Source organism: Malus sylvestris, chromosome 6 (assembly GCF_916048215.2).
Source record: "Malus sylvestris chromosome 6, drMalSylv7.2, whole genome shotgun sequence".
NCBI lineage: Eukaryota > Viridiplantae > Streptophyta > Magnoliopsida > Rosales > Rosaceae > Malus > Malus sylvestris.
Genome location: NC_062265.1, coordinates 3,968,093 through 4,112,271, shown reverse-complemented (window position 1 = coordinate 4,112,271; position 144,179 = coordinate 3,968,093). Strand labels below are relative to the sequence as shown.

The 144,179-nt window shown below is 38.3% G+C and overlaps 9 protein-coding genes, 2 long non-coding RNA genes and 2 pseudogenes across 15 annotated transcripts; 6 read left to right on the top strand and 7 right to left on the bottom strand.

Annotated features, from left to right (window-relative positions):
* Nucleotides 1-8,065: 8,065 nt before the first annotated feature.
* Nucleotides 8,066-8,582, bottom strand: LOC126627439 (uncharacterized). Its single transcript, XR_007625015.1, has 3 exons — nt 8,530-8,582; nt 8,335-8,440; nt 8,066-8,233 (listed from the first exon to the last, which is right to left on the bottom strand). It is a non-coding gene; the product is annotated as an uncharacterized LOC126627439 (long non-coding RNA).
* A 1-nt stretch (nt 8,583) lies between these two features.
* LOC126626824 (uncharacterized) lies at nt 8,584-11,016 on the bottom strand. Its single transcript, XM_050296226.1, has 3 exons — nt 8,936-11,016; nt 8,668-8,838; nt 8,584-8,617 (listed from the first exon to the last, which is right to left on the bottom strand). Exons 1-3 carry the CDS (start codon nt 11,014-11,016, stop codon nt 8,584-8,586), a joined length of 2,286 nt encoding a protein of 761 aa, XP_050152183.1.
* A 17,777-nt stretch (nt 11,017-28,793) lies between these two features.
* LOC126626988 (transcriptional regulator SUPERMAN-like) lies at nt 28,794-29,996 on the top strand. The gene has a single exon (XM_050296401.1). The coding sequence runs from the start codon at nt 28,923-28,925 to the stop codon at nt 29,673-29,675; it is 753 nt and encodes a 250-aa protein (XP_050152358.1). The 5' UTR covers nt 28,794-28,922; the 3' UTR covers nt 29,676-29,996.
* A 24,798-nt stretch (nt 29,997-54,794) lies between these two features.
* LOC126626995 (acetylornithine deacetylase-like) lies at nt 54,795-59,518 on the top strand (annotated as a pseudogene).
* A 359-nt stretch (nt 59,519-59,877) lies between these two features.
* On the top strand, nt 59,878-63,290 carry LOC126626993 (acetylornithine deacetylase-like). Of its 2 annotated transcripts, XM_050296405.1 has the most exons (10): nt 59,883-60,409; nt 61,116-61,360; nt 61,444-61,552; nt 61,656-61,794; nt 61,872-61,929; nt 62,068-62,085; nt 62,199-62,321; nt 62,544-62,697; nt 62,781-62,814; nt 62,902-63,290. In XM_050296405.1, the coding sequence occupies exons 1-10, from the start codon at nt 60,074-60,076 to the stop codon at nt 63,003-63,005; spliced, it is 1,320 nt and encodes a 439-aa protein (XP_050152362.1). In that variant the 5' UTR covers nt 59,883-60,073; the 3' UTR covers nt 63,006-63,290. The 2 variants fall into 2 exon arrangements, with proteins under 2 accessions (XP_050152363.1, XP_050152362.1); XM_050296406.1 differs by lacking the exon at nt 62,781-62,814 and having other exon boundaries at nt 59,878-60,409.
* An 844-nt stretch (nt 63,291-64,134) lies between these two features.
* LOC126626996 (uncharacterized) lies at nt 64,135-67,359 on the bottom strand. The gene is made up of 9 exons (XM_050296409.1): nt 66,908-67,359; nt 66,481-66,632; nt 65,963-66,058; nt 65,803-65,865; nt 65,551-65,619; nt 65,360-65,462; nt 65,200-65,271; nt 64,562-64,650; nt 64,135-64,444 (listed from the first exon to the last, which is right to left on the bottom strand). The coding sequence occupies exons 1-9, from the start codon at nt 67,233-67,235 to the stop codon at nt 64,304-64,306; spliced, it is 1,113 nt and encodes a 370-aa protein (XP_050152366.1). The 5' UTR covers nt 67,236-67,359; the 3' UTR covers nt 64,135-64,303.
* A 2,665-nt stretch (nt 67,360-70,024) lies between these two features.
* Nucleotides 70,025-84,876, top strand: LOC126626994 (AP-2 complex subunit mu). Its single transcript, XM_050296407.1, has 13 exons — nt 70,025-70,397; nt 71,530-71,707; nt 79,856-79,946; nt 80,815-80,909; nt 81,105-81,194; nt 81,272-81,320; nt 81,398-81,536; nt 82,410-82,526; nt 83,136-83,226; nt 83,310-83,452; nt 83,759-83,873; nt 84,320-84,364; nt 84,439-84,876. The coding sequence occupies exons 1-13, from the start codon at nt 70,315-70,317 to the stop codon at nt 84,517-84,519; spliced, it is 1,317 nt and encodes a 438-aa protein (XP_050152364.1). The 5' UTR covers nt 70,025-70,314; the 3' UTR covers nt 84,520-84,876.
* LOC126626998 (uncharacterized) lies at nt 78,439-79,417 on the bottom strand. The gene is made up of 2 exons (XM_050296412.1): nt 79,201-79,417; nt 78,439-79,164 (listed from the first exon to the last, which is right to left on the bottom strand). The coding sequence occupies exons 1-2, from the start codon at nt 79,383-79,385 to the stop codon at nt 78,711-78,713; spliced, it is 639 nt and encodes a 212-aa protein (XP_050152369.1). The 5' UTR covers nt 79,386-79,417; the 3' UTR covers nt 78,439-78,710.
* Nucleotides 84,877-101,353: 16,477 nt separating the features above from the next.
* On the top strand, nt 101,354-103,903 carry LOC126627000 (uncharacterized). The gene is made up of 2 exons (XM_050296413.1): nt 101,354-101,715; nt 103,373-103,903. Exons 1-2 carry the CDS (start codon nt 101,482-101,484, stop codon nt 103,601-103,603), a joined length of 465 nt encoding a protein of 154 aa, XP_050152370.1. The 5' UTR covers nt 101,354-101,481; the 3' UTR covers nt 103,604-103,903.
* A 5,362-nt stretch (nt 103,904-109,265) lies between these two features.
* LOC126627003 (uncharacterized) lies at nt 109,266-111,416 on the bottom strand. Of its 2 annotated transcripts, none has more exons than XR_007624835.1 (3): nt 110,824-111,416; nt 110,564-110,605; nt 109,266-109,880 (listed from the first exon to the last, which is right to left on the bottom strand). It is a non-coding gene; the product is annotated as an uncharacterized LOC126627003 (long non-coding RNA). The 2 variants fall into 2 exon arrangements; XR_007624834.1 differs by having other exon boundaries at nt 110,564-110,781; nt 110,999-111,410.
* Nucleotides 111,417-113,587: 2,171 nt separating this feature from the next.
* Nucleotides 113,588-114,585, bottom strand: LOC126627002 (late embryogenesis abundant protein 6). Its single transcript, XM_050296418.1, has 2 exons — nt 114,454-114,585; nt 113,588-114,147 (listed from the first exon to the last, which is right to left on the bottom strand). Exons 1-2 carry the CDS (start codon nt 114,538-114,540, stop codon nt 113,842-113,844), a joined length of 393 nt encoding a protein of 130 aa, XP_050152375.1. The 5' UTR covers nt 114,541-114,585; the 3' UTR covers nt 113,588-113,841.
* Nucleotides 114,586-114,918: 333 nt separating this feature from the next.
* Nucleotides 114,919-117,541, top strand: LOC126626999 (ferredoxin C 2, chloroplastic-like; annotated as a pseudogene).
* Nucleotides 117,542-137,571: 20,030 nt separating this feature from the next.
* Nucleotides 137,572-140,057, bottom strand: LOC126627001 (protein LOL1). Of its 3 annotated transcripts, none has more exons than XM_050296416.1 (6): nt 139,896-140,057; nt 139,087-139,285; nt 138,553-138,666; nt 138,339-138,452; nt 138,144-138,253; nt 137,572-137,893 (listed from the first exon to the last, which is right to left on the bottom strand). In XM_050296416.1, the coding sequence occupies exons 2-6, from the start codon at nt 139,166-139,168 to the stop codon at nt 137,855-137,857; spliced, it is 459 nt and encodes a 152-aa protein (XP_050152373.1). In that variant the 5' UTR covers nt 139,169-139,285; nt 139,896-140,057; the 3' UTR covers nt 137,572-137,854. The 3 variants fall into 3 exon arrangements, with proteins under 3 accessions (XP_050152373.1, XP_050152374.1, XP_050152372.1); XM_050296417.1 differs by having other exon boundaries at nt 139,892-140,034; XM_050296415.1 differs by lacking the exon at nt 139,896-140,057 and adding an exon at nt 139,503-139,715.
* Between the last annotated feature and the right edge of the window lie 4,122 nt (nt 140,058-144,179).

Here is a 144,179-nt window from a genome sequence, read left to right as displayed (position 1 = left end):
CATAACCTCCACCAACTAACGGTCACTACCACCCCTATCATGGCATCATCTCCAAACCCAACACAAAACCACCAACTCCATCATACAACTCAAGGCACCAACATCGAGAAAAAGGTCATGGAGGTTGCTAAAATGATATGGACTGTCATAATGCGGCCGTCACCATTTTTACCACCCATAAAGAAGAACCAGAAGCTTTACGAAGCACTCGAGAATCGGCGAATGAGTAAATCAAATAAACAGAAACAAGTTCTTTGAAACCCTATCTAAATTCTTAACTTTCTTTGTTAGGTGATATGCCCTCCTATTGTAATTTCAATTTGAGTCCATTTTCGATTCAATTCAATAGTTGTTTGATCATTGGGTTCCATATTATATATCTATTTTTCAAATTCAGATTTTGAGGCGACTAATATTAATGTTGACCCTAATTAGTGGGTTTTGAATATAATATATGTTTGAAAAATTAACTGGAGATTAATGGATGTGACATTTTCAATAGGTTGGCCACTTATTTGGAATGTTTAAAAAGGTTAAGACCAATTTAGAACGACACTAAAATGTTAGGGAGTTTTAGGTACTAATCCTAAGATGTAATTAGTAAATTAATTATAATAACAATTTATGTAATTTAAAATTAATTAAAATTATAGAAAAGTAGTTTAATCAAATCTCTCAAAGCTTTAGATGTTTAGTCTAAACATTTCAAAAACCAAGCATTTAGATCAAAATGCCTCTGAAAATAATAATAAAACTGATACGGTTCGGTCTCGAAGATGCTGGTTCAATTTGACTAGCTAGCTAGTTTCCGGTTCTAGTCGATTTTTTTTTTCTTTGGGGAATCCTTCTAGACACATAGCCCACTGCCCAGGCATTTTAACCATAATTCAACCAAATCTACAACATCTAGATCTACAAGTCTTCCCCCCAATTTTTAATAAAAAAAATTATAAACAGTTTTCGGTTTACAAATGATTATGAACGAATTAATACTACGGTTTAAAGGTATTTCTCCTTACATATAAGAAAGATGTTTCAAATTCAACTCACATAGGCGATGACATATTATATTTATTTGAGTTCAATTCTTAGTTAGTGGTTAACCATTGTGTGGCATAACCAAATTCCTCTTTCAATTCATCACTTTTTCTTTCCATGGATGAATGGAAAATCATAATTTCAGGAATATTGAAAAAAAAAAAATTCCCAAACCAGTGAAACTAATCAATTAGTTGGAGCGAGATGTTGACTCGATTAAGTTAGAATTTTAATTGTTAAATTTGCATGAATACATTGTTAAAAAAGTATTATTTTTGGAAGATTATAGAAAAGTCGCTCAAAGACTCCAAAAATGTTCCCAAACCAGTCAAAAACTGTTTATACTTAATATTTAAGGAAAACTGATGAAAAGGGTTTGAAAATTTTGAGTTTTAACAATAAGGACAAAATAAAGGGTAAAATTAATGGTATCAGGATTGACTTTTTAGTGTAAAAATGTGGTTTTTCGTTAAATTAAACAGTACCGGAAATTTTTCGTTAAAGTTCCCTAATCTTTATTGCCTTCAAAGTGGTCCTAACCCTACGCTCTCCAAAACATTTTATTAAACACAACCATTACCGAATTGATTCCCTGCTTAAAATATGTTAATTATTAAAAAAAAAGGTTAATTAAGGAAAAAAAATTGCTAATAATTAAACCACGATCATAAGAGGCTCAAGTGGCCGATAATGACCTCGTTGTGGCTGTCGTTTCATCACCCATATGGTTTGGACTTTATTCTTCTCTCAAGTTGCATATCAGTGTTTAAACATCACTTAGTTATCTATTTATACGTCAAAAACTTTCGATGCAATTTGGATTGCAAATTTAACTTGCTAATATCAAGGATGCAAATGGCACAAGGCTATGGGTAACTGGAGAGAAACATGTATTGTTTGTTGCTTCTTTTTCAGAACACGGTAACATATGCATGGGGACAAAGGTTGGTGGCTTTAACCATATTGCAATGCCACAAATGAATTAATTAATGGGGTTGATTCAGCACTTTTCATTGCATAATATCTTCACCTTCATAAGCTAATCCATCATACATGAATCCTAAGGTCTTCTACACTAGTTTAATGGCGCATTTACGTAACCGTAATGAAAATTGGAGGAATTGAATTGAGGAGGAGTTGGAATGAGGAGAAGTTAGAATCGGATTCCTGTTAAAACTGTTTACTTAAATGTTCTGGAATCGGAATAGAATTCCATAAAGTTGTTTATTAATTCAGCAGAATCGGAATATAAACCAATATGATTACTAAAATGCCCTTATCCCAAATCAAATATGTATTAATGCTAGCCAAGATAGTGTAAGCCACCATGATTTGCGTATATTGTTTATAACCTGCTCTTTGTGCTCGATGTTACTTGAGCTATGCTTAGGCATGCTCATTTTGTTCTTAGGATTGTGTATGTCATGAACAGTTTGAAATTCCATATGGTGGAATGATACAGTTTTATAAATGTGTTAGACAACATAACAACTATTTAGCTTGTGTTTTAGAGAGTGAACTGATGAAAATTTTCCATATCTTTGGTGGTATCAGGGCAGTCTCAGCCACCATGCTACATTTCAGTGCTTCTTGAAGTTACTGATTCACGGAATACTTCCAATGACTGGAGCACTACTACAATATATGCTATCACCGTCGGAGTCAAAACCGACAAGAAATCAGATTTATGTCGCAATTTTGGCAAAAATGCGACATAAAACAATGTAATGTCGCATTTTCAAAGCGACACTATTGCTAGCGTCACGAAAGGGCTTTAGCGTCGGTTTGGTGGCTTAAACCGACACTACATAGCGTCGCTTTAAAGCGACACTAAACTAACGTCGGTTTAAAGCGACGCATACTTACACGTTACGTCGCTTTAAGGCAACGTTCAATAGCAATTTAATTGTAAAACATAATTCCTACTGTCGCTTTTAAATGACACTGAAATAATATTAAATCAATTTAATATCCCATAAACCGACGTCAATTAACAATTAAATAAATAAAATATGCAACCGAATAACGGTCTTAACCGACACCACCTTTGTTAATAATAATAAAAAAAACACACAAATCGCATTCTTCTTCGATTCATTGTAACAGAAAAATTTTATATAATTATATTAATTAATTTCAAGGTAAAAAAAAAACGTTAATAAAAATAATTAAAAAAAATAGTGCCAACATACACAATATTGTCCATACATTAATGAAAATAATTAACAATAAAAATAATGTCAAAATATACAAAAACCCATCCGTCATAACAACTACTAAATCCGACATTACAAACATAACATAAAAAACAAAAAAGATAGAACGATTAAAGTGTCATATTTAACCGACAAGAAAGCGAACCAAATAAACTACGGAACCGAATCTGCGCCTGAACGTGGCACAGATCCTTCTCGCCCTTGAGGTCCTATATTTGATGCCAACATCCTCGACAAGTCCACATCAGATCCAACACCCGCAAGCATTTCAGCAAACCCCCCAGCTGGAAATTCAGGACAAGGCGCAGCCATCTCGGGTCGATATACTGGCACTTGATAAGGCGGCTCCTGCATGTAAGGCATGGGAGGCTGCTGCATGTATGGCATAGGCGGCTGCTGCATGTATGGCGTGGGCTGCATAGGCAGCGGATACATAGGATACGGAGGTTGCTGATTATAGCCAGCATAAGGATATGCAGGGGGCAGCTGACTTTGACCCGACTGTTGAGGAGGAGGAGGCTGACTCTGGCCTGACTGTTGGGTTCCCGGGCTAAACGGTGGTTGTGCTTGTGCTTGTGGCTGAAATCTTTGGAAAAGCCACGCAAACATTTGACTTTGCTTGTTCTCTAGGTCCGAATTCCGTTTATTGTTATTTTCGTCCCTCAATTTCAACTCATTATTTTGAGTCATCAGCAATGCCATTGCACTGTTAGATGACCTCTTGGAGGAAATTGATGTAGAAGACGAAGAAGATGCATAGGACACCATATCAGGAGTCACCCCATGACCGTATCCTCTGACTCTATTATACCTCTCAGGACCCATTGTGTCAACATACACTTGGGTCCTAAGATCTTCATTATCCTCTTGCCCCGACTGAATCAAAGTTTGCAGATTGCTCTCCATTGTTGCCTAGCATTACAATTTTTAAAAAGAAAAATTCAATCGTAAAACATAACAATAAGCTATAGATAATAAATTTGAATAATAATGAAATACCAACACAGTAAAATAAATTACCCCTGTACGCTCCGATTCTTCATCAATCCAAGCTTCATTTTTTCGTGTATGACATTCACGAAAAAAGGTTACAGGATCAGCTTCTTTCCCATGCTTCTTCCGCTTTACCAAAAATAAAATTTCACACAAACAATTTTAGGCTAACCTCATTAAAATTAAAATTTATAACTATAGAATATTTAAAATAACATTTCTTCAAATTGTACAATCCATACATATTCTTGCCGCTTTCTTGCAAAAGATTTTGTACCAGTAGTATGGTTCATTGTTTTCTTTTGCCGATTAATCTTGTTTTTTTCAGCAACCTCCTGAAAATAAAAATAAAAAAATTATTACACAAATTTATAGTTATAACGAAATAAACTACATCGTTTACCTTTGTTTTATCTCCACTCCAGTATGCCAACAAATTACCCCACTGGGTAGGATTCACATCAGGAGGAGGCTGGGGACGCTCCTCTGCAGCTCTGTTGGTATAATATTTTTTTTTTAACTTATTTCTGTACTCCTTATGTGCATGCTCAGCAACCTTAAGCGTCATAAAGCGGATCAAAGGCAATCTTGGTATATCAGCATCTTCAAAAACAATATTTCCCTACATCCATAAAATAAAAAATAAAAAAAATAAATCAACCAAGTCAAATATTATAACAATCATTGAATTATTCTTTTATTTTCTAATAAAAATATAAATACCTATACCTTAATTCTATTCCAAAAAGCTTCCTTATCTACATCCTTAATCTTACGCCAATGCTTCGCCAATGGGAGAATTCTGTGGTCTCTAACCTCCGATGCCACATATTTTGAAAATGCACTAGAGTTATCACTAACGCATTTTCCAGACATATCAAACGAACAAAGCTGTTTCGTCCATTTGGGAACTGAGGGTCCTCGCCTCCGTTGAGAAGTTCCTTGTTCATAACAAAACCACAGTTAAAACAAACCAAAAAAGTTGGAAACAGATGTAAACTTTCAGTTTATAAGGATAATATAAGATTAAACACAAAAAAAAAAAAAAAAAAAAACGAATCCAATAATAATGTAGAAAAATAACCAGCTTCGACCTCCTCCTCTTCCACATGAAGTTCCTCATCACGTTGAGAATCACAACTACTATCCATAGCAAAACCAAAGGAAGAAGTGCGGAAATAGGAGTGAAGGGAGTGAAGGGAGTGAAATGGGGAGTGAAGGGAGTGAAATGGGGAGTGAAATGAGAGAGACGGAAATAGGTCGTAGAACCTTAAATATGCCAAAAAAATTAGCGTCGAAATATGCAACTATTACGTCGCTTCAAAGTGACACCACCTCTGCAACATTTTTGACTAGCGTCGAAATAGGGTAACATTGCGTCGCTTCAAAACGACGTTAGGTCTGACAGATTTAAATAGCGTCGAAATAGAGGCTAATTGCGTCGATTTGAACCGACGTTATTCTGACAGACAGTAATTGCAGTGGCCTCGGAATTGGACGTGCGAATGTGACTGAGGCGTCGAAATATGGGCATATTGCGTCGCTTAAAACCGACGTTATAGTCTGACATTTCTAACTAGCGTCGAAATAGAGGACAATGACGTCGGTTTTAACCGACGTTATTCTGACAGACATTAATTGCAGTGTCCTCGGAATTGGACGTGCGAAAGAACCGAGGCATAGAAATAAATGCCTGCGTCGAAACAATAACTGGTTGCGTCGGTTTAAACCGACGTATAATACGAGGCGTCGAAATAATAAGTGGTTGTGTCGAAATAATAAGTATTTACGTCGATTAAAACCGACACCACTACTTATTATTTCGACGCAACTATTTATTATTTCGATGCTTCGGTTCTTTCGCACGTCCAATTCCACCCTAATTCTTCCGATCCATTTCCCCGTGCAAAAAAACCGGGAAAATTCCCGCCCAACAAAAAAATAAAAAAAGAGTTTAACTAAAAAAGAAAAAATGGAAACGCAGGAGAAAAAAAAATAGTTAAAATAAAAAAAGGTTATTTCTTATAATATTTTAATATATAAAATTTAACTTATACATAATGCTTAATAAAAACACAAATATAATTTTAGGAACATTTTGATATTGATGGCTTATATTTGAATTGTTTTAATCAAACATCTATAATTTTGAAACTTTTGATCAAACATTGTTCGGTTTATAATATCCTTAAAATTTTGATTTTTATTGTAAATAATTGACCAACTAGTTCATAAAATATTATGATAAATATTCTAAATTCACCACAAATATTCTATCTTAACTTATCATTATTCGTTTAAAATGAATTTTTCTTATGCAAATAATTTGTTGTATTAAAACGATACATTCACTAACACTTAAACAGTTTATTCATACTTTCATTAAGTATAACACAAGATTTTGGGATATCCACTAGTGTAAATATTTCAAATTGAAGATCGCATTCATTCACCGTATTCATATAGGGTGAAGGAGTGTACATATAAAAAATCATCAAAATCGGAGTTAAAATAACCGTTACATCGTGATTTTTCGTTAATAACCGTCGAATAAGTTTTTCCCGTTATTGTGTCTCAGAAAGTTTTTTTTTTTTTAATTTTTGGCGTATGCGATCTCGAAGTATACACAAACATGTTTGACGGTTCGATCGTTGAAATTAGTTTCGTAGAGTTCGTATTCCATCAAAACGATACATTCACTAACACTTAAACAGTTTATTCATACTTTCATTAAGTATAACACAAGATTTTGGGATATCCACTAGTGTATAAAATTGTTAAAGTTTTTAAAAGTATAAAATTGTTAAATAAAAAGAAAAATAGTGTAATTAACAGCTCAAAAAATTTCGTGAACTTTAAATAAGAAAAAATAATCATCCTTTCTTCGCATTAATACATATAATTCACAACAGGTTTTTAACTTGCATCGAAATAGACTGACATTGCGTCGAAATAGGCTTATATTGCGTCGGATCAAACCGACGTAATATGACAGTCTGCGTCGGTTTGCGTCGAAATAAGCTTTCATTGCGTCGGTTAAAACCGACGCCAACTGAATTAAAAAACCGCGAAAAATGCCGCCCAAAATATTTTAATTAAACCGACGTCGGTTAAAAGCGACAGGAAACAAGCTAAAAAAAAAAAAAAATTATAACCCAATATTAAAAATAAAAGGTTTAACTTATATTTAATACTTAATAAAAAAAAAAAACAGAAATATAATTTTGATAATAAGATAACATAACATACGAAATGAAAGATAGGATAATTAATACATAAAATAATTAACATATTTATTCTCCTTCATCATCTGTTAGCTCATCGTCGACATTGGCATGATTAACGAACTCGGTAGGCAGCGCTAATGATTCAAGAAAAGGAGTCTCTTCCACGCCAACCCTTGTATGAAAATTTTCATTATCAAGAATTCGATCATCCAAATTCGGTATGGCATAATCATCAATAGCATCACTATCCTCTAGTACGTCAAACAAATCCCTCGGCTGAGTTCGAACAACTACGTGCCAATCTTTTTCAATTGTGTCCTCCACATAAAATGCTTGTAATGCTTGTGATGCTAGTATGAAAGGATCCTCTTTAAATCCCAATTGATTGAAATTCACCATAGTAAATCCATATTGATCGGTCTTCATTCCTCGTGGACTTTCACTATTAACCCATTTGCACTTAAATAACATCACAGCTCGACCCCTATCTTCCGCCTCAGTAGGACCACAATATTTAACCTCGAACATATCAACAACTCTGCCATAACAATTCACTTGCCCAATTGCTCCAGGAACATTTGTAGGTACAAAGACACCACAATTTTGATTCTTATGCTTATCATCCACAGATTTTATACGAAATCTAAACCCATGAACAATGTGACTTTTATATCTACTCACAACCCTACTAGGATAATTAGCTAGCCAATGCAAGTCTTCAGATATCAACGTGTCATTAGCATGATAGCTTGAATTCATCTGTAATAAGTATGAAGATAAAAATTGACAGAATAACTATAACATGTTATAATTAAAATGCAAAACAATAAATAAATAATGTGATTGTTATATCAACTCACATGTTGCTTGAACCATTCTGGAAATTCTTTCTTGCTTAGCTCCTTAATTTGGCGCATAGTTAACCTTTCTCGACGATGTTTAGTTTTCAAGAATTCCTCATGTTGGCTACACAATTATGTCGAAATTTAGATAATTAATTTTTCAAAGTTAAGAAAATCAATAAAACATTAAAACGTGTGATTAAACGTTATTACCTTCTAAATGGGTTCACTTCATCACAATTATTTAGAATATATCTATGGCACTGATCAAGAGTATTTAAATCGAGCTCCACATGTTCTCCTAAACCCATATAACATCCTTTGGAGTCAAAAATTGATAACCCACCAGACATTCCACGTCCAATACCATCTTCATTTCGGCCTCTACGGTTACGACGAGACTCGACACCTCTAAGATACATGGAACAGAAGGACAAGCACTCATCCACCAAATTTGCTTCAGCCATAGAACCTTCAGGACGACCTTTATTACGAACATTGCTCTTCAACGTTTGCAAATACCTATAATTATAAATTAAAGTTATGACTACAATTGTAATAATTATAAATTAAAGTTATGACTACAATTGTAAAAAATTTATAAAAAATTATTAATTACCGTTCAATTGGATACATCCATCTATAGGGAACAGGCCCTGCAAGAGCTGCTTCATCTGCCAAGTGAACTGGAAGGTGCACCATTATATCAAAAAATGCAGGAGGAAATATTTTTTCAAGTTGACATAATGTCAAGGCAATTCTTGAACTCAGTTCCTTGAATCCTTCCTCAGACTCCTTCTTACTACACAACTGTCTGAAAATTGCACTCAACTCTAATAATACCATAGTAACAGCTTTAGGCAAAACTGGGCGTATTGCAAGCGGGAGTAACTGCTGCATTAAAACATGGCAATCATGACTTTTCAACCCATGTATTTTTCGTTCATTCACGTGCACACATCGCGATAAATTTGATGAATATCCATCGGGGACCCGAATAGTAGACAACACATTGCAAAACGCAGTTTTTTCTTCTCTTTTCAACATGAACAAAGCTGGAGGTAGAAATGTTCTATTTCCTTCTCTACGTGGGTGTTGACTGCGTCTTATGTTCAAGACTTCAAGATCTGCACGTGCAGCCAATCCATCTTTAGACTTTTCTATACCTAGCAATGTTCCCACCAGACTGTCACATATATTCTTCTCGATATGCATAACATCAAGATTGTGTCTAATCAACAGATGCCTCCAATAAGGTAGTTCATAAAAAATAGATTTCTTCTTCCACTGACTGTTACCACTTGTACTGCTCGAAGTTCTTTTTCTGCGTTGCCCGACTGAAGCATTTTTCTTTGGTTTTCCAAAAGTAAATCTCAATGTACAAAGTTCTTCAAGACATTGTAAACCAGTCCACTGCCTTGGTGCACTACGATGCTCACGACGACCATTAAAAGCTGTGGTTTGACTTCGAAACCTATGATTATCTTCAAGAAACCGTCGATGCCCCATATAACAAATTTTACGACTCGCCGGCAAGTAAATGGATTCTTTATCATGCATGCAATGTGGACATGCTTTATAGCCATGTGTACTCCATCCTGACAACATTCCATAAGCCGGAAAATCACTTATAGTCCATAAGACAGCAGCCTTCATCATAAAACTTTGGTTGGAATACGCATCATAAGTTGGAGTGCCCACCTCCCACAACTCATTCAACTCATTAATCAGTGGACGCATGTATACATCAATCTCTTTACCAGGACTGCGCGGTCCTGGTATTAAAAGAGACAACAACAAATTTGGTTGCTTCATGCACATCCAAGGCGGCAAATTGTAAACAGAAAGCACCACCGGCCATGTGCTATGATCATTCCTCATTTTTCCAAAAGGATTAAATCCATCACTGGCCAACCCTAATAGAACATTTCGAATTTCTGACGCAAAATCCGGATATAAATTATCCAAATGCTTCCATGCTGGAGAATCTGAAGGATGTCTCATAAACTCATCTTTAGGACATTCAATTGCATGCCACCTCATATGTTCAGCCGTATGCTTCGACATAAAAAATCGTTGCAATCTTGGTTTTAAAGGAAAATACCACATAACCTTAGCTGCGATCTTTTTTCTCGACCTATCCGCTGCGTTGGTAACTTTATATCTTGATTCACCACAAACCAAGCACACGGTCAAATCCGAAGTATCTTTCCAATAGATCATGCAATCATTGGGACATGCATCAATTTTCACATACGTCAGACCCAAGTCATTTATAAGTTTTTTTGCCTTATAACATGATTCAGGCAAACAATCCCCTTCAGGCAACATTCTTTTAATTAACTCCAGTAAAGTTGTGAAGATGTCGTCTGGCATTCCCGCTAAACACTTGATCTGATACAGCCTTACAACTGCTTCTAATTTCTTAAACTCCTTACACCCTGGCCACAAATCTTGATCTGCCTCTTCAAGCAACCTAAAAAAAGTCTCCACCTCTTCTGGACGCCCTTCCCCAATAGACGGTTCAGTAGACGGCCCAACACCTTCTTCTGTTAATGGTTGGACAAATACATCATTAAGAAAGTCATGCATACCAATCACCTCATCTCCTGTTTCTTCTTCTCCAATTGCCACATTTTGCTCTCCAATGTTTTGCTCGCCATGATGTCGCCAGCAAGCATTTTTATAATCTTTATCCATATCATACAATATGAGATGTTCAATAATAGTGTTCCTAACAAAAGTATATCGATTACAACATCTTTTGCAAGGACATCTAAACTTATCAGGACCAACACCATTTGCAACTGCTTGATCCAAAAACAAATTAATTCCAGCTGTATACGCTTCAAAATTTCGAGGTATCGTCAACCAACTCTTGTCCATGTTTTACCAGTTTACGAGGGTAAAATATTACGCTGACACTAAGATGCCTACAATCTTGCAATCCCTATCATGTAGGCATAACTATTAGAATTTTCAATTTCTATCTTTCAACCCTCGAACTCTATCACGATCACGATTGCAATCTTTTAATTTTCAACACCTATTGTAGTAAAAACAAATTAAAATAACAACAAAAAGTTATCAAAATTATGCTCATCTAATCCATTCTAGTAAATAACAACCAAAAGTTAACAAAATAACAATAAATTAAAATAACAATTATAGTGCAAAAGTTATATTTAATATTGTTAATTTAACATAAATGCTTATTTAAATTATTCATTCCATTTTCTCATAACAATTCAAATTGTAAAAAAAATTAATTTAACATAATATATTCTTATATTACTAAAAATGATAAGTTTATGTTATATTAATATTGTTAATTTAACATACATGCTTATAAATATTATTCATTTCATTTTCTCATAACCATTCAAATTGCAAAAAAAAAAAAAATTAATTTAACATAATATATTTTTACATTACTAAATATTATAAGTTTATGTTATATTTAATATTGTTAATTTAACATAAATGCTTATAAATATTATTCATTCCATTTTCTCATAACAATTCAAATTGCAAAAAAAAATTAATTTAATATAATATATTCTTATATAACTAAATATTATAATTTTATGTTATATTTAAGATTGTTAATTTAACATAAATGCTTATAATTATTATTCATTCCATTTTCTCATAACAATTCAAATTATTCTCATCTAATCCATTCTAGTAAATAACAACAAAAAATTATCAAAATAACAACAAATTAAAGTAACAATTAAAGTGCGAACAAAATTAATTTAACATAATATATTCTTACATTACTCAATATTATAAGTTTATGTTATATTTAATATTGTTAATTTAACATAAATGCATATAAATAATATTCATTCCATTTTCTCATAACAATTCAAATTATTCTCATCTAATCCATTCTAGTAAATAACAACAAAAAATTATCAAAATAACAACAAATTAAAATAACAATTAGAGTGAAAAAAAATAATTTAACATAATATATTCTTAAATTACTCAATATTATAAGTTTAAGTTATATTTAATGTTGTTAATTTAACATAAATGCTTATAGATAATATTCATTCTATTTTCTCATAACAATTCAAGTGACAAAATTAATTATTTCGCCTAAATATGAAGTAATTTAACAAAAATAATAGAAATTTATCTAACTACTTAAATTACAATTTTTAAATAAATAAACTTGTGTATTATACAATTTAAAAATTAAAGAATTTAGTGATAGAAACCTGAATTATAGAAGAATTCCGTCGTCGATCAATTCTTTATATACTCAACCAGCTCAAATAAATTCCCTACAACAATAAATTGTATCAAAATATTAAACATAAGAGGAGAAAATAAAAATACTACAAGCAAGAAAAATTTACCTTTGTGAAGAATGAACTTGGAAGAACTCGGAAGGTGAGAGAGAGAAGGTTTGTGAACCGTGAGAATGAGATAAATGCAAGAGGAAAAGATGAACTCGGGTGAGTGAATATAAAGACGATCAATCTGTCGCTTACAACCGACACTGGTTTTCAAAATATTTTAAAAAATAAAATATATGTCGCTCAGAACCGACGTAGGATTTAAAATATATAAAAAAATCAATTAGTGTCGCTTCTATATGCGACACGCATACTTAATGTCGCTTAAAAGCGACACTGTTTTATTCAAAGCGACGCCAGTATTTAAAATTATTAAAACGTGTGTCGGTTATAAGCGACATTAAGTATGCGTGTCGCATATAGAAGCGACGCAGACTTTCTAAATTCGACGTCATATTCAGTGGGTGTCGCAACTCTCTTGTGCGCCACTATATGATATTAAACCGACGCAACAACTGACACTATAGGGTCCTTTTGTAGTAGTGGAGTAGTACATGCAACAAATATAGTTCGAAGATAGACAATCAACACATTCAACGCAATTTGTAATTTCTTCTTTGTGGACAAACTTAGATGAGCCATTAGTCTCCACAAAATAATGAAGAAAAAAAAATGTCATGACGGACTTCAATTAACAAGTTAACAAATATATCGGCAAAATGAAATAAATTAACATTACAGAATACAATCAGTCACAAAAATTTATATTTTTTTTCCTCCATACCTAGTCTCACAATTAACGGATAAATAACAACATAAATCATAGTATACATGCAACTAGGGAAGAGAGCTCAACCCACAACCTTGTCCTCACTCTTCCTAATTTCATAAAGATGATGAATATTTGATTAATAAACATTTGTGAGCATAAAGAATTAGGGATAAAGTACTCTTCCTAAACAATATTGTTGACCCTAAAAACTACCAAGCCTACGTGGTGCGCAGGCCGAGTAACTAATAAGCTAACTACGTCTTTCGATTGATACGACGCGTGCCAACTAGTCGGCCAAGTTCGGCCGAGGAGTAAAATTTGTTGATGTTGCGTTGGACGTGCTGCTGACTTCTTAATCTTGCAACTGCGGCCGAGGAAGGAACATTCTCGGCATTTGGGTTCTAGAGTCTGATAACAAGGCTACTAGTTCTGCGAAGTTCACAAATCATCAGCGCCGGATTCCATCACCGTGATTATATTCGTAAGAGTATAAGCACGCCGAATCGACACCAGAGTATAGGGCACAGATACTCAAAATAGATATATGTCTTGATGGTAAACGTGGTTCAGCCGTCAGAATGCTGAACTTTAAAGCCTACTTATGAGTATCCAATCATAAGACAACTCGGCGTTCAATGTGCTGAGCCTTAGTAACACCTCACTTCGCCGAGAAGGCTGATGAGATGACCTATGCCAATAAGGATCCGAAAATCCTTCTCGACCGAGACTTGGATAGATAACCAATCAACCTTATCACAGTGTTGTTTATCCAAATTGAAGGTGCTTCACAGTCGGTTGATTCTACGGCAACAGTGCTGTTTATCTAAACTGAAGATGCGTCGGCAGAAAAAGAAAGTAAAAAATCTCAAGGTTGTTGAGAGGGTTCGCGTAGAGCGAAAGTTTATGCAAGGCAGTTTATGTGTTGAATTGAAGAGGCTTGAATGATGTACTCGTCCCCCTATTTATAGTAGCTAACTTGTGGAATCCCAACCATTCTTGGATTAAGACTCATTTCCTCGATTCCCCATTTATCTCGGTCAGCCCTACTCTTACTAGGACTTGAACTCAACCTGTTATCAAGCCGGATTCAATCCCAAACACCAACATCCTTATCTTATCGACACTCATTCTCGTATCAGGATTCGACTACCCATGGATTCCTAATAGGACACGGCCGACCTTGGCTTTGTGGGCCATAAACCGGATGACCCCCAATGAATTCGATGTTGGAAGTATGCCCACAAAGCCACTCATTTGATGTAATAGCTTTTGGAATACTTATTGTATTAAACGTTTATATGTTTAATGAAGGGCAAAGCTTATTGTTAATCACTATTTATTGTATCATGTGTTTAAGCAATAAGGGAATCCAAGGAATGTATTTGATCTAAGAGATAAGTGATCTAAGTGAGTTAGATTATCGAGACCTTTCTCTTATGTTCATTCCTAAAACGTTCCTGGCCATAGGATTGCCAATTGGGCATTGACAATCCGCTAAGGTTAGTATGTGTTATGTTGACTCAAGCGTGAGTATGACTAGTCTCAAGTCATTTAGTGTTGGACACTAAGACAAACACATAGGTGCTCGAAAGAGTAATCGAGTACACTGAACAACGATTAAAAGAGAGTTCGAACATACATGTCATGTAAGAACTCGAAAGTTGCAATATGCAAAGTAGTCCTTTGACCTGAGGCATCATAGATGTCTAATGGTTAGGTCCTTGATCTTTGATCATGTCAACGGCATTCCATCAGAGTGTCCACGACATTGTTGGGGTCAAGCTATCTAGTCGTGTAGGCATATGAATGCACAACAAGAGATCTCTAACCTTCCATGGTGGAAGGAGAATACTCTAAGATATGATTCTAAAGTCTTTGGCCAAAGCATATGAATATGACTTAGGAAGTTTGTTCCAAATCATATTCAAGGGAATCATATAGATAAGTATCACATTGGATAGTAGACATGAAACAAACTATCACTTAAACAATGTGATTAAGAGTATTGTATTAGAGAAGGACCGTATTGCATTGTAGTTGTAACTGGATAGGTTCTCCAACCAATTCTACTTAGCTTGGGTAACCATGACATACTGCTAGGTGTCACTCATGGTTTGTGGAAGCCCTAATGATTAGCAAACACTAATTATTAAAGGGAGAATTGAAATGTGGTTTCAATTCACAATCGATCGTTAAGAGTAACAATCGCCCACTACCTCGCTAATTGGAACCTAATGGATTGTACACCGAGTAAGGGCGATAGTGAAGAAATTAAATGAAATGGATATGCAATTAAATGGTTTAATTGAAGAATGGTCAAGATTAATTAATTAGTTAATTAATTTTACGAAAGCTTCGTATTGGGCTTTTAAGTTGGTTTTGGGCTTCGGGGCTCAAAAGCGTTTTGGTCCACAAGGCCCATTATGTTTAAGTTGTATGACAACTAAAACAAAATAGGCAATTAGCCCAATAACAAAGGTAAGGCCGGCCATAAGGGTGAGGGTAGCAAACTTGGATTAATTACAAGTTTGCCACTCACTTGAAATGAAGTATAAAATCAACTTTATAGCTTTATTTCTCATTAAGGGTTTTTCTTGGTGAAATGAGGTGAAACACTTTCTCTCATTTTCTCTAAAGAGGCCGGCCACTTAGAGAGATTAATCTAGCAATCTTTTCTTCTCTAAGTCATCCATTTCATCTTCACACTTAACCCTTGGTGTGGAGACTTAGAGACACCAAATCTTTGGTGTTTTTGGAGATCATTTCCTTACATCTTCAAGGACCAAAGGAGCACAAAAGGAGAAGGAAATCACAAGCAATATCCAAGGAGCTTGGAGGTGACTTGAAGACCCTCCACTTGGGTGAATCCCTTGTGTAAACAAGGATGAGCTTCAAGGGTAAAGAAACTCTAAATCTTTACTTCTCTTTAATGTTGTTAAAGAGTTTATTGGTTCACCATATACTAGGCTTTGAAAGTCATGGGTTTTATGAATTGTTTTTGAATGCATGCCTACTTTAAAGTGTTAATAGTATGCATATGTATTCAAATGTTCTTACTTGTTCTTAGCTAGGACAAAATTTTTCCTTCATTCAAAGCACGACGTCTGGGCCGAGAACAATTTATTGCTCGGCCCAAACCAATATTTTGGGCCCAAACATTGCCCCATCACTTCTGAGGTCATTGACCTACACCCGTTGGTTTGAGCTTCAACCTTGAAGAAGTGAAACCGACTTAAAGACAATCATTGAATCCTATCAAGAAATACCACCACGCACATTTATGAAACATGATCCCACGATCTCGATTCTCCCAACCGTCCCGCCACATGTCTATCCCCGGGTTAACCTAGCAGCCCTTAATCATGATCTTCGAAAACATGCGACCGTCGAAACGTCTCTTTTACACTAAACCAGCCGCAGCACGCAATCGTGCGTCTTCAAACCGTGAAAACCTTGATCTTTTGGCTTGGATTATCTGAATATCTTCCATGATTAGCAATTTTCCGTTCGATTCTATCCTCAATTTTGAAAATCAAACGTTTAGCTTTCATTCCCAAATGATTATAAATACCTGAATCCTTTTCATTCATTCCTTACGCCTTCCAAAACCCTTCAAACTTTCTTGCCACCTTGCTTTCAAAGCTTTCAAAATCCAGAAAATCCCAAGCCTTCATCTCAGAAATCATTAAGCTCTCATCGATGGCCTCTTTCATCTTAGAGCTCTCTAACGAGTGCAACAAGTGCAAGGATTTCATCGATCGGAATGCCATCAAGACTTTGCGCTTTGAGAGTGACCTAAACACTGCTCACCAAATCCTGGGTCCACTCTTTAAGGACACAGTGCCATCATCCATCACCAACCTATTAAAAAAACACTGCATGGCACATTTGCTGCAAGGATTTGATTAGTCAAAGTGGTGTCAGACAAAGCCTCAAGGAGCCTGGGCTTTGACCAATGTGAACTGGGCAGCCTGGGTCGTACGAATGGAAAAATTCTTTGGCAAGAAGTGGGAGGCTCTCGGCATCCACGACGCCCTCAAACTCTCGACCATGGAGATTACCATGGATAAAGAACTTCTTATGGCAGCTCTAAGCTTCTGGTGCTTGGCACACCATGGTCCTTCGGTTCAGCACTATGACCCTCACCATCCTCGACATCTTGGCTATCCTCGGGACTCCTCCTTCTGGCATTCCAATAGACGCCACCCTTATTAGATACCCATCAAACCTCGACCTCAAGGCGTTGTTCGACGAACGGGCCATCAAGACGTTGACCCAAGAAGGTCAAGAGCCTTCAAAAGATGAAGTTTAGAAGTTACATAAGAATTTTCTGAACTACAACACCCTCATCCTCCATTTTGCCGGTCGATAGGAGATGAGTCTGCAGAAGGGCAAACATGAGGTCTTCCTCTTTTATTGGTACAACAAGTTTATTTGTTGTACCAAGTCGAATAAGTGTCTGGTCAAAAATATGCCAGTGGTGGAAGCCCTGGCCAGTGGTCACTCTCTGGCACTCAGTTTGACTATCATTGCCAATCTTCTGCGCTGCCTCGCTGAGACGACCGTTAATAAGATCGACCCACACCTGAATGGACCTCTCTGGATGTTCTAACTCTAGTTGTAGATTTATTTCTCCACCATTCAGCCAGAAATCTCCAACCTTCAGTCTACTGCAGCACTCGGTCTTCAGTTGGCCTATCGACCAGTACCTCTTCACTGAGCTGAAGAAGCCTTCAAACATTTCTTTGGCTTAGAAGTCTTTACCGACGATGAATTTTTTGGTATGTCATCGTCAGGAGTACCCACAGTTTATCAACCTTCCCACATCATCCTGGAATGAAAACAAACATGCTGGTTTACGTCAAAACTGGGGGTCGTTCGTGTTAACTTGTGACCTTCCTCTCAGTTGCGATGCTCGCCGAGCAAGTTGGGAAGTCTACCATCCCCACTTTGCTGCCCGACAACTTGGCTACCTCCAAGGTTGCCTGATGCCTCTACTTACTTTCTGCTCCCTTCTAAGCTGATGACGCCTATCTGGCTCCTCAGAAAGGGAGTGCAAAGACACCGAGAAAGAGCTTCAGGAACGGTGTAAGAAATTTCGCATTCGACCAACTGTTCCTAAATCTTTCAGCACCGATACCTTCAACAACTAGTGAGAAGCATATACCCACGACTTTTTAGCACTTCGGTCGAGGATGTAGTTAACAAATTTTTGGTGACCGACCCAAAAAAACTTCTGCCCCTTAATCTAAAGAGACCCCCCCAAGGTATATGACTATCTCTACCTTTGCTTTTCAAACACTTAACTATTTTACTAATTAGATTTCGCTTTCTTAGGCGGTTGGGTATTGAAACAAGCAGACATGGTCGCCCCGACTGCAGCCAAGAAAAAATTGGCTCATTCTTCCAAGAAATCCAAAACTGCCACGCAGTCTGACCCCACCACCTCAAATCCCTACAACCAGAGCAAATCACTCGCCGTTTTTCGTCGCTACTCAAGTAGAAGTCATAGGGGTATGCAAGCTAGTCTTTTTTTTCCTTTTAATTTAGTTATTGAACTTGTATCAGTGTATGTAGGCGTATGGTTTTGTGTTTGATCTGAGACTCTGAGTTTTGTTTGTGGAGCGATTCAATTCGTTTCCAGCTACAGCTTAGTGGTGGAGTTGAAATTGAAAAACTAGTTGTTAGGAATCAACTCAGCCTTTCTTTCTTTCTCTCTCTCTCTCTCTCTCTCTCTCTCTCTAATAAGTGAAATGAAGTGAATGAAGCAATGAAAGATTCAACAAGATACGAGGAAACACAATTAATGGAAAATCTTTCATTTATTTTCTATCAAAGGTCAGAGTCTTCGTCCAAAAACTCATTTACCCGTGTCGTTCAAGGCAAAAAATTCAATATAGAGATAAAAACAAAGAAGAAGTAGGGATTTACCTGTCTGTAATTGTGACGAGAGCTACGGCTCAGAGGAGAGAAAGGCATGCATCTGAGATAAGAGAGAAAGGTGCTGCATGAAAAGGAAACAGTCTAGGGTTATAGGGATAATCATGGAAATAATGAAAGTAAGTGAGGGCATAAAGGGAAAAAAATTAGCATGTTGATTGCACCAAGCCATCCGAAATCCAAATACCTCCTTTATGTTGGGAATCCAAATTTGCCAAATATTGGAATTGGATTCCAATATTTGTGTGGGACCCACTAAATTTTGATTCCTCCAGATTTGGTAAACACCGGAGTATGCCGTAATCGGAATTCAATTTCGTTTCTTGATTCCGATTACCCTTACGTAAACGCGCTATAAGTGAGTTTGTTTCCTATATATAGAAATTAGACACTTTGAGGTTGATTTCTATAACACATGACTGCTACAAAGGTGTGAGTTTGATAGAGATGAATTGTATCGATTAATTACAGGACTCGTCTATTGGGTTTTTTTTCTCTCTTAAAATGTTAGTCATTTATAGTGTAAGAATCAAACTCATGGGTTCAATATATATATTGAACTCACTAATCGAAATCACTCAAAATTCAAAATTTTCCGCCTGTTGTAAGAGTTTGATTCCAATGAAACTAAAATCAAACTCAATTTTGTTACCTGCAGTGGAAGGCCTAAGATATAATAAGTAACAAGTAAATATTAGCAAGTGTTACTCGAAATACTTATATAGGGCCATGTATGACGTTCAAGCTCAGAATCAAGCACATGTATATATGTATATACATCAATGTTTTAAAAAAGTAGCCTAGGGGTGTGCCTAGGGCGCCTTTGAGGCTGGGCGCGAAGGCTAACGCCTATGTTTGCTGGAGTGGGCAGAAGATGTCATCGGACCCGCCTAGGCGCACCTCAGGAGATTTTTTTTTTTTTTTATACTCCCAAACCCATTTTGGGTAGGGTTTTAACTGCCTCATGCCTCTTCCTTGCACTATCGTCTCTCTTCCTTTTTTTTTATTTTTATTTGTTTATATAATGGATGTGTGTGCTGTCTGCGTGCATTATTATATGTGTGCTCATTGTGCTTTTTATCCTCTATTATATATATATATGTATGTATATATTATAATATATGTATATATATTTATAATATATGTGTGTGCTCAGGGTGATTATTGATTAATAATCTTTTTTTTAATATAATATATGTGTACGTTCAGTGTATATATTAAAAAATTTGGGTCCCGTGATGCCTAGGTTGGGCTATCCCTCGGACACCTGGCCCACGTCTCACGCTTTTAATACATTGATATACATACATACATACATACATACACATACATATATGTATATGTATATGTATGTGTATGTATGTATATCTAGTAGCTACAAACTGAATGAGAAAAGGTGGACAAGATGCTTAAGTCTATATACAGTAGAGGTAGAACCGTAGAGGAGTTGAGGTCCATCTGCATGCAATCATGAAATGATGACAAAAATAGCTAACGGAGAAGATCCTAGCCATGAAGTTTAAGAAACTGAGACCTAGCTCTAGCTGCGAATGTGAGCTGATCATGTTATTTACCATGGATGGAATTTAGATTTTGGGTGAAGTGCCGATTTAATCTTTGAACCATCATCTTAGTAAAAATTAGGTACTTGAATTATTTTTTGGATAAAATAAGTCCCTAAATTCATTAAAAATTGCTACTTTCATCCCTCCTATTATATTCAAAGTTATTTTATCCAATTTTTCATCTACTTAAGTCACTTGACACACTTTAGAGTATAATACCATCATTTTCTCTCTTATAAGCCCTTAACATTTCATATAGATTGCGAATCTAACGTCTAATTTACCCTCCAAAGTTAACTTACACTATTTCTTATGAAAACTACCAATTACCCTTCAAAGTTAACTTCATACATTATTTATTTATGAAAAACTATCAATTTGCCCTTCATGTATCACATGCTAGTAATATGACTTAAATTGACGGAAAATTGAATATAGTAGCTTCGAATATAATATTCGGGGATCTAATTGGTAGTTTTTTATAATTCAAGGACTGATTTTTTTGAAAAAAATTAGTTTAGATACCTAATTTTTATTGAGGTGATAATTCAAGGACTAAATTAGCCTCTTAGATATTTTAAGAACCAAGGTAGATTTTGAAGAATGGGTTAAAAGAATTTGGGCCTGGTACTAGCACAGATAATCGGCTAAGGTAACGAATGAAGCTATCTAGGTATTGGATTGGACTAAAGAAGTCAATTGGGTCTACTCATCCAGTACATTTCAAAGGGTGAGACCCTATAGCCTACTAAGATTTCTACGGGCCCAATTGGTAAAGTTTACAACATTTTCATAAGGATTCGACGTGACGTAGGAGTGCCGGCTGTCGACTACCTGACACCCTCCCCCTCCTCCTTTATCCGGGTTTGGGACCAGCAATGTAAAATAAACTTACACAGGCGGAGTTCCAATTGGTAAAGTTTAACATAACTAATTTTTAAGAACTGTTTTGTAAAATGAAAAGGACAATAAGATTTCTATGTTTATGATTTTAGAACGTGTCTGATAGTTTAATCCGAAAATGATGTTTTGGCAAAAAGAAATTGAAAATGTGTCTAGTACTAATATAAAAAAAATCGTGTTTGCTAGTAATATTTTTTTGTAAGAAATTTTAAGATGGTGGTGGTGATGGTAAAGACGGATATTATAACAAAAGTGGTGCTATTAGCAACGGTCGTTGAGTGTGGTGTGGTAGTAGTGGTGACAGGTGTTGTGGGTATTGGGATGTGAGTGGTTGCAATAGCGGGGGTAGGGGCAATGGTGTTGGGAGTTGTGGTGGCGTAGATGACAGTGATGGTGGCGTAGATGATAGTGATGGTGGCTAGGGTGGTTGTACAAGTTGTTGAGATAGAGATTGTGGGAATGGTGGAGACGATTGTGGCAGAGATGGTGAAGGTGGTAGTGGCTATATGGCGGCATGGGTGATGGCATTAGAGAATATGGTGATGGTGGTGGGTGGTGGTGATGATGGTAGCAGTTGTGCTCATGATGAGTGATGGTGGCAATTGTGCCAGTCATGATGGCCATGGTGTGAGTGGTGGTGGTGGCAAAGATGGTGATGTTGGTTTTGGCATAGTCATTGAGGTGTTTTTTATGATTGTGTTAAGGCGGTGGTGACATACACGTTTTTCTTTTTTCTTCTTAAAACTGTAATTTTCTTCATAATGTATCTTATATTATCTATTATTTTGGATTCTATTTGAAAAACACAGAAACATAAATTTTACATTTTTTTGTAACAGACTAACTATTGTATTTTTGAATTTTTCATTTTTTCTAAATTTGTTTTTCAAATACAACATGCCAAACGCATTTTACACTCGTTTTTCATCTATTACAAAAAATGAAAAACATTAATTACCAAACAAACACTAATTTTCTTATGAAAATCTGGATTTCTAACATAAGTATTTCTAAGAAGTAAGAATGGAGGAAATTCACAAGGGTATTCTTAGTACTGGCAAATGCAATTGAGTCTCTTCAAAACAATCCACTAAACTTTATGCTGGTTTCATGTTGTATTGTTATGCCGATCGAGCCACAAATTATTAAACTTCGTTTAAATTTAACCTAAGGTGGTGAAGGGCGTGAGCTTGAAGACTTGTGAAGTCCCTTTTCCATCTAGACCCCATTTTTACCTCAACTTCTTTACATGTGTTTTGAGAAGAGAAACTTGTTCGAGAAACACTCAATTTTGCAGACCTTCAATCTGATACAATTACATTCCCGTTTTGGGGGCCCATAATTGTTTATATGGCTTATAGTTTTTTTTTTTTAAATGTTCCCGTTTTTGGGCCCTACACTTTCTCTTTTCAATCGGATACTATTCACAACAATGTTCTTCAAATATGACTTATAGTTTTTTTTTTAATAAATACAATATTATCTATATTTGAGAGGTGAGTGAGTAGGTTAAATCTCATAATGGGCTAATCACAATAATTTTGTTCTAATTCGCCTTTGCTGAGAATAGAATCTATATAAGACCTCTCACTTACAAGTGAAGAATAATACCACTAGATCGTATTACCAAGTGCTAAATATGGCACATAATTAATATGTTATATATCAATATGCATGATTTATAGGCAATATATAATATCGTTAGTTTAACAAAATTGTTATTCGCACTACAAAAAGGTTATTTGTGCTCCAAATTTATATATAAACAAAATAAAATTTGTATAAAAAAATGGATAATGATATTTTTGCAATGTCAATAAACAGTACGTACCCTAATAAAAATGTAATTATATGAAATGTATGTATAATTTACATTTCTGTTTTATCTGTATTTTTCTTGTTGGCCATTATCTTTGTCTTCATTGATCATATTATTAGCCTCTGACTTAACAAGCATCATGAATATTCTATTGGATGATAACATCAATATTAATCCGGTGAGTGAAATTGACAGATATATTCATTAATGAACTTAATTTACAAGTAAGACCTCGTTAATCACTACATAAGTATAAAGAAAAATAAATGATTTAGAACTATCACACAAATTAAGTACTTCAAGTCCAATCACTTCCTTTTAAAGTACTTTGTTCCACTTAATAGTAGGATATGATGATTATCAAATAAAATAAGCAACTAGCTAAACATGATGACCAACTAGGAATGTGTTCCAAGTAAAAAGAGCTAGCGCAGCCCTGTCAGTGTACTTTGGTAGATTGGAGACGATGCAAACAATGTTTTGAGAAACTAAGATATTAAGTTTATTGGTTTAGTCGTTGCCCGTGGGTGGAAAAAGCTATGTAAAACATCTTCATCAACTTCAACTTGTTAAAGAGAGATATGATCATTAATCACTTGATTGTATGAGTGTTTTCTATTTTAATATCAAGATATTTTATGTGATTTAGAGTCGTATATACTACAGCTTTCTGTATTAATCATATTCAAAGGTAAAAGAAATCTGTTTCAAAGAGACTTACTTATATGGGACAACAAGAAAATGACAAAAAGGAGAATTTAAGAAGAAGAATACAAGTGAAGACACTTAGTTACATGCTGTTTATGACAGTCCACATCCAGGTGGAGTATACGTTGGCTATACGTTTGATTGATTGAACATACTTTTGTAACTACTAAGTAGGCATTTCGGAAAAAGAGAGAAAAAATAGCAGCAAAAGAAAATTTCTTACAGGAATTGTAACTCCAACCTATTGAACCATAATGGAATAGAGGTTATGGTATGAGCTTCTTTCTAAAGTTGATTGAATGAAATGGTTTCTGAACTTTAGTCATTGGAGCTTTAGGTCATGAACTAAAATTTTAAGTATTAGTCCTTATATATACTTCTTATAATATGTAGAAATGGTCTTTTAAGTAACCCATTAGAAGTTTTGTCCATTTTTAAACATTTTTGTTTCAAATGGAATTTAACGTTGTTAAACAATAGAACCATTAATTGATCCACTATCTGTCAAAGTTTAGGGTTCAATGCTCCAATTTTGTATTCATTTATTTTCTATGCACACAATATCAGACAAAGGGATAATCGAATATTAGACTTTAGATGTAGTGTGCTTAGTGATGACATTTGTAAGTGTTTTAATGTGACACAACATAAAAGTTATAGATTTAGGGGATCACAAATGGTCACCTTAGAATAAAAAGTTGGAACACTAGATAATTGAGAGAAGTTTCCAATTTCATTGATAATAGAATGAAAAGATAAACCCGAAAGGTTGTTTAAATAGTTTTACAAGACCAAAACGGTAAAAAGAAATGAACCGGGAGATTCATCTCGTCATTTCCCTTATAAAAATGTATTTTGGGCTGGAAACAAACTCCACAAAAAATAATCATCAGGAAAAGAAAAAAAAAAGAAAGGAAAACTAATGAAAAGGGTTTGGAAACTTTGAGTTTTAATGATAAGGACAAAATAAAGGGTAAAGTGAATAGTACCAGGATTGACTTTTTAGTGTAAAAATGTGGTTTTTCGTTAAAGTGAACAGTACCGGGAGCTTTTCGTTAAAGTTCCCAAAAAAGAACTATTCTTCACTATTAACACTAGAATTGCTAATCAGAACTCTTCTTGTTCTAAATCATAATGTATCAAATTTATTCTTATGAGGTTTACTGTATCTTTTCGGCCTCCTATCAAGAATAATAAATAAATTGGTGTTGGCAATCTGGTAATCTACTCAAATAACTTTCTAGTGATATTATTCGTTAAACATAAACTTTAATATAAGGTTAAATTTAAAAATTTCTCTATATCGAGTAATACTACACTTGATATATTTTTATATTATATTTTATACCACAATACGTGGCATTCGATGAGAAAAATCCAATATTAAATGAAATAAAATCTCAAATTGATTGTTATGATCCATTTGTTACAAAACGTGGTATAAAAATGTGGTATTAATATCATGGGTAAAGTACAAAAAACTACCTCAACTATTGGTGTCACGACACTTTCATACCTCATCTTACGAATTTGTGTCAATGTCATACCTCCGTTAGTTTTTCTGTTAATTTTTCTGTTAAGTGCTGACATGGCTAGAAACAGGGACCACTCACTAATCCAACTGGATTAAAATATAATTAAATATATATTTTAATAATTAAAAATTAAAATTAAAAATAAAAATATTTTTTTATATTAAATTGTGGGATTCACTTCTCTCTCTCTCTCGCCACTCTCTCTTCTCTGCATCCCCAAAATCCCAAAGCCCAGAAACCCTTATCACCCATCCCCCCCCCAACCTTCCTCCACCACTTTCTCTCTCACCTATCTCCCTCTCAAAGTTTGAAACTTTGAATTTTTCTGCAAAATTTGAAATAGTTTGATACTGGTAGGTAGGAAATTAGGGATTTTGGAAATGGTGAGCCCCAAATCTGGAGGTGTAGAAGAGGTGCAGCGACCAGCCAGCGATTCTCTACTGCGGGGCAGACTTCGCCAAGCTTTGCTTGTTCTGCGATCAGCACGTGCACTCCGTTAACTTGCTCTCTTGGAAGCATGTGCGCTCTCAAATCTGTGATAATTGCACTTCCGAAGCCGTCTCCGTCCGCTTATCCACCGACAAACTCGTTCTCTGCCAGAAGTACGATTAGGACGCCCATGGTAGCTGTTCTGTCACCGCCGCTCACGATTGCACCCCTCTTGAAGGATTTTTCGGTCGTCCCTCAGCGCTCGAGCTCACGTCTCTTTTGGGTCTGGATCTCCAGGATAAGAGTCTACCAGCTCGACCTGACCCGCAGCACCAGAACTGGGATATGGGTTTGTCGTCCATGAATTCGTCTTGGAATGGGTTTGGGATGCAGGACTTGATAGTGCCCATCCAGAACAGCATCGTTGACCTGACTGATGATATGAAGAGGCAGAATAGTGGGGGCATAAATGGGAAATAGAAGCAAGGGATACAAAAGCAGCTGTTGGAGTTGCTTAAGAGGGACTTGGATGACGGCGGAGGTGGTAATGGCAGTGAGAATTTGGTACCAGAGACGCAGACAAGGAATGGTTGGCATGAGGAGAATGGGAATGGAAATGGGGACGCAAACAAGCACCTGCCCCGAATCGACTACCTAGAAAAAATCAGCTTCTCCCGCCACAACGCGATGTCGATGTTCCGGCGGTTCCCACAGCTGTTCTGCTACAGAAAAAAAGGAAGAAAGGGAGGTTTGATGGGATTTTGGGTTTTGAGATTTGTAATGGGATTCTGGGTTTTAGTATTTTGAGGACGCAGGTTGCCCAGAGAGAGAGAAGAGATAGGTGAGAGAAAGGAGAGAAAGAGGGTGGTGGAGGAAGGTTGAGGGACGGGTGGGAAGGGTTTCTGGGCTTTGGTATTTTGGGGATGCAAAGAAGAGAGAGAGGCGAGAGAGAGAGAGAGAGAGAAAGAAATGAATCCCACAATTTAATATAAAAAAATATTTTTAATTTTTAATTATTAAAATATATATTTAATTATATTTTAATCTAGTTGGATTAGTGAGTGGTCCCTGTATCTAGCCACGTTAGCACTTAACAGAAAAATTAATAGAAAAACTAACGGAGGTATGACATTGACACAAATTTGTAAGGTAAGGTATGACATTGTCATTTTAAAAAGATGAGATATGAAAGTGTCGTAACACCAATAGTTGAGGTAGTTTTTTGTGCTTTACCCTAATATCATTGTATGTGATAGTCCTCTAAGTCTCATATTCTCTTTATTTTTGTAAAAAGAAAAATATTAGGAAAATCATCTTTTTAGATCATATTTTATAGACCATATGAGTACCGGTTGATGGTTGATTTCTTGTTTTAATGATTTAAAAAGGAATCCAACTATCAACCACTACAAAATATAATTCAAGTAAATGATCTCTCCAGTATCACCCTTCTAAAAACGAAAGCCAATCTTCATCTTCATTTTTATGACATCTGAGTACACAGAAAAAACTTAATTTTGAACTATGAAACCTATATATATATCCTAATCCAGACCCCTCACCCCACCACCACTACTGGCCTTGCCACAACTATCATCGCCGCCACCTCCACTACCATGTCCATTTTTTCATTAGATACAATTATTTCACTTTTACATTAAGATTTATCAAACGCCCAACTGCTTTATTTTACAGCTGATTATTCTGTTTTTCTTTTTTTTTTAAACAAACGATATTATCTACACTAAAGGGGAGGGGTGAGCTTAGCCTCACAATAAGCTAACAATAATGTGGTTCAAATTCGCCTTTGGCTAGAATCGAACCTAAGACCTCTCACTTATAAGTGAAGAGGAATACCATTAGACGGTAGTACTAAATGGCTATAGTTGATTATTCTAAAATGTGCAACAATCCCAAATTGGCCCTAAGTTCCAACAAGTACTTAATTTCCTCTTTATTTCTCATGTCTGTTTTGTTTTTTAGGTCTTTATTTTATATGAAGGATATGGTAAATTACATTGCTAGTTAGAAATAATTTTTTAGTAATGCTACACTTAATATCAACCAATATCTATTTGTACCATCATTTGTTCCATATTTTTAATAAAGATGAGACACACATGTGTTGATGAGCCATACATACCTCTCTTAGAGAGATAGACAAATGAAGCTACAAATAGATGGTCTTTTGATCATTTTTAGCTTAATGACTAATAAGACCATATAATTATATCTGTGTTCTGTGTTTTTCCTTCAGTTCGCATCTATAAATTAACTCAAAATAATTAAGGATTTATCTCATTAATTTATATTGTGTTTGGGATATTTGAATTTTGAACCAGTAAACACATATGGATTGACGTTGAAGCCAAAGTAACTGTCTGGTATACAGAACACAGCTAGTGGAGGTGGCCTAAGTTATTTAAATGTGTATTGTACTAAAATCCAACTGCTTGTTGCCCAACTTTGGTGATACACTCGGTGTTAGGGTTTCATTTTGTCTCTACCCTTTCCTCTCCTTAGCCCATTCCCCCTATTTAACCCGTTTCACCATTTGCTTCCCCATCAACTCATCCATCGATATCTCTTACATATCTTAAATGTTAGTACAAGTACCATACTACCATGGCTGAACTTGGCCTTCTCACCCGGACCGATCTCCAGAACTTAGCTCTATCACAACAAAATCAAAATCAAACCCAGTTATCAAACCCTAACTTGGTCCCCGAAGCCTGGATGTGGAACCCTAAGCCAGCTCAAGAACCCGAAGATGACTCATGGGAGGTGAGAGCCTTTGCGGAGGACACCGGTAATGTAATGGGCACCACATGGCCTCCAAGGTCTTACACTTGCACATTTTGTAGAAGGGAATTCCGATCCGCTCAAGCCCTAGGAGGCCACATGAATGTGCACCGCCGTGACCGGGCCCGCCTCCACCAATCCCCTCCTCAGATGAGCCCGGCAGCAGTCTCATCAGCTTCCACTTCCTCATTCATAATCCCAACTCAAGAATTTGTGAATGCAAATGGTGGATTATGCCTTGTTTACCAATTGCCAAGCCCTGATAGTATAAATGGTGCATCCTTCAATACTGCGACAAGTTTGATGAGCTCGAGTAGAACACATGGCCATGGTGTTGAGTCATCATCACCATCCACTCTTCTTTCAATTTCACCCAATATTCCACCTCATGACTACTTAGTGTCAGTTGTGCCACCAGCTGGAAGAAGCAATTCTAATTCCCAATATTGTCACTCAAACAAATCATCGGCTCGTGATGATCCGGAACCCTCAAAGTCTGGAACCGAAAAGGGCAATTTTGAAGAGCTTGATTTAGAGCTTCGGCTTGGGCATGGCCGACCGGCAGTACCATCTTGATTCTTCACCAAACAAGAAATTAAGGGACGGCTGATGTATAAGCTTATTATGGCGTGTGCGTGTGTTTGCAGCTAGCAGATGGAGACGATTCATATATTCATGTCTAAGTCGGCAAGAGTAAGATGCAGTATACTCTACCTAACTCGCTTTTACAGGAACCTGTTTGAGATTATTCTCTTGGTTGATATAATTAATTAGATCTTATGTGTGAGAATTTTAACTTGCGACAAATGTAAGAGAAGAAGACGTAAAAAGCATATGATATCTTAATCGTAACGAATAAACTTAAAGAAAATAAAGGTGTTATAATTAATTATGGAATTATAGAATTATTTTTATTTTTAATGAAAGAAAATGTTTTTAGTAGTAGTGATGGGGTAAGATAAAAGCTAGCAGTGCAGTGTCATTTTCTGTTACAGATTTCTTGTGCTGCTGTCTCTGAGCATACATTTCCGTGGGGATTGTTTCTATTACGCAATTAGGGCTTAACTTCCACAAACCACAGCAATGCCACTTCTCCCGAAAACCCAAGTCCTGATTTGAGCCTTTGATTGGTTAGCCAGCCATTTATAATCACATGCATTAAAGGGTTCTTACTTCCTGGTCATTTCTGATAAATTCATAGAGGAGTTCATATCATGGTAAAATGCATTTACATATGTGCTGATCAACGTGGATGTTTCTGGCAGTGAAACCTTGATTCCAACATCATTTATTATGAACGGTTTAGGGTTCCAATATATAGTTAACTTGCACCACTAAATATAAAATATTTTAAGACTTCAGCTTAGCTTTATTTAATTCGCAAATCGTAATCATTCTCATCTGTATACATTTCAACATTTAAGATTTTCCATTATCAATAATACAAAATTAAAAAAATGAAACTAGAACAGTACGTATTCGTTTGATATAAAAGGAAGTATATGTGTTCCATATTCAAAAAATTAGACCAGTATTCGTCAAGACCAGTCTTTCCACACAACATTTTTGGCGATTATGTGGTTGAGTTCGGCCTTATTTTGTAACCTTTCTCAATTTTCCTCCACCAAGAAACACGTACAACAGCTCCAAGTCTATCCACCAGGCACCACCCCAATAGTGAAGAAAGTTGAGGTTCCACCATAAAATCAATTGACAATATAGGGAGCAGCCCAATTACTTATAAACACATGCAAGACCATTCCTCTCATCAATGTGAGATTCATTATCAACACGTCTCTCATGTGTGGTGAATTTTTAAGTCTAACATGGATAACACAATGGGTGACGTGGAGTGCGTGTGGCCGTTTGGCTTCACACGTAAGACATCCTGCTATAATATCATGAAGAAAGTTGAGTTTCACCATAAAACCATTGGCAATATGGGGAGTAGCCCAACTATTTATAAGTACATGTAAGGTCCATTTTCAAGATTAAGTTTTGTCATGATCTATTAGATAACATGCATATATATATATATATATATATATATATGTGTGTGTGTGTGTGTGTGTGTATTATACCTTTTAGAAAAAGGAAAACTAATGAAAAATGACTTGAAAACTTTGAGTTTTAATGATAAAAACAAAATAAAGGGTAAAATGAATAGTATCAAGATTGACTTTTTAATATAAAAACATGGTTTTTCGTTAAAGTGAATAGTATCGGAAGTTTTTCGTTAAAGTTTCCTTTAGAAAATCCTTACAGTGCGAATATAGCTCTCTCTCTTACAATAGAGAATGAATAGCTCCCCTCCTTTTAATTACGTTATGGTTTCAAGTCTGGATGTCCTTAATCAGAAAATAATATCTACTACAAATGCAGTTATTCACAACCATATATGGTTTAGCGCCTCTAACAAATCAGCTTAGACTGAAAATTGGTCATTTAAACTATAGAAACATAATTTTTCTAATAAGAACGACACGATATTGGAAATCAAATGACTAAATGTTCTGGGAGGAGCCTAAACCCTGCTCTTATACTAGTTTTGGAGCCTAAACCCTACTATAAGACCACAGATGTACTATCGACGTGCAAAGCGATAAACACCTGTTAGGCTTACTAATTAAACAGCACAAGTGACGAGCATCTCGAATTGGAGAACTGAAAATTTTCATTAATGCTTCAAAGTTCTTTGATTTCTTATACTAGTTTTGGAGCCTAAACCCTACTATAAGACCAGATGTACTATCGACGTGCAAAGCGATAAACACCTGTTAGGCTTACTAATTAAACAGCACAAGTGAGGAGCATCTCGAATTGGAGAATTGAAAATTTTCATTAATGCTTCAAAGTTCTTTGATTTCTCAACTCATTCTCAATTAGTTTTCATTTGAATTGGACAATTGGCTTACTATTTATGTAGGATACTGTTTTGTTCCTTCTTCTGTAAAAGATGGCACAAAATGTTTTTAGATTACCTAGATAGATATTTTTAGCCGGAATATAGCAAGGTATATATAGATATGGTAAATAAATTTTCTTGAAAAGTAAAAAAGTAACCTACATATATACACGATAAACACAGCTTTGAGCAGAAGCATTTGTGTATAAAGTCTGTTCCCCTAGCTAACAATCCGGAATCTTGAATAAGATCATACGACAGTTATATTTGAATAGAGATCTAATTTTTACAAATTCTTAAATTTTTTCTGTCCTGCAAGACTGGCTACGATGATTGTCGGGCTAGGTCCCAATGTAGGCCTGGTCTGAAGTACGTACTTGTAGCTTTGCTTCCTGCAATAACTAGATGCAACTTTTCAGAAACTCAGATTCTTCTTTTACCAAAAGAAAGCAAACATTCCCCCAGGTGCGGTAAATTGCTAAATGTAAGCCCATGATTTCCAGGTCTTTCTCTTCAGCGCTGTATATACATATTCTTTACCAGTGCCAACTCTTTACCGTATCCATATCCAGCTTTAACCATCTTAGACTTCTCTCTCTTCATAAGTGTTACTCTTTATTCGCTGCCTACCTAGAGTAATTATATTGATGCTGTGGTCCATCTAATACTCGACCTATCACTACAAGATGATAGACTAGTAATATAAGTTGAAAGATTCGTATATATATTTAGTGATTTTGATAAATGAAACTTCACATTGACCATGTAAAAATGTTTAAAGGATAAAGATTATTTGTCATCAGTCACCAACCAGTACAAAAAGAAATACTTCAAAATTACTATTAGTCATTGGTACTTTTCTTATCAACTTTGGAAGATTTTCCAAATTCGAACCCCCTTGCTCCCCGGGCCTCATCGATAAATCAACGTTCTGTGGACATTACATTTTAGGTCCCTATTTAAGAATAATTCATACAATTAGGGTTTTTGATTTAGGTCCCCATATTTAAGAATTATTCTTGTAGGCTTTTTGAAGTAGTGATTTTTTATTAATTACTTTTTCGAAGAATCCTCGAATGATAATCTAAGAAATATAAACACTTCATGTTGATGTGGTTGAGCTCACAGTGAGATCCCTTTTGGTGACTAATATAAACGAAACCCTCTTAACAAGGGTTATATCGTATACATATATAAACACATGTAAACTCATTCCATTACGAACCCAATTCCTTCATCCTCATCACGCGCGGTCCAAACAGAAGAAACTAACCAATTGAAAATAGATTAATTATTGGTGAGGAGGCTACGGCTAGACTTAATCCACAAATGTTGACTAATCGTATTTTCAAGAATTACAGAAGTGCTACTGCAGTTACAGCTTGCAGCTATATAATGTTACAACTGCAACAAATCATGCCCCTTGTTGACCCTAAGAAAACGTCGACGCCCAATGACAGAAAATTATACATATAATGTTCAAGAAGATCAATCCCCTATGATTATATTGAAAAAGTCATATAAAAATAGTTTTATTTCTCTTTTCCGGAGAGAGCTTAGCTTACTTGTACTTGTAGCAAAAACTGTCAAGAGGTGTGCCTTCACCTTTACGCCTAACGTCTAGCTTTTAAGGTGGAGCATTGACAACCCACTTGTAGTACTAGAAAATAGTTGTAACAAAGCTTATGCAGAAAACAAATCAGAAACCAGTATATTAGTATTATTCCCAAGTTCTCAAAATGACAACGCTAAATGATGGACCACTCTTGATACCCCTTCCACAGCGATGCGTTGCATTGGTATTCGAGGATATATATATATGTTGAGAATAAATCCCATAGGAGGAGTGATTTTGCTTGGGCTTATAAGTAAGTTGGATTATTTCTCATATAGTTTTACAATGAAACCTCAAAATTCTTCATTGTATCAGAGTAAGTTGTCTCCCGTGTGAAGCCTAACTATCTGACGCGCTCCACCTCACTCTATTTGTGTTGTTCACGTGTTAGGCTTGAAAATTCCTCAAACGTGAGGAGACGTGTTAAGAATGAATCTCAAATTGATGGGAGAATGAACCTGTTACACCATTTTTAAAACATTTTAGACACAATTTTACCCTCATGGAAAATTATCGAGAAGGATTACATATTCAATAAAAAATGAAATTGGCAAATGGCCATTTACCATAGTGGTGGAGATGAGTGTTGCACTTGCATCACGGTGTGTGTTGGAACCCGATCGGCAAAACATTTACGACACAATTTTACCCTCATGGAAAATTATCGAGAATGACCATCTATTTAATAAATAAATGAAATTGGCAAGTGACCCTCTAACACAATGGTAAAGAGGAGTACTGCTATTGCACCACGGCATGGGTTCGAACTTTATCGGCCTCTTAATATAACAAATCTATTGTTTGACAAAAAAAAATATTAAAATGCATTTTTTTTATGAAACATTATATTAAATTTTCAAAACATAAACCTAAATTTAGCGCAAAAAAAAAAAAAAAAAAGGAAAAGGGTTTCAAGAACCCCCCCTTCTGCCTCCTCCCTCAACTAGAACGTTTTCTTCTCCATGCCGCCGTCGCACAACCTCCATCTCCATGCCTCCGTCGCACAACCGCCTGCTCCCCCCTATTCCTCCGTTCTTTCCCAGGGACCTCGCTGGGATTTAGAGTTAAAGTCGACGGCCTTCAATTTGTGGTTTTCCAAAGTCTTCGACGTCCCCTTATAGCCGACGCATACTTGATTCTTGATGGCTAAAGAAAGGAAATTGAAGATCAAATGGTGGTATTTGCAGTGGAGGATAGGGTCGGCTGTATGGTAGCCTCCTCCATTATCTTTTCGTTTTTCTTCATGTTTTTAGGTTTGAATTTAGAAAATATGAATTTTTAAGGTTAGTTAATTATGGAAATAAGGAAAATAATTTTGGGTGTCCAAAGAGTATTAAAATTTTAATCATGGGAAATCTAGGTAAATTTTGAAAACAACGAAGGTGAAGTTACAACCATATACAAAATCCCACCTTAACCCTCTTCCGCCCCCTGCCAACATCCCCAGCTAGACAAAGAGCCAGCTAAGAGAGCACATACTTCATCATTTCTAATTTCTTGGCTTCATCTATCCACACTGCTTGGTCCCCTCTTTCAACTGCTCCCTCTCCTCTGGATGCATGCTATACAAATACAAGCATAGATGCTGAGATATCTCTAATAATCATGAATTCAGTGTCCACTGTTTACTGGTTCATCAGTGGCTCACCCCGCCGCAGAGAAAGAAACACTTCCAAAATAAAAGAAAATTCCAATTAATTGTTTTGTTTATTTACTTTTAACTTTTCAACCTGAGGCAGATTGAGGCAGATATATCGACCAAGATTCGGACAGTTAAAAGTTAGATTAAAAGGGAGAGAGGGCAGGTCTATGGGGTTGTTAAAAGCAATGCGTGTGGGAAGTAGGTTTGAGGTTTAGTCGTGGTCAGTGCATGGGCACGGATTCCCAGTCACCAATCAGTATAATCATTGCATCTCTCTTATCCTAATCTGCATGGAAAAAGCTGTCTCTTTTGCCCTTTCCTCTAGACAATTGACTGTTACTAATAGTGACACTTCTTCTTACCATTGCAATGACAAAAATCCTCACAGAGATTTTGTGCAAATCCCATGTGCATGCAACAACATGCTACTCTTCACCCATTGATTCAGCTTTTCATGTTCAACCTAGCTACGTTTAGGTTAGTACTTGAAATTATTATTTATTACACGGTTAGTAATTTTGGTCAATTTGATCTAGAAGTGGGGTTGGGACTAGAAGCCAGATCACTTTAAGAGCATTTTCATCGGCTTTGGTCAATTTGATCTGTGGTTGGGACAATTACTGTTCACTTGTATAGTGAAAATGCTTTAGCTTCTCTTTTATCACTCTCCATTCACTGTAAATAGTAACTGCAATGACAGTTACTATGCACAATGATCATTATTTTTCATGTATGCTAAATAGTGTTTTGATGTTTCAGTGGTCGTTTCAAGATCAGGAGAACCCCCACTTTTTTCTGTTGATCAAAATTTTCTTGCCGTAAATTTTATTAAATAACATAACAATGTATTAAAATAATATTAAGATTGAATTCTCAAAGCACATAGAAAGAAGTAACAGTCTTTGAACACACAAGAATGAATAAACGAAAAAAAAAAAGAGGAGAGCAAAAGAAGTTATGGACCAGAGGTGAGTAAAATTGTTGTGGAATAGATGACATAGCTGATTGAAGAGCAACTAAGAAGACGCAAAACTGGCAGCAACACTAGCGGAGTGCGGTTGTGTAGGTTTAGTTGTCGGTGTTAGAATAGGGCTTATAACATGTTATTTCGAAGAGCACGCTGCAAAGAATACGAATCACCTGCTTTGCTCATGATCTAAGAGTAATTTTGGCTAAAAACCTTCAATTACTATCCAAAAACTGTGCTTTAAGTTTTAGTGATATCTGTTTTCTTTCTTATTTGAACGTTAAGTCCTTTTAGAGTTTGGGTTTGGATTTTAAACACATAACTACACCTTCTCGGTGTAGAGTTTGTTATCTTATTCATATGATCAATCGAACTTGAGTTTTACTCTCTCTTTCTTCTTAGAGAATTCCGGGGTTTACTAGTAGTTTTCTAGCCAAGAAATAACGTTTGAGCTTCCTTGATTATATCCGCTGCGTAAAAAATTGGGATCAACAGACGCCTTGTTACTCAAAACCAACAACATCTAGTTGGAGGACTACAACCTGGTTTCAATCTTATCTTTGAATGAAAGACGGAAGAGAGATCTGAAGAAAATTTATTTATTTCTTAATGAATCCATCATTTCTTTTTTGCTAGAACATACTGGACAATTAAGATGAAGGAGGTGATATATATGAAAAATACAAATTAACTGGCAATATTTTCATCACTGTCCATTCTTGCCGTCGCGAAATAAAATAAGGTAAGGATGATAAAAAGAAAGATGTTGGAATATATTAGTATTTTAGGTATTATATTGTTTGGGTTTTCTTATAAGTTTAGTTTGGGCCTAACTTGTTAGCATTAGGGTTAGAGTTAGTTTATTATAAATAGAGTGCTTTGTTATTCATTAGAGAACAAGCTATTCACAATGTAGACTCTTAGGGTTTTGTAGCCGTTTCAGCATTCTCAGTTAGTTTAATAATATTCCTATTATTTTGTTAATCTTTTTCGTTGCGCACTCTGATATTCAACTTGGTATCAGAGCAGGTTTCATCCTTCGGGATTTAATCTATTTTTGGTTGGTATCCATTTGCTTGTGTCCGTTGTTGTTCATGTTCAGATTGTCTAGTTGGTTTTGACAGTTTGCAAGGAAAAAAGTGTGTTAATTTTTTCAGTTGTGTTGACGGCCTGCTGCTTCCCCACCAGAATCTGCCCCACTGCCCGCTGCTCTAGCCCACATCAGACCTGCTACGCAACACCACCATCCTCCACTAATAGTTGTTGCACCTTGCCATATGTTGAATCCGTTGGAACCTCTACCCATAAAGAAAGAAGGAAAAAGAGAAGTGATAGGCAGGAGAAAAGAAAATAAAAGAAAGGAAAAAGGAAAAGCAAAAGAAAATAAGAAAGAGAAAAAAAAAAGGAAAAAAAATTTGGCTGTTTGTTTTAGGCCCACACGGCCAAAGGGAAAACATGGTTAAATTTGTGTTTGTTCGTTCGTCGTTACAATTGAGATATGAAAATCTTGTCCGTTTAGTGACGTGTTCTTTTTATACTCTTAACACTAGCCAGTTTAAACTAGAATTAGTTTGTCAACAATAATCAAGAATCAAGAATCAAGTCAAGTTCGCAAGTCAAGTCCGCAAGTCAAGTCCAGTCAAATCAAGTTTGCATGCATGCCAGTCTGCATCTGCTTGTTTGCAAACTCATGTTGTACACCGACATGAGTTTGATGGGGGGGTGTTGGAATATATTAGTATTTTAGGTATTATATTGTTTAGGTTTTCTTATAAGTTTAGTTTGGGCCTAGCCTGTTAGCATTAGGGTTAGGGTTAGTTTATTATAAATAGAGTGCTTTGTTATTCATTAGAGAATAAGGTATTTATAATGTAGTCTCTTAGGGTTTTGTAGCCGTTCCGGCATTCTCAGTTAGTTTAATAATATTCTTATTATTTTGTTAATCTTGTTCGTTGTACACTTTGATATTCAACTAAAGATGAAGTGGTGGTGGTTGGATATTGAGGGGGGAAAAGAAGACCAATATGCTTGACATTAGCAAAATTCGGATTGGGCTTAGGGCTAGACTTAATGACAGTTACTACGCAAAACGATCATTATTTTTCATGTATGCCAAATAGTATTTTTGATGGTTTCAGTGGTCGTTTCAAGATCAAGAGAACCCCACTCTTTTTTGTTGATCAAAATTTCATTGCCATAAATTTTATTAAATAACATAACAATGTATTAAAATAATATTAAGATTGAATTATTAAAGCACACAAAAAGAAGCAAAAGTCTTTGAACACACAAGAATGAATAAACAAAAAAAAAAGGAGAGCAAAAGAAGTTATGGGCCAGAGGTGAGTACAATTGATGTAGAATAGATGATACAGCTGATTGAAGAGCAGCTCAGAAGACGCAAAACTGGCAGCAACACTAGCGGAGTGCAGTTGTGCAGGTTTAGTTGTCGGTGTCAGAATAGGGCTTATAATATGTTGCTTCGAAGAGCACTTCGTAAAGAATAAGAATCACCAGCAAAGTAATTCTGGTTATTAAAAAACCTTCAATTACTATCCAAAAAACTGTGTTTTAAGTTTTAGGGATACTTGTTTTCTTTCTTATTTGAACGTTAAGTCCTTTTAGAGTTTGAATTTGTATTTTAAACACATAAAATACACCTTCTTGGTGTAGAGTTTGTTATCTTATTCATATTATCAACTGAACTTGAGTTTTACCCTCTCTTTCTTCCTAGAGAATTCTGGGGTTTGCTATTAGTTTTCTATCAGAAATAACGTTTGAGCTTCTTTGATTCTATCCGCTGCATAAAAAAATTGGGATCCACAGAAGTCTTGTTACTCAAAACCAACACCATCCAGTTGGAGGACTACAACCTGGCTTCAATCTTATCCTGGTTTCAATCTTATCTTTGAATGAAAAACACAAGAGAGGTATGAAGAAAATTTCTTTATTTCTTAAGGAATCCATCATTTTTTTTGTTTGCTAGAACATACAGGACAATGCAATCAAGATGAAGGAGGTGATACATACGAAAAAAACAATTTAACTGGCAATATTTTCATCACTGTGGTACACAAGATCACAGATAGCGACCTTGCCAGCCTCCATTCCTTCCATAGTGAAATAAAAAAAAGTAAAGATGATAGAAAGAAATATGAACTCACGGTGGTTGGATATTGAGTGGGAGAAAGGATACCAATATGCCTGACATCAGCAAAACTCAGACTGACTTAAGGCTGGAACTGTTGTTTTTCTTGTCTCTGTGCTGGATTTTATGAAGAAGAAAGAAGAACAATGTAAGAAAATGAGAGAAGTCGAAAAGGTGAAGCTCTCTGTTGAAAAAACTAACATAGCATATTGTGTTTCTTCATATCACACTCTTAATGTTTTACACACTCAGTACTTACATTGAGTTGGAATCCAAGGTGAATTCACATTCATTACAAAGCAATCTCAACCCTTCATTTAGATATATGCTAGGATCATGACACCTGACATTATTTGCCTTACAACTATATATCTTCTCACTTAAAATTTTATCATAAGTGCATACACATTTTAATATCACAACTTATTTTAATAACAGCTATAGACTTATAATTCAACACTCCCCTTTAAGTCTAAAGCTGATTTCACCCCAAGCTTGCTCCTGAGAAAATTAAACCGATCCTTGGCGAGAGACTTTGTAAAGATATCTGCCAATTGCTTTTCTGTGGGACAATAGATCAGATCAATGATGCCTTCCTGCAGTGCATCTTTGATAAAATGATACCTCTTGTCAATGTGTTTAGTCTTCTGAATTCTTAGTGATTGCAATAGCATAAGTATTATCACAGTGAAGGGGAGTAGCTTCAGTTTGTAATTCTCCAAAATCTTCCAAAACAAACCTCAACCATATTGCTTGAGTCGTGGCTTCTGATGCACTTACATATTCAGCCTCTGCAGTTGAGAGTGCAACACAGTTTTGTTTGATAGAAGCCCAAGAAAATACACCACTGCCAAATGAGAATGCATATCCTAATGTGCTTTTGCTGTCCTCCAATGAACCACCCCAATCACTGTCACAAAAACCAATTAAACAAGCTTTTCTTCCTTTTACATACTCCAGGCCATAATCCAAAGTCCCCTTGATGTACCTGAGCACCCTTTTTGCAGTTCCATAGTGCCTATTAGTAGGACAATGCATAAATCTCGCCAATAAACTTGCTACATACATTATATCCGGCCTTGTAGCCGTAAGATATAAGAGACTTCCCACAATACTCCTATACATCTCCTCATTTGCAGATCCACTTCCATCATCTTTAGACAATTTCTCAGTAACTACAAGAGGGGTTGAAACAGTCTTTGCTTCATTTAATCCAAACTTGCTCAGTAAAGAACTTGCATATTTCTTTTGATGAATGAAAATGCTAGAATCTGTTTGAATCACTCCCATCCCAAGAAAATGATGAAGAAGTCCCAGATCTGTCATTTCATACTTCATCTTCATATCTTCTTTGAACTCTTCTAGCATTGACTTGCTACTACCAGTGTAGACTATATCATCTACATAGATAGAAACAATCAAGACATCTTCTCCCCTTGTTTTTATATATAGAGTTGGTTTACTCAAGCTTTTCTTGAAGTCACACTGTGAGAAATGATTGTCAATTTCTCCATACCAAGCTCTTGGAGCTTGCTTTAGACCATAGAGAGCCTTATGTAGCTTGTACATTTTGTCCTCCTTGCCTTTTACCACAAAGCCTTCAGGTTGCTCAACATAAACCTCTTCTTGCAATACTCCATTCAAGAAAGCTGATTTCACATCTAACTGATACAACTTCCAACTCTTTTGTGCAGCCAAGGCTATCAAAGTTCTGATAATGTCTAATCTAGCAACCGGTGCATAGGTCTCATTGTAGTCTAGACCAGGCTTTTGTGCATACCCCTTTGCAACCAGCTTTGCTTTGTTCTTCAACACTGAGCCATCAAGATTTAACTTTGTTTTGTAGACCCATTTAACCCCTATAACAAGTTTTTCAGTTGGTCTGTCAACAAGCTTCCAGGTGCCATTCTTCTCAATCATGAATAATTCATCCTCCATAGCCTTTAACCAAGACTCATCTTGTTTGGCATCCTCATATTTCTCTGGATCCATGACACACAAGTTGCATTGAGCCAACACATCACTCAGATTCCTCCACTTCAATGGTGTGTAATCATATGCTTGATTGACATCCTTATTCAAATTTAACATGCTTGCAGATTCCTCTGAAATAAGTGACTTGGATTGAACTGCAGAGTCTTCAATACTTAGTACTCTCCTAGATGGAGATAATGCAGATGATGTAGGAGATAGTACCAATCTGTCATCACTTCCTATGTTTGCATCATTATAAACAAAACTTCCTGTATTATGAGTAACAGACTTTGAGGATTTTTCTTCCCAATTCCAGACAGCTTCTTCATCAAACAAAATGTCTCTAGACAAAATTAGTTTCTTATAGAGTGGATCAAATACCCTATACCCTTTTTCACAGGTTGCATATCCCACAAATACTCCTTTGAAGCTTTTAGGTTCAAGTTTATGTCTCTGTTCACTTGGAACATGAACATAACATAGAGATCCAAATACTCTCAGGTGAGCTATTCCTGGTTTTCTACCGGAATAAGCTTCAAAAGGTGTGATGTTGTTCAAAGCTTTTGTAGGACATCGATTTAGGATATATACAGATGTATGAACTGCTTCTGCCCAGAGAAAATATGGCATCTTCTTCTCATGCAACATAGATTTCGCCATTTCAATCACGGTTCTGTTCTTCCTCTCTACTACTCCATTTTGTTGTGGAGTATATGCAAGAGTAAGTTGTCTTTGTATTCCTTCCTTTTCACAGAACTGATCAAATTCTGATGACTTGAACTCCCCTCCTCTATCACTTCTCAAAGTCTTAATCTTGAAACCACTTTGTAATTCTGCCATAGCTTTGAATTTCTTAAAACAGTTGAATGCATCAGACTTATATCTCAAGAAATAGACCCAAATCATTCTGGTAAAATCATCTATCAGCAGCATGAAATACTTATTGCCAACAATTGACTCAGTCTTCATAGGTCCACACAAATCAACATGAATCAGTTCAAGTGGAGCAGTTGCTTTGTACACTTGATTTCTTGGGAATTCTTCTCTGTGTTGTTTACCAAATTGGCAACCTTCACAGACTCCATTGTAGTCTGCAAGCTGCGGCAAACCATGTACCATTTCCTTGTCTCTCAATTGTTTGAGACCACCAAAGTGCAAATGTCCAAGTCTCCTATGCCAAGTCTCAGTAGAGTGAGTGACACTAGCTTTCAACACCATTTGATTCTCAGAGAGCAAAGTCAGTGGATAACACCTATTCACTTTCTTTTTCACTCTCATAACCAAGCATTCCAGTGATGGACCATCATACACACTGCACATTCCACCTCCAAACACCAAGAAATATCCATGCTCATCCATTTGACCAACACTGAGTAAGTTCTCCTTTAAACCGGGAAGATACATTACTTCTCTAACATACTTTCTCCCTTTATTTGTATCAATAACCAAAGATCCCATTCCTGCAACATTCACAAGATCTCCAGTCGACATTTGAACTTTGCCAGCTACATTGGTTTTGACCTCAACAAGCAAATCTACATTTCCTGTCATGTGATTGCTACAACCACTATCTATATACCACTCTCCATTCACCTTTGGTTCTGTGACTGTGTTGTTTGCATAAAATAGATTCCCTCTCATCTCCAATTGATTTGCACTGTTTGCCTTTTGTATTGTTTTAGCTGCAGTACATTCTCTAGCCCAATGCCCAAATTTGTCACAATTGAAGCATTTTGGTTTCCCTTTGTCTCTACACTCACCAAAATGATATTTAGAACACACTTTTCATTGAGGTTTTGTGACTTCTTGACTCATTGATTGAGATACATTCAAATTCTGATAAGTATTCAGAGGAGATTTTTGCTGAAATTTGGGTTTCTTGCCTTTAGAATTCCAGTTTCTCTGAGATCTAGATGAACCAGAGTAAACACCACTCTTATTTTGTTCCTTTTGATTCATAGAGAGATAAGAGAATGTTCTCTCAGTTGCATCAACAGTATGCAAGTCAAACCGTTGTTCTTGGCTTTTTAAAATTGCAACTACCTCCTGCAACTCTACAGTCTCCAAACACTTTGTATTCTCAATAACTAGGCATATGGTTTACTAAGGCTAATCAGGACCTTCTGTACTAATCTCTCATTTGAAAGAATTTCACCAAACGTTTTCATCTGATTTATCACATCATTTAGCCTAGTAAGATACCCAGACAGAGTTTCATCATCACGCATTTTGGCATACTCAAATTCACGTCTCAGATTTTTCAATTTTACAGATCGTACCTAATCACCACCGTGATATTCTCCGTACAGCAAATCCCAAGCTATCTTCGCTGATTCAGCATTAGCAATTCAAGGAAAGATCTGATCCGAGACTGCATTCTGAATGATTCCCAGAGCCTTTGCGTCTTGCATATATGCAGCCACAGTTTTCTTATCTTCTTCCTCTTCTGAACTTCCTTCAACTTTCTTCTTCTCCTTTGAATCTGAGTTCGTAACTCATTTTTCCACTAATCTCCATAACCCATGAGATTTGAAAATCGTCACCATTTTGATTCTCCAGAACTCGTAGTTCTCACCGGAGAAGATCGGAGTTCTCACCTCAGAACTTCCAGATCCAGCCATCACTTAGCTTAGATGATGCGAGCACAAATAAAAAAACAGGTTCTATAGAATTCTGGCGACTGTTCACCGAGCTTCGAGTGAGCTTCGATTCAGCTCAGTGAAATCACAGATTTTCGCCCAGACTCAGATGATCGAGCCTGGCTCTGAGGCCATGTTGTTTTTCTTGTCTCTGTGCTATATTTTATGAAGAAGAAAGAAGAACAATGTAAGAAAATGAGAGAAGTCGAAAAGGTGAAGCTCTCTGTTGAAAAAAACTAACAGAGCATATTGTGTTTCTTCATATCACACTCTTAATGTTTTACACACTCAGTGCTTACATTGAGTTGGAATCCAAGGTGAATTCACATTCATTACAAAGCAATCTCAACCCTTCATCTAGTTATATGCTAGGATCATGACACCTGGCATTATTTTCCTTACAACTATATATCTTCTCACTTAGAATTTTATCATAAGTGCATACACATTTTAATATCACAACTTATTTCAATAACAGCTATAGACTTATAATTCAACAAGAACTGCCTGGGCGGCTCCAATATGCCAGGGCTCTATAAAAATGGGTGGAGAATGGTTTGAGTACCTTTTCATTGAAAGAAATGATGGGTAGAAATGCTATAAGAGGTTCATTTCATCATTTAGTTTTTAGTTTTGACCATGTGCATGAGGTTGTTCAATGGACTCTCTTTATTGAACACCTATATACTTGTCTTGATGTCATTCACACCAATGACTCGAGACCAGTCATTCTCTAGGAAGAGAAGATATGGTATGTGTTGGTTTATTCGGATTGTCCATGACCAATTAGCAATCCTATATTCAGGAATATTTATGATATGTGTATGAAACCTTAGACCATCTCCAAAGGAGATGTCAAAAATGCCACAAAGACATATAACGGTAATAAATGATCTACCATTTACTCCAACCGAGATGTCAAAGATGACATGGAAAAGAAGGTTCAGCTGACATGGACAAAGAGATGTCAAATTTCAAGCTGCCTTCAAATTTGATTTTTGCTATTTCCAAAAGTATTTCACTTGTCTTACCTTAAATGCTAGCATATTTAAGTATTATTTTATTATTTTTAAACCAATAACAACCCAACTTTTATTATTTTTGTTTCAAATAAAACATAAATGAAACACTAAATTTTGGCATACTGGGTGGAAGGAAAATATGGACAATATGTCAAATTGCCAAATCAGTCATCAAATTTAAATGGGTTTTTATCACAAATGGTCCCTGAAATTGACCCATCCTATCAAGATGGTCCATGAAATTGAAAATCAATCAATGTGATCCCTGAAAGTTGGTGGTACACATCAATGTCGTCCTTCCATTTGAATTCTGTTAAAAAATCTGTTAGTGTGTTGACGTGGCACATTATAGGCCCCTTACTTTATGCCATGTGGATTAGGGAAAGTTTATTTTAATTAAAAAAAGAAATGTACTTCAAAATTTAAAAAGAACAAAAAAAGAAGGAAAACTAAAAAACCAAAGTAATGGTCGTCTTCCTCTTCGCACCCAGCCATCTACTTCCAACCCAAACAGTAGCAATCCTTAAGCATTAGCATCAAACCCAGGCCTTCATTTGTGAACTACAAGGTACTGACCCGAAATAAGCCTAGGTCCTCTAGTAAGAATAAATTCCAAATCCTCTTTTCTTTTCAAAATTGCAACAAAATAACTATTAATCAAATCTACAAGCTTAAGACCAACAATCGGACTCCAATCTAACTCATCAATATCGCACTTGAAATTTTCCAGATCCAGAGCTTGTAATCCATTCTGAACATTCAGAAGTTTGTCTCTCCAACTCGGTTTGACGCCGTCGGCACCGACCTCACACCCTTGGATTTCAATTTTCAAGCTTCCGTACCTTTCCACAAATGGAGGTTTGATGTTTATTCTTCCAAAATTACACGGACTGCTTTTTGGTTAGAAGAATATAGCTGGGTGCAGACGGAGACGACGATTACTTTAGTTTTATTGTTTTATTTATTTATTTATTGTTTTTTTAGTTTTTGAAACACTTATTTATTTTAATTAAAAATAAACTTTCTCTAATCTACATGGCATTATGCTATTGGAGTGAAGGTCTACAATGTGCGACATCAACATACTAACAGATTTTCTAACGAAATTCAAACGGAAGGATAACATTGATTTGTACCACCCATTTTTAAGGACCACATTGATTGATTTTCAATTTCAGGGACCATCTTGATAGGGTGAGTCAATTTCAGGAACCATTTGTGATAAAAACCCAATTTAAATTTGATGTCTCCTTTGGAGATGCTCTTATTGGTTTTCAATTTTTGAATGAAGGCTTTGACATTAATGTGTTAATGTATTCCAATGTCGGTAATTATATTTTTAACTTAAAAATTGAAATTTGTAGTTGCTTAAATTAATGAGATTTTAAATAAAACCCATGATTAGTAGGATTGAAAATATTAAAAGATGAATTCTATTTTACACCCCAAAATTCAAAATCAATAGAAAATTATATTTTGCCATATATATATATATATATATATATATATATATATTGGACAAAATATTTTGCCATGTATGTGTGTGTGTGTACTAGTACATTCATCAAAATTAATTAACAATTATTGTACCATAAGAAGTTTGATAGATTCTTCATACCCAAAATAAGGTACATTCTTCAAAACCACAAAAAGAAAAACAATTATTAGGCTTAATGACATGCTCGACCCTGATATTCTCCAAAACGTGCTGGCCGACACTTAAAGGTGACGAAGTCATATTAGGATACATGAGAAATAATAAATATGTAAACAATGCTTATAAATTTAAATACAATGATTATGCAATGGTGGAACGTGTTCAGAGAGTACAACTAATTCGAGATACTAGAAATGAAATAATATAAATTTGAATGAACAAATGAGTGGGTCCTACAATGAGAGGACTCGAAGATGCTGATGCGGAAATGTCTTGACGCCGGGATTGTACGCCTCGATTCTAAGTCCTGAGGGGGCGCAAAACAAAACATGAGTGGACCAAGTTGATATATAGGTAATAATAAAACAGTTAATCTTTAACATACTAACCCCCAGGTTTAGAAAACTCGTATAGCATAATAAGTAATATGTTTTCCGAAAACCCTAGCATGCCATAAAACCTTGCATAAAACATATATCGTATATAATGTGCTTAGTAGTGGTATATATATAAGGCATATACATATATATATATATATATCTATATAATATTTCATTCGCCCAAAGGCATATAGAACACTTCCTCATTCATCTAAAGGTTCTACATCATGTGCCCGTAGGCAGGGTCATTCGCCCGTGGCAGATCATATGCCCGTAGGCAGAACATACGCCCGTAGGCACCAACCAAACGCTCGGCTGTAGCCAATAATATATCTCATGCCCGTAGGCACCAACCAAACGCCTGGCCGTAGCCAATAATATACCTCCCACCAGTAGGCACCAACCAAACGCCCCGCCGAAGCCAATATAAGTATCATCGCCCGTAGGCAGAACCGTTCGAATAACTACTAAGTAAGTACGTAAGGACATTAACATAATAATTCTAATATAAATATAAATATATATATATATATATCTTAATTGGGGTTCAATAGCTAAAACGTCATATTGTAAAACCTATTTGTAGTATATAGTCATCAATCATATATACTACGAAGAATGTAAAATCAATAAAGCATGAATATCATAAAGCGTAAATTCAATTTACTCATAAACGTTTCATAAAACGTAACCATTAAATCATGTTTTTCATGTATGCATTTCTAATAGAAAAATATGCATTTTAGAAAGGGTCCACTCACCTTACTCCGTAGGCAAAGAGCCGTGCAAACAAGGGTGGATGGAAACGCCACAAACAATTGCACCTAAGCACATAAAGGTACCAATTAATAAAACTATACTATAACGATTGAATTGGGAAAACAAACATTGGAAATGCATTCAAGACATCGAATTACCCTAAGAGGGGTCCCAGGTAAATTTTGTAAATGTCAACACAAAGAATATTCCCCCGATTTGGGTTGGGCCGACTCAGCCGATTTTAGGCCTAGACTTTGGGCCTGGTTCGGTGGCCCAATGGCCTGGTTCCATTTGGGTTGGTATTTGGGCCTAGGTCTTTGAGTTAGGCCAAAGGATTTTAGGTTTGGGCTTGGTAGCCTAGCCCAATGACAATGGGTTTGAACTTTGGGTTGATGGGTTTTGGGTCTTGGGTTAGCACGGCCCAAAAGCCTAGTTTCAACGGAAAAAGGACGCCAGAGCTTCCCCACCTCCTGCCAACTCAATTCTCAACCAAACATTGCAACACTATACATCAAAATGAAGCCCAGGAGACAAGGAATCGAGATGTACCTTTGGTTTCCTCGGTTGTGGCCCTAGATGGCCTGAAAATGGCTCGAAAGTCATCGGGTCTCGTCGGATAAAATGGAGAAAATGGTTTCGAGGTGTTCCTGCGTTAAAACACTACCAAAAAGCCTTAAACATTACCTAATCAACCAACTAAACTCGATCTAGGAATATTTAGGGGTGAGTTCGACTTACCTCGTCGTAAAACCACGTGCACAATGACAGTGCATAGTGCGGAGAATGAGAGAGAGTGAGGTCGGAGAGGTGGTGAGGAGAAGTGAGGATCCATGGGTAGTGGCTGTCTGTGTGTATGTAAGTATGGGTGTGTGTGTGTGTGTGAGTTCGTCAAAGAGAGGAGAAGATAGTAGAGACGAAAAAGAGAGGTTTGAGAGTTTAGAGAGAGAGAGAGAGATACGGTGTATGGGAAAGAAGAGGGAAAGAAGAAAGCAAGTAGGCTAGGGGACAAACAAACTAGAGGGGGCCGCACATGGCACACCATTTAAGGCCAAAATGGTAACCTTTTCAAAATATATCTTACAACCCAATGTTAAATTACAAAGATACCATTTCCATCCCATAAATTCTGGAACGGGTTGTTACAATCTACCCCCGTTCAAAAAATTTCATTCCAAATTTTGAAACGACGTACTATACAAAAATACTCGAAGATAGGAAGTAGAATATATGTATAAGGAAGAAATCAAGTCAAAGTGGTTGAATAAAAGAGAATATGCCACACCATCACCAGTAGGGTACCAAATCCTCTATCATGCCTCCTAGCTCTTACCCTCTTCCCCTATCAGTATAAAAGTAAAAACATACTTTATAAAGCTATAAAGTCAAAATTGTACAATAACGTATGGTAAAAAATATGTACGTAGTAAGATAGCGTCAAAATAGATAAGTACTAACATAGAGGTCGAAAACTAGTACTGAACTTAAAATTGAAAGTGGAAAAAGACTCAATTGAACATTTGTAACGTCAAAAAGACAATATATATAACTAATATAAGGTAAAACAAAATATTTGTACTGAAAATCAAAGTCAAAAATGAAAGTGGGTCTCACCCAAGCATTCGAAATGTCACGTACTCCGAGGACAAATGTGTCTTTAGGTCAAGCCCCAACAATAACTAAACAGTAACAAATATCGTAGATGGTCTACCTGTCCACTTACATAACAAACCCAACGAATGTGTCATCGATATTACAGTCGGCCGCCTGCTATATCGACAACACATTGTTGTCTCGATAAGCAAGTAGTAATTTTCTAAGGGTGCAAACGTACCAATTTGTCCAAACATAAGTCGACAACAACATAAGCACACAGTTTCCCATAACAAAAATAACTCAAACATCCAAAAACCAATTCGCAGAACTCCACAGTCCAGCTAGTGCTGCTAATAGAATCTACCATACCAAGTATCAAATAGTGCCATACATAAACCGGAAATAAAAACTATCGTCGTAACTACTCCAAACAAGATCGGTGTAAAATCTACTCATTCAGAAACCATGAACCAAAAGAATGCAACACGTCTTTCAAGATCTAGATAGTTTGATCAAACTGTCCAACAATCTAAGCATAAAAACGCGATAGAAGACAAACAACTTAGTACTCAAGGCCTTCACGAAAACTTCACAAAACTTAGAAGTGAAATGCGCATCACGATAAGGTACAAAAGTGACAATACATTGAAAACTAGAACAATGTGATTCACAACGCCTGCGCAAGCTAATTCATTGAAAATTTCTCTCGGATTTAGTGAAACTGCTATGCCGAGAAGGCTAAATGAACACTTATAAGGGTCAAACAAATCCATCACAGCTAGGAAACAAGATAACTAGGGTGAATGTGTAACTTTGATGCAGGAATACGTGTAAATACCTAACTTGATTTAGTGGTGGTAAGTCAAGATGGTTGAGTGGGAACTCGACTCGGTGGTAGTTTAAAGTAATATGATAGACAGGAACTTGAACTCTTTTTTTCCCATTTCAACTTTAGCAACAACTTGTTACAACGATAAACTCAAGGATATTCAAACACCAGTGGTAATGATTTGCTCAATAGAATGTTAATGGGTGGTTGAATGACTGGTGGTTCAAGTTAAAATTTTCGGGTTTGAGTGGTTTTCCTAAATAGTATGTCTACTTTAGAAGTAGTACGAAGGAAATGATATGAAGTGTCATAGGGTGAGTACAAATTCAAATTTGACTAAAAAGTTTTCTAGTACCAGGAGGTGAAACTGGGATTACAGTCGTAACCGATGTAAATTGAGATGTCAGTCTAAAGAAATATAGAATGAAGAATTTTGCCAAATGGTTGAAGTATGGTCCTCTCGGACTCGTAGATAATACGACAAGTGAGTTGATCAACAACTGCCGAAACGTCATCATGTTCTCCACGTGTACAAGATGGTTTGTACCGAAATTCTATGGTGATATTCACCCATTTCCATTCGCATCCTAAGTGGGTCCCCAACAACCCAAAAAGGACAATCACAGGAATTTCTTCCCACCTTCAAACAGAACTAGAAAGAAATTGAGATAAACCCGATGGCTTCCATTTCACCGCTTCCATTTCAAACTCAGCTATTTCTGTGTGAAACACACTACAACCTCTTTAGTAAAAAAGGATGCAACATTTCTCGCTGTAGAGAAAACGTCACCAGATTTTACAGCAAGGGAGATCATTACCAGCTCTGGGTTAAGGATAAGATGATTCACATCAGGCAGTTCCATTCGTCAAGAAGCACATGCGTGACTCAATCCTGTTGCATCAGTGTGCAGCCAAACATTTAATAATACACCACCATAGAAATTCGGAAAGTGTAAAGGCTACGATCAGATGAGACAATACCCTATTGTTAGAAACTTTGTTCATCGTCAGCATCGCAACAAAATTGACTGGTTTCTTAGCCAAAAAGGAAAGAGGGCTAAGCTCAAAGAATAGTTAAGAACTGCTTATAGGATTTGATAAGATCAAAGACATTTCGTATTTATCAACACCATGTGAAGATTTTCAATTTCCAACTGTAGTAGCCCTTTTTGGAAATTGATGAGAATAATGTATGCTACCAAAGAATCTCTCGAGAAGAGTATCCACTCTAAATAAAAACAATGTTTGAAGGATTTGACGTACAACTGACTGTCGATGTTTAGTGAACTTGACTTCGTGGTTGGAATAAGCAATGAGGTTATCGATAGAACAATCGCTGAGAATTGTTCTAAGAATTCACACAACTTTCCCCAGCAGGAGCGAGTCTGAGGACATTGATTCGATCCCACTAACTAACACTTGCTAAGCTTCGCAACATCAATTGCTTACTCGCCTTCACCAATGCGCACTTCGAATGTTTCAAATAATTTCCATAAAGATATGACTCTGCCCGCCATTCTTAGGGAACACATGTCGCAGAGTATCGATCCGATGTTGAATGTCGTCCAACAATCCATTTCGTCATCGATAGGGCACAATCCCGACACGAAATTTCTTATTCTTCAATAGTACAAGACTATTCATGCAAAATGAGGGTTGCAAAACCATGCGAAATGACAACAAATTCATAAGTCGTGACATCCAAATGATGTCAAGATCGACACACTACTAGAGTACGATATGATTCTAAGTATGCTCTGAACAACCACACTCTGATACCAAATTGATACGCTCGACCTTGATATTCTCCAAACACCAGAGTAGGCACATGCTGGCTGACACCCGAAGGTGACGAAGCCATATTAGGATACATGAGAAATAATAAATGTAAACAATGCTTATAAATTTAAATACAATGATTATGCAATTGCAGAACGTGTTCAGAGCATACAACTAATTCGAGACATTAGAAAGGAAATGATATAAAATTGAATGAACAAATGACTGGGTCTTACACCGAGAGGACTTGAAAATGCTAATACGGGAGTGTCTTGACGCCAGGATTATACGCCTCAATTCTAAGTCCTAATGGGGCGCAAAACAAAACATGAGTAGATCAAGTTGATATATAGGTAATGATAAAACAGTTAATCTTTAATGTACTAACCCCCAGGTTTAGAAAACTCGTATAGCATAATAAGTAATAGGTTTTTCGAAAACTCTAGCATGCCATAAAACCTTTCATAAAACATATATTGTATATAATGTACTTATTGTTGGTATATATATAAGGCATATACATATATATATATATATAATATTTCATTCGCCCGAAGGCATATAGAACACTTCTTCAATCATCCGAAGGTTCTACATCACGCGCCCGTAGGCAGGTCATTCGCTCATAGGCAGATCATAAGCACGTAAGCAGAACATAAGTTCGTAGGCAGAACATACGCTCGTAGGCACCAACCAAACGCCCGCCCATAGCCAGTAATATACCTCTTGCCAGTACGCACCAACCAAATGCTCGACCGAAGCCAATATAAATATCTCCTGGCTGAAGGCACCAACCTACGCCCGACCGAAGCCAATATAGTATCATTGCCCATAGGCAGGATCGTTCGAATAACTACTAAGTAAGTACGTAAAGACAATAACATAATATTTCTAATATATATATATATATATATCTTAATCGTTGTTCAGTAGCTAAAACGTCATATTGTAAAACCTATTCGTAGTCTATAGTCATCAATCATATATACTACGAAGAACGTAAAATCGATAAATCATGAATATCATAAAGCGTAAATTCAATTTACTCATAAACGTTTCATAACCATTAAATCATGTTTTTCATGTATGCATTTCTAATAGAAAAATATGCATTTTAGAAGTGGTCCACTCACCTTACTCCGCAGGTGAAGAGCCGTGCAAACAAGGGTGGATGGAAATGCCACAAACAATTGCAAATAAGCACATAAAGGTACCAATTAATAAAACTATACTATAACGACTAAATTTGGGAAAACGGACGTTGGAAATGCATTCAAGACGTCGAATTACCCTAAGAGGAGTCCAAGGTAAATTTCGTAAAAGTCAACAAAAAGTCAATACAGAGAATATTCCCTTAACGGAATATTCCACATAATATTCCTCCGATCTGGGTTGGGTTGGCTCAACCGGTTCTTGGCCTAGACTTTCGGCCGGGTTCGGTAGCCCAAGGGCCTAGTTCCATTTGGGTTGGTATTTGGGCCTGGGTCTTTGAGTTGGGCCTATAGTTAGGCCAAAGTATTTTAGGTTTGGGCTTGGTAGCCCGGCCCAAGGACAATGTGTTTGAACTTTGGGTTAATGGGTTTTGGGTCTTGGGTTAGCACGGCCCAAAGGCCTAGTTTTGACAAAAAAATGACACCGGAGCTTCCCTAGCTTCAGTCAACTCGATTCTTAACCAAACGTTGCAACATTATACATCAAAATGAAGCCCGGGAGACAAGGAATCGAGATGTACCTTTGGTTTCCTCGGTCGTGGCCCGAGGTGGCCGAAAAATGGCTCGAAAGCTGTCGGGTCTCACCGAATAATATGGAGAAAATGGTTCCGAGGCATTCTTGCGTTAAAACACTACCCAAAAGCCTCAAACATTACCTAATCACGCTACTAAACTCGATCTAGGAATATTTAGGGGTGAGTTTGACTTACCTCGTCGTAAACCATGTGCATAGTGACAGTGCACAATGTCGAGAATGAGGGAAAGTGAGGTCGGAGAGGTGAGGGGGAGAAGTGAGGTTCCAGGGGTGGTGGATGTCTGTGTGTATGTAAGTATGGGTGTGTGTGAGTTCGTTGAAGAGATGAGAAGAGAGTAGAGACGAAATAGAGAGAGGTCCAAGAGTTTAGAGAGGGAGAGATATACGATGCATGGGAAAGAAGAAGCAAAGAAGCAAGCAAGTGGGTCGGGAGACAAACAAACCAGAGGGGGCCGCACATGGCACACCATTTAAGGCCCAAATAGTAACCCTTTCAAAATATATCTTACAACCCAACGTGAAATTACGAAGATACCCATTTTGTCTCATAAATTTCGGGACGGGTTGCTACACTTAATAATATTAGTAAATTTTTTCGAATAAACTTGACATAAAAACATTCTCAAATCAACAAAAATAATGAAACTATGTAAGTTTAAAAAATGGATTAAAAAAAAGAGTTCATTGATTTTAAAACAAATTGGTACATTTTACATATAAAAAAATTAAGACATTTTACATACAAAAAATTGGAATATTTAAAAAAAATAGATGAACAGGTAGTACATTTAAGATTAAAATCTTTTAATATAAAATAAATGAGTATAAACTTATTTAATTTTTTTTTTTTGGGAAATGTCTTAAATTGAACGTTAATAAGGGGATTATGATGGTATGAGTATTGAAATCCTAAATTAATTAATATTTTTATTTTAAAATTTTGTAATTAATATGTAAATTCATTAATATATATGGCCACCACGATCAGTGCGAAAGCCAAAACCAACAGGGAAAGAAATATTCTGATTTCGCAGGCAACCATGGCTTCCTCCTCCACCGACGTGAAGAAAATAGTAGGCGACCTGGACAAGGAGTCCTTCATGTCCCTTCTGTCCAAGCTTATTGGGGAGTCCAAGTACCTCCTGAACAACCCACCTGCCCTCATCCCTCAAGAGGACCGAGCCATCAAGCACGTGCTCGATTCCCTGCTGCCCCTCAGCACCACCACAGGCGGTGGTCCCTTGGTGATCAACCACGTGCCTACTTCCCCGGCAGAGGCAACGTCATTGTGGAGTACCCAGGAACTGTTCCTGGGAAGATCTTGTCCTTTGTTGGCTGTCACATGGACGTCGTCACTGCTAATCCCAAAGACTGGGTTTGTTCCTTTCTTTAATTCTATTTTTGGCTTTAGTTTGGTCTGTATTTGCGGAAATTTAGATGAAAATATTGGAATATTATCGATATCGATAAAAATTGAATAAAAATTACGGAAATTGTAAGAAAAACTTGAAAAATTTTATTGAAACTTTGCAGAATGTTTATTTAATCAATTATCTATTAGTTTATCACAAAAAAATTGAAAGGAAATGCATTGCATGATAGATATACTGATTTAAGTTGATTATATAGCGAGCTGGTAAATATTGTGAGTGTAGAAAATATGTAGTATTTAATGAAAGAAGTTTAAACACATCATAATGATTTATATATAATGAATTAGTACAATATTTTACACTTTATACATTGCATGGTAAGATACTTAGCAAGGTCTAAAATATCGATGATATCGGTAGTCCAAAAAAATATCGGTAGTCCAAAAATACGGAAATTTCGATAGAAATATCGGGATATTATAGATATTTTAGACCATGATCCTATCTATAGTGTAGAATGTTAGAGTGTGGCAGTTTTATGTTCAATACATTACAACTTACAAGTTATTTAACTCAATGTTGTGTTTTCAGTCGATTATCTTTGTATGTCGATTCGTTTAGCATTTTCAGTTCTGGGGCTTGTTGGAATTGATTGGAGCTTCAGTTTAACTGTTACTTGTATCGGTTTTCGAGTGATTAGCTGTTGTGTTAGTTTAATTCCAATCAATATTTGCTGAGTTTCGATTTTTTTTTTCTTTTTTTGTTGAATAGGAACTGCTCTGCGTTTATTCATTTCAATTTACGTATGTTTCCCCATTGGGTTCTCCCAAATACATATGTTTTGCTTTATCCTTTGTGACTGAAGAAGTGCAGTTTTCCTGGGTCTATGGTTACTCATGTTAAAAGCTTAATCCAATATGCCTTTTAGATATTTATATAGGTTATGTCTTGGATTTACCCCAAAGCTTATATCTTTCAATTTCCCCATTTTTGTGATTGAAGAAATGCAGTTTTCTTGGTTTTCGGATTACTCATGTTTAGCCTAATCCAAATGTTTTAACTACTGAAATCTTCTTTCCTATTAATAAGGCAGTCAAAATCCCAATCATGATTCTGGTGAATTAAATTAAATCCAATAAATTTGAAACCCGAACAAGTTTGTTCAGTTGACAAATTTACCCTGCATAAATCTTTTGTTCTGGGGTTTTCATCCTTATGTGATGAGAAGTTGGATACTATAATTTTGTAATTTGTTGCCTTTAGATTTATGTTGTTCAAAATTGATTCATCAATAATCCAATTCCAGTTGAACCCTACCGATTTGAAATTTCTACAAACCCATTGATAGTTTTTTGGGTTTATTTTTGACAAAACCTGTTGCTTTTGAACTAAGAAATACTTTCATTTCTTATGAATCTCATTGTTCTTTTCTGGCCTACATTAAATTCAGAAGTTTTTATTTTTTACCTGTGTATGGTTTCCTTTGTCTATGTATTAGTAAGTATGGTATGTTTTCTGCTAGCTTGTCCTTGCTTCTTATCTTGCCAACTCTTTGTCCGGTTATGAGCTTAACTGGATTCAGCTGTTAATATATTACCATTTCAGCGTGATGCATCTGAAATTGATTTTAACCACTAACGGAAGACTTGGCGCAAAACTGAGCGCAGTGGTGTTCTAGGATTCATACAGCTGACCCCACTTGGTGGGATAAGGCTTTGTTGTTGTTGTGTTTATTTAAGATCCTACAGTTTACATCATTTTGGCAATAAGCTTTGGTTCACGACAAGCATAAAATCTCAACTGCGGCCAATAAATTTTATTACGCTTCACATCTTACATTTTGAAAATAGAGTTTCATTACAGGAGTTTAAGTTTTTCATTGGTGTTTAGTCCTTCATTACAGGAGTTTGAGTTTTTCATTGGTGCTGTGTACAGAATAATGGATCACATTGGGCAGTAGTTAAAATGCAATAACAATTGTTCTTTCCTTTTCTCAATTTTGGTAGGTTAGTGATGATTCATTGTAAGAGGTCGCACTTGGTGCGATGGCAAGTGCCTTCGCCCATGAGCGGTAGGTCTCGGGTTCGAGACTTGGGAGCAGCCTCTCCATAAATGGGGGTAAGGCTAGCCGACATTCACCTCTCCCAGACCCTGCGTAAAGCGGGAGCCTTGTGCACTGGGTACGACCTTTTACGACGAGTGATGATTCATTGTGCATCAAATTTGATTCTTGTATATGCAGGAATTTGATCCATTCTCACTGAGCATCGAAGGAGATAAACTTCGTGGCCGTGGAACCACTGATTGCTTGGGTCTTGTTGCACTTCTAACTGAGCTCATGAGAAGGCTGGCTGAGACAAAGCCAAAATTAAAGTCAACTGTGGTCGCAGTCTTTATAGCAAATGAAGAGAATTCTTCCATTTCAGGAGTTGGTGTGGATGCGCTCGTGAAGGATGGGCCAGTCAGTAAGCTAAGGGATGGTCCTCTGTAAGTAATTTTCATTTCTTGTAAAACAGGACAGCCAAGAAGTGTCACACTGATTAATTTTTGCGACTTTTGTGGTTCAACTCAGGTTTTGGATTGACATGGCAGATAAACAACCTTGCATCGGTACTGGTGGAATGATACCTTGGAAGCTTCATGTGACTAGGAAGCTTTTTCATAGTGGTTTAGCACACAAGGTATGTCACTGTGTCTTATAGGCCATTTTAATCTTCTCAATCACGGTTATTTGAGACTTTTGTGGGGGGTAGTGATAGCACTTTTCTTTTCTTGGTTTAACCAAGGAGAAGGGTATGTCAACAAGGCTTTTTCTTTAATCTTTTTCTCTTCTAGGATTTTTCTTATTCGTTTTTGTTGTTTGCAGGTTAACTCCCTTCTACAAGTAAGCAACTGGCTTTCTTTCATGAATTTCCATGTCCTATAAGTTTGATGCAATGATTTTATCTCTGCTCCATTCTCCATTTTTAACTTGCAAACACTATTGACCTGTTACAGCGTTAAGGATGTTTGGAAAAGCTTCAAGAATATGTGGATGATATTAATGAAAACATAGGAAAGGTAGAGTCACGAGGACCAGTTTCAAAGTATGTCCTACCGGATGAAAACTTAAGGGGAAGGTGCTCTCTCTCTCTCTCTCTCTCTCACACACACACACACGTCATAAACAATTGTCATAAGATATTCAGACCAAAAAAATGTATTGTGATAAGATATTCATTTAATAATATGTAATTACTTCATGCCAGCATTCTTAGTTTTGTTAGTTAAACGCATGCCATAAACCGATCCCTATGTTTTCCAGCCTTTCTTCAAACAAATGTTGCCCTTGGATGATCGTTTGTTTGCTTCGCATTACAAGTTGCTACCACAGATATTTCTATTTCTTGGATAAAATAAATAAACAACAAAAAGCAAAGCAAATCAAAACAAAAGGAAAAACAAATATTTTTCGGCATTATTAATTATTAAAAGAAGAAAGAAAGTTTACATCTTTTTTTGTCTGCAGCCTTACATTAAGTTTTGATGAGGCAAAGTCTGGAGTTGTTTGTGATCTCAACTCCCGTGGATTTCATGTATTGTGTAAAGCTACTGAAGAGGTTGTTGGTCATTTAAAACCGTACTCAATTACTGGAAGTTTACCTCTCATTCGAGAACTACAGGTACAATAATTGTTCTTTGCTTATTGTTTTCTTTGTTCCTAGCCCATTTTTACTTTTTCTCTTCTACTTTCCCTCGAGTACTCTCTCTTAATTATATCAATTTGTTGTGTTCTAGGATGAAGGATTCGATGTTCAAACTGCTGGCTACAGTACGATACTATTTGGTTCTTCCTGGGGAGTTGATAGGTTATTATATCCGAGTCGATGATCTGATTCACTGCTGTTATTTATGCATGTACAGGCTTGATGGCAACATACCATGCCAAGAAGGAGTACTGCCTTTTTACGGATATGAGGCAAGGCTACCAGGTGTTTATCAGCGTGGTCTCTCAACTAGAAGACTCAGAATCTGCAAAGACACAAAAGCAAATTTGAAGAATGAGAATAACAAGAAGTTGCAATCTCTGGTGTCTCAACTAGACGAGAGAATCGGGGGGCAAAAGTGGGTAAGAAAGAAACTTAGAAGGTTAAAAATAATGAGAAATTGCAAATGGTACGTTGCTAATCATGAAGACAAGTATTGATTCCAATAGAGAAAGCAAAATGTTGGTATAATCTTTGATCTGTTAAGGGTATATGTTCTGCACTGAGTTGAGTGCGTTTTTGTTCTTTCCTGCATTAAGATTGGAACTTAGGATCTCCATTTCACTTTATTCATCCCATGTCACAGTTACAGTGGCAGTTTTTTTTTTTTTTTTTTTTTTTTTTTTGCCTTTGTGGGTAAACTGTATTCCCATTTGGGAGATTCTATTAGAATCCAATCAAATAAACTGTATTCCCATTTGGGAGATTCTATTAGAATCCAATCAAATAATTTAGAGGAAGATGTGGGTTAGATTAGTCATAAACAGCAGTGTGTCCGTCTGGTCGCACCCAAATTTGAATTTTCTTCCTTTTATTTTTTTTATTTTTTATTTTTTGTGAAGGAGGCTTTGTTTTTAAGTTATTTTTAGGGCCAATGTTTAAAAACAGGCCTACCAAACAGGAATTGAAGTTTGGAACTCAAAACTTGTTTTTTATTTATAAAAATTGTATCGGAGTTGAATACTACTATTTTAAAGTTAGATAAAATTTGAAGAGTGGGTTTGAGTGACAAATTTTAAAAGTGCCGGAGTTGGCAAAGCACTTTAGGAGATGCTCTAGAGCCGGCAGCCACACTCTCTCTCTCTCTCTCTCATACGTTAGCAAAGCACTCCTTGGATGCTCTAAAGCCGTGAGCCACACTCTACTCTCTCTCTCTTTTATACTTGGCCACCACGATCACGAAAGCCAAAACCCACAGCCATGGCTTCCTCCTCCACCGACGTGAAGAAAATAGTAGGCGACCTGGACAAGGAGTCCTTCATATCCCTTCTGTCCAAGCTCATTGGGGAGTCCAAGCACCTCCAGAACAACCCACCTGACCTCATCCCTCAAGAGGACCGAGTCGTCAAGCACGTGCTCGATTCCCTGCTGCCCCTTAGCACCACCACAGGCGGTGGTCCCTTGGTGATCAACCACGTGACCTACTTCCCCGGCAGAGGCAACGTTATTGTGGAGTACCCAGGAACTGTTCCTGGGAAGATCTTGTCCTTTGTTGGCTGTCACATGGACGTCGTCACTGCTAATCCCAAAGACTGGGTATGTTCCTTTCTTGTCTATGCTATACAGAGCAGCCATGGCTGCCATTCACCAGCACCCCTACTTATATCTATATCAACTTCACAATTTTTTTTCTTTTAGCATTTCCTGTTATGGCGTTTGTTTGAATTGAATGGAGCTTCAGTTTAACTGTTACTTGTACAGGCTTTCGAGTGATTAGCAATTGTGTTAGTTGTGTGGAGGATTATCTGTTTAGTGTTAGCTTAATTCCAATCAATAATTGCCGAGTTTCGATTCTTTTTTTGTTGGACAGGAACTGCTCTGCATTTATTCATTTTAATTTACGTATGTTTTCTCATTTGGATTTTCCCAAATACATATGCTGTGCTTTATCCTTCAGTTTACATCATTTGGCAATAAGCTTTCGTTCAGGACAAGCATAAAATTGCAACTGTAAAAAAAGGTCGTACCCAGTGCAAAAGGCTCCCGCTTTACCCATTGCAACTGTAGCCAATTAAATTTTATTACGCTTCACATCTTACGTCTGGAAAATAGAGTTTCAGATGCAAGTTTAGTCTTTCATTACAGTAGTTTGAGTTTGAGTTTTTCATTGGTGTTGTGTAAAGAATAGTGGATCACCATTGGGCTGTAGTTAAAATGCGATAATTGTTGTTCTTTCCTTTTCTCAATTTTGGTAGGTTAGTGATGATTCATTGTGCATCAAATTTGATTCTTGTATTTGCAGGAATTTGATCCATTCTCATTGAGCATCGAAGGAGATAAACTCCGTGGCCGTGGAACCACTGATTGCTTGGGTCATGTTGCACTTCTAACTGAGCTCATGAGAAGGCTGGCTGAGACAAAGCCAAAATTAAAGTCAACAATGGTTGCAGTCTTTATAGCAAATGAAGAGAATTCTTCCATTTCAGGAGTTGGTGTGGATGCGCTTGTGAAGGATGGGCTACTCAGTAAGCTAAAGGATGGTCCTCTGTAAGTAACTTTCGTTTCTTGTAAAACATGACAACAAAGAAGTCTCGCTGATTCATGTTTGCGACTTTTGTGGTTCAACTCAGGTTTTGGATTGACACGGCAGATAAACAACCTTGCATTGGTACTGGTGGTATGATACCTTGGAAGCTTCATGTGACTGGGAAGCTTTTTCATAGTGGTTTACCACACAAGGTATGCCACTGGCCTTATAAGCAATTTTAAGCTTCAGGTGACTAGGAAGCATTTTCGTGTTCCTACTTATATATCTTCTGTGGCTGATGCTGAATGTCCGCAGGCTATAAATCCTTTGGAGCTAGCTATGGAAGCACTGAAAGAGATCCAGTTGCGGTTCTATAGAGATTTTCCTCCACATCCCAAGGAAGAGGCCTATGGATTTGCAACACCGTCAACCATGAAGCCAACTCAATGGACTTGTAAGTTTCTTCAAGCTTGTGTTGAAGAATTCTACATACATTGATCTCATTTTTTTTGTCTTTTCTTTTTGTTGCAGATCCAGGTGGTGGAATAAATCAAATTCCGGCTGAATGCACAATTTCAGGAGATGTCAGGTTTATAATCTTCTCAATGACGTAGTGACAGAACTTTTCTTTTCTTGGTTTAACCAAGGAGAAGGGTATCTCGACAAGGCTTTTTCTTTAATCTTTTTCTTTTCTAGGATTTTTCTTATTCGTTTTTGTTGTTTGCAGGTTAACTCCCTTCTACAAGTAAGCAACTGAATTTCTTTCGTGAATTTCCCGGTCCTACAGGTTTGATGTAAAGATTTTATCTCTGCTCCATTCTCCATTTTTAACTCACAAACAGTATTAACCTGTTACAGCGTTAAGGATGTTATGGAAAAGCTTCAAGAATACGTGGATGATATTAACGAAAACATAGAAAAGTTAGAGTCACGAGGTCCAGTTTCAAAGTATGTCCTACCAGATGAAAACCTAAGGGGAAGGTGCTCTCTCTCTCTCTCTTTCAGACACACACCGGCAACATCTCTTAGATGATCGTTTGTTTGCTTTGCATTACAAGTAGTAAGCATCAGATACGTCTATTTCTTGGATAAACAAATGAACAACAAAGGCGAAGCAAAAGAAAACAAAAGGAAAAACAAATATTATTGGGCATGTTAATTATTAAAAGAAGAAAGAAAGTTTACATTTTTCTTTCTCTGCAGTCTTACATTAAGTTTCAACGAGGCCACGTCTGGAGTTGCTTGTGATCTGAACTCCCGTGGATTTCATGTATTGTGTAAAGCTACTGAAGAGGTTGTTGGTCATGTAAAGCCGTACTCAATTACTGGAAGTTTACCTCTCATTCGAGAATTACAGGTACAATAATCTTTTTTGCTTTTTCTCTTCTATTTTTGCTTGAGTACTCATTCTCTTAATTATATCAATTTGTTGTGTGCTAGGATGAAGGATTCGATGTTCAAACTGCTGGCTACGGTAGGATACTATTTGGTTCTTCCTGGGAGTTGGTAGGTTGGTATATCCGTGTCGATGATCTGATTCATTGCTGTTATGTATGCGCAGGCTTGATGGCAACATACCATGCCAAGAACGAGTACTGCCTTTTTACAGATATGAGCCAAGGCTACCAGGTGTTTATCAGCGTGATCGCTCAACTAGAAGACTGAGAATCTGAGAAGAAACAAAAGCAAATTTGAAGAATAAGAATAAAAAGAAGTTGCGGTCTCTGGTGTCTCAACTAGACGAGAGAATCGGGGGCAAAAGTGGGTAAGAAAGAAACTTAGAAAGTTGATAAATAATGAGAAGTTGCAAATGGTACCTAGCTAATCATGGAGACAAGTATATATTCCAATAAAGAAAGCAAAATGTTGGTATAATCTTTGCTTCTGGTAAGGGCATATCTTCTGCACTGAGTTGAGTGCAGTTCGTTAATTACCATTTGTCGATGCTAATTTGTGCGCTATACACTTTGGATCTCATGACTGCGTAAAACAATCTTTCACCCGTATGATTACGTAGATTTAGAAGGGATAAGTTTTCTTTCCGACTAATCCATCTTCTGTCTTCAACATTCAGTTCTTTCTTAATAGCTAAGGTTAAGAGTTGGGTCATCACCGGAAGGTGTACACCGTAAAATGTATCATCATCAGATCTAGAAGAGCCTTCCGGCCAAACCCTAGAGATTGCGGGCAGCACTGAAAAACAAAGATTAACAACTTAAGGTTCACACACCATAGGTCGTTGAAAGGAAATCAATGAAGAGAAAACTAGTGACTTCATGGTAGGTCATCCATTGTACGAGTGTGAATCTCCTTGGGTCTAGTGGTTCAATAACAGAATATGTGAGTTGTTCTCGGCACTCCTAAAATGTCATTGTTTGGTCCTTTTTGCTCTAAGATTTCTTCTAGGATGGAGTGCAGATTGACTATTTTGAAGTGCCGATATCTTCATGAAACAATTTTATTGTTATAAATTTGTAGTGATTATTACTCTTCTAATCATTTCACCCCTTTCATCATCTCCGTCGATCACGCTCTAACAGTTGGAGCTGAAGTAGACATAAGGGCTGAAACGAGTTAATCAAATCCCTTTAAAAGAGTTTGAAAACAAATAAAAATAATGTTATATTAACAGGTGACACGGTTGACCCATTAACATAGCAGTTAGTTTTCGTGTTAGCACTTCCTACATATCTCAATTATTATCGAAAACCACACATTTCTTCTCCAGGGGTCCTATGTTCATGTCTTAATTGATTAGAATCAATCCATCCACCAAAAGTTCAAAGCCAAGACCTTCAACAGTGAAACATAGCCTTCAAGAAACTAAAATTGCACGGATTCAATATGTACATAGTTTCGTTTTCGACTTTATATACGTATACATTATTTGGGAATATCTGCAAAGAATCTGCTCTGTAATTTACAAATTTTATCCCCAGACTAGTAAAGCTCCACAACTTATTCTACTTCTTTCCTTCTACTTTAAGCTGCTGGATCCTCTGGCGTAGTCTTTTCCGATGATCGTGTATCTTCCAAAGGCCATGACCCAATATCACAGCAGAGTATATGCCGTGCGTGATCATAGGCGTAAGCATATTGTTCGTCTGCCAAATTTTCACAAAAACGTAAAGAAATTCGATTATTGAGTTTCATCCACTTGAGTGTATGGTATTGGTAGGTAGATGGTGAACAACAAATTCGTAACCAAGAAACCCAATTACCTGGATCCACTCAAAACCAAGATATAGGGCAAGAAGTCCTTCAAGCAGGGGAGAGTAAATCTTCTTCATTTGTCTCCTCTGATACCAAGCTGCAGAACGTTCACCAGAAACAAACGGTGATTCAGATGTTCATTTATGGTTCCAAGATTTAGAAACGTATCATTTTCTTTTCTTCATGGCAACCAAAGCAAATATAACTATCTTGAAACAGAGTTTTCAAGAAATTGTAACCATTTCGGTATATATTACGTTGAAATTCAAGCATGAATTTGCTGTATAAAATTTTATGGTTAGTTGCAACTACTAGTCATCTGTTGAAAGTGCTAGCCATCTAATTTGGTACTACAAACATAAACTTATCGTGTGAAACTTGACTATCAGAGGACTTGGATTAAGGTTAACGACTATGATAACTTACAACCCGTCAGTGGAAACAAATACTAGGTTGCTAGGATGTTATACTTGTCATGACAAAACCGAATAATTTACCAAGCCTAGCAAAATACTGGTTAGCTGGAAGCTCTCAAGTCTTAACCCTTGTCGCCTAAAAGTAATGACTGGTTACCATTTGTTTAGCCCATACTTATAACTACAGCACGGATGCACTGAAAAACCCATGCTGAGGTTAGAGGTTAAACCTGCAAAAAGCTTTTTCATGTCTTCACGACCAGAGCGAGATTGTAAAACTGGTGCAACTACATAAGCAGGATCTGCAAGAACGATTAACAACTGATGATTATATTTGCACCAAGTCAAAATTCACACGAGTTACATAAAATGGACTTTGAGAGAATCAACCTTTTGGAGAAGCTGCCACATAGTACAGAGAACCTGTGAGCGCAGCCGTAATCACCGCTGCAAATGCCTGAGCAAAAGGGACAAATGGGGGCAGAACTCCAGTCTACATATAAAGCGAGTAAAAGTCATCAGAACAAGTTCTTTTCTATACTGGTAACAGGAAAGAAATGTCAGAAAAAAAACTGCAATACCAGAGACGCCACTCCTCGAGCATCTGTCATCAGATCTGTGCCCCTTAGAAATATATCGGCCAATGATCCCTAAAAGTCACAAATGATAAGGAAAAATATCATAATGATTTATTGCTCCTACAGAACATCAATTCTTCAGCTAATGTTGACAAAAAGTGAAGCTTACAATTTGTGCAACAACAGTAAACATTAAACAAATTGATTTATATCTTTTAGCATACATTAAAGGCTAAATTATTCATAATAGCACACCTGAACAGCAGCCCTGTAGAAAAGCTCCTCACCCACAGAGCTTGCAGCAACAATTAGTATAAACTGTGCATTGAAATAACAAACAGAGAACTTGTTTATTGCTTTGTCCAAGCTGGAAACCATAAAGTTCTTTACAATAATATCAATTAAGAGGTTATACCTGCAAAGGTGACATTCCATAAAAGAAGCTTCGAAGCTCTTCATCCTCTACATCTCGAATAGCACGAGCATGAGGAGATACCTTCACAACTTCATCCTATAACCATTTTCACATAGGTTAGTCACAAAATAGTTAGAAGAAGGCAGACCAAAATGGAGCTCAAGTGAATTACTAAACTCATGCATTACACTCGGTTGTCAATGAAAAATACTGTTCCTCATATCCTTTTCCCATCTGTCTGAGTTTTCTCATTAACAACTCTATATTTGGGGATTTAAATCAAATTCTTGGACTTTCTACCTACTGTTAACCCGTCAACATGATGCTTGGGACAAGGTCCTCTTTTGTCACTCGCAGAGTCACGCGTCTTTAATCTCTAGTTGCGGGGTCACAGTGGTGCTCTTGGTGGTGCTTGTGATGCCAAAGCCAGCATCATATGTTTGGTGGGCACAGTGCTAATCTTACTTACTCGTCCCAGTGTTAAAATTTCAAAACAAATAAACAAAAAAACAACTTACATCTAGTATGAAAAGAAGGGCCATAATTGGAGGAGCTGCATATCCAAGCCCTTGTACAATTGCATCTAAAGACACTTGGAAACCTCCCATGCTATCAATCCCCGTCACGGAACATATAAATCTTCCTAATACAGCCATTGCTCCATATATACCTAATCACAAAACAATCGTCACAAAAAACTACATATAACTAATCCATTTTCTCTATTGATCATGCCGTAGTACCCCAAAACAGAGTAAAAAAATTAAATCTTTCAAGTGTTAATTGACAAGTTAAGGATTCGTAGTATTAACGCTAATTAGGAAAGGGGTCGTTTGATAATCAATTCGTTTTGAAAAACTAGAAACCGAAAACGAAACGGTTATCAAGCCTCAAGTCAACGGTAATTAGTGGTTTATTATGCCAATTATAGCAGAGCTTACTCACCTATTCCATAGCTAAGTCTAACAACAGCCCCAATCTTTTCCCACACGGGAAACTCAGCTTCGCCGAAGTTCGAATTGAACGTGGTGACCTCCATGGCAGGGCTCGTGAACCCGCCTCCCCCACGACTCTCTCCATCTCTGCCGTCAATGCCTTCACTGCCTCGTTGCTCCGTCGACCCCCTCACCGCCCGAACCGAAACCCTAGAAGCTCCGTCCAACGAAGCCGTCCTCCGCTTTCTCGCCACCGGGAAATCGCAGAGGCCGAGTTTGCCGCAAAACGACACCGTCGGAGGATTAGGAACGGTGAACGATATGCACGGAAGCTCCATGGTATGTAAGCTAGTAATGAAATGCCAAAAACGACGCCGTTCGGACCGAGATATTGGGCTGAAACGAGTCTTCGTCGTCTTCGTTGAGCATTACTTCAGCTTCAGCATTTGCTTGGTCTTCGTTTCAGCTGGCTCTATAGCCGTTGGTAGTTGTCTGAAGGGATTTCGACCGTTGGATTCGAGTCTCAGACATCTGACGGTGAAAACAGAGAGAAGGTTGGGCCCACTGTTGATTTTGTTGACATCGGGCTGCAGTGGATGCGGGGATATCCCACCTGCCTATCGGCATTTGACGCGTGGAGATAACACTGGCTACACGTCAGATCGGGTAAGTTGCGGACATCAAGCTAAATGGGCCGGCTGCTGGCCCAAGCTTTTTTTTCAGACAAATTGTCAAAGAAAATCTTCGTTTTACGCTAGCTATAAAATTCCTTCTTTTTTGGGTCAACCCATAGTTTTGTTTGATTCCAAAGGAAATGTTTCTAAATAATATTATCTACATTAAGTGGGGAGGAATAAGCTTAGTATTAAAATTGGCTAACAATAATATGATTTAAATTCGTCTTTGTTGAGAATCGAATTTAAAACATCTCACTTACAAGTGAAAATAAATACACTAAAGCGTAATACTAAGTGACGATTCAAAAGGAAATGTTTACATCTAAAGTAATAAGATTAAATAGCAATTTGGGAGAATTTGACCCCTATGGGTTTCTCTGTTTCTTATTACAAAAGAAGCTATCAAGTGAGTCGCTCCGTTTTATCTGCAAGGAGTACAAGTAAACTCGACAAGCACCAACTGTTTTGCTAGGTGTAGTACATCAAAACATGATATCTTCAACTGTTGCATCCAACTCCAGTTTTCCACATAAGATCCCCACAAGATTGAACCAGTACGATTCCAATATCAATGTCAAAAAATTTCTCAATGCACACTCCCATTACTTCGCGCATAGCTTCAGCCTTCATTACTAAATTGGAAGCTACACATTGCCTCTGCATCAATATGATTGCCCTAGCTGGGGGAATTAGGTTGTTATTGATAACTGCGTCACGTCGACACTTCCACAGCCACCAACATCTAAACACCTGAAGTTGTTGGAAGTCATTGCAGTGATTAGTTCCATCATATATCTGTATTAACCGTCCCCAAACATCAAGAAAATTTATCACATCAAACAATTGATATCTAATTGCGCATGTTTGTACCATATTTCACCGATCTGGAAATTACCAAACAACGGATAACTTTATACCTTCAAAGATCCACTTAAGGATTCGTGATGAGGTATCCCTGCTGAAGCACAAAAGTTTCTCTCCAACCAATAGGCCAATTACAACGCAACACGTGTCAATATCAGAATAAAGCTCTTAGAGTCCAGCATCGATTGCGTATGAAGCGAGCAACTTTCCTCAACTATAAAAGGAGACCATTCTCTTACAATTAGTCCCTAATACTATTATTCTACTTAACTCATTATTAGAACTCACCAATGATGATTATGCTTAAACTTTTGTGTCATGTAAACTCTACATTATTAATGAGAACCCCTATACCCTCTTGGACGTAACTCAACTTAGGATGAATCGCGTATATCTTGTGTTTGTTTTCCTATCTCTATCTTTTTACATATTACCTACACTTGGTGACCGAAACAACCTTATGAAGGTCATACCTTGACACTTACATTGTTCCAAAGTCGCATCAACATTTGAAGCCGTTTGTGGGAGCAACATTTTTTCCTACTCTCACTAGCTTTGTCAAGCTGATTTCCAAATTTTGTACACTCATTCGATTAGGTATCCCTCTTCAACATGGGGAGTGAATGAAGCCACAACACACAGAACGACACCGCCCTCATGCCTAGCGTGAGGCAACGAAGAGGGGAAATAAAGAAAGCTGATCTTTAAGCTAAAGTCGAATAACAAAATAGTGATTAGGAATGAGATCCTCCATGAGCAATATGAGAAACTCTTCAAGATGCTCCACAAGGCTAAGACAGACTCAGTTCCACGAGCCCATTGCTAAAATTAGGCTTGTAATATGCTAAAGTTTAGCATTTGACACTATAACATTGGAGATGGTTTATATGGATTAAGAAGTCACATTTGCACAATATTGACAAAAACTAATCAATTAAATGGACGATTAGACGTTCAAAGAGACTAACCTCCCCACGAGCACTCACGACACAATATGAAAAAATTGAAATTTTTATGACCCATTTGAAAATTACTGGGTAATAATATGTGGTTAGCCAATAAAATAAACATATGTATAGGTGGGTTACTTAAGAGCATGTGCAAATGAGATGTCAAATTTTAAACATCAAAATAATATTTGATAGCTTATGTGGCAATTTGATATTTTGTGGAGTCCAATGATTAAGGCAACCAATCAAATATTAAAAAAAAAAACATAACAACATTTATTATATATTATATTAATCTATTAAAAAGTCATTTAATAAATAGAAAACCTAATGAAAAATGTTTGAAAATTTTGAATTTTAACGATAAGGACAAAATAAAGCGTTTTTAGTGTAAAAATGTGGTTTTTCGTTAAAATGAACAATACTGAAAACTTTTTGTTAAAATTCCCATAATAAATTTGACATCTGCTATCAAATTTAATAGCAAAAGACCTTACCTTTAAATGGCTCAGCGCCACGTAAGAAATTAAAGGTTCAGTTAAAGAAAGTTTGCTGCTATTTTTTGCTTTTGTATATTTACGTGATAATTTTGACATCTTATTTGAAGCTTCTAAATGAACTATTTTTCATTAACCAAGAAAAGCTATTTTTCCAAATTTCCCCTACTGGCAGCCACGCGTGGAATACAATTATGCAGAACTAGAAAGGAAAGAAAGACCAACTTCTCTCTCTTTGTTTTCAGTCCGATCTTTTGCATTGCCTGCCGACGAGAGACTCAGTCTCATGAGATAACAGTTACCACCCACCAGCAGACCATTGCAGATGCTCTAGTCTGGCAATCTCAGCCGTTCATTTCCAAATCTCGCAGATCTGATAGCTGGACCCAATCCCATCAGCTGATTTGTTCTTGATTCACCGGATCAGAGATGCCAGTGGCTGCTTCCGCCATCTACTTCTTGAACCTCCGCGGTGATGTTCTCATCAACCGTCTCTATCGTGACGATGTTGGGTAATCTTTCTCTCTCTCTCTCTCTCTCTCTCTCTGCTTTTGGGAACTGTTAATTTGTTGGTGTAATTGTTGAGATTTAGGTTGTATGCTTAATTTTTTGTATAAGGATTTGGCCTGAAATTTACTTTTATGTATCTACAAAGGTTTTTGGTCAATGGGTTTTCTGTATTGTGATTTATGATTTATGGGTTTTGGTCAAAGTTTTGAAATTTATATGGGACATGGTGCTTTTGTGATTCATGAGAGTGTAGCGAATTGAAATGTAGATCAAAGGTGGTAATTGGTACATAGTTCTGTTTTGTTATTCATCATACAATTGATGTCCAGTTACTTGGTAGGCTGTGGGTTTTGCTCGGTTTAAGTAGCGTAGGATTTAGATGAAACTAGCTGAAAATTCCCCGCTGGTGCCTGTATCTCAGTTCACTGATCGTTGTCTTGTTAAGCTATTGTCTAACTAACTAGCTAATCAGATGTGAGTCCCTCATCAGTTGTTAGCCGTGTGGCTTGATAGAAACTCATGAAGATTGATGGTGTTATGGCTTTAGGTAAATTTATAATAATGAAATTAAGCCATCAGCAATGGGCGAAGACATAATATAACCTTTTCTCAGGGCTTAGTTAACATTTTAATTATCTAGTTCTTCATGTATATGTAATAGTCTGCTGGATAGAAGTTAGGGCTTATTAGTCAATGTATACAGTGGATTTAAGATCATTTTTTTTTGTTGTCTTACAAAATGAACCTAATACCTCCTTTGTACCATAATACACTCATTACGTCCTGTACTAAGTTATAGACAGGCAGGCTCCTTAGTTTTTCCTTGTATATGTATTCATTCTGGGCTATGTATGCAGAAAGGTATTATTTTGAAATTATTGGCCTTTGGGAAGGCAAAAGAGAGGGTTCGGGAAAGGTTCCAAGCTCACTTAAAAAGTTCTATAGGACAGTGCTAGAATATATTGTTAGTCTGGGAATGCTACCTTGCTAGGCCTTCTCGTCATGAGTGGAAAATTTTCTTTGTCAGCTCTTTGCTTGTGTTTGGAGCATCTATGCTGGTGCTCTATTTGAGTAAAATTTCATTAAAGAATCAACCTTGTGGGGTTGTCTAAATACTCTAATTATTTCTTTCAGCGGAAATATGGTGGATGCTTTCCGCACGCATATTATGCAAACAAAAGAACTTGGAACATGTCCTGTGCGGCAGATTGGTGGATGCTCTTTCTTTTACATGAGAATCAGCAACGTTTACATTGTGATTGTAGTCAGCAGCAATGCCAATGTAGCCTGTGCATTCAAGTTTGTTGTCGAGGTAATGAGATCTTAACGTCTAAAGTCTATGTAGATATCATTTTCCTTTAGAATTCAAGACTTTTATATATAATGCTCTGATGTAAGGATCTTATTTGCCCTTGTTGATCTGTTTTCTAAAAAGTTGAAGGAGCTTGCATCGTATCTTGACTTCTAAGTTTTACTCCCAAAAAATTTGACAGGACAAAAGCAATTAAAAGGGATTTTTTTTTCCTAAAGTTTTTATTTTTTCCCGATGTTTATCTGGAGTGCATATATGTAGTCTTGCCTTTTCTCTCGTTCATGCTTCTTCTGTATTGTAGTTTACCATTCTTTGCATCATAGGTAATTCAAGGTTTATTTATTTATTGAAGGAATCTTTACTCTTACCAAGACACTGTTGCAAAGCGCTAAGAATTCCAATGACTTATTATATAGATGAATAGATTTTCTTTTATGACAAGGAACAGTAACTCATTTCTCTCTTATGGGGGAATGAGAAAATCTACATGCCTCACAACGTATATTCAATCTAATCCTGTGAAAGTACTGATTGGTTTTTGGTTGAATTTGGAATTACTTTACAACAACAACAACAACAACAACAACAAAGCCTTTTCCCACTAAGTGGGGTCGGCTATATGAATCCTAGAACGCCATTGCGCTCGGTTTTGTGTCATGTCCTTCGTTAGATCCAAGTACTCTAAGTCTTTTCTTAGAGTCTCTTCCAAAGTTGTCCTAGGTCTTCCTCTACCCCTTCGGCCCTGAACCTCTGTCCCATAGTCACATCTTCGAACCGGAGCGTCAGTCGGCCTTCTTTGCACATGTTCAAAATCACCGGAGCCGATTTTCTCTCATATTTCCTACAATTTCGGCTACTCCTACTTTACCTCGGATATCCTCATTCCCAATCTTATCCTTTCTCGTGTGCCCACACATCCCACGAAGCATCCTCATCTCCGCTACACCCATTTTGTGTACGTGTTGATGCTTCACCACCCAACATTCTGTGCCATACAACATCGCTAGCCTTATTGCCGTCCTATAAAATTTTCCCTTGAGCTTCAGTGGCCTACGACGGTCACACAACACGCCGGATGCACTCTTTCCATCCAGCTCGTATTCTATGGTTGAGATCTCCATCTAATTCTCCGTTCTCTTGCAAGATAGATCCTAGGTAGCGAAAACGATCGCTTTTTGTGATCTTCGCTAGATTGCTCCGGTCATTAGTGTGGATAAGTATATAAATGGATAGAGATAGGAAAGCAAACACAAGATGTACGTGGTTCACCCAGATTGGCTACGTCCACGGAATAGAAGAGTTCTCATTAATTGTGAAGGGTTTACACAAGTACATAGGTTCAAGCTCTCATTTAGTGAGTACAAGTGAATGATTTAGTACAAATGACATTAGGAAATATTGTGGGAGAATGATCTCGTAATCACGAAACTTCTAAGTATTGGAGTGTGGTGTCGTCTTGACTTGCCTTATCTGTCTCATAGGTAGATGTAGCATCTTCTCTGGAAGTACTCTTCCTCCATCCAGGGGTGGTATCTTTAACTGGTGGAGATGCACAAGGTAATGTATCAATTTCACTTGAAGCTTACTTGTAGTTTCAGGCTTGGTCAAGCGCGATACAAACCATGTAGTAGGAGTCCCCCAAGTCGCCGAGCTAGGGGGTTTGCTGAAAGAGGTGACAGACAAGGTAAGCAATCAGAGCTTCGACTGATTGTTCACCTTCTCCCCATCTTGCAGCAGCATGAAGGATAAAGAGAAGAAAAATGAGAAGAGATGATATGAGATACTTTTGCTTTTGAAGAAGTAACTTTCCACAGGCTTATTCTTGAACTGAGCTGGAGGGTTTTCTGGTTTCCTCCAGAGTATAAGGCCGACTAAAGAATTTGAGGGTCAAAACAAGTCCATCAAATCTAGAGTACGTTCCACCCTGCTGATATGGGATACTTTTGCTTTTGACAGAGTAATGAATGTATCGGCACGTGTGCTGTTACGCTTGTCTCCACATGCTTCCTTGTATCCTTCGCACTTGCCCTATCTGTTCCTCAAGCAGATGCGGAATCTTCCCTGGAAACATAAGATGTTGAAGATGAGTACTCGAGAGCAATGCCAGGTAAGTAATCAGGTAAGGGGTTCCAGGCAGTCAGTTCCTGGCTGGAAGCTTGATTCCAAGTGCTGACTGATTGCTCTCTTTCTCCTTGTCTTGCAGGTAAAAACAAGGCCAAAAGAAAAGACAGGGAAAAAGCATGATATGGGATACTCTTGCTTTTAACCCTGATGATATGAGATATTCTTGCTCTAGTATAGCTTGTTTGCAGAGGTATTATCGGGGGGAAAGAAAGCTGAATATTTCGAAAGGCTTCGTTGGGAGTGCCCTCTCAGATATGATGAAGGGTTGAGCATTTTTGCAGGTCTGCCTGTCCGTTGGGGATGGAGGTCGACATATATAGGAGTCTCCCTAACAACAAGTAGTAATGCTATTCCTTTACCCTGCTTGGTCATAGCACGGTAGTGGGAGCTGCCAGTTTCACATGTTTTAACTCTGTCAGAGCACTTTGAAAAAGTGGTCTGTGGTATCTGGCTCTCGAGATTCGGAGAACGATGCCTCTTCGATTTTTGAGAAAGCAATCATGCTGGGGGTATGACTCTCGAGATTCGGAGAGCAGTGTCTCTTCGATTTTTGAGGAAGTAATCATGTTGGGAGTCTGGCTCTCGAGATTCGGAGGGCGGTGCCTCTTCGATTTTGGAGCAAGCAATCTTGTTGGGAGTGTTGTCTCGAATGTGAGTAAAGGTTGGGCATGTTTGCTAGTCTACCTTGCCACGAAGCACAAAGGTTGACACACAGGGACTTTCCAATTATCCAGCAATGGTACTGTTCCTTTACCCTCTCTTCGATTTTGATAAAGTAGTCATGTTGGGAGTCTGGCTCTCGAGATTCGGAGGACGGTGCCTCTTCGATTTTGGAGCAAGCAATCTTATTGGGAGTGTTTTCTCGAATGTGAGTAAAGGTTGGGCATGTTTGCTAGTCTACCTTGCCACGAAGCACAGAGGTTGACACACAGGGACTTTCCAATTATCCAGCAGTGGTACTGTTCCTTTACAGTTGTGGGTAATAATATGGTAGCTAGACCTTCAAAATTTATGTGTCTAAACTTTTGTTAGTGCTGTTTCTTTGCTATTCTTTTACCTTTCTTGGTCAGAGCGATGTAGTGGGAGCTGCAAGCTTCACGTGCTCAACTTTGGCAGAGAACTTTGGCAAAGTTATTTGTGGTACCCATGAGCTATTGTTGCGTGTGGGAAGTGGGTGATTGAACAGTAAGATTCATGTGCTTTCTACTTCACCAGAAGTCTTCGACAGAATGCCCATAATTTCTGCAAAGCTGAGTGTGCGTGTGACAGGTGCTGACAAGGCTAGAAAAGTAGGTGCCTCTTCGATTTCTGAGATCGGCCCTCGTGGTCTCTGAGCAGCCCAGCTTTTGAGAAAGCGAGCGCCTCTTCGATTGATTCGGAGAACGATGCCTCATCGATTTTTGAGAAAGCAATCATGCTGGGGGTCTGGCTCTCGAGATTCGGGGAGCAGTGTCTCTTCGATTTTTGAGAAAGTAATCATGTTGGGAGTCTGGCTCTCGAGATTCGGAGGGCGGTGCCTCTTCGATTTTGGAGCAAGCAATCTTGTTGGGAGTGTTTTCTCGAATGTGAGTAAAGGTTGGGCATGTTTGCTAGTCTACCTTGCCACGAAGCACAGAGGTTGACACACAGGGACTTTCCAATTATCCAGCAATGGTACTGTTCCTTTACCCTCTCTTCGATTTTTAAGAAAGTAGTCATGTTGGGAGTCTGGCTCTCGAGATTCGGAGGACGGTGCCTCTTCGATTTTGGAGCAAGCAATCTTATTGGGAGTGTTTTCTCGAATGTGAGTAAAGGTTGGGCATGTTTGCTAGTCTACCTTGCCACGAAGCACAGAGGTTGACACACAGGGACTTTCCAATTATCCAGCAGTGGTACTGTTCCTTTACCCTTGTGGGTAATAATATGGTAGCTAGACCTTCAAAATTTATGGGTCTAAACTTTGTTAGTGCTGTTTCTTTGCTATTCTTTTACCCTTCTTGGTCAGAGCGATGTAGTGGGAGCTGCAAGCTTCACGTGCTCAACTTTGGCAGAGAACTTTGGCAAAGTTATCTGTGGTACCCATGAGCTATTGTTGCGTGTGAGAAGTGGGTGATTGAACAGTAAGATTCATGTGTTTTCTACTTCCCCAGAAGTCTTTGACAGAATGCCCATAATTTCCGCAAAACTGAGTGTGCGTGTGACAGGTGCTGACAAGGCTGGAAAAGGCTGGAAAAGTAGGTGCCTCTTCGATTTCTGAGATCGGCCCTCGTGGTCTCTGGGGAGCCCAGCTTTTGAGAAAGCGAGCGCCTCTTCGATTTTTGAGATCGGCCTTCGTGGTCTTTGAGCAGCTCAACTTTTGAGAAAGCAAACGCCTCTTCGATTTCTGAGATCAACCCTCGTGATCTCTAAGCAGCCCAGCTTTTGAGAAAGCAAACGCCTCTTCGATTTCTGAGCAGGCGCCTCTTCGATTTCTGAAGCTTCGTCGAGTGCAGATTTTTATAGGGGCTGGCATTAAGTTCCAAAGCACACTTGAATCTCCACCAGTAGAAGCTTCATTCTTGCACTTCTAAGATCTTGATTTGTCCGACCTCTTCTCTCTTCAACACCTTTGAAAATGTCTGGCCCCTCCGACCGTCGTTTTGACTTGAACCTTGTTGAAGAGGCAGCCCCGCCTTCTCCAGACAACATATGGTGCCCATCCTTCGTCTCCCCTACTGGTCCTCTTACCGTTGGGGATTCCGTGATGAAGAATGATATGACCGCTGCGGTGGTGGCCAGGAACCTTCTCACTCCCAAAGATAACAGACTACTTTCCAAACGGTCTGATGAGTTAGCTGTTAAGGATTCGCTGGCTCTCAGTGTTCAGTGTGCAGGTTCTGTGTCTAATATGGCCCAACGCCTATTTGCTCGAACCCGCCAAGTTGAATCATTGGCGGCTGAAGTGTTGAGTCTCAAACAGGAGATTAGAGGGCTCAAGCATGAGAATAAACAGTTGCACCGGCTCGCACATGACTATGCCACAAACATGAAGAGGAAGCTTGACCAGATGAAGGAAACTGATGGTCAGGTTTTACTTGATCATCAGAGATTTGTGGGTTTGTTCCAAAGGCATTTATTGCCTTCGTCTTCTGGGGCTGTACCGCGTAATGAAGCTCCAAATGATCAACCTCTGATGCCTCCTCCTTCTAGGGTTCTGTCCAGTACTGAGGCTCCAAATGATCCCCCTCCGGTGCCTTCTCTTTCTGGGGCTCTACCGACTGCTGAGACTTCTCCTAAGCAACCTTTGTGAAGGCTCCCTCTTGTGTGCTTATTTTGACTCATGTATATGTACATATTTGTAGCTTATCGGGGATATCAATAAATAAGCTTTCCTTCATTTCAACGTATTGTGTTAAATACACCAAAGCCTTCTTCGCTAAGTTCTTTGAATTTTCTTTTGTTAAAGCTTGTATGTTGAAGCTTTCTGAGTGGAGCATGTAGGTTGGGGTAGTGTTTCCTTAATTTCCCGAGTGAGGAAAACTTCTCGGTTGGAGACTTGGAAAATCCAAGTCACTGAGTGGGATCGGCTATATGAATCTTAGAACGCCATTGTGCTCGATCCTGTGTCATGTCCTTCGTTAGATCTAAGTACTCTAAGTCTTTTCTTAAAGTCTCTTTCAAAGTTTTCCTAGGTCTTCCTCTACCCCTTCGGCCCTGAACCTCTGTTCCATAGTCGCATCTTCTAATCGGAACGTCAGTAGGCCTTCTTTGCACATGTCCAAACCACCGTAACCGATTTTCTCTCATCTTTCCTTCAATTTCGGCTACTCCTACTTTACCCCGGATATCCTCATTCCTAATCTTATCCTTTCTCGTGTGCCCACACATCCAACGAAGCATCCTCATCTCCGCTACACCCATTTTGTGTACGTGTTGATGTTTCACCGCCCAACATTCTGTGCCATACAGCATCGCCGGCCTTATTGCCGTCCTATAAAATTTTCCCTTGAGCTTCAGTGGCATACGGCGGTCACACAACACGCCGGATGGACTCTTCCACTTCATCCATCCAGCTTGTATTCTATGGTTGAGATCTCCATCTAATTCTCCGTTCTTTTGCAAGATAGATCCTAAGTAACGAAAACGGTGGCTCTTTGGTATTTCTTGATCTCCGATCCTCACCCCTAACTCGTTTTGGCCTCCATTTGCACTGAACTTGCACTCCATATATTCTGTCTTTGATCGGCTTAGGCGAAGACCTTTAGATTCCAACACTTCTCTCCAAAGGTTAAGCTTTGCATTTACCCCTTCCTGAGTTTCATCTATCAACACTATATCGTCTGCGAAAAGCATACACCAAGGAATATCATCTTGAATATGTCGTGTTAACTCATCCATTACCAACGCAAAAAGGTAAGGACTTAAGGATGAGCCTTGATGTAATCTTACAGTTATGGGAAAGTTTTCGGTTTGTCCTTCATGAGTTCTTACGGCAGTCTTTGCTCCTTCATACATATCCTTTATAGCTTGGATATATGCTACTCGTACTCCTTTCTTCTCTAAAATCCTCCAAAGAATGTCTCTTGGGACCCTATCATACGCTTTTTCCAAATCTATAAAGACCATGTGTAAATCCTTTTTCCCATCTCTATATCTTTCCATCAATCTTCGTAAGAGATAGATTGCCTCCATGGTTGAGCGCCCTGGCATGAACCCGAATTGGTTGTCCGAAACCCGTGTCTCTTGCCTCAATCTATGCTCAATGACTCTCTCCCAGAGCTTCATTGTATGACTCATTAGCTTAATACCCCTATAGTTCGTGCAATTTTGTACGTCGCCCTTATTCTTGTAGATAGGCACCAAAGTGCTCATTCGCCACTCATTTGGCATCTTCTTCGTTTTCAAAATCCTATTGAAAAGGTCAGTGAGCCATGTTATACCTGTCTCTCCCAAAAGTTTCCACACTTCGATTGGTATATCGTCTGGGCCTATTGCTTTTTTTATGCTTCATCTTCTTCAAAGCTACAACCACTTCTTCCTTCCGGATTCGACGATAAAAAGAGTAGTTTCTACACTCTTCTGAGTTACTCAACTCCCCTAAAGAAGCACTCATTTCATGTCCTTCATTGAAAAGATTATGAAAATAACCTCTCCATCTGTCTTTAACCGCGTTCTCTGTAGCAAGAACATTTCCATCCTCATCCTTGATGCACCTCACTTGGTTTAGGTCCCTTGTCTTCTTTTCCCTTGCTCTAGATAGTTTATAGATATCCAACTCTCCTTCTTTGGTATCTAGTCGTTTATACATATCGTCGTAAGCCGCTAACTTAGCTTCTCTGACAGCTTTCTTCGCCTCTTGCTTCGCTTTTCTATACCTTTCACCATTTTCATCAGTCCTCGCTTTTCTATACCTTTCACCATTTTCATCAGTCCTCTCCTTGTATAAGGCTTTACAACATTCCTTCTTAGCCTTCACCTTTGTTTGTACCTCCTCATTCCACCACCAAGATTCCTTTTGGTGTGGGGCAAAGCCCTTGGACTCTCCTAATACCTCTTTTGCTACTTTTCGGATACAACTAGCCATGGAATCCCACATTTGGCTAGCTTCCCCCTCTCTATCCCACACACATTGGAATTACTTTGATAAAAAAATTTCTTGAAAAAGGATGAACCAACTGTTTTGTTTTTTTCCTTCATTATGGCGGCTGGATTAGTGCTGTAGTTAGCTACATGAGTTTAGATGTGGGATAGTGCATTCTCAGGAGAACTATTAATAATTGACATGGAGTTCTCTTATGTCAATGGTCTATTAATTTCTTTTTATGCTAAAAATATTTCATTAATGTGGTAAGTGGTAACTGGTAAGTATACAGGTCTTGCAAGGAATGTGATAATCTCCCCATAAAGTTTTTTTAACTCACCATAGACAGGTTTAAAGTAATACCTGTCTTTTGAGCTGAGGCTGGGGAACATGGTTGTGTAATTTGTTTTTGACTCTCTGTGATACGAACCAGCAAATAATGGTCTTAGATTTTGGCGAATGATTCTGGTCTATTCTGCTTGCAGGCTGTTGCGCTGTTCAAATCTTATTTTGGTGGGGCTTTTGACGAAGATGCAATTCGTAATAATTTTGTTCTGATTTATGAGCTATTGGATGGTACGTAATTGAACGATTCACCTCAACTGTTTGCATGCATTTACAGAAGCTATTGTATAGTATACAAAAACCATTATCCTGCACATGTTTCACTCTTTAGAATTCACCTCATAAAATAGGGCAAAGAGTTTAAAAGCAGAAGATATTGGGGGAATGCCACAATTTTTCAAATAAGGAAGGATTTTTATGTAGATGGATGAACTTTAGTCGCCGAAGATGCATATTCTAGAAGTCTATTGTGTAAATACAAAACAATTCAACTATACACAGCAACCTCTTATAACATGACTAGGTTTGTTAGTTGTAGCATTGTTGGGCACAAGATCATGTGAGGGACTTTCTAATATGGCATGTCATAACCATTGTTGTGCATGTGCATACAAGGCATTGTCAAAGGATTGTTTTTATTAGATGATGTCTATTTCATTTGATACCATCAATTCTGGGCTTGGCATCGTTATCTGAGAATATCATGAATTTTAAACTTAAGAATGTGAAGGGAAATTCTCAACCCTAATGATTAGTGTGGTTCTGTGTATCCGTTTTCCTACCACTTGATAAAAGTACTCTTTAGTTATTTGTGATCTGGATTATTGAATTCATCTTTAAGGAATATGATGATGTTGAAATAAGTTGCACCAAGTAACGTTGAATTTTTTTGTGATTGTGATCTGGTACCAATTTCATTGACCATGTCAGAATCCATACATGCATTCATCACGTTACTTGTTGACCATGATGTTCAAATGCTTGCATGTTTTCATTATGCCAGTTGTTTATATGATTTAAGCTTAGTGTTTGCTTGTAATTGTATGTATCTTTAGAATTCATCATGTCTGAATAGTCAATATCCACCCTTCAATTGCAGAAATTATGGATTTTGGTTACCCACAGAATCTTTCTCCAGAAATTTTGAAGCTTTACATCACTCAGGAAGGAGTGCGCTCTCCATTCTCTTCCAAGGTAAGATATGGTAGGGCTATTACGTGTGATGAATTCGGTGACTTTTTCTCACTAATAATATAGAGAACCTTTTAATTCTTCATGTGTGTATCATGATCTTTCTCAAAAAAAAGAAAAAAAAGAAAAAAAATGTGGACATCATGATATTAGTTTCTGATGATTTTTTTCTTTTCAATTGTGTGCCTAAAACAACAGCCTACAGATAAACCTGTCCCTAATGCAACACTACAAGTTACAGGTGCTGTTGGTTGGCGTAGAGAGGGCCTTGTTTATAAAAAGAATGAGGTATTTAGAATTTTCTTACTTTTCTTTTACATCTTTATTAAACAGTCTACTAGATTACAAATATTTCATTCGTGCAGGTCTTCTTGGATATTGTGGAAAGTGTAAATCTTCTTATGTCTTCCAAAGGTAGGCAGGTGTTTTTGAATGTGTTTGACACAAACAAAGTCTGTTTTGTCACTTATAACTGATTTTGGAGGCTATAGGTAGTGTTCTGCGCTGTGATGTAACCGGGAAGGTTCTAATGAAGTGCTTCCTCTCTGGAATGCCCGATTTGAAGTTGGGCTTGAATGATAAAATTGGCCTCGAGAAAGAGTCGCAACTTAAAGCCCGTCCCACCAAAAGGTATGTTTCAATGGCTCACTATGCTGTTCTGGTACTTAGATTGTATTTAACTTCAACCACCAACTTCTTAGTGTAATAATTGTTTTCAAATTTCTGTTTCCTTAGATACGGGTGAACTTTTTAACTAGTTACTCTTCCTTTTGAAGACAAATATAGCTAGTTTATTACTCTTCCTTGATAAGTGTCAATAATGTTGTTACATGCTTTTGCTGATGGGAAATTTCTTCACTCAACTCCCTAGCCTAACATTGGAAAACAAAATATTAAGTATATAAATAGAAGAGAACAAAGTAAAGTGCACCTCAGTTTTCAGTAGAGAACCCTCAATACAGTGAACCTTGCATGCTCTCTTCTCTAAATTGTGGCCACCCTACAAAGATTAAATAAACTATTCTATGTGCAAGAGAGAATTTAGGGCCTTACTAAGGAATTGCTCTCCAAGCAAATTGCTTACCTTAATTGAGCTGCAGCAAACATTTAGTGGTATCGAAGACATATTTGTTTCTTTCTTTCTGATTGATATGGAATGAGTTTTCTGCAATGTGCGTACACACTGTGGTTAAGATGTAATACATTTTTCTTTTTCTTTCCTTAGTTTCTTCATGCCTTATTACTGTCAAATCTTTAGTAGATTGAGATTTACAACTCTTACTTTTATTTGACCAATCATTTGTATTTTTTATTTCAGTGTTTCTTAAACTTTGAATTTATCTTTTCTTTGTCATTTTATTTGCCTTTATGGTTGGATGAAGAAAAGTTGATATCTGTATTTAAAACCTTGCATGTTGGCCTTTATTGAGATGATTATAGTTTCTGACCGCACAAAAATGTAATCCCGTTTTAGTTTCTATTTTGACTCGAGTATTTTTGCAGTGGGAAAACTATCGAGCTTGATGATGTTACTTTCCATCAATGTGTCAACTTGACGAGATTTAACTCAGAGAAGACAGTTAGTTTTGTGCCACCTGATGGTGAATTTGAATTGATGAAGTAAGCTCATACTTCCTTTATTGTCTTACTTTATGCTTTGAATTTAATTTAGTTTTTCTTAATCTCAGTTCTGCTCACTTCATGGTAGTGTTTTGTCATTGCTCGTTATTGTGTTTCATTAGGATTTATTAGGATGCCGCAACATGGTAAAACTTGTTTTTATAATGAGGTTTGCTATTTAACCTTGTCTGTGATTTTGAAGAGCTTCAATTATGCAATTCTCATATCATCTGATGTTCTGATTATATCTTCTATGCTTTTGATGGCCCAGTTGGTTTTATGACTCATAACTCCACTCAATAATTTTTTCGTTTTTGACACGAGCTTTGTTGGTTGATGAAGTTATCAAGCAACAATAAGTCCTCAATAGCTGTTATATTGTTTTACTTAAACCTTTTGAACTCTTTACCACTACCTTTTCTGCAGTAACATGCGTAATGCATGCAAATTTGCTAGTATTAAACTACGACATCCAAATATCACTCTTATAGTTATTTATCATAGGTTGAATTTCCTTTGATACAGTTAAATTGTCATAGTTACTTATCAGTGTTCTACAAATTTCATTGTATTATGATGCCTTATTATGGGGTTGGTTATGTGCCTTAGGTATCGTATTACTGAGGGTGTGAATCTTCCATTCCGAGTATTGCCTACAATTAAAGAACTTGGCAGAACTCGCATTGAAGTAAATGTTAAGGTTTGCCACTTTGCATGTTAAAATTGCTATCATTTAGAAGTTCTTTGCTTGGAAGATAGCTTACATACGCGCTTGCTTTGCAGGTCAAGAGCGTTTTTGGTGCAAAAATGTTTGCTCTTGGGGTTGTCATCAAAATTCCTGTGCCAAAACAAACAGCAAAGACAAGTTTTCAAGTGACATCTGGTCGAGCAAAATATAATGCTGCTATTGATTGCTTGGTCTGGAAGTGAGTTCTTTATATGTTTATTTGTTGAATTATAATCCTTTAAGATTTGCATTAAATTTTTCATTAAAAATAATTCTGCAATATGATTCAATGTAGTAGCCCTTGGACATGGTCGTAGGTGGTAAAAAGATGAGTTAGATTTGGAGTTGGGAAATATTCTACCTTTCTAGGTTCAAAGTGTTCAAATTTTGTCGGGCACATATGGAGCTTATAGCCTATAGGAGACTAACTGAAATGTGTCTCTGCGTGTTGCACATTGTTGTTGTTTCTTCCACTTTATTGTATTAACTTTCTTGCACTTTGTAGGATAAGGAAATTTCCAGGACAAACGGAGCCAACCTTGAGTGCAGAAGTTGAGCTGATTTCCACGATGACAGAAAAGAAATCTTGGACAAGACCACCAATTCAGATGGAGTTCCAGGTGCGTAACTAATCGTCATTACTAATTCCAGGAGTATTGTGACAATTGGGCACACATTTCATTTGTTTTTAATCCCAGCAGCTCATCTCCACCTCCGTAGGTGGTGCTTTATTAGAGAAAAATAAAAAAATGAATTAAATGTTGCCAAGCCCTAAATAGGTTGATGTGTTACAGAACTAATACCTTTCATGTAACTTTGATGTTCTGTTCCACGTCTATGTCCATCTGAAGCACATATCAAATGATTAATCATCAATTACTTTTGAAGTTATTTAAGTCAATTATTAAGCACCTCAGTAGGTGGTTACAGATAGAATAGCGAGCCATTTCCTGGCTTATATAGTTTAAAATGTCCGTTTCCTGTATGTTTAGGTTTTCTCGCATTCAATATTATTTTTCGTCCACCTATTTAGAGGCGACTCATTTGGGTTATTACACATATACAGGTTCCGATGTTTACAGCGTCTGGTTTACGTGTGCGTTTTCTCAAGGTAATGTCTTTGCCCCGTCTACACTGGTATGCCTTAGCTAGAAAATTTATAGTTTATTCATTGATTTTCTGCAGGTATGGGAAAAGAGTGGATACAACACTGTTGAGTGGGTTCGCTATATCACGAAAGCTGGTTCATACGAGATTAGGTGCTAGAGACACGGGATTGCAGCTGTGAGAGAGGATTTTCTGGTGGATGCTGGAATATTTTATACGATTGAGTTGAGTGGGAAGAAATTATTCAGGAGTTTATATTGACGAGGATAAATCATAGGTATTTCTATTGCTTGTGTCGTCGTGTCGATATGCTTGTTTGTGATGAATGTCTTGTATCCTGTTGTAAATGCTAGCTTACTCTAGAACTGGTTTTGAGCCTTCAAATTTGTTTTTTTTTTGTTTCTATTGAGAAAACGTTTAATGCCGTTCGGCACTTTCATTTGTTGAAATAATGAGATTGTAAGTGAATTTGTGATGGCTTAGATGGATTAGTAAATTCGGCATCACATTCCGTAATTTGTACTTGCTGTACTTTGGAATGCTGTTTTCATTGTAATCCCTTGATGTGGTTAGCTAATTGGCTAGGAAGCGTATCTGCCCTGTTGCGCTCGAGTTCAAATCCATTCGTGGTTCTTGAGTATAAGCGTTATTCTATACTAATTTACATTGTGGACTGGAGAGTTTTTGAACTCATGACGTAGTGAGGAAGACCCTAACGATCAGAACGATCCATTACTCAAATTCACTTGTAGTAGTTTAACAATTTAGAATATCGTCTTGTGAGCAAATGTACTTGTATAAATCCTTCAGCACACGAGCCTTTAACAATGCTTATCTCCGTAGAAGAAAAGCAACCAGTTCAAGCCCTTTCTAGAATCGGTACTCTTGGACAAGTAGAAGTAGATGACTCTCAGGTTGGAACTGGATAGTGCTCGGACAACGGCCAAGAACTTTCTTGTTTCCGTTTTTGCTTTTTGAGAGAGAATTACAAGAATGCTTAGCTACTAGTAGCATCCGGGCCAGATCTTAACCAATGGAACCTGCAGCTTTCCCGTATTCCCTATTCCGGCATTAGAATGTTCCGACCCTTGAATGGATTTCTCAATATTTTGGAGGGAGAAATTACATACTAAATATTGATGCAAGTTCAATTCCCTTATCAGCAGAATCTCAACACAAAAAGAGGCGTATTCCATGCCCGCATAACGAGGCATACTCTGCGCATGCAGAACGAGGCCAACATAGGGACGGAAAGTGAGGAGGGCACCGCTCACAGAAAAGGCGTCGTGGTTTTGGCATGCAAAACAAGGGTGCTCTATGCATGCAAAACGAGACGGGTTCTGTCATGCAAATTGAGGTTGGCTTAGCGAATGGAAAATGCAGCACGCAAAACGAAGGTAGCCGGCGTGTGAAAAACAAGGTACAAAATGAGGCGGGCCAACACATGGAAAACGAGGATATAATCTTGAATCTAAATAAAGTAATGTAGGAGAAAAAATTCAAAGAAAAAAGCAGAAAATAAATAAATAAAATAGAAAATGATACGATCGGTACCGACTTAAGGCCAGAACTGTTGCTAGTGAGGCAGCGACTTATTTTAATAAAAATCGCTAGCTTCATCCCGATCTGCCCCTTTCAATTTTTTTTTTTAGTTTTGTTTTGTTGCTAATTTTTCTTTTATTTCTCTTATCATAATAAGAAACTATAATATTCATGTTCTTCTAAATATATTTTTCCATGCAAAATATATTATAGTTCATATTTAAATACTTGTAATCATCAATTTAAAACCTAAATTTAAAGATATTTTAGTTTAATAGTGGTTACTCAAATAAGGTAAAGTAAGAAGAAAAAACTCAAGGGAAAAAACAAGAAAGCATAATAAATAAATAAACTGGAATAGGGAAAGATCGGCACCATCATGCAGTTTTGAAAATTAAGGTAAAACTTTTCATTGAGATTCTTGAGGGTAGAACTCCATTTGACAATGTTTTGGGCCTTACTACTATATTTTTCACTTAATTTTTTTAGTTTTTAGCTCAAATATTCACTAAATTTACATTTTTTGCTCAATAAATTGTAAATCTGCTTCCAAATGCCTTATAAAGTTGTTCTCAATGCTCAAGAAAAATATTCCCCGAAATAAAAAATTTGTTTTTTTTTTTTTGACAAAAAACGTGGGTTAACACTCATAATTTTTAGTCGGTTTTGCAAGTTCGTACATATATCATCGTTCAACCTACTTATTTTCACCTTCGCCTCACCATGGAGTTTTGAAATTAAAGAAAGACTTTTTGTAGATATTCTTGAGTATGGAACCCCATTTTAAAAATGTTTTGATGCTCACTACTATATTTTTCACTTATTTTCCTAGTTTTCGGCTTAAATATTATACTAAATGTACATTTATTGCTCAATAAACTGTAAAACCACTTCCAAATGCCTTATAAAATGTTGGATCTCATGGTTTTTAGTCAGTTTTGCAAATTCGTACATAAATAATCGTTTAAACTATTTATTTTCACCTTCGCCTCACCATGAAGTTTTGAAAATTAAAGTAAGACTTTCTGTTGAGATTCTTGAGGGTATAACCCCATTTGACAATGTTTTGAGGCTCACTACTATATTTTCACTTATTTTCTTAGATTTTGGCTTAAATATTCTGCTAATTATACATTCAGCTTACAAGCAACATTTGTTGCTCAAATTACATACTAAATATGTATGTACATGAGGAGCATTATGTATGAACAAAAATCAACAGAATCTCATTTCTCTCCTTCACTTAGTTTACTAAATATGTGCTCTCCTCCACCTTAATGAACAAAAACAGTTTAGCTTTATACACTTTTGTTGATGCACAAAATTAATAAGGACTTTGGTACAATAGAAAATGTTAAGTTTGTGACCTTCGCTAGATTGCTCCGGTCATTAGTGTGGGTAAGTATGTAAATGGATAGAGACAGGGAAGCAAATACAAGATGTACGTGGTTCACCCAAATTGGCTACGTCCACGGAGTAGAGGAGTTCTCATTAATTGTGAAGGGTTTACACAAGTACATAAGTTCAAGCTCTCATTTAGTGAGTACTAGTGAATGATTTAGTACAAATGACATTAGGAAATATTGTGGAAGAATGATCTCCTTTTATAGAAGAGAGTTTCTAGCTTTGTTCTGACATTGACACGTGTTGTGTTGTGATTGGCTTCTGATGTTGACACGTGTCGTGCTATGATTGGCTTCTGATGTCGACACGTGTCGCACTGTGATTGGCCTCCTGGTTAGAAGGAAACTCTTCTAGGTCCTTGACGGTATAACGTTGACCGGTGCTCAGTAGTTTCCGGATTGGTCAAGTATGGTACAAACAGTGCTCCCCTAAGTTCCCAAGTAAGGGAAGCTCATCGGTTGGGGACTTGCAAGATCCAAGCAGTTGAGTAATCACGAAACTTCTAAGTACCGTAGTGTGGTATCGTTTTCACTTGCCTTATCTGTCTCGTAAGTAGATGTGACATCTTCTCTGGAAGTACTTTTCCTCCATCCAGGGGTGGTATCTTTAACCGGTGGAGATGCACAAGGTAATGTATCAATTTCACTTGAAGCTTACTTGTAGTTTCAGGCTTGGTCAAGTGCGATACAAACCATGTAGTAGGAGTCCCCCAAGTCACCGAGTTAGGAGATCTGCCGAAAGAGGTAACAGACAAGGTAAGCAATCAGACTTCCAAGCAAGCAACCTGGATCGGAGGTTCAACTTCGGCTTCTAATTGATTTTTCTCCTTCTCATTTTGTCGTAAACAGCAACAAAGATAAGGAGAAGCAAATGGTGGAGAAGAGATGATATGAGATACTTTTGCTTTTAAAGAAGTAACTTTCCACATGCTTATTCTTGAACTGGGCTGGAGGGTTTTCTGGTTTCCTCCAGAGTATAAGGCCGACTCAAGAATTTGAGGGTCAAAACAAGTCAATCAAATCTAGAATACGTTCGACCTTAATGATATGAGATACTTTTGCTGTCGACAAAGTAGTGGGTGTGGTATGGCTAGGCTTTACTCTTTGGCGATGGTGTCAGCGAAAGGTTGTTGAAGCTTCTCGAGTTCTTCAGATAGGGCAGCGATGCTGGGTTTGGATTTGATTTAGACTCATCTATTTGGGTTGTGCGGTTTTGCAGTAAGGGCCTCGTGCTGTAGTGATCTATTCCAACTCATCATTGATCATTCTGCTTCAATTTCTTACATCATTTGTCCCTGATGCAGGAGTGGAATGTAACATTTGCATTTAAATGGTCCTTCAGAGCATTGCTTCTCAGCGACTCATCCATGCGTGGCAGCTTCAGTGTAAATCGTCAATATCGTATCAACTGTTCTGAGGTATTTGCAGAAGGACTTCGTGACCTTGACAACAGTTGAGGATGAGTATTCGAGAGCAATGTTAGGCAAACAACCATGCAAAGATTATGGGCAATCAGTTCCAGATCATAAGTTTGATTTCAGGTTCCGACTGATTGCGTTTTTTCTCCATGTCCTATAGGTAAGAGCAAGGGCAAAAGAAAAGACAAGGAAAAAATGATATGGGATACTCTTGCTTTTAACCCTGATGATATGAGAGAGACTTTGCTGAGAGTGCCCTCTCGGATGTGAGGAAAAGTTGAGCATTTTTTTTATTTGCAGATCTGCCTGGCTGTGGAGGATGAATGTCGACATATATAAGAATTGTCCCAACAGCGAGTGGTAACACTGTTCCTTTACCCTTCTCGATCATAGCAATGTAGTGGGAGCTGCAAGATTCACGTGTTTTAACTTTGTTAGAGCATTTTGAAAAAGTGGTCTATGGTATCTGGAAAGTTGATGTTGCCTGTGAAGATTGTAGACAAGCTTTATCTAAGGAAATCTGGCTCTCGAAGTTCAGAGAGCGGTGCCTTTTCGATTTTCGAACAAGCAATCCTATCGGGGATTTGTCTCTCGAGATTCGGAGAACGGTGCCTCTTTGCTTTTTGAGAAAGCAATCCTGGTGGGAGTCTGACTCTTGAGATTCGGATAGCGGTGCCTCTTTGATTTTTGAGAAAACAATCCTGGTGAGAGTCTGGCTCTCGAGATTCGGGAAGCGGCGCCTCTTCGATTTTTGAGAAAGTAATCTTGTTGGGAGTCTGACTTTTGAGATTCGAAGAGCGGTGCCTGTTCGATTTTTGAGAAAGTAATCTTGTTGGGAGTCTGGCTCTTGAGATTCGGAGGGCGGCGCCTTTTCGATTTTTGAGCAAGTAATCCTGTTAGGAGTCTGGCTCTCGAGATTCGAAAAGCGGTGCCTTTTCGATTTTTGATTAAGCAATCTTGTTGGGAGTGTTTTCTTGAATGTGAGTAAAGGTTGGGCATTTTTGCCAGTCTGCCTTGCCACGGAGCATAGAGGTTGACACACATATGGACTTTCCAATTATCAAGCAGTGGTGTTGTTCTTTTACCCTTGTGGGTAATAGTAGGGTAGCTGGACATTCAAAATTTATGTGTCTAAACTTTGTCAGAGATTTTTGGCAAAGTTATCTGTGGTACCCGAGGAGCTGATGTTGCGTGTGGATAGTTGTGCCTCTTTGAAATCCGAAGAGTGGTGCTTCTTCGATTTTTGAACCAATGGCCTTGTTGCCCTTTCTTTTATAAGGGCACCAATTGTGTGCAAGAAGTACATTCAGATAGTTATTGCTTGTAGGAATTTTCCCTTTATTTTTGTACTTCAGAGATTTATTGGACCTCATTTCTCCTTCATCATGTCTGAAAATGTCTGGCCCATCCGACCGTCGTTTTAACTTGAACTTTGGTGAAGAGGCATCCATGCCTTCTCAAGACAACATATGGTGCCCATCATTCTTATCCCCTACTGGTTCTCTTACTGTTGAGGACTCTGTGATGAAGAATGATATGACCGCTGCGGTGGTGGCCAGGAACCTTCTCACTTCTAAAGATAATAGAGTACTTGCCAAACGGTCTGATGAGTTGGTTGTTAAGGATTCTCTGGCTCTCAGTGTTCAGTGTGCAGGTTCTGTGTCTAATATGGCCCAATGCCTATTTGCTCAAGCATGCCAAGTTGAATCACTGGCGGCTGAAGTGATAAGTCTCAAACAGGAGATTAGAGGGCTCAAGCATGAGAATAAACAGTTGCACATGCTCGCACATGACTATGCTACAAGCATGAAGAGGAAGCTCGACCAGCTGCAGGAATCTGATGGTCAGATTTTACTTGATCATCAGAGGTTTGTGGGTTTGTTCCAAAGGCATTTATTGCCTTCATCTTCTGGGGCTGTACTGCGTAATGAAGCTCCAAATGATCAACCTTCGGTGCCTCCTCCTTTTGGGGTTTTGCCCAGTACTGAGGCTCCGAATAATCACCCTCTGATGCCTCTTCTTTCTGGGGCTCTGCCGACTGCTGAGACTTCTCTTGAGCAACCTTTGTGAAGGCTCCCTCTTGTTTGTTTATTTTGATTCATGTATATGTACATATTTGTAACTTATCAGATATATCAATAAACAAGCTTTGTTTCATTTCAACGTATTGTGTTAAATACACCAATGCCTTCTTCACTAAGTTCTTTGAATTTTTTCTTTTGTTGAAGCTTGTATGTTGAAGCTTTGTGAGTGAAGCATGTATGTTGAGGTAGTGCTCCCTTAATTTCCAGAGTGAGGAAAACTTCTCGGTTGGAGACTTGAAAAATCCAAGTCACTGAGTGGTCGTGAAACTTCCGAGGATCAAGGTGGAGTAGCATATGGTAGGAGTCCCCCAAGTCTCCAGTCAAGGGAGTTGACGAATGAGGCATTTCCTTTCTAAGTGGTAGCCCAAAACTCCTCATTCATATATATTTATTATGAAAGTTGTTAGGCCCAAAGAAGAGGAGGCCTAGGCAATTTTTTTTTCTTTCGAATTTTTGAATTTTTGAATTTTTGAATTTTCAAATTTCTGAAAAAAAATAATATATATATATATATATATATGGGTAAAGTACAAAAAACTACCTCAACTATTGGTCTCACGACACTTTCATACCTCATCTTTTTAAAATGACAATGTCATACCTCAACTTACAAATTTGTGACAATGTTAGACCTCTGTCATTTTTTCTGTTAATTTCTTTGTTAAGTATTGATGTGGCTAAAGGCAGGGCCCACTGGCTAATCCAACTGGATACAAAAATAATTAAATATTATAAAATTAAAAAATTAAGAATAAAAAAAAACAAAAAAAATTAAAATGGCCTAGAGGTGCAGGCCTCCCATTTCCTCCACCCACACCAACCTTCTTCTTCTCTTCGACAACCCCCAAACTTTTCCCCGTCCCCCTAACCTTCCCCAACCCACCCCCATCCCTCACCTCTTCCCATCCCTTAACTCTTCCCGTCCATTTCGAACCCAAACCCTAGCCCTAATTCCCCATTTTCAAACAGAAACCCCAACCTTCCCCACTCGTCCCCCCAACCTTCCTCCACCACCCTATATATATATATATATATATATATATATATATATATGGCCTACCTGCAGCTCTTCCTGCACCCTGCTTATTTTGAACCGTGATGATCGAAAAATCTTCGACGCGTTCGAGAATGTCGGGTCACCGATGAGTGAGTCGGACATCGCTGGATTCTGCTCCCAGATGAGTGTGTACCGCTTAGGCATGGACATCGTCAGATTCTGATGTGGCGGGTAGCGAGCAAGTGCTTCATCTCGAGCTCGACGAGGACAACGACGGGTTTTTGGTGGCGGAGAATCCAAGGTTTGGAATTTTTTACGGTAGGACGCACAATAGCTTCGTGACAGAGGATAGGGAGTTCATGGCATTGGGGAGAAAAAGTGTCGACGTTTCGTCAATGTTCGGGCCATTGAGGAGAAAGATGAAAGAGAGATGATGGTGGATGAAGGTTGGGGGGACGGGTGGGAAGGGTGGGAAGGGTTTCTGGGTTTTGGAGATGCAGGTGTCCGGCGAGATAGGAGAAAGGTGAGAAAGAGATAAGAGAGAGGGTGGGCTGTACCTCTTTTCTCCCGCGATCGCCGATTTACTCCCCCTTGAATTCAACAAAACCCCGTCCGCCTCTTTCGCCCAACTCTTCACTGACAAAGTTATCTCCTACATCAACGGAAGCCTGAACGATAGCTTGCGATTCTCTTTCCAAAGACAGCTGAGAAATCAAGCATCTATTAAGCGAGAACAGAAGACCCTTTTCGTGAATCGGTCAGATGGGTTTGAAATTTGACTTGTTTCTTCAATAGGGTCAGTTTCGATTTGGGTTCTTTGGATTCCTCTGGGCTCATGTACTTCCTCCTTAGCTGTGATTCCCTGAGTTCTGCATAGGCTCTATATCTAGGTCCTGTCTCTATGGAGTAGCTCTTGGTGGCGAACCTCAAGGGGACTAGATGCTGATATGAGTTAGGGTTCTGTGAGAGAATCAGAGCGATGGGGTCGATGACTTCTATTTGAAAATGGGGAATTAGGGTTAGGGTTTGGGTTCGAAAGGGACAGGAAGAGGTATGGGAAGGGAATAGGTGAGGGATGGAGGTGGGTTGGGGAAGGTTTGGGGGACGGGTGGAGGAAGGTTTCTGGGTTTGGTGGCTATCGAAGAGAAGAAGAAAGTTGGTGTGGGTGGAGGAAAGGGGAGGCCCGCACCCTAGGCCATTTTAATTATTTTTTGTTTTTTTTATTCTCAATTTTTTTTAATTTTATAATATTATATTTAATTATAATATTTAATTAATTTTGTAATATTTTATTAATTTATTTAAGCCACGTCAGCACTTAACAGAGAAACTAACAGAAAAACTGACGAAGGTATAACATTGACACAAATTCGTAAGATGAGGTATGACATTGTCATTTTAAAAAGATGAAGTATGAAAGTGTCGTGAAATCAATAGTTGAGGTATTTTTTGTACTTTACCCTATATATATATATATATTTTTTTTAAAGCTTTGTAGGTGAAGCTTTGGTGTTGAAGCTTTGAGGTTGAAGCTTTGTTGGGTACCATGAATTGATTTTGCTTCACACTATCTTGATCAAGATAGTGTGAAGCTTTTGTAGGTGAAGCTTTTGTGTTGAAGCTTTGTAGGTGAAGCTTTTATGGTGGGTGAAGCTTTTGTTGGTGAAGCTTTTATAGGTGAAGCTTTTGTGGGTCAAGCTTTTGTGGTGGATGAAGCTTTTGTAGGTGAAGCTTTTGTTGGTGAAGCTTTTGTGGTGGGTGAAGCTTTTGTGGGTGAAGCTTTTGTGGTGGGTGAAGCTTTTATGGGTAAAGCTTTTGTAGGTGAAGCTATTGTGGGTGAAGCCTTTGTGGGTGAAGCTTTTGTGTTGAAACTTTGTAGGTGAAGCTTTGGAGGTGAAGCTTTTGTGTTGAAGCTTTGGAGTTGAAGCTTTGGAATTGATGCTTTTTAGGTGAAGCTTTAGAGTTGAAGCTTTTGTTGAGTACCATGAATTGATTTTTCTTCACACTATCTTGATCAAGATAGTGTGAAGCTTTTGAGAATTTGTAGTTGTTCTCCATTGATGAAGCTTTGTTGAATTTCCCAATTTTTTTTTTTGGGAAACTAGAAATTTGAAAATGTGGGGGAGACAACATATACAAAATTTTCTTCCACATTGTTGAGTAAGAGATTGTGATGCAAGCCACACCTTGTAGTAGTCGAAGGTTTGGACGAACCATATAAATTGAATTTGCTTCGAACAGTCTTGATCAAGAGTGTGTGAAGCTTTCTACGAGTTGTAGTTGCCCTTTATTGATGAAGCTTTTGTTGGCACCATAAATTGGATTTGCTTCACATTGTCTTGATCAAGAGTGTGTGAAGCTTTTGAGAATTGTGGTTGCCCTCCATTGATGAAGCTCTTGTTGGCACCATAATTTGGTTTTGCTTCATAAATTGGTTTTGCTTCACACTGTCTTGATCAAGAGTGTGTGAAGCTTTTGAGAATTGTGGTTGCCCTCTTTTGATAAAGCTCTTGTTGGCACCATAAATTGGTTTTGCTTCACACTGTCTTGATCAAGAGTGTGTGAAGCTTTTGAGCTATTGATGAAGCTCTTGTTGGCACCATAATTTGGTTTTGCTACACACTGTCTTGTTAAGAGTGTGTGAAGCTTTTGAGAATTGTGGTTGCCCTCCATTGATGAAGCTCTTGTTGACACCATAAATTGGTTTTGCTTCACACTGTCTTGATCAAGAGTGTGTGAAGCTTTTGAGAATTGTGGTTACTCTTCATTGATGAAGCTCTTGTTGGCACCATAAATTGGTTTTGTTTCACACTGTCTTGATCAAGAGTGTGTGAAGCTTTCTACGAGTTGTAGTGTTTGCATTGTTACAGAGGGGAAATGTCTGAAGCAGATGCAAAAGGGCTGAATAGCTTGAAATTCGTATGCCATGCATTGAAGTTGTTGTTGGCTTGCAATAAGACTTTGTTGGTGACTATAACTCTTGTTGGGCATAAGTGCTCCCCTAGTTGAGTTGTCAAGCTTGAGGGTTTTTGATTATTTGTGAATGCTAGGAGTTTACATGTACAAGTTGTACCACTCGTCTTCTAGTAGGTGGAATGAATGATGAGTTGCTTTCATCACTTGGTTGGTGGTACAAAGGTGAGTTCCTTCATCACCTTTCATTATATTTCATCACCTGGTTGGTGGCACGAGGATGAGTTCCTTCTTCACCTAGTTGGTGGCATGAATGACAAGTTGCCAAATGATATTAGAGTACGGGTTGTACATTTCATCACCTGGTTGGTGGCATAAAGAAGAGTATGGGTTGTACATTTCATCACCTGGTTGGTGGCATGAAGATGAGTTCCTTCTTCACCTGGTTGGTGGCATGAAGATGAGTTCCTTCTTCACCTGGTTGGTGGCATGAATGGCAAGTTGCCAATTGATATTAGAGTACGGGTTGTACATTTCATCACCTGGTTGGTGGCATGAAGGAGAGTACGAGTTATACATTTCATCACCTGGTTGGTGGCATTAATGGCAAGTTGCCAAATGATATTAGAGTACGGGTTGTACATTTCATCACTTGGTTAGTGGCATGAAGATGAGTTCCTTCTTCACCTGGTTGGTGCATGAGTGGCAAGTTGCCAAATGATATTAGAGTACGGGTTGTACATTTCATCACCTGGTTGGTGGCATGAAGGAGAGTATGGGTTGTACATTTCATCACCTGGTTGGTGGTATGAAGGAGAGTACGTGTTGTACATTTCATCACCTAGTTTGTGGCATGAAGATGAATTCCTTTTTCACATTTCATCACTTGGTTGGTGAGAATAAGGGCAAGGTGTCAAGGCACATTGTAGCAAGTGTCGAATGACACAAAGTATGTTGAACCATTTCGAAGCACAGTTGGCTTATGTATGAATGTGTTGAAATGTATGATTGAACGAATATACTATGAAGCTGTTCGTTTATTCGTATAGTCTTGTTGACATAGACTTTGTTTCATGTTGGAAATATTCATGTTGAAGCTTTGAACCCGAGTGTTTCATTGCTAGGAATGTAAGATGACTAGTCATTGAAGATATCAATTCGTTTAGCCCCAAGGTGTTTGGCCAAACGTAAGCCTGCTAGGAGGGTTTCATATTCGGCCTCATTGTTCGACGCCTTGAATTTGAAATGAAGAGCATACTCTATCGCCACTTTGTCAGGGGTCGTAAAGACTAGTCTTGCTCCACAACCCTGTTGGTTGGACGAGCAATTAACATATAGACTCCATGCTGGGGCTGTTGGTTTTATTTTCTGAGTTTCCGAGGGTAATGAAACCACTTCTTTAGGCGTAGAAACAATGTCAACGGGATATGTGAAGTTAGCGATGAAGTCTGCCACTGCTTGGCCCTTCTTAGCTGGCTTTGGTTGGTAGGAGATGTCAAACTCACCCAATGCTATCGCCTATTTGATCATTCGCCCGGAAATGTCAGGACTTTGGAGTATCTGTCGAAGATGATGATTGGTAAGCACGATGATAGAGTGTTCTTGGAAGTAATGGTGAAGTTTTCGAGTAGACATGACCAATGCTAGAGCCAATTTCTCAATGTTGGAGTATCATGTCTCCGCATCTTGTAAGGCCTTGCTAGCGTAGTAGATAGGCCATTTGACATTACCATCATTTCGAATGAGAACGAAACTTATTGCTGAAGCCAATACCGACAGATAGATAATGAGAGTGTCACTAACCTCAGGTTTAGAGAGCAGAAAGGCTTTACTCATGTAGTCTTTGAGGTTTTTGAATGCTTTAGCACATTCATCAGTTCATGTAATGTACTTCTTACTTCCCTTAAGTGCTTTGAAGAAAGGAGCCATCTGTCTGTAGCCGTAGAGATGAACCTAGTTAAGGCTGCCACTTTGCCAGTAATGCTCTGGATGTCTTTTGAAGTTACATGTTCCTTCATGTCGAGGATTGCTTTGATATTTTCGGGATTAGCCTTAATGCCTCGTTGGCTTATCATGAAGTCTAAGAATTTGCCAGAGCCTACGCCGAAGGCACATTTGTTAGGGTTCAACCTCATTCGATACCTCTTCAGAATGGTGAAAGTTTCAGATAGGTTGGTGGTGTGTTGATCATCATGTTTGCTCTTGACTAGCATATCATCAACGTAAACTCCTATGCTCTTCCCAATCTGTTCGGCGAACACTGAATTAACCAGTATCTGATAAGTCGCTCCTACATTCTTTAGGCCGAAGGGCATGACTTTATAACAATATAGTCCCCTGTCAGTAGTGAAGGCTATGTGTTCTTGGTCCGGAGGGTTCATGAGGATTTGGTAGTATCCTGAGTAAGCATCCATGAAGCTCAGGAGTTCACACCTTGTCGTAGAGTCTATAAGTCTGTCTATGAGAGGAAGAGGAAAGTTATCCTTCAGGCATCCTTTGTTTAGGTCGGTGTAATCGACACACATTCTCCACAAGACATTTTGAAGCAGGAGACTTTCCTTGGTCGGATTCTTCTTAACAAGGAAACCATTTGCTACCCACGTTGGATAATTGACTTCATGGACGAAGCCTATGCCTTTGAGTTTTTCAACTTCTACCTTCATTGCCTCGTATCCTTCAGCATCATACGATCTTCGCTTCTGTCTCACTGGCTTGGTCTTGGGGTCAATACTTAAGCGATGACATATGATATCGAGAGATATGCCTGGCATGTCCTCGTATGACCAGGCGAAGACCTCAGTGTTCTCTTGCAAAAAAGAGATCAATGCCAATCGAATGAGTGGTGACAAGGTGGTGCCAATCTTCACCATGCGATCCAGATAATCTTTTGAGATAGAAACCTTCTCCAACTCTTCAGCGGGTTGTGCTTGCTGGGTGAAAGAGTCATCTCGAAGATCGTTGGGTTGACTGTTGCCACCGTGAAGATCCAAGTTGGCTTCGTCTGGGCTGGTCTTTATGACTTGGTCATGTATAGAAAGGGTCTCCTTGGGCACATGCAGGTGTTATTGCTTGACCGAAGTGTTGTAACATGATCGTGCACTAAGTTGATCTCCTCTGATGTAACTATTGCCATAGGGGGTTGGAAATTTCATCAACAACATATGTGTGGATACCATAGCCTTGAGATTATTGATGCCTGTGCGTCCTAAGATGACATTGTATACCGTTGGGCAATCAACCACCAAGAAGTTAGTGGTAATGGTAACTATGTAAGGGCCTGTACCAATGGTGAAAGTTAAGTGTATGCTCCCCAAAGGTTGCACGATATCACCGGAGAAGCTTATCAGAGGAGAAATCAAGCGATCCCTCTACCATCCAAATGGTAGCGGTGCCTCCCCCTGCCTTACTTAATACTTCGCCAAGTCAACAGACATATCAATCTCAGGGCAAAAGGAAAGATTTACATCCTCACTAGTCTCATTTTAGTAAAAGGAGTAAGGGACACTATTGCGATAACCAAGGGTATCGCCACGATAATGCCCGCCCCCAGCTAGTCAACACAGTGGGCCAAGCACGTGTCAGGATAGGCCTTACCCCGAGGTATGAGACATACACACCTTTGAACGCCACATGCGTGGCCATTTACCCTAACATAGCACGCCTGATACCGAAGCCAATGCCGAGGCAGTCGGGTTACAAGCCCACAAAGAACACGGGCACGTTTTGCTGCTACCACGAGCATAACGGCCATGATGGCGAGAAATGTATCACCCTTCGTGATCATATTGAAGCTTTGGCACGTGAAGGAAAAATTGATCAATTCCTCATTCACCTTCCAAGGGATAACCGTAACCAACGCCAGATGAATGTGATATATTCCATAAGTGGTGTCACACCCATATCTAAATCTTAGAACAGGGCCATGAAAAATAATGAATGAGCTTTAAGGTCTGGCCACCAAGTGTTTCACGTGGAAGACATAAGGGGAGACAAGTATCAAAAGCCTAACTGGGATCCAATATGTTTCTACCCTGAGGAAGAAAGAGGTATCATCTACCCTCATAACGACCCACTGATCGTGGAAGCTCACATAACCAACTTTGAAGTACGACGAATCTTGGTAGACATAGGGGCTTTGGTCAATATCATGTTTGCTAAAGCTTTCAAGGCACTTAATGTAGCTGAACACTTGCTTGGTTAAATTTGGCTTCCACTCCCTACTTGCTGATAAGTGGTGGCTATGAGCAGTTTCCCTTGGTATGTCATTGCCTCGGCAGAGGCATGGTTATAAGCCTGGGCCATCACCTCAGAGTAAGTTTTCCAAATGTTGGCATTGATCATGTACTTAAAGAAACAGTCACATAGGCCTGTCGTGAAGGCTTTGAGGGTAGTTTTGTCGTCTGCCTCGGCATAACGGGAATACTCATGGCTGAAGCGACCATCATACATACGTAATGACTCATCTGGCTTCTGGTGAATAATGTACAAGTCATTCGCAGAGTGCAAGCGATCGATCTGGAAAATTTGTTGAGAAATAAATAGTTTCGTCAATTCCTCAAATGAGTCTACCGTCTCAGGTGGAAGACGGCAATATCAGTTTAGAGCTCCACCAAAGAGGGTAGAGGGGAAGAGAAGACATCGCTCTTTGACGGTGTGCATCCGGTATGCCATGGTGGTGTCTTCCTCTATTTCTCCTACTTCGGGTTGAAGCAGCTGGGTTGAGAGAAGTCTCATGTTGATCAATGTTTTGATGATTAGCTCACTCCTCATCAGGGATACCCATGTCGAATGAAGGTGACCCTCCGTGTTGGGGGGCACCCAGATGATGGTTGATGTCCACAGGGGTAACGAGCTCGCGTGTTTGAGTACGCCTAGTTTCGTGAAGCATCTTAAAGAGCTTTTCATATTGCTTCTGGAGGATCTCATTCTTCATTGCTATCTTGTTGTTCTGAGCTTCTAGCTCATCGACTTTAGCTTGAAGAACAACCCTTTTTCTTTCCTTCTTTCGTTGCCTCGCACCAAGTGCAAGAGGGGTGTCATTTTGCGTGTTGTGGCTTCCTTCGCTTCCCATGTTGGAGAGGGATGCTTGGTTAAAATAGAGTGTACGAATGGTGGAAACCAGCTTAACAAAGCTGAAGAGAGTGGGAATAAGTGTCGTTCCCACAGACGGCGCCAAATGTTGATGCACAAAATCAGTGAGGACTTTGGTACAATAGAAAATGTTAAGTTTGTGACCTTCGCTAGATTGCTTCGGTCACTAGTGTGGGTAAGTATGTAAATAGATAGAGACAGGGAAGAAAACACAAGATGTACGTGGTTTACCCAGATTGGCTACGTCCACGGAGTAAAAGAGTTCTCATTAATTGTGAAGGGTTTACACAAGTACATAGATTCAAGCTCTCATTTAGTGAGTACTAGTGAATGATTTAGTACAAATGACATTAGGAAATATTGTGGGAGAATGATCTTCTTTTATTGAATAGAGTTTCTAGCTTTGTTCTGACATTGACACGTGTCGTGTTGTGATTGGCTTCTAATGTTGACACGTGTTGCGCTATGATTGGCTTATGATGTCGACACATGTCGCACTGTGATTGGCCTTCTGGTTGGAGGGAAACTCTTATGGGTCCTTGACGGTATAACGTTGACCGGTTCTCAGTAGTTTCGGGATTGGTTAAGTATGGTACAAACAACTTTATTTAAGAATAGTGACCATTAAGGGTTTCCAGGCTACTGTACTCTAGTATAAATAGGTTACTCTTAAAAGTGTACAATGAGTCAGGCTGACCCAACCCGTTTATGATGAATTCTACGAATTTCGTGTTGTGCCATGCTTGGGCCAAATTTAAAAAAGTTTCATTCAATTTATCATTCATGATGACATTGTTGGAAAGGTAAAATATGAAAACTTAATTCATTTAGGCAATTTATTGATAACTTTTAAAAAAATTAATTGATAACAAAGTGCATTGTTACATGGTCACTTAGTATTACGGTTAATGATATTCTTCTCTATTTGTAAGTGAGAGGTTTTAAGTTCGATTACTGCCAAAGACGAATTTAAACCACATTATTAAAATAATAATAATAATAAATGCATTGTTAAATTTTCAAAAATTGGGTGACTATAATGGCCATTGTCGCCTTACTTGGGTTTGCTTACTTCATTGGGGAAAATATCAATCAACATCTGAGGAGGAGGCTTGAGCCAATCAAGGTAGTTACAGTCATCATTTCTTTGGATTAGAGTACCGACCATATTTTTTATTTGTGTTTAGTTTTGATTAAAGGGTTACAATGATAATTTTATTCGTTTTAATTGACAATAAGTGTTTTGTTAGGTGAGAGGTAAGTTTGATTATTGTCAAAAGTGAATTTAAACCACATTATTATTAACTTATTGTATTTTTTAGTGTAGATAATATCGTTTGTAAAAAATAAAAATAAAAATTGTATGTTAGATTTTCTCATTATTATTTTTTGTCGGATTTTCTCATCATTTCATGAAGGCATATTCTGATTTTTTTTTTTTTTTTTTTGCATTGATGCACATGCACGATGCAAAATGATTTGTTTTCTTTAGGAAAATAAAAAATAAATACAAAAGAAAACATTTGATTTTTTATATGCATTTATATAAGAAAACGAAGAGACCACGAATTGGCCAATCCATCAACAATTACGGGATCTCACACTCCCTCTCGGAAGTCGGACCTCCTTCTAATACGGCATCGTCGGGAGTACCGTCCGCTCAGTAGAAGTAGATGAGGCTGTTGAGGAGGATAGCGGGGTTTCTAGGGTTTGCCAAGGACGACGGGCCCGAAGTCAAAGACAACGAGGAGGAAGACGAAGACGATGATCAAGCCCACAATCGGCCCCACTTTCAAGAAACTGGGCTTCCCCGCAAAGGCTTCAGCGTTCCCCGCCAAGTCGTCGTTGATCGGAACCTACCCGGTCCCGTCCTCGTTCCTTGCCGCTCCGGCGACGGCGGTGTCCAGGTACCTCGATTTCGATTGATTGATTGATTGATTGATTGAATGGTTTTGGAAGAGTCGTAATTTTGCAGTGTTAGGTCAAAATTTGAAGAGTGTTCTGTTTCAATTGCTTGGTTTCTGTGACTTTATTCTTTGACTGTGAGTTGCTTTGCTGCCATTGTTTAGTAAGATGTGGGAAATTTTGTAATGTGACTAGGCATGTGACTGGCGGATGAGCCGAATTTAGATAAAATCAATTACTGTGTGGAAATTGAGAGACTATGGGTAGTGTGGGTCGGAATTTGTTTCATTTCGAATGTTTGGACGAGTGAGTTTTGCAGTCTTTGTAACTTTAGACTTGATTCTTAAAAATGCACTACGAGAACACCATCAACGAACTACCCAAATGTAATGCATCCAGTCATTTTCAAGTCTGCCCGTCTAATTTTTGTAGTGAATTTCTAATAAATTTAGCCTAAGTTTCATGGAACCTTGATGTCCCTCATCCAAATGCACAATGTCGGACTTAACTTGGTCTGTGTAGATGAGCATGCATATTATGCCAGGGTGGTTGAAGCTTCTTACGCTACAGGAACGAAAGGGTGGTTAGGGTGAGCTGGGAGGGGCTGGCATTGCCGCACATCTCTTTAATGGTGTTGATCTCTGGGACTCTGTCAATTTCTTCCTCTTGTTTTGGCTTTGGGATAATCAAGTGTTCAGTTATACAACCAGAATTGTATTATCCCTTCGGAAGCCATTGTGTTTGATAGAGGGAGACAAGTGATCGTGGCTGACTTGTGGGATTTCTCTGTAGACAGCTCTTCATCTCTTTTTATTGTAGGAATGAACTTTGTGTACTTGGGACAGTTGTGTTCTGTCCACAGCTTTCCTTAAGAGTTTCCCTGAAGAAGAAAGTCGGAGTATCCCTCATATTTCCTGTCGAGTCAACTTTTCTTCTGCTAGTGAAGAAAGCATGAGAATATTGAAATGAAGATTCCTTTTCTGTTTATAGATATTATGTTTTTCCATATTCACCCAGGGGAGTTTTAATGGTGTTTGTTTTATTTCTTACCCTGGAGTAAGTTCTATTGCACAAAGACCTGAAACAATGCCAATGCCAATTTGCGGTGGGTAGATCCACTTATGGACTTCAGATCTTTAAATATCTGGAATTAATTTCACATCTTCTATAATTGAAACTATAACACTGAATAGTTCTAGGAGAACCACAGTTATTATTCCATTAAAATTGCACTTTTCTTTTCGATTAATGAAAGTGTACAGCGTGGTGGTTCTTTCATTGGCCTTGATTCCCTCTGTACCGGGATACACTTATCCTAATTACTTTTTAAGATTGGGGTTGGTTGGTTGCACAGTGTAGTTTATGCAGTGGTGATTAGAATCTGTGTCATTCCATATGCTATTAATCTAGATGTGTCAGTTATGCTGTAGAACAGGGAGATGAAAATGAAATAGTCAGAAGCCGGGAGATAATTCAAATGCCAAGGAAATGAAATGTCATTATAGTATTTTTCTGGCAATTTTGTTTTCCTTCTTGTAACAACACTTTATGGATTTTCTTTGTTGTTTTTGGTATAAGCTCGTACTTTGGATCATATTTATCTCCATGGCTGGAGCGAAGCAGATAACGTTACTCAACTCCTATTATCTCTGCATCCAGGGTCTAAAATGGCATGCAAAGAGACTCAGGATAGACGAGGATGGAGATGTAGCAGACGAGTTCCTTGATGAGGTCTTCCCAGGGATGTCAATCAGTACAGAAAATAATAGGGCATTACCAAGGTTTGAAGTGAAACACAATACCAAGCCAGCTAAAGTGAAGACTCAGGCCTTGCATGATGGGAAAATCAGACAGCGCGTGGAATACCGGGGTACATCACAGTGGAGATGAAGACTTCTAGAACAGATTATCAAGTCCAGGGAGTTTTTAATATAATTTTAGCGGTCTTTTAACTTTTGAGTGAATTTGTCATCCGTGTTCTGGTGCGGACTAGAAATGTGGAGGACTATGTCCCATTATATTAATACCTAAGGTTTACGGTTTGAAAACTGGTTGGTTCCTTACGGTTTTGGGTTGTACTGATGGTTGGCAACAGAGCATCTTGGACCTGTCTTCATGGACTTGCATGTAGGAGTTGAGTGTAAACATTTCGTATAATTCAGTAATATACACTAGTAGTGGTAATGCTAATTCTGTGTTCTGGTGTTTTCTGTGATCAACTTCGATATGTCGTTTAAATGGTCAGATCGAGTCTTATTCATTCTTTATAACACTCGAACATTCGTTGTGGAAATGTTGTCTCTGATGGTGGAAGAAAGGTAAGGTTCATTCTTTGTGGCATTACCCTTTGTTTTTTGCACGTTCATGTTTATTTTTATAGTTTGATTATCTTTTTAACTCAATCAATTCAAAAAACGAGGAATTAAGAGGGTTGTGTGAAAATTATTTTCCTAGAACAAAACTCTGAAATGTCAGGTTTTTGCCCTCATTTTGGGTTCTCTTTCTTTCTCCAGCCATAGTGTATCTATCACTTTCTGTGATTTTATTAGATTGGGGAGCTGCTGTAGGATAGTTTCTAGAGTTCTTTAATAATGTAGGAGGGGATTTGGTTTTTGTTTTTGTTGGTGGAAATCTGTTTCACTATGTTTTGTATGGGGTGGGCACTGATCGATTTAATTTGGTTTGACTTTAAAAATATAATTGAATTAACTAGTATTCAACGGTTTGCTTCGGCTTTGACTAATACTATCATTGAAATCGAACAAAACCAAACCATTGTTAATCTGTTTGATTCGGATTTATTTTAGTCTAGTTTCAAAAGTATCAAAACCGAACCAAACCAAAAGTAAATCGATTCAATCTGATGTTTGAATTGTTTAACATTTTTCTTAAACCAAACCAAATGGACCAATATGGTTCGGATCGGTCGATTTGGTTAGTCCGGTTAGTTTTGTATCCACCCCTAATTTTGTATTGCTTTTTTGTTTTTTGTTTTTTTGTTTTTTGTTTTGTTTACTCTATAATGAAACTCCGCCTATGTCTTACATGGCCGGTCCCAAGCCCGGATAAAGGAGGAGGGGGAGGGCGTCAGGTAGTCGACAGCCGGCACTCCATGATCACGTCGAATCCTTATGAAAATGAATCCAGAACAAAATCGCGCTAAAGCTAGGGCGTCACCCGTAAGTGGCGCGCTGTGTGGCCTGAGCACAGTGATAAGTGAGCAAGGGTCGCTGTATCTCCATCGGCACCCGGATGCAGTGTTAAATGAGCAAGGGGGCCATAGAAACTTCTTTTCGAACGACTCCACTCAAAGTTGTTTAGGAGCATATGCTCCTATCAACTTTACCCGGGACACACAAAAGAAGTACTTTGATCCTATTAGACGGGGGAGGGTGAAGAAGCTAGGACAGAAGGGTAGAGTTCAAGAGAGCAAAATGCGTTTAGGAACGTGGAATATAGGAACCTTAACGGGAAAATCTATGGAAGTAGTGGAAGTTATGGTGAGGAGAAGGATAAATATTATGTGCCTACAAGAAACTAAGTGGGTTGGTAGTAAGGCAAAGGATCTAGAAAACTCAGGGTTTAAACTTTGGTATTCGGGCACAAATAGAACGAGAAACGGTGTTGGCATCATCGTGGACAAGACCTTGGTACAAGATGTTGTAGATGTCAAGAGGGTAGGAGATAGAATCATGGCAATCAAGATTGTAATAGGACAAGAACTTATCAATGTGATTAGTGCGTACGCACCTCAAGTAGGGTTGGATACGAGTTCGAAGGAGAAATTTTGGGAAGATCTTGGAGACTTGGTGCAAGGAATTGCTCAGACGGAGAAGTTATTTATAGGAGGAGATTTAAATGGACACGTGGGCAGGGAGACAGGCAACTATGGAGGTTTTCATGGTGGCCATGGTTTTGGGGAGAGAAACGAGGATGGGGAAGCTATCTTGGATTTTGCAATGGCATATGATCTCTTCTTAGCCAACACCTTCTTTAAGAAGAGAGAAGAACATGTGATCACCTACAAGAGTGGGTCGTCAAAAACACAAATAGATTTTCTTCTAATGAGGAAAGGGGATCGTATAACTTGTAAGGATTGCAAAGTTATACCAGGAGAGAGCGTGGCTAATCAACATCGCTTGTTGGTGATGGATGTACATATCAAAAGAGTAAGACAAAAGAACAAGACTTGGAAGTGCCCAAAGACTAGATGGTGGAATCTAAAAGAAGAAAAACAAGCCATTTTCAAAGAGAAGGTAATCACCCAATGTGTGTGGGATAGAGAGGGGGAAGCTAGCCAAATGTGGGATTCCATGGCTAGTTGTATCCGAAAAGTAGCAAAAGAGGTATTAGGAGAGTCCAAGGGCTTTGCCCCACACCAAAAGGAATCTTGGTGGTGGAATGAGGAGGTACAAACAAAGGTGAAGGCTAAGAAGGAATGTTGTAAAGCCTTATACAAGGAGAGGACAGATGAAAATGGTGAAAGGTATAGAAAAGCGAAGCAAGAGGCGAAGAAAGCTGTCAGAGAAGCTAAGTTAGCGGCTTACGACGATATGTATAAACGACTAGATACCAAAGAAGGAGAGTTGGATATCTATAAACTATCTAGAGCAAGGGAAAAGAAGACAAGGGACCTAAACCAAGTGAGGTGCATCAAGGATGAGGATGGAAAGGTTCTTGCTACAGAGAACGCGGTTAAAGACAGATGGAGAGGTTATTTTCATAATCTTTTCAATGAAGGACATGAAAGGAGTGCTTTTTTAGGGGAGTTGAGTAACTCAGAAGAGTGTAGAAACTACTCTTTTTATCGTCGAATCCGGAAGGAAGAAGTGGTTGTAGCTTTGAAGAAGATGAAGCATAAAAAAGCAATAGGCCCAGACGATATACCAATCGAAGTGTGGAAACTTTTGGGAGAGACAGGTATAACATGGCTCACTGACCTTTTCAATAGGATTTTGAAAACGAAGAAGATGCCAAATGAGTGGCGAACGAGCACTTTGGTGCCTATCTACAAGAATAAGGGCGACGTACAAAATTGCATGAACTATAGGGGTATTAAGCTAATGAGTCATACAATGAAGCTCTGGGAGAGAATCATTGAGCATAGATTGAGGCAAGAGACACGGGTTTCGGACAACCAATTCGGGTTCATGCCAGGCCGCTCAACCATGGAGGCAATCTATCTCTTACGAAGATTGATGGAAAGATATAGAGATGGGAAAAAGGATTTACACATGGTCTTTATAGATTTGGAAAAAGCGTATGATAGGGTCCCAAGAGACATTCTTTGGAGGATTTTAGAGAAGAAAGGAGTACGAGTAGCATATATCCAAGCTATAAAGGATATGTATGAAGGAGCAAAGACTGCCGTAAGAACTCATGAAGGACAAACCGAAAGCTTTCCTATTACTGTAGGATTACATCAAGGCTCATCCTTAAGTCCTTACCTTTTTGCGTTGGTAATGGATGAGTTAACAGGACATATTCAAGATGATATTCCTTGGTGTATGCTTTTCGCAGACGATATAGTGTTGATAGATGAAACTCAGGAAGGGGTAAATGCAAAGCTTAACCTTTGGAGAGAAGTGTTGGAATCTAAAGGTCTTCGCCTAAGCCGATCAAAGACAGAATATATGGAGTGCAAGTTCAGTGCAAATGGAGGCCAAAATGAGTTAGGGGTGAGGATCGGAGATCAAGAAATACCAAAGAGCGACCGTTTTCGTTACCTAGGATCTATCTTGCAAAAGAACGGAGAATTAGATGGAGATCTCAACCATAGAATACAAGCTGGATGGATGAAGTGGAAGAGTGCATCCGGCGTGTTGTGTGACCGCCGTATGCCACTGAAGCTCAAGGGAAAATTTTATAGGACGGCAATAAGGGCGGCGATGCTGTATGGCACAGAATGTTGGGCGGTGAAACATCAACACGTACACAAAATGGGTGTAGCGGAGATGAGGATGCTTCGTTGGATGTGTGGGCACACGAGAAAGGATAAGATTAGGAATGAGGATATCCGGGGTAAAGTAGGAGTAGCCGAAATTGAAGGAAAGATGAGAGAAAATCGGTTACGGTGGTTTGGACATGTGCAAAGAAGGCCTACTGACGCTCCGATTAGAAGATGCGACTATGAGACAGAGGTTCAGGGCCGAAGGGGTAGAGGAAGACCTAAGAAAACTTTGGAAGAGACTCTAAGAAAAGACTTAGAGTACTTGGATCTAACGAAGGACATGACACAGGATCGAGCACAATGGCGTTCTAAGATTCATATAGCCGATCCCACTCAGTGACTTGGATTTTCCAAGTCTCCAACCGAGAAGTTTTCCTCACTCGGGAAATTAAGGGAACACTACCCCAACCTACATGCTCCACTCAGAAAGCTTCAACATACAAGCTTCAACAAAAGAAAATTCAAAGAACTTAGCGAAGAAGGCTTTGGTGTATTTAACACAATACGTTGAAATGAAGGAAAGCTTATTTATTGATATCCCCGATAAGCTACAAATATGTACATATACATGAGTCAAATAAACACACAAGAGGGAGCCTTCACAAAGGTTGCTTAGGAGAAGTCTCAGCAGTCGGTAGAGCCCCAGAAAGAGAAGGCACCGGAGGGGGATCATTTGGAGCCTCAGTACTAGACAGAACCCTAGAAGGAGGAGGCATCAGAGGTTGATCATTTGGAGCTTCATTACGTGGTACAGCCCCAGAAGACGAAGGTAATAAATGCCTTTGGAACAAACCCACAAACCTCTGATGATCAAGTAAAATATGACCAACAGATTCCTGCAGCTGGTCGTGCTTCCTCTTCATGCTTGTAGCATAGTCATGTGCGAGCATGTGCAACTGTTTATTCTCATGCTTGAGCCCCCTAATCTCCTGTTTGAGAGTCATCACTTCAGCCGCCAATGATTCAACTTGGCGGGTTCGAGCAAATAGGCGTTGGGCCATATTAGACACAGAACTTGCACACTGAACACTGAGAGCCAGCGAATCCTTAACAGCTAACTCATCAGACCGTTTGGAAAGTAGTCTGTTATCTTTGGGAGTGAGAAGGCTCCTGGCCACCACCGCAGCGGTCATATCATTCTTCATCACGGAATCCCCAACGGTAAGAGGACCAGTAGGGGAGACGAAGGATGGGCGCCATATGTTGTCTGGAGAAGGCGGGGCTGCCTCTTCAACAAGGTTCAAGTCAAAACGACGGTCGGAGGGGCCAGACATTTTCAAAGGTGTTGAAGAGAGAAGAGGTCGGACAAATCAAGATCTTAGAAGTGCAAGAATGAAGCTTCTACTGGTGGAGATTCAAGTGTGCTTTGGAACTTAATGCCAGCCCCTATAAAAATCTGCACTCGACGGAGCTTCAGAAATCGAAGAGGCGTTTGCTTTCTCAAAAGCTGGGCTGCTTAGAGATCACGAGGGTTGATCTCAGAAATCGAAGAGGCGTTTGCTTTCTCAAAAGTTGGGCTGCTCAAAGACCACGAAGGCCGATCTCAGAAATCGAAGAGGCGCTCGCTTTCTCAAAAGCTGGGCTCCCCAGAGACCACGAGGGCCGATCTCAGAAATCGAAGAGGCACCTACTTTTCCAGCCTTGTCAGCACCTGTCACACGCACACTCAGCTTTGCGGAAATTATGGGCATTCTATCAAAGACTTCTGGGGAAGTAGAAAACACATGAATCTTACTGTTCAATCACCCACTTCCCACACGCAACAATAGCTCATGGGTACCACAGATAACTTTGCCAAAGTTCTCTGCCAAAGTTGAGCACGTGAAGCTTGCAGCTCCCACTACATCGCTCTGACCAAGAAGGGTAAAAGAATAGCAAAGAAACAGCACTAACAAAGTTTAGACCCATAAATTTTGAAGGTCTAGCTACCATATTATTACCCACAAGGGTAAAGGAACAGTACCACTGCTGGATAATTGGAAAGTCCCTGTGTGTCAACCTCTGTGCTTCGTGGCAAGGTAGACTAGCAAACATGCCCAACCTTTACTCACATTCGAGAAAACACTCCCAATAAGATTGCTTGCTCCAAAATCGAAGAGGCACCGTCCTCCGAATCTCAAGAGCCAGACTCCCAACATGACTACTTTCTTAAAAATCGAAGAGAGGGTAAAGGAACAGTACCATTGCTGGATAATTGGAAAGTCCCTGTGTGTCAACCTCTGTGATTCGTGGCAAGGTAGACTAGCAAACATGCCCAACCTTTACTCACATTCGAGAAAACATTCCCAACAAGATTGCTTGCTCCAAAATCGAAGAGGCACCGCCCTCCGAATCTCGAGAGCTAGACTCCCAACATGATTACTTTCTCAAAAATCGAAGAGACACTGCTCCCCGAATCTCGAGAGCCAGACCCCCAGCATGATTGCTTTCTCAAAAATCGATGAGGCATCGTTCTCCGAATCAATCGAATAGGCACTCGCTTTCTCAAAAGCTGGGTTGCTCAGAGACCACGAGGGCCGATCTCAGAATTCGAAGAGGCACCTACTTTTCTAGCCTTGTCAGCACCTGTCACACGCACACTCAGCTTTGCAGAAATTATGGGCATTCTGTCGAAGACTTCTGGTGAAGTAGAAAGCACATGAATCTTACTGTTCAATCACCCACTTCCCACACGCAACAATAGCTCATGGGTACCACAGATAACTTTGCCAAAGTTGAGCACGTGAAGCTTGCAGCTCCCACTACATCGCTCTGACCAAGAAGGGTAAAAGAATAGCAAAGAAACAGCACTAACAAAGTTTAGACCCATAAATTTTGAAGGTCTAGCTACCATATTATTACCCACAAGGGTAAAGGAACAGTACCACTGCTGGATAATTGGAAAGTCCCTGTGTGTCAACCTCTGTGCTTCGTGGCAAGGTAGACTAGCAAACATGCCCAACCTTTACTCACATTCGAGAAAACACTCCCAATAAGATTGCTTGCTCCAAAATCGAAGAGGCACCGTCCTCCGAATCTCAAGAGCCAGACTCCCAACATGACTACTTTCTTAAAAATCGAAGAGAGGGTAAAGGAACAGTACCATTGCTGGATAATTGGAAAGTCCTTGTGTGTCAACCTCTGTGATTCGTGGCAAGGTAGACTAGCAAACATACCCAACCTTTACTCACATTCGAGAAAACATTCCCAACAAGATTGCTTGCTCCAAAATCGAAGAGGCACCGTCCTCCGAATCTCGAGAGCCAGACTCCCAACATGACTACTTTCTCAAAATCGAAGAGAGGGTAAAGGAACAGTACCATTGCTGGATAATTGGAAAGTCCCTGTGTGTCAACCTTTGTGCTTCGTGGCAAGGTAGACTAGCAAACATGCCCAACCTTTACTCACATTCGAGACAACACTCCCAACAAGATTGCTTGCTCCAAAATCGAAGAGGCACCGCCCTCCGAATCTCGAGAGCCAGACTCCCAACATGATTACTTCCTCAAAAATCGAAGAGACACTGCTCTCCGAATCTCGAGAGTCAGACCCCCAGCATGATTGCTTTCTCAAAAATCGAAGAGGCATCGTTCTCCGAATCTCGAGAGCCAGATACCACAGACCACTTTTTCAAAGTGCTCTGACAGAGTTAAAACATGTGAAACTGGCAGCTCCCACTACCGTGCTATGACCAAGCAGGGTAAAGGAATAGCATTACTACTTGTTGTTAGGGAGACTCCTATATATGTGGACCTCCATCCCCAACGGACAGGCAGACCTGCAAAAATGCTCAACCCTTCATCATATCTGAGAGGGCACTCCGAACGAAGCCTTTCGAAATATTCAGCTTTCTTTCCCCCCGATAATACCTCTGCAAACAAGCTATACTAGAGCAAGAATATCTCATATCATCAGGGTTAAAAGCAAGAGTATCCCATATCATGCTTTTTCCCTGTCTTTTCTTTTGGCCTTGTTTTTACCTGCAAGACAAGGAGAAAGAGAGCAATCAGTCAGCACTTGGAATCAAGCTTCCAGCCAGGAACTGACTGCCTGGAACCCCTTACCTGATTACTTACCTGGCATTGCTCTCGAGTACTCATCTTCAACATCTTATGTTTCCAGGGAAGATTCCGCATCTGCTTGAGGAACAGATAGGGCAAGTGCGAAGGATACAAGGAAGCATGTGGAGACAAGCGTAACAGCACACGTGCCGATACATCCATTACTCTGTCAAAAGCAAAAATATCCCATATCAGCAGGGTGGAACGTACTCTAGATTTGATGGACTTGTTTTGACCCTCAAATTCTTCAGTCGGCCTTATACTCTGGAGGAAACCAGAAAACCCTCCAGCTCAGTTCAAGAATAAGCCTGTGGAAAGTTACTTCTTCAAAAGCAAAAGTATCTCATATCATCTCTTCTCATTTTTCTTCTCTTTATCCTTCATGCTGCTGCAAGATGGGGAGAAGGTGAACAATCAGTCGGAGCTCTGATTGCTTACCTTGTCTGTCACCTCTTTCAGCAGACCTCCTAGCTCGGCGACTTGGGGGACTCCTACTACATGGTTTGTATCGCGCTTGACCAAGCCTGAAACTACAAGTAAGCTTCAAGTGAAATTGATACATTACCTTGTGCATCTCCACCAGTTAAAGATACCACCCCTGGATGGAGGAAGAGTACTTCCAGAGAAGATGCCACATCTACCTATGAGACAGATAAGGCAAGTCAAGACGACACCACACTCCGATACTTAGAAGTTTCGTGATTACGAGATCTTTCTCCCATAATATTTCCTAATGTCATTTGTACTAAATCATTCACTTGTACTCACTAAAGGAGAGCTTGAACCTATGTACTTGTGTAAACCCTTCACAATTAATGAGAACTCTTCTATTCCGTGGACGTAGCTAATCTGGGTGAACCACGTACATCTTGTGTTTGCTTTCCTATCTCTATCCATTTATATACTTATCCACACTAATGACCGGAGCAATCTAGCGAAGATCACAAAAAGCGACCGTTTTTGCTACCTAGGATCTATCTTGCAAGAGAACGGAGAATTAGATGGAGATCTCAACCATAGAATACGAGCTGGATGGAAAGAGTGCATCCGGCGTGTTGTGTGACCGTCGTAGGCCACTGAAGCTCAAGGGAAAATTTTATAGGACGGCAATAAGGCCAGTGATGTTGTATGGCACAGAATGTTGGGTGGTGAAGCATCAACACGTACACAAAATGGGTGTAGCGGAGATGAGGATGCTTGGTGGGATGTGTGGGCACACGAGAAAGGATAAGATTGGGAATGAGGATATCCGAGGTAACGTAGGAGTAGCCGAAATTGTAGGAAAGATGAGATAAAATCGGCTCCGGTGATTTGGACATGTGCAAAGAAGGCCGATTGACGCTCCGGTTCGAAGATGTGACTACGGGACAGAGGTTCAGGGCCGAAGGGGTAGAGGAAGACCTAGGAAAACTTTGGAAGAGACTCTAAGAAAAGACTTAGAGTACTTGGATCTAACGGAGGACATGACACAAAACCGAGCGCAATGGCGTTCTAGGATTCATATAGCCGACCCCACTTAGTGGGAAAAGGCTTTGTTGTTGTTGTTGTTGTTGTTTACTCTATAATGAAATTCTATTGTTCTCATGCTCTCATCTAAGAAATTTCTCTGATATTCAGAATACTCTAGTGAACAAATGATCGCCACTATCTTACTTGTAGATTCCACACGCATACTCGTTTGTTATGTAAAATTCGATTAGGATAGATTACTCACTCAATTTCAAGGCTTGTGAAGGGAGAAATTAAAAAAATTATGACCAACTAAAGGGTACAAGACGAAATACTCATAAAGAAAACTTATTCATTCAAATCCCTTCTAAATTGAAAAGATCATAGAACCCACATAAATGACACGTTAGCATACTAACATAATTCTCAACGGAATTGAAGGTTAGAAACAATGTTGATGAGCAGGTCAATAAATGAAAGACCAAACTGATGAGTTTAAAACATTAAAGACCAAAATGACTACTTTACAATACATAAAAGACCATTTGTAACAAATACCCTACAAGAGTGAGCAATTTACAGAGCTGCACATAAACTTTGATCTTAAACCCTGGTTAAATAAGTAAACTTTTACTTCCATGATTATTCAAAACCTAGGGTTTACAGTCCCCAGAAAGAAAGTAGTACATTTATTTCAAGGGAAACTTGTGGGTGCGATAACCTCCAAGTGGGTATGCCGGAACTGTGGTTTTAGGCAGAGGACCCGCATCGTGAGGTTGGTGATCATTACCATGGCCATCACCAACCCTAGCCACAGGCTGATCATCCTGTCCATGGAGGAGATGGGATTTATTCTCTGCACTAGCAGTCGATTTTTCAGCAGAGTGCTTGGTTTTGGCCTCATGAAACTCCATCTTTGCTTTTGCTTCTTTCGCTCTTCTTATCTGGCTCGCTATTTCCCTCTCTTCGTCCGTTTTTGCTGTCGCCTTCACCACCTGCTTACAGTTTCAACATAAAAATAACAATTCCAACAGACATCCGACGTTATTAACATTAATTACTAAATATATACAACTAAACAACGATTCCAATATATATATATTTTTTTTCAAATTTCTAATCTTTCTAATATCCCAATTAATTAAGGAGCTTATATATAAAGTCTCCTTCGGTTGAGAAATCCTCAAATAATTTTATCTTAGAAACACTTTACGGTGCTCATTCCGTATTTTCAACAATCCAAACCAAACAGTCTGTATACTGTAAATAGTGAATAGATGCAAGATGCAAGATGGAAGCACCTTCTCTTGAGCTTTAGCTTTGTATATGTCTACGTGCTCCTTGGCAGCACTGGCCATATTGCTTAGCTTCTCCTTTGCAGACTGCATGTCTATCTGTCGAGCTAATTACTTGATTAATTCTCCTCTTGCCTTCTGTGTATCACAACAAAATCATATTTCATTCTTATATATAGAGCAAATTAAGGAGTAGAAGATTGGAAGACACCGTCGAGCGTACGAGACGTCCACCGACCCACCGCTACGCCAACGATATGTACATGACGTGGTGAACATGCGGGGATCAGTTGGAGTTGGGCATGATAGTTGTCGACTTCTGCCTCTCTTGGATTAACCTGTTTTAGCCCGTTAGGGTTTAGATAACGGTCGGCTTATCCTGTCAAGGGGAGCTTCGTCTTTCTGATATTATATTTTACGTGGCACGCTCTGATTGGTCGTAACTATTTATGGTTCCAAATAGGATCTTCGTTATCTTCTTAACTGCGCATGGCTTACCCGTCAGCCAGAGTTAGAGTCATGGACCATGCCATTCCCTGCAATCCCTGCATTTCCCTTTCTATCCACCGGAAACCGCCACTCAACCGACAAATCATTTGGCCGAACACCGTCACCCACCACTCCAACATAACCAAATGGCGCCGCAACACGACTTCCGAGCTCCAAACCCAGGTGGCTGTCAACGACCGAACCGGTGACTACTCTCCTTCAGTTCCCACACACACAGTCACAGTTCACGACCGACAACGAGGCGTCTCCCACCAGTTCCTCGTCCCTGAGGTAATTGCCGAGTCTTGCCTTCTCTTTCTTTGTTTGTTTGGTTGCTGAGAAATTCAGAGAAAATTCTCTCTATTTTCCATAGAAAATTAAGTGAACGTAGTGAAATTGAAATTTCAGGACCAGTACATATTGCACACAGCAGAGTCGCAGGATATCACTCTTCCATTCGCTTGCAGGCACGGTACTGTTCGTTTATTCATTTTTTACTAATAAATTTCTTGAAGTGGATTAAAACTCGGGACTGGCTATGGTTACATGCATTTACTTAATACATTCACCATCTTACAGTCAAATGTTGGCATATATGATATTATCTGTTTTTGGTTGCGTATTTGACTGTTAGATGGTGAATGTATTAAGTAAATGTATGTATTGTAGCCACATTCATCCTGGATGGGTTATAATGTGACGTTGAATTTTTCCAATTCAATCTGTAGGACATGATTTGATGTGGTTTGTTTCCTTTTTTTTCTTTTTCCAATTTATTTTGTGATAGAATCCCACTTGTTTTTCCTCGGCAGGTTGTTGTACTAGTTGTGCTGTACGCGTAAAATCCGGAGAACTTAGACAGCCTGAGGCACTAGGGATTTCTGCTGAACTGAAATCAAAGGCATGTAGTCTTGAGGCCTTTTTATGACTTTATTAATGTGCACACTTCCTGATTTTGTGTCAAAGATTTGTTCATTGATAGTCAATCATCTTATGTTTTCGAGTTTACTTGAACACTGGGTTTGTTCGGTGAATAAATCATAGAAAACAAGAAACGAATGTCAGGGCTACTACTTTTGTATTAGCATCTTCAGATAATGTATCAAGGTTGAAACAAGAACACATACAATTGGAGAAGTATATGGCCTTCCTAATTGCTTACATAATGTGAAACTTATGGGGTTTTGATCTGCCAAATTTTTTGGGAACTAGTCCTTTATGTGCAGGGGTTCTTGTGTGCGCCACACGCAATATTAATCCTTGGGTGTACACATGAATTTGACCTGTAGTGCTTCGAAGGTGTCAATGCAACCTCCCCCTACAATGTTATTAAAACAAGTCCTGGTAGTCACAAACTGATCATATTTCTCGACAATGTAGAAACTATTTGAAACTAATAATGCAAAGTTATGATTAAAGTATTCCTGAATAGTTGTAATCTTGTCTGAAATGCAGGGGTATGCACTTCTCTGTGTGGGCGATCATCTGACCTTGAAGTAGAAACGCAAGACGAGGATGAGGTAATCTACTGAGTTCTACCTTTCTCTTTCTGGAAATGTAAAGATCTTATTTGGATGTCATAAAGTTCGAATCTATTTCATTGAGATTGGAATAGCATATAAAGTATACTCACCTCTAACGAAAATCTGAGTCATTTTTCTGTTATCCGATGTGATTTAGTACTCAAACTCTTGGACCTTTCCCTGTTGCAATTACCGATCTCTTTTCTTTTGATGGAATTATTTGGTATATGATGGTGTTTTGCACCGTCCTAATTTCCACATCTGTTCTTAAAGAAATTATCATCAACCACCTGAATGGAGCGTGTATTATTTATTTTTTCTAATTGTCTTTCCATTGATCTGGTTATAGAAATCTGAAATATTTGCACCTACAGGTATATTGGCTTCAATTTGGCAGATATTTTGCCCGGGGACCAATTGTGAGTTCCTCGTCATTCTCTAGAATTTTTTCAAATTTCTAATAAAAAGCTTAAGAATGATACCATGGGGTCATTTCGAAATTAAGATTGATATCACGTGGAGACCTCGGACTGAAAACAAATCTCGTGTGAGGAACAAAAGAAGAATGATTAAGCTAACGCCAAGAAACTAGTGTAATGGTATCTTACTTGTACAGTATGTTCATGATGCAGGATAGAGATGATTATGCATTGGAGTTAGCTATGGGGGATGAATAAGCAAGGCAGAGTATTCATTTTGGAGTCGGGATCTATTGATTAATACATGCATGTGTTGTATTTTCTTTGCCTCCCGGGAATGGTACTCGTCCATCTTCACTTCCCTTGATTTATGTATCATTTTCACCGACTGTAGATCCAAATCTAAGGATGATCGTCGCGCAGGTAATGTTCTCACATACATGCTTTGTTGTTGTCGTGGTTTTTTAACTTGGATCGAACAAGGCCCTGCATGGGCTTGAGTCAATTCTCTAGGATGACCTCCATGTAACCAATTCATGCAATGAAAAGAAAGAATGGTAAGAGATGACTTGCCCAATGTATCTATCAAAAATGTTATTGTGGAAAAGATCACTAGTTTGGTTGATCATGAGCAATGGATCTATGTCACTGTCCCCCTTGCTATATCTTGTGTCTGTATTGCTTGTCAGTTTTACTATTTTGTAACCAAGCGAATACGCTTGTAGTGGGCCAATGAGATGAAGTACACGATATTGTGCAGATTTGGTATTTGGTATTGGAAACTAATTGGTTCGTTACATATAATGCTTCAAGGCTCCATCTTTTCGGATGAATTGAGGAGAGATGTGGCCCTCTTAAATTTAAGGCATTTATCTTGTATCGTCTGGAGTAAGAACCCTAGATATCAGTTAGTTGGTTCTCGTTTCGGCCACCATGATAGGTATGCTAACGAAGGAGTGAGTAGATCTATGTCGTCCATTGGAGGACTAGCCTATGATCATATCCATCACTTAGTAGGATCATCACCCTCGACAAAATGAAATCGAGCATCAAATTCAAATTTTATGAAACCCGATGGCAATATCGACGATCTCCCTGAATTTGTATTGGTCTTCAAAAAACTCACAGGTTCCATGGTTTGAAGCAAGAGCCAGTTGTGGTAGGAATGTATAGTGACATGGATTTGTACTGTGTAAGTTGGGCTCGTCTGCGAATCTGCGATGTTCTTTACTCTAACTCCACGTACTAGCTAGCTTTGCTTACGATGGAATGTTGAATTGGGCGGGGTTTTCAAAGAAAGACTAATAATTAGGTTCGACTGTTCATGATCAACGACATTAACAGTACCAGCAGAAGTACTAGTAGCTGCAAAGGTGATCATATGCCTGATCATTACTGAATGTCATATCTTTGAAGATTGTTACGACCCAAATGTCGTCGCGAGGATGTCTTTAGATGTGCAACCTCAACTCCTTAACCAATAATATATTGGTTTGAGACTTGAACGAAAAAGAACAAGAGCATGATGGTCGATCGGAAGGTCGCTGCCAAATTGTGCTTGAAATGCAAGAGGTTTATGCTCGTAATGAACCAGCGCGCGCATGGTGGAGGAACTAGCAGCATGTGCATGCTCAAAGTGAAGTGTTTTCTTTTTAGGCTTGTCTACCTGAAGCGTGATCTGGCTTCAATTTAATTGTACTTAGCCATTTATTTATTTGTTTAGTTGTACTGTGTTTTATCCGATGGCTGGTTTTGGCCCTCTACTATTGCTCTACTCTCTTCTTCGTTGGCAATAATTTCTTCCGGTGACTTAATTAGCCCATTTGGAAGTGCTTTTTTAGAAAGCACTTTTGTTCAAGGGAACTTCTAGTAACTTCATTTCTATTAGAAGTGCAAGTGCCTCTTGAAAAAGCTCTAAAGTGTTTCTTGAAAGAAGAACTTTTAACTTTTTCTACCAAACGTGATGAGAAGCGCATTTGGTGATTTGAAATCGCTTTTAGTTATTTGTCATATGCATTTGGTGCTGGTGGCTGCTGCAGTTGGTGCATGCATGCTAATTATTTGTTCGAGATTGCCCAGGTGCAGGCTGGCCCTGAGAATTTGGGGGCCCTAGACGAGCCTTTGAAATAAGGCCCTAGAGTTCTCTAACTCCCGACCCTTTGTACATTGACATGTGTAAAAAAAATTCACTAAATACATAAAAAGTCTATTCTATATACAATATCATTAAAAATTAATATCAAAAGAAGAAAAATATACAAACATTACTCAAATATTAGTATATTACCCGTCTCGCATTTTTAGATGCAAATGCACTTATTAAGTTTACATAATCTAATTTTTCAACCAATTCAAACCGAAAGAGAAGTCTCTACCCAGTACGCCAAATTCCAATCATTTTTCTATCGTTACAATGTTACTTATTACATTCAATAAATGAATGAATGGTTGGATTACAGAGACAACATCTTACAACTAGGAAAAATAGTAGAGTGTAGAGGATAGTAATTTTCGTATGCGCACCTAGGCGGAAGAAATGGATTTGAATAATTTATTATATATTATATAAACTAATTAATTTGAATAATGTCATTTTTCAAAAAGGTGAGAGTTTTTGTCACAACCCGTCCCGAAATAAATTATCGATGACGTGAATTGACTATTTTACCCTTGGACGTGAGTGTCATGATGTGTGTTATGCATGTTAGGGGTGGTCCAAACTTATGTTTTTCCTTAATTTTTGGACCAAAGTAGCACTTAGTTTTTGTGGTTTTGGTTGGTGACCACGTGGACCACTCACACACACACAAACCCTTCCTCTCTCTTCTCTCCCGTGCTCTCTCTCCCTCGAACTCACTCTCTCTCCTTCCCTCATGTACGGACCAACAACAACACGAATGGAAAGTTGCAGATCGAGGGTTTAAAGTACACCATCGTGTCCCTGAGGTTCATATGAGTTCAATGGTACCATTTTTAGGTAAGAACTCCTTCGAAAACCCTAGTTTCTCTCGAACTCCGATTAAGGTACTATTCATGCAAACATAAAATCTCATGTTTTTGGGGATTTCAAGCTTATAGGTAGCTTAAGGAGGTCCTCACAAGGCTATGAGTGGTTCGTTGGAAGATTTTGGACGTCGGAGTAGTGAGATTCTACGAGTTGCAGGTTTGGCCGGAGTGTCAATGAGTTTTCCAGCGAATCCCGTGGGTTTTAGGGCTTTTAAAAGGCATGGTTGTGTTCTATTCATGTCAAGCTTCAAATTGGTTTAAGTTTCATGAAATTTGACTGAGAAATGGACGAGAAATGGAAGTTTGAAAAATTCCCAGTTTTTCGGCGACGGCGACGGTCGCCGGAGTTCTGAGGTAGGGGATGATTGATGGAATATTCCTAACAGCATTGGTTAGTTTAACGGATTCCGTTACTATTTAACGGAATATTCCTAAAGGCAGTTAGGGTTTCCATTAGGGTTCCCTGCTTGTGGCCGCGTGTGTTACTGTGCCTTGGCCGGTGCGTGAGGGTGCGTAGGTGGTCAGAAAATTATTCTAAAAATATGGGGATGTTCGTGGAGTTGTGTAGATCACATTGGTATATTCTAACATCCCATTTGAGCAATGTATGAGAAGTTATTAGTTAGTTTTGGTTATGTGCTTTAAATTAACGTTTATTCAATTAATTCGCATATAGGTGAAACTTATCCCGAGGACGAGCACAGTCAAGGGTGACTTGGGGGTTATGACCCTTTGACATACCAATGAGTGGGCTTTTGGTTTTCAGTATATACTTATATACTTGATATTTTCCCATAAAATACGTTTAAATGAAAGTATGCCTTGAATGCCATGCATATAAATTTATATTTCGTATATGAATTAGTATATGATGCATATATATAATTGTGGTGCTGTGGACGCTCAGGTAAGCCTAAGTGAGTTATGAATTGTGAATGTGATTAAAGTTGTGAATAATTGAGTAACTTAGAGCTCATAAACCTGCACCTAGGGTGATTGTGATTTAGCTAGAGATATGGCACATGCCTGTTATTAATGTCACCTCCCACACCATATGCTCACATTGGATCCAATTTAGGTGCACAGTCCTGTTGTACAGACCATCATAGGTGGTTCCAACTCTTAGGTGACTAGTGATTTATCGTCTAGCTATCATGAGAGCATAGTATTGAGCATAACTATATTACACCCAGAATTGTCATACAAACCTTTTTAGTGGTTCCGACTCGTGTGTAGTGTAGTGCCATATAGGTCATTGTAGTGACTCCGGCTAGATTGACTAATGAGCTATGAATTCAGCCGTACAGACTTATGTAGGGGTTTCGACTAACATGTTATTTTCCATGAATTTATTCTCACCTGAGTTACTTATTCTGTTTGCATCTTGGTATGGTATACTTATGATTACGAATATGTGAAGCATGATTTGAATGGATATATTTACATATATATATATATATATATATGCATATGTTTATATTCTATTTATGGGAAAATTATACATGTTTTACGGCGAGGGATTAGAACTTTCGAGAAATGAAGTGGTTTTATAAAACATTTGTTTTTGCCAACTCACGTTTTCTGTTTTGCGCCCTTCTAGGTTTTAGGTAAGCTTCTTATTGGTGGCGTACGAGGACTTCAGCGGTTCTGACATAATAATATATTTGTAGGACATCTTCTGGTACTGTATAATTAGTACTTGTCCTACTGGATTGCACCTAGACTTTCTATGCTCTGATTAGGAGTATTTACTCTTGTATCTCACTCCTAGCACTTCCGGTTTATTAGTGCACATTAGTAGTTTTCGGTTTTTATTTATTCGTATATTTCTTATCCTTATTGCTTTCGCACTGTGCACATGGCTACGTACATCACCCTCTCGTGACGGCCAGCATGTCTCGATCTCAGTCGGGGTGTGTCAGTTTTAGCCCTTTAGGTATTATTATGTGGTGTGATATTAAAATAGGGTAATAAAACCCATAAAAATAAACATAAAGGTGATATTTAAGAGAGAAGCCAAAAAGTAAAAAAAAGATGGTGGGACCATCTTAAGTAAAATCGTGCAATTAAAATGATGTTGGGAATATGGTTGTCTTCTTCCTTGCTCGAGGCCGAACCTGCAACAAAAGATTTCCAAATTCTGGATTTTACATATAAGCCCGCATAGCTCCCGCCAATCCTTGTCCAGACTGGTCTAACTCCGCCTAAAAATTGAGGGCCCTAGGCGGACGCCTACTCTAGCTACCCTTAGGGCCGGCTCTGCCCAGGTGTCCTAATTTTATTAAGGCTTTGAGAGCTATATGTGATATGATGTCCTAATTTCCTTCTTTCCTAGTTTCTCTTCTTCTTCTTTCATTCTTTCCTAATTTTTTCCTTCCTTTTATTGCTTTTGTTTGCTAGGCCAAATTCTTGCAAATTTGAACTGTTATATATTCCAGTTTTTGTTGTTTTCTTAATCTCGAACATGTAAATTGTAACAAAGTATCAATTTCACTCATGTGGGGGACTAAAGTCGGACAAATAAATCAAGGTTACACATCACTTTCAAGTGTTTGTGATTAAATTGTGTAATTAAATTGTGGTACACTGTAATTTGTGTAATTAAATTGTAGTACACTGTAATTGCTGCTATCCCTCTAGCATGAATTTGCTTGTAAACTGAAAATTAATCGGTGGTTGAATTTCTTATTTGGGGAAACTACACTGAACATGAATTAGGATTCATAAACGCTTGCGTGGGCGATTCACTGTAAGAAATACTTTTAGGTGCAATGCATGTGCATTTGGTGGCATTGTGAGCAATTGATTGATCTAATAATGGAACGTACTCGATTGTAGGAGGCTGGCATGGGGGTCTGTATGCATGCGTGAGCACTGACATAGACATGCAGTAGGCAGTAGTACATTCATGGTGAGGAAGTATGAGGAACGTCTATATTTGCGGGTACACAATTTGGTCTGGTGTAGCAGATATTTTGTTGCCCCGTACGTTGATGATATATATATGGTTTGGTATCAACCAACAGCAATCAGATTCAGCACAGAGGTACAAGTGTCCAACCTTGATCTCTGAAATTGACTTGGGATAAAAGCAAGAAGAAACAAGTTTAATTTAGAGTCAGGATTATAATCAGTGGCTGAAATTGGGTGGAAGTACGTGGAGATTCGAACTGTAGTACAAATGAAGAAGCAAATACTCTTAACTAACTTCACTAAACTTAGGTCTCAAAAGAAAGCAGTAGGCATATGTATCAGATAATTAACTCTATCTCTAATCATCCATAAAATATAGTCTAAAGTTATATTTGACTATAAATTTGACTCAAACTATCTTCAATGCACCATAAAAGTTGGGTTAATATATGACTTTGATGCTATATGCAAAGTTATATTTGACTTGGATATAACCCTAAAGTTAAAAGTGAGACCCCAACATTTTTAGAAGATACAAAACTTGTATTTAACTCTAAATTTAACTTAATCTCTTTCTAATATACATGACTTAAAAGTTAAAAATCAAATTTGACTCCGTATGTACTGGAGATATTATAACTTGCATTGCCTCCTTTTGAGTCAAATATAACTTTATAGCTTTTAATTTTTGACTTTTAAATTGGAACCTAATTAGTTGGTCACTGATGTTATAATTAAGATTTCCAAAACGAAAACTTAATTGGCTTTCCTCAAACAAAATTTTTTAGATGGGATATACTTCCAATTCATAGACTATCAAAATCACCATGAGCATCTCCAAGAAAGTCTACAAAATTAAATTTGAAGTGCCACATATAATTTTTGGTGCTCCAACAAAGTTGTCAAATGAGTCTTCCAATTTAGAAAATGGCCCTTACACCCTCTTCAAACATTATTTTATTATTAAAATCTGTGTTTTTCAAGATTTACAAAAATGAAACACTAAAAAAGAAAGTCATACACTCAAAAAAACCTTCTCCAGATGAAAAAAATATTGTCGGGCCAAATAAAATTTCATCGCTTAACATTTTACCCGAAAAAAATTTGTTAGGCAAAGCTCGTCGCTCAAAAGCTTGGCCGACGAATATCAAAATTATGAAACAACAAATTTTAATCGTCTAATTGCCACGTGGACCAAAAAACTTATATTTGAAGGATCACATTTAGAAAAACTATTGGAGATACACTAACTATTTTGAATAACACATAGCCTAATTTAAAGCACATATGTTGATAGCTAAAGCCATTAACTATGGTTAAAACTTAAAAACTGAATTCATGTCTTTTCCATGTGATACCGACACACAAAAAAGAGGAGGTAAGAGCTGTGGGAAGATATTTTAGAATCAATGCTTGAACAAATGATCAACAGTTAACTTTTGGACCTCTACAACTGTACCATGTAGAATTTGTTAAAGTTTGAACATTCATTTCAAAGCTTATTGGAAATAAGATGAAAAGGTTCCAAGATCCATAGATGCAGGACATGTCTTCTCCGTGTTTTCAAGATTGCAAAAATCTTATTATGCTTTAGTGTATGTTATGTACTAAATAAATAGGACGTTGAATGTATAGCAACAAATTTAATAATTGAGATTCACATATGTGGGTGTATAGAACACACCATTGCATTTAGAAATCTCTTCGGATTGAGCAAAACTTAAGAGAGAGATATCGATCAATTAGTTGAGGTGACACTTGACACATATTTAGGTGACAGGTTAACACTGATCAATACATAAAAATTTAACCAAACCAAGCATATATATATATATATATATATATTATTGTGGTAGAAAATATAAGGTTCGCTGATGCTTACGTTTATAGTACAGAGAAAAAGGGTGCCAATGAGGAGGGAGGATGTGATGGAGAAAAGCGAGGCAGTGGGGGTACGTAGCAAGCAAAGGTCATAATCTCTGTAGGGTAATTTTATAAAGAGGTTTAGGGTTCCCCACCATGCATATGCAGCTCGCAGGATCTCACGAGGTGAAACTCAGATGTTCGGATTATTCACAGACACAACTACTGACATAATTCAACTACTCCTTAGGCCAAAACGACGACGGTGGTGGGGAATGAGTACTATGTGAAACTAAAAATAATTAAGAAAATTATGGAGGCGACACTTAGATTTTTGGGTTAAAATGATAAAATTACCCTCGAGGCACACTGGGATTCCCACGCACATGCAACGGACAATAACGACTCAATCAAGAAAGAGTCAAAGGTGATCAAAATGGTATTTATTCAAATCTCTCTCATCACTCCTCATCAAATCTTATTCAAAGGTAACTTCCAATTTTCCTATTCAATTTAGGTTTAATTGTCAAGTTAATTGCAAGATATTATTTCACATAATATCTTGCAATTACACTCACAATTTGACCATTTATGGCCAGCCCCTATTTTCCAAATAGGGCCGGTCACTCCCCTATAAATAGCCTTATTCTCCCACTAAAATTCTAAGTCATTCTCTACCCACAAATTCCTAAACACATTCTCTTTTAAATTCTAACTTTTGCATCAAAGATTCTTCAGCCAAAACCCCCTCATTCATTGTGGGCGCGCGCGTCAGGCTTTTGGCCTTAATCTTAGGTATTATTATTTTACAGGTGCATTTTCGTTGAAGGAGAAGATGTCGGAAATTTGCATCTACAGTCTACATATATATAGATTGGTCCAAGATTCCAAGCTATGTTGTGTAGGCTCATTATTTGCTTACAAGATTTTAACAGTTTCTATAAAGTTATAGATTCATGAAAGCCATTAGAAATTTAGCATGTGTTTTTTTTTTTTTTTTTTTGAACAATCGAATTCGGGAGAATGGAGAAGCATAGGCACATCATTGAGTGAGGGAATAATTTTTTATTTTTTTTATCCACTTGAGTTGCTAACCGCTTGTTTTTCCTATCAAGTTATATAAGAGGGTTGGGTTCCATTCCTAACTTGCTTGGGAAGCAAATGCTTTCCATCCATAGCTTCAAAATTATCAAATATTGATAGAATTTTATCCAAAGCTGATTTAACAAGAACAATCTTGTCCTATATATATGTATTGGCGTGAGTAATATTTAGGGAAATAGGAATGTAAAGATTAGAGTCCATTATTAGGAAGGATATCTCTTTGTGTCCTTTTTTTGTTTCCTTGGAGAACAAGGATTGTATATACTTATATACCAAATTATGCAATTCATGAAAATTAAGCCGTAAATTTCTATTTGGCATCCGAGCCTAACCGTAACCCAAAACAGTAAAAAACCAAGTTACAGTGTTGCTGCTACCGTATTCAATCTTGCAGATTCATGTTCCTTGCTACGTTCTTTGCAGCAAATCGAAGCTGCATGAGTATTTCTTACGTGCGTACTGTGATGCGTTGTCATGGCAGGAGGTGATGAGAGCTCGAAACCGAAGTTTGAGGGTCGTGCAACACCCAACAATTCAGTTTTGAGTCCTGTAGTGATACAAAGATATGCTTCTAGCGTACCAAGTACCGTAAAGCTTAATGGATCAAATTATCCCCTTTGGTCCAAAGTATTAGAGATGCATATTGCTGGGCGTGAAAAAAAAGGAGTTCGTGATAGGAAGTATCAAGGAACCCAGGGAAGAGAGTGCATAGTATGAAACATGGGAAATTGGGAACGCTATTGTGAAAGGGTGGTTGAATAATTCCATGGATCTTACCATCATGGGTTTTTTTATCCATCTTCGTACTGCTAAGGAAGTGTGGGAAAAAGTTGCTAGAACGTATTATGATAGGTCTAATATCTCTTAGATTTATGAGTTAAAGGTAAAATCATTCCGACTTCGACAAGAATGATGGCCTATTGGTGTATACTATGCCAATCTCAAAGTTGTTTGGCAAGAACTGGATCAAAGACGACCAATCAAGATGCAATGTGTTATTGACTTAAAGACACTTCGAGAAGAAATCCAATTGGACTGTGTTTATGTTTTTCTAGCAGGACTTGATGACATATTTGATAAGGTACATAGTAATATTTTGAGAACTCAACCTTTACCATTCGTCGAGGAAGTGTTTTCTATTGTTAGGCGAGAAGCACAAAGCCATGCTCCTATGATGGGAGTGTCACTCTCCGATCCTGTCATACGTCCAGGATCGATACGTGACGTCACCAAATACTTGTATCTCTATCATACCCCGCCTCAAGGATATGGGCAAAACATAACTCGAGATCCAACTGCGTAATAATTTTTCGTATATTTTATGGCTGCATCTAACTTCCTCGTTAGACTGCCTACATACCCTAAATAGGGATCAAGCCATTCGCAGTTCGTTTCTCACTACACTCGAACAATCATCACATAAATCACTATGTCTTAACATAATACCACACAACAGGCATGCTACATTATGAGGAACATTCAACGAAGCGCAACATAAGTCTCTAGCTATATTGGTCAACAAGTCTAGTCATAATGACAACAATCACAACCAACATCATTCCACAATCACATTAATCAATAACACATACCATACACCGAAATACAGGGCTAGAGAGACACAGTTCGACCAAAGCCTACATTTCTGAGGCTGATCCAAGGAACCAATGAGTCAAATGATGCGATTTCGGACCGCTCAACGAAATCCATCAACATCGGGTTCTAGACCACTTAACAAAACTAAGACACCAAAGGGGATTCCGAACTACTCAATGGAATCCAAACCAGGATACGATTTCGGATCACTCAACGGAACCGCGGAGTAGAAGGGATTCCAAACCTCTCAATGTAATCCCAGTGGATACGATTTCAGACCATTCAACAGAATCGCGAAGTACAATGCATATCGAACCACTCAATGAAATCCAAGCTGGATACGATTTTGGACCACTCAATGGAATCCCGGATCAAGAAGGATTCTGGGCCTCTCAACGGAATCCAGACGGAGCAGGGAACTAGACCACTCAACGGAACCCCACTAGAAACCCAATTCTAGATTACTTAATGAAACCGAGCGGAAGTCTAAGAAATATAGCAACGCTCGAAGAAGAAGACACGAAACAAGTACTCAAAATACAAAAGCTCAACGAAACAAGAAATGGAACAAAGCACAAGGTACACAATTAGAACGGCTCAACGAAATGAGAAATAAAATAATGATATGATATGTGAAACAAGTCTCGAAGCAATAAACCCCATGACAATGGGTTCATGGTCCACTACTAGCCCTTACATTTCATCACATCAGGTCAAACATACAAATCAAACCACATTTAAAATATGCATGTCAAATCACATTTCATAAATAATTCCAATTCACATTCAAATCACATAAATTGATCGCTAAAAATAAAGATAACAATTCAATAGAAATCACATTTAATAACCAAGTATACATAATATGGCACCACTAGTAAGTAAATCGAGACACGCGTCAAACGAGAAGGACATGTCATCATGCTGAGCCCAATAAGCTTTATGGAATCTCAACAAAACTCTATGATCAGTGACACACTAGAAGAACTCAAGCTAGTTAACTAAAAAGTCAACCGTCGATCAAGACAGAGGGTAGGGTCCACAATCATAGAAATCTAAACCGGAAGATTTTCTTATTAGACTTCTAACTTCCCAAAGTCCACATTATGCTTCTAGAACAACATACTAGAACTTCATTACGATCCAACAGTCGGATCTCCACCAATCGCTAAGATTAAATGGCGGTCAACGTTTGATTTTACAAATTTAGAAATCTACTTCGGGAAGATCTGTAGATCAGATTCCCAATTTTCCAGTTCCTAATGCTCTCAAATATTACATACTATTACGTATTAAAGTTAGGTGTCAATCCAACGGTCGGATCGTCAACTCATATAATAGTCAAGTGACGGCCAACTAGGCGGTCAATTACGAAACTATGTTAAAACATCAAAATTTCACTAAACGGATGTCAAATATGGAATCGGGGCATCATAATTAGCCTAGGATGATCCTGTAGGTTCTCGGCCCACGCGCCGCCGCATGAGGTGGCCGGCCACCCCGACTCATCGAAAAATTCAACTAATTCCAAAATTTACCAAAATGAAGATCTCGATGAGTGAAGCAAGTTTCATACCTTTGACTAAAGATTTGACCAGGAAAAACCTCAAATCGCCACAAACTCGCCAGAAACCCTAGAAATGGATGGCTTCGATTCAACTTATTCAGTGCTCTGCTGCCTCTAAGGTTGTTTGGGCTTTGTTCCTGGCCTCATGGAAAATCTAATGATGGTGGAGATAGATGAGATTGCATTCGAAAATGGCCGATCGCTGACATGGTATTCTGAGCCGAATTTCTTTGGATTTAGGGTGGAAATGGTAAAGAGAGGGTTGTGGAGTACTTCCCAAGTTGTGGCTCAGCTTAAATCGCCAGAATTTGTTTGGAGAAACCAACTGGTTCTATTGTTTCCGACCAGGTCAGGTCGCAAAACGGGTCAATGAGGAGGGGGTCCGGGTTATGTGTTTCCTCCCCTCCCTGATTTCCCTTTTTCTTCTCCCTTCCCATTGGTCCCCTTTCTTTTCCCCCTTATTTCTGATTAGCTGCCCCTAATCCCTCATTTATCTTATTTTCTTTCAATCCCAGCCATCTATCTTTTTCCTTTCTCCATCACAGTCATCCACATGGCGCTATCAGATCTTTTGGAGCATGCCATATTATGATCAAATGACCATTTCACCCCTAACTTTGCTCGTTCATATCTTATTCGTTATAACTTCGTTTCACGAACGATCTGTGCCTACGTGTTCAAGAGATCAAACTTGATTCAAAAATATAAATTGTGACCTCGAACGGTCTACGACTTTTAAATAACTAATTTCCAAACTTCATAGCTAGTTTAATTAAAATCTAAATTCAAACAAATTAATATAAATTCCTGAAAAATAATATAAAATATCAATAATACAAATACGTAGATTATAACAGTGAAATCTAGGAACGAGATTTCACAAGGAGGAAGTAACATAGGTAATGAATGAGGAACCTCAACACCCTCCGTGGCTATGGTGTTACAGCCACCTTCTTCTGGCCAGTTCTATGGCTCGTCGTCTTCAACAATTTCTCGCCCATTTACTCGAGAAAATAAAGGTGATTTGAAGTGTACTTTTTACAATCAAACCCGTCATACGGAAGATACATGTTTTAAAAAACATGGAGTCCCTGAATGGTTCGTAGAATTAAAGAAAAAATTACATGCAAAGGAGCGAGCTATTAATGGAGCAAGTGGGAGCCGTGCGTTCATAGCTGCTACCACACCTGGTAACAAGAAGATCGTGCCCACTCAAGGAGATCCGAGTCAGACTTTGTTGACTAAGACCAATCCTAGTGAATCATCATCCAATATAGGTACTGTTGGACGTGTTCTTAGAGCATCCTCAATAGGGGCTCTATCTTCCATGTGGCTACTACATTTCAAGCATTAACTAGAAATTTCATCCCCAATGAGCCGGAAAATATGGCTAGATCCACCACTAGGGCTAGCAACTTCCTTTCTTAGGTAGCATAAAATCGGGCTACATCTAGCCCCAAAAAACAGTGGGTCCCACAGTAAAAGTAGCAATCCATATGATCAAAATTCTACCACTCTCCCTCCACTTGCGATTACACTTATACCCTCCTTTTATTATTATTTTTTAATTATTTTTTCTTACTTATTTTCTTGCAATTTGGCTAATTAATGATTGTTTTAAATTCCATAAGAATTAAAATTTCAAATTGATTTAACGTTCATGGACATTGGTGGATGAAATTGTCGATGAAAATTTCAAATAATTTTTTTTCAAAATTGTATGATACTAATTTACCAATTGGTGCTAGGTAAATTGTTGTGTTATATGTGAAAAATCAAATTATTTTAGAGGGCGAAGTGAGGGTTTGTTTCTTTCAAAGGATAAGATTGAGATAAGAGATAAGAGAATATAATCCAATGAACAATTCATAAGTGATTAAATCTAACTTTGTCATATTTTGAACTTTTTAGGTTGAAAGGTCCATAAAAAAAAATTAAGATAGCACATCCAAAATCAACTTAAGAAACGCTAACACACAAAAAAAATCATCGCTTAATCAAATTACTACATAAATAAATATATATAGTCCCACATAGAGCCTGAAATATATAGCCCCTTATTGGGAGAGATTCTTTTATAAAGCCTCAAAGATTTCTCGGAGCTCTAAAATAGGCTATATCCACCACATTTTCAGTCCTATATAGAGCCCTTCACTGGGGATGCTCTTATAGCCTCCGACATTGAGTATCATACAAATTGGATTCTGGACTCTGGTGCAATCGATCATATGACATTCAATAAAAATTTATTTACATGTATGTAGTGGCGAAGCCAGGAATTGTCGAGGGGAGTGGCGAACTTAAAAGTGCAAGGTTCAAAAAAATGGCAACAATCATACCCTTTTATATAGTAATGTCTTTCATTATTAATACAAACAAATTACAATTATTGCCGGCAAGATTTCATGTCATAAAAACGTCGCATAATAGGCTCATTATCAATAAAAATAAATACATCTTTCTCTATGTAAACTCAGTGACCTCACTTTGTTGGGAACTACCCAGAATACTTGAAGAAAGAATATCAAGAATATTCGAAGTATGACTACTCGGAATATTTGAAAGAGGATTAGTCGAAATATTCGAAGAAGGACTAGCTGGAATATTCAAAGGAGAACTAGCTGGAATATTTGAAGAATGATTTAAGCACTGTTTCATAGTACCGTTTCATTATGTCAGTATATAATAAGAAAAAAAAGAGTCTTAGACTCTTAACCCTAGAGTAAAATATAGTATATGACTACTAACTAATTAAACCCACAATTCAATCAATCAATACCATTAATCATATAAGCTATTCAATAAGCCAAAATTCAATTCACTTAATTAATATCAATAATCAATAACTATGATTCTATATTAATTAGTTTTCAAAAGGGAATGGAGGGACTTAATGGCGTGAAGGTAGAGGTAACGGGGAACCAATGGTCCCCACTTTAATTTATTTTTTAATCAATTAATGAAACAGCACCGTTTAGTTATAGAATATTTTAATTTTTTTGTCACTAAATGAAACAGTGTAGTTTCCTTCAAGGATTTTTCTAAAGAAAAAAAAAAGAATTAAAACATTGTTGTAGCTGCAGGCAAGGAAGAAAATATCGGTAATATCGGAAATATCGGTAGTCCGAAAACACGGAAATATCTATGGAAATATCGAGATAATATCGATATCGATAAAAATTACATGGAAACCACGGAAATTGTAAGAAAAACTTGGAAATTTTTAATGAAACTTTGCAGGATGTTTATTTAGTCAATTATCTATTAATTTATCACAAAAAATTGGAAGGAAATGCATTGCATGATGGATTTAACTGATTTAAGTTGATTATATAGCGAGCTGGCAAACATTGTGAGTGTAGAAAATATGTAGTAATTAATTAAAGAAGTTTAAACACACCATAATCATTTATATATAATTAATTACTACAATATTGGGAGGTTTTATTTAGGATATTAAAAAAAAAAATAGGAAGTGAATAAAATGATGAAGAATAATGTGCCGAATTTGACACTTTAAATTTCTTACACATAAGCATGCGTCTAGGCGTTGAAGTTCCAAATTATAGTATATCAATTAACGATTGAAAATCAATACGTTGAATAAGACTGAACTTTAATTTGGATGCTGATTATGTCTTTTCAAGTTTATATAAAGTAAAAGAATTGAATTTTGGAAGCCAGGAGTGTGTCAATTGTTTTATAATTCGTCCGAATACATATATCAGGTTGTTACTCAACGTAATTTGAAAGTATATCTAGTGCAAGGACTTGTCTTTTATTGTTGATAAGCAAAGGGTTTGTAGCTTTTTTTGCTAAGCAGTAGAACATATTATGTTTGTTTAATCTTTAGCATTTGATCGTTGTCCACAAATATAGCATTTAATCTCACATGCCACCACACACACAGAGAGCAAGTCAGAGAGTGAGTGAAACGCCACCACACACGCACTTCGAGACCCCCCACACCACACACGCACACAGAGACTGAGCTCAGTCTCTCGATCCTTCCTTATCTCTCTTCCAAGTTCTGAACTTCTGAGTCTTCTCCCTTTCTTCTCTCTTCTTCTGAGTCTTCTCCCTTCCCTTCTCCCTTCTCCAGTTCTCCCACACACACAGAGACATCATCTCTCGATCCATCTCTCCACTGCGTCTCCCTCTGCTCCTTCTTGGCCTTCCTCCTCGTCGAGCCCGTCACCATGTCCCACGACCTCTACCTCTCCTCCGTCGTCCCCATCGGCGCGATCCTCCTCGTCCGCGTCTCCCTCTGCTCCTCCCTCGCCTTCCTCCTCGTCGAGCCCGTCACCATGTCCCACGGGTCGCGACCTCTACCTCTCCTCCGTCGTCCCCATCGGCGCGATCCTCCTCGTCCGCGTCTCCCTCTGTTCTCTCTCTCTTTCTCCTCTCTTTCAGCCGCTGATCGAATGCGATCTGTGAAATGCTTGCTCATTGATCTCTCAGCTCCATCCGATCCGCGGCCTTCCAAAGATGATGATCTTTAGCACTATAACTGCCGGTAAGGTACTCGATTTCTCAGCTTCTACTGTTTTCTTCCAGATCTTGCTCGAATTCAAGCCCTTGCTTCTCGGATTAGTGTAATTTTGTCACTGATTTTGGTATAAAGTGGTGATTTTTGTTGAAAGATAGTGATGATTTTGTTCTGTTTGGTTGCAGGTTTCGTTCTTGCTCGGAGTTATTCTGATTCTCCGGCGAGGTTGTGACTGTCGAGAAACCAAAATATCGCGATATTATTTAAACTATCGCGATATTATCGATAATATCGTAATATTTTGACGAAAATTCCTTGGATACCTATTAAAATATCGGTAAAGCAAAAAACCGATAATATCGGCGAAATATCGCCGATATTATCGATTTTTTCTTCCATGGCTGCAGGAAATAGGAACCCAAAAACCAGACAGCAGGCCGAGCATCCATAACTTCCGACGGGACCAGAGGGGCGAACCATTGCTTCTAAGCTTAATTTCTGGCCAGGGGAAGGGCGAATGCCACTCCTTTTCCCTCTGTAGCTTCACCACTACATGTATGACAACAACTTATCGAAAATGTGTAACAACGACGAATGGCACCACTGCAGGGGTTATTGGGGCCGGCATTGTGGACCTCACATCGTCCCTCTCTCTTCACCATTGCTTACTTGTTCCATCATTGTCTCATCATTTATTATCTATCCCTCAAGTTACTGAGCAATTGGATTGTGTTGTACTTACGTACCCATTTTTTTTTACTTCTGGATATTCAAACCAAGGAGATAATTGGGCGTGTTACTAAGAGAGAGGGGTTGTATTATGTGGATGATGTCGTTCCTGGTAGAATAAAAGATTATTTCCGTTTGATCTTGTGCATTCAGATGTCTGGGGGCCTTCGCCTATTAGTACCGTTTCAGGGGTTAATTTGTTTGTTACGTTTGTGGATGATTGCACTCGTATGACATGGATATATGTGTTGAAAAATAAAAGTGATGTTAGTATGATTATTCGGTCTTTCTCTCAGATGATTGATATACAATATTCTTCCGTTATTAAGGTTCTCCACTCTGATAACGGAGGTGAATATGTTAACTCTGAGCTATCTTCCTTTCTCTGTGATAAAAGAATTCTCTATGAAACAACTTGTCCTCATACCCCACAACAAAAATGGGGTTGCTGAAAGAAAGAATTGTCATATTTTAGAAAACGCTCGTGCATTGGTTATTGGTGCGTCCATACCTAAGCGTTTTTGGCCTGAAGCCATCACATATGCAGTTTATGTAATTAATCGAATGCCATCTCGGGTTGTAGAATTCCATACCCTACTCCAAGTATTGACGAAACATGTTCTTGTTGTATCTACCAATACTCGTACTCCTCAGGTGTTTAGGTGTGTTGCTTATGTTCATATTCACAAGATTCAGCGTAGTAAACTAGATCCTTGTGCTCTTTGGTGTGTATTCGTTGGGTTTGCATCCTAACAGAAAGCTTATAAATGCTACCACCCTGAAACCTGACACATATATGTGACAATGGATGTTATTTTTTCTGAATTAGAATATTTTTATACTCCGGTATCATTACCTTCAGATCACAAGGGGAAGAATGCTAGTATTTGTGATCTTGATGGTGATTTTGGGCGGTTGGATGTACAGGAAGACATCATAATTGCTTCAGGGAGAGTGAATCGTGACAAACTCATGCAAACTGGTGTAGCAATGTCGCGGTCCATTCCTACCGAGATTGCTGAAGGTCTTCGGATGACGTCTGCCAAGAGTAGTGCAGAATTTCAGCAAGGCCTTGCCGAGGAAGAATGTGTTGGCGTTTAGCTAGCTTCTGCCGAAGAAGAAACAACACCACAACAGGTTGATGCCGAGCCTAGTACTACCGGGACTCTTGTCGAGCATGCTTCCCCCTCTCTCTAGCTCAATAGTGTCGTTGTCCAATACGTCTTCTCTAAATATCCCTAAGGTAAGTATGATTGATGCTCATGTAACTAATGATGTTATAAGTACATATAAGTTGCCACAAGATAAAATCATGGTGTACCTCCTGACATGTTTTCTCCCGAATGAAAAGTGAAGTATCCAATAGCCAATTATGAGTCATGTAAAAATCTTTCAGCCGAATGTCAAGCTTGGGTGAACAATGTGCAGTCAATTCAATTACCAACTCGAGTGGATGATGCTTTGAAGAATCAAAAATGGGTTGAATCAATGGAAGAAGAGATGATGGCACTACAAAAAAATAATACATGGGAAGTAATGGAACTACCAAAGAAAAAAAAAAGTTGGGTGCCCATGGGTTTTTACATTTAAATACAAGTTTGATGGATCACTAGACATGTACAAAGCAAGATTGGTAGCAAAAGGATATACTCAAACATATGGTGTTGATTATCAGGAAACTTTTTATCCGATAGCTAAGATGAATACGGTACGAGTTCTTATCTCATTAGCTGCAAATTTGGATTGGCCATTGAAACAGTACGAGTTCTTTTTCTTAATGGACATCTGGATGAGGAAGTGTATATGGATTTTCCTGCGGGATATGGTGCTAGAGGGAAAACTGGAGTGTGCTGATTGTGAAAGTCACTTTATGGGCTTAAGCAGTCACCTCGTGCATGGTTTGGGAGGTTCACTCAGGCCATGAGAAAGAATGAGTATTATCAAAGTCATTCTGATCATACGCTATTTTTGAAATGGAGAAGTGGTAAAGTAATAGCCTTAATTATTTATGTGGATGATATGATAAAAACAGGTGATGATTCAGATGAGATTGTCAAACTAGAAAAAAAAACCTTGCTACCGAGTTTGAGATGAAGAATTTGGGTGATTTAAAATATTTTCTTGGAGTCGAGGTTGCTCGTTCGTCCAAAGGTATTTTCTTGTCTCAACAAAAATATGTTCTAGATTTGTTAAAGGAAACATGTATGCTTGGGTGTAAACCTGTGGATACTCCTATTGTGGAGAAACATCACTTGGAAATTTATCCGGATCAGGAACTAGTGGATAAAGGCAGATATCAGAGATTGGTAGGGAGATTAATTTATTTAGCTCACACTCGTCCAGATATAGCTTATGTAGTGAGTGTGGTGAGTCAATTTATGCACTCACCAAGTGTGGATCATATGGCTACGGTTATGCGGATTTTAGCATATTTAAAATCTGCTCAAGGGAAGGGAATTTTGTATAAAAAATCACGTTCATATAAGAATTGAGGGGTTTACTGATGCTGATTGGGCAGGTGATGTGACTGATAGACGTTCTACATCTGGATACTTTACGTTCGTTGGACGAAATTTAGTTACTTGGAGAAGTAAGAAACAAAAGGTGGTGTCTAGGTCTTCTGCGGAGGTTGAGTTTAGAGGCATGGCACATGAAGTGTGTGAAGTCCTTTGGTTGCATAAGTTGCTTTGGGGTCTTGGTTTCAAACAGAAGGAGGCAATGAATTTGTATTGTAACAATAAGTCGGCAAGAGAGATCAAAGAGAATTCAGTACAACATGACAGAACGAAGCATGTGGAGGTTGATCGACACTTCATTAAGGAAAAGCTTGAGAAGAAGATTGTGTCAATACCGTTCATGAACTCGGAAGAGCAACTTGCAGATATTCTCACTCATGCCGTGTGTAGTAGGTTTTTTGGTGACTCACTTATCAAATTGGGCATGTGTGACATCTATGCTCCAACTTGAGGGGGAGTATTGGCGTGAGTAATCTTTAGGGAAATAGGAATGTAAATATTGTGTAAATATTAGAGTCCTTTACTAGGAAGGATATCTCTTTGTGTCATTTTTTTGTTTCTTTGGAAAACAAGGACTGTACGTACTTATATACCAAATTTTGCAATACATGAAAATTAAGCTGTAAATTTCTATTATACGTGTGTTAAGAGATTCCTTCTAGATGTTCTCAATCTACAAATCTCAGAGGTTACTGTTGGAAACTTGGAGTCAAAATCATACATTATAACCAATATATATCACCAAATTACATGCCTAAATAATTAATGAATCCTCACCTCAAATTAATTTACTGAAATATCTTCTCCTGGTGGTCCACCATTTTAATTTTCTTTGGATGAATGTGGTGGGCATGCATCTTAATTGACTGCTAACCAATCATATTTTCCATATTATATATGACAAAATTCACAATTGACAATTCAAAAGCAGAAAGTTTATATATATCTTTATCCAAAGATTTTCAATAATGCACTCAAATTTTCATAGTCTTGTTGTAGAAACTTCTCATAGATCCAAATCTTGACATAACTACTTATTCACGCAAGGAAAAAGACGTAACTCTATACATGTGAAGGAGCAAGAAAGTTTTCTCTTCTCACTAAGAGAGACGAAATATTGGAGGAAAACTCTTGTAATTTAAGATGCAAACCCAAAGTTGTACGTAGCATCTTGCAATAGTAGTGTATGATAACTTTTAGTTGTTGAATTTCTGTTCGGGGGTGTTCGCCGGGACCTGACGATGCGAATGAACTCACATTAGTTATCTAAAAAGGAATGTAAGTAGTTTCTGCAAATGCAAAAGACTACAGAATAATCTATGAAGTTATAAATGTTCAGTAATTTACTTTTGGTAGCAACAAGATGACCTAACCCTAACTCTTCATTGAATTTACTTTCTTAATTATAATTTGACCCCATTTTGAATACATTAGAAAGGATTTATAAACCGCAATATACAGCAGAAACTCGTTAGTTGTACTCACCCCAACGGATGTCACAAAATTGCATACCGCACATTTGACAGATCTTGCTCCATATTGATACATTAACAGCATCCTGCAGTTCCCACAATTCACATGTGCAACCTGATTTGCTGTCACAAATGCACATTTGATTCTTATGTCCATTTGACTGATTAAGAGAAAAAACATTGCATCTCTCAGTGATTCAATTTATACCTTCCAAGGCTAGATTGACCGTGTGACAGCAAGAACATTGAACACTCGTTGCTCCACGGATATACATGAGTAGGGTGTGGCATCCTCCGCAGACTAGCTGTGCCATTTCTGTGCCTGCTCAGAGTGACACATGAATTTTATTACATTTAGGCTTTGCTAAATTTACGGTCGAAATTACATCAAATTTATTTCAAGAACGAAAATGAATACATACCAGGAGGCGGCACAGCAGTCACGGCATTGCAAACAGCACAGCATACAGAGGTGGCTCCAACAGGATAGAGTAAAAGGTTCCGGCATCCAGAGCACACAAGCTGGCTCTGTGCACCTGAAGAACAACAAAGTTTGTTTTCATAGATAACTGAATCATTAATTGACATGGATTGGTCGGTTGTAAAATTGATGAGCATGTAAAGTATTGATGCAGTGCAGACCCGAAAATTCACTACTAATATATGACTTAAGCAACAATCCTAGCCGAATATTTGTTCAAAAACAAATTTTCTCTGAGAACTGAAAACAAAGAAAGCTTAACGCAAGCGACATAAGCAACAATCCTAACCCAATAAACGGAAAATCAAAAGCAAAATTGTGTGACATTTGGTTTGTTACACCAATTTTGTGCAATGTCCAGAATTCTAAGCCGATCCATCATTTTTCTCAGCAGGAAAATAGACAGAAAATTCACATTTTTTTAAGCCAAATAAATGAAATAAATTTGACAGATGGTGAGTATTTTGCTAGATACCATTTGCAGGTGGTGATGTGTATGGTGGTGGTGGTGGTGGTGCTGGAGGAGGAGTTGGATATGGGGCAAGTGGTACTGGCATTATCAAATCAAATCTCTCCTGTAAAACTCCTTTTATTATTTATCTCTCCTCCTACTTCTTAGCTTCTAAAAGCCAACTGCCTCAGATCCAGGGGACATCACATTCTTCTTACCATTCCTGGAAACACGGAAAACAAATCAAATACCACTTGAATTAAAATAAACACAAAATTAACCCTATTTTTTGTATATATAACATCTAAACAGGATTATATATACAATTCATAATTTCATAGACAATTGGAGGAGCAGTTGAAGAGGAAAATCTCGAGAGATGCATTGTCTAATTTCAAATAGTTAAATTAAATACAAATTTATTGAAAGCTATAGGATACCTTACGTTAAATGAAGATGCCCAGAAAGAGAAAGAAAAGCATGACAAGAAAGGGTATGCAATGGATTTCAGTTGAAAAACCTTAATTGGGGCAAGCAGCAAACACACATGCCTTTATTTATTTGCCACTTGCAGATCAAGTGGAAGAGAGCGAGAGAGCGAGAGAGAGAGAGAGATTACTATTTAGAAAGAGAGGTGTTAAAACAAGAAAAAACTTTGCACTGAATGACTGAATTTACGTGGCTAAATTTTGACAGTAAAAATCTAACTGTTCAAACATCAATGTATCTGAACAAAAAGAAAATATCGATGCATTCTATACACCGATGCATTATAAAAATAAATAAATAAATAAATAAAACCCTAAAAGGCTAAAACAAGATTTCCTACCTACCTGTTTTCCCCACACTGATTAGTTCATTTAATTTCTTAAGCTGCAATGAGACTTTCATGGTCTCCTTTTTTCCTAAAGATAGATGGGGGGTGATTAACTTCCATGTTTCTGCTGGTGGTATATCAAGATCAACTTTGTGAGGCACACTGCTGGACCTACACAGCTCCCCTCCCCTCTCTCCCTCGCTCTCTCTCTCTCTCTCTCTCTCTCTCTCTCTCTCTCTCTCTCTAGTCTCTACTGGTGTGCACTGCATGCACGTGAGTGAAACAATCAGCCACACGCTCTCCTTTGGGAAGGAGCATTGGACGGTCTGCAGTGAACCACGCGAGTCGAAGGAATAATCAGGGCCTTATGTGAAAAGGCTATCGATCGACCATGAAATGAAATGCAAAGTACTTTAACAAATTAGGTGGTGGTCCTGCATCTTTTTTCATTATTATTATGGTCTTTTGGATATACGTATATAGTTGAGGGAGACGAGTTGAGAGTAAAAGTTCGATCGCTATCTCATCTGTACTCTACATAAAATTCAGTATAAACAAGTAGTACACACACATACATCGTAACTTGCATTTACCATCCTTTTCATATCTTGACGGTGCAGCATTTTTTGATTTTTGATTGTTGGAAACGTAACAGGTGCTACTGCCCACTTGTATGCATTCTGCTGGTAAGCTTGTAATCATCATTTCAACAAACAGTGATTGGCTAGTATAGACTGTATAGTGCTATCGAGTACAAATCTACAGAATATAATTAGTACATTGTTGCCTCGTTTGTTATAGAGGAATTGCTTGAAGATGATATTCGCTATATTAAAGACATTTTGAAAAGAAAAAAAAAACGGCAATTTCCTTATTTTTTCCAAATTGAAGGTTAGTCATTAGGAATAGTAGTACCCTACAAACTTAGACAAATTATGGAAGTTTTTATCCATTTTTTTCTTCAAAATGTCTTAATACAGTATATAATCTTATCCGATCCCATATTCTCTAACAAAGGAGGTATGTCAGTATTAACAAATGCAAACACAATATGTATCTAACAAATATCGACAATGCATCAAGTTCTTCGGATTGGTACCCCATATATACTAAGCATAGTTATTCCATTTTTTTTAAGGTGCTACGTAGCTACTACATATATATTGGGTCGTTTTTTTATTCAGTTCATGTATGACCAAGGAAGGCTGCTTTTTCTTCTGTTAGAACTGATCAGGATCGAAGGACCTAATATAAACTTCCCTGTTCTTGAACATGCATGCAAATAAACCTAGTGAGTCATGAACAAATAAATACTATCCTATGTTAAGAACCACTAGCAATCGAGAAAATACATATCATAGTGGAAATTAGTGTAAAAGTTGGGGAAGGAAGAAACAAAATGAGTAGTAAATCAAAGAAGAGGCTATAAAGTATGGGCTTGTAATAAGTTGAAAGTTTTGAGGGAAAACAACAAAAAACCCGGTTGCCCATAGATAAGTTTGGAAAAGGAGAAAGGGACCACCATGGTTGTACTTCAGTTGGCTGTTCTCCACGGTCTAACTTGATCCTGAGTGGATATTCTTACCATTAGTGTTATGGACATGTCCTTCAATTATTCAAATTTGAAGCTGTATCATATCAACACAACAACAACAACAACAAAGCCTTTTCCCATTAAGTGGGGTTGGCTATATGAATCCTAGAACGCCATTGCGCTCGGTTTTGTGTCATGTCCTCCGTTAGATCCAAGTACTCTAAGTCTTTTCTTAGAGTCTCTTCCAAAGTTTTCCTAGGTCTTCCTCTACCCCTTCGGCCCTGAACCTCTGTCCCGTAGTCACATCTTCGAACCGGAGCGTCAGTCGGCCTTCTTTGCACATGTCCAAATCACCAGAGCCGATTTTCTCTCATCTTTCCTACAATTTCGGCTACTCCTACTTTACCTCGGATATCCTCATTCCCAATCTTATCCTTTCTCGTGTGCCCACACATCCCACGAAGCATCCTCATCTCCGCTACACCCATTTTGTGTACGTGTTGATGCTTCACCACCCAACATTCTCTGCCATACAACATCGCTAGCCTTATTGCCGTCCTATAAAATTTTCCCTTGAGCTTCAATGGCCTACGACGGTCACACAACACGCCGGATGCACTCTTTCCATCCAGCTCGTATTCTATGGTTGAGATCTCCATCTAATTCTCCGTTCTCTTGCAAGATAGATCCTAGGTAACGAAAACGGTCGCTTTTTGTGATCTTCGCTAGATTGCTCCGGTCATTAGTGTGGATAAGTATATAAATGGATAGAGATAGGAAAGCAAACACAAGATGTACGTGGTTCACCCAGATTGGCTACGTCCACGGAATAGAAGAGTTCTCATTAATTGTGAAGGGTTTACACAAGTACATAGGTTCAAGCTCTCCTTTAGTGAGTACGAGTGAATGATTTAGTACAAATGACATTAGCAAATATTGTGGGAGAATGATCTCGTAATCACGAAACTTCTAAGTATCGGAGTGTGGTGTCGTCTTGACTTGCCTTATCTGTCTCATAGGTAGATGTGGCATCTTCTCTGGAAGTACTCTTCCTCCATCCAGGGGTGGTATCTTTAACTGGTGGAGATGCACAAGGTAATGTATCAATTTCACTTGAAGCTTACTTGTAGTTTCAGGCTTGGTCAAGCGCGATACAAACCATGTAGTAGGAGTCCCCCAAGTCGCCGAGCTAGGGGGTCTGCTGAAAGAGGTGACAGACAAGGTAAGCAATCAGAGCTCCGACTAATTGTTCACCTTCTCCCCATCTTGCAGCAGCATGAAGGATAAAGAGAAGAAAAATGAGAAGAGATGATATGAGATACTTTTGCTTTTGAAGAAGTAACTTTCCACAGGCTTATTCTTGAACTGAGCTGGAGGGTTTTCTGGTTTCCTCCAGAGTATAAGGCCGACTGAAGAATTTGAGGGTCAAAACAAGTCCATCAAATCTAGAGTACGTTCCACCCTTTTGATATGGGATACTTTTGCTTTTGACAGAGTAATGGATGTATCGGCACGTGTGCTGTTACGCTTCCTGGCTGGAAGCTTGATTCCAAGTGCTGACTGATTGCTCTCTTTCTCCTTGTCTTGCAGGTAAAAACAAGGCCAAAAGAAAAAAACAGGGAAAAAGCATGATATGGGATACTCTTGCTTTTAACCCTGATGATATGAGATATTCTTGCTCTAGTATAGCTTGTTTGCAGAGGTATTATCGGGGGGAAAGAAAGCTGAATATTTCGAAAGGCTTTGTTGGGAGTGCCCTCTCAGATATGATGAAGGGTTGAGCATTTTTGCAGGTCTGCCTGTCCGTTGGGGATGGAGGTCGACATATATAGGAGTCTCCCTAACAACAAATAGTAATGCTATTCCTTTACCCTGCTTGGTCATAGCACGGTAGTGGGAGCTGCCAGTTTCACATGTTTTAACTCTGTCAGAGCACTTTGAAAAAGTGGTCTGTGGTATCTGGCTCTCGAGATTCGGAGAACGATGCCTCTTCGATTTTTGAGAAAGCAATCATGCTGAGGGTCTGACTCTCGAGATTCGGATAGCAGTGTCTCTTCGATTTTTGAGGAAGTATTCATGTTGGGAGTCTGGCTCTCGAGATTCGGAGGGCGGTGCCTCTTCGATTTTGGAGCAAGCAATCTTGTTGGGAGTGTTGTCTCGAATGTGAGTAAAGGTTGGACATGTTTGCTAGTCTACCTTGCCACGAAGCACAAAGGTTGACACACAGGGACTTTCCAATTATCCAGCAATGGTACTGTTCCTTTACCCTCTCTTCGATTTTGAGAAAGTAGTCATGTTGGGAGTCTGGCTCTCGAGATTCGGAGGACGGTGCCTCTTCGATTTTGGAGCAAGCAATCTTGTTGGGACTATTTTCTCGAATGTGAGTAAAGGTTGGGCATGTTTGCTAGTCTACCTTGCCACGAAGCACAGAGGTTGACACACAGGGACTTTCCAATTATCCAGCAGTGGTACTGTTCCTTTACCCTTGTGGGTAATAATATGGTAGCTAGACCTTCAAAATTTATGTGTCTAAACTTTGTTAGTGCTGTTTCTTTGCTATTCTTTTACCTTTCTTGGTCAGAGCGATGTAGTGGGAGCTGCAAGCTTCACGTGCTCAACTTTGGCAGAGAACTTTGGCAAAGTGATCTGTGGTACCCATGAGTTATTGTTGCGTGTGGGAAGTGGGTGATTGAACTAGAAAAGTAGGTGCCTCTTCGATTTCTGAGATCGGCCCTCGTGGTCTCTGAGCAGCCCAGCTTTTGAGAA

Coding starts and splice junctions, on each gene's coding strand:
- LOC126626824 (XM_050296226.1), bottom strand. CDS start 11,016: ATGGATAAAGATTATAAAAATGCTTGCTGGCGACATCATGGCGAGCAA. Junction 8,839..8,935: donor TGGATGTATCCAATTGAACG/GTAATTAATAAT, acceptor TTATAATTATAG/GTATTTGCAAACGTTGAAGA. Junction 8,618..8,667: donor GATGGTATTGGACGTGGAAT/GTCTGGTGGGTT, acceptor ATATGGGTTTAG/GAGAACATGTGGAGCTCGAT.
- LOC126626988 (XM_050296401.1), top strand. CDS start 28,923: ATGGCTGAACTTGGCCTTCTCACCCGGACCGATCTCCAGAACTTAGCT.
- LOC126626993 (XM_050296405.1), top strand. CDS start 60,074: ATGGCTTCCTCCTCCACCGACGTGAAGAAAATAGTAGGCGACCTGGAC. Junction 61,553..61,655: donor ATAGTGGTTTACCACACAAG/GTATGCCACTGG, acceptor GAATGTCCGCAG/GCTATAAATCCTTTGGAGCT. Junction 62,815..62,901: donor TGTTCAAACTGCTGGCTACG/GTAGGATACTAT, acceptor ATGTATGCGCAG/GCTTGATGGCAACATACCAT.
- LOC126626996 (XM_050296409.1), bottom strand. CDS start 67,235: ATGGAGCTTCCGTGCATATCGTTCACCGTTCCTAATCCTCCGACGGTG. Junction 65,866..65,962: donor ATGGAATGTCACCTTTGCAG/GTATAACCTCTT, acceptor TTCAATGCACAG/TTTATACTAATTGTTGCTGC. Junction 64,651..65,199: donor CATGAAAAAGCTTTTTGCAG/GTTTAACCTCTA, acceptor AACGTTCTGCAG/CTTGGTATCAGAGGAGACAA.
- LOC126626994 (XM_050296407.1), top strand. CDS start 70,315: ATGCCAGTGGCTGCTTCCGCCATCTACTTCTTGAACCTCCGCGGTGAT. Junction 81,321..81,397: donor TCTTCTTATGTCTTCCAAAG/GTAGGCAGGTGT, acceptor TGGAGGCTATAG/GTAGTGTTCTGCGCTGTGAT. Junction 84,365..84,438: donor TACGTGTGCGTTTTCTCAAG/GTAATGTCTTTG, acceptor GATTTTCTGCAG/GTATGGGAAAAGAGTGGATA.
- LOC126626998 (XM_050296412.1), bottom strand. CDS start 79,385: ATGTGGGATTCCATGGCTAGTTGTATCCGAAAAGTAGCAAAAGAGGTA. Junction 79,165..79,200: donor ACTGATGAAAATGGTGAAAG/GTATAGAAAAGC, acceptor AAATGGTGAAAG/GTATAGAAAAGCGAAGCAAG.
- LOC126627000 (XM_050296413.1), top strand. CDS start 101,482: ATGAGGCTGTTGAGGAGGATAGCGGGGTTTCTAGGGTTTGCCAAGGAC. Junction 101,716..103,372: donor CCGGCGACGGCGGTGTCCAG/GTACCTCGATTT, acceptor CTCTGCATCCAG/GGTCTAAAATGGCATGCAAA.
- LOC126627002 (XM_050296418.1), bottom strand. CDS start 114,540: ATGCAGTCTGCAAAGGAGAAGCTAAGCAATATGGCCAGTGCTGCCAAG. Junction 114,148..114,453: donor AAGCTAAAGCTCAAGAGAAG/GTGCTTCCATCT, acceptor AACTGTAAGCAG/GTGGTGAAGGCGACAGCAAA.
- LOC126627001 (XM_050296416.1), bottom strand. CDS start 139,168: ATGCCAGTACCACTTGCCCCATATCCAACTCCTCCTCCAGCACCACCA. Junction 138,453..138,552: donor GACTGCTGTGCCGCCTCCTG/GTATGTATTCAT, acceptor CACTCTGAGCAG/GCACAGAAATGGCACAGCTA. Junction 138,254..138,338: donor GGTCAATCTAGCCTTGGAAG/GTATAAATTGAA, acceptor CATTTGTGACAG/CAAATCAGGTTGCACATGTG.